The sequence below is a fragment of the Rhamphochromis sp. 'chilingali' genome, assembly GCF_963969265.1.
Source record: "Rhamphochromis sp. 'chilingali' genome assembly, chromosome: 2".
Lineage (NCBI taxonomy): Eukaryota > Metazoa > Chordata > Actinopteri > Cichliformes > Cichlidae > Rhamphochromis > Rhamphochromis sp. 'chilingali'.
Genome location: NC_137930.1, coordinates 39,855,060 through 39,971,673, shown reverse-complemented (window position 1 = coordinate 39,971,673; position 116,614 = coordinate 39,855,060). Strand labels below are relative to the sequence as shown.

Below are 116,614 nucleotides of genomic sequence, written 5' to 3'. Positions count from 1 at the left end.
TTAAGAGTTATCTGTGGTTTAAACCTAATGAAGATATTTGTTAAATTCAGGATCAGAGAATTTACTATAAAATTCTGCAAAGAACTAAATGGGAAAAAACACGACTATGAAAGTAATTTACTTTGGGAAATAGCTCAGTGTTGTAGTAAAGAAAAACGGAACATGCAGGAGAAAAATAAACTGATGGAGGTACAGACTAAATTAGATGATCTTTGCCTTGAGGAGGCCAAGGTTGCTTTTTAGATTGAGAGTCAAATGGACTGAGGCAGGTGAAAAAAAATCATCATATTTTAGTAAGCTGGAGAAAAGTAGACATCAGAGAAATGTAATTACAAGCCTACTGATAAATGGGACTGAATGCAAAGATTTCAGAGAGATTGAAGTCTTTACTTTCTATTCCAAGTTGTCCCAGAATATTCAGCTGATGCTGACAGGTTCTGTAATAAGATTTAGTCTCGTGCCGTGTATTGACATATTGACAAACCATTTAAATATTTGTGTGACTCTGAGCTTACAACTGAGGAATTGGATTCAGTGGTCATTAAAATGGCCTTAAACAAGTCTCCAGGGACAGATGGGCTCACTGCTAATTTTTATCAGTTCTTCTGGAAGGACTTAAGAACCTTGCCATTTGGTGCGTTAAAAGGAGCTATAGAAAAGAAAGAACTGATGCCAAGTATGAAACAAGAGTTAATTACACAGATTCTGGTAAAAACAGAAGACTTTTAGACAATTTAAGACAATCACCTTACTAAACACTGATTATAAGATCCTGTTAGGGGCTGTAGCTGAGAGGCTGAAGAAAGGCATCTCAAACATAATTAGTGAAAGACAGTCAGGTTTTTTCAAAGGAAGACTAATTGATAATATTAGGCTGCTTTTCTCCTTGATTACAGTGACATAATCCAAGAGAGGGGATACATCCTGTTTTGAGGTTTTTAAAAAAGCATTTGAGTCAATTGAACATAAGTTCATATTAAAAACCCTGCAGTCTTTTGGTTGTGGAGAAGAATTTATCAGTGTGAAAGGGATGCTATAATTCTATCAACAGCTCTGTTTTGCTGGAACATGGCACCTGTCAGAGGTTTGAGGTTACTAGAGGAATAAGGCAGGGCCGCAGCAGCTCACCACTTCTGTTTATCATGCTGAGCTCTTATCTATTCAGATTAAAAACAGTCACACTGACGGGTTAAATAGTATGGGTCAACTAATAATAATAAGTCAGCTGGCAGATGATACCAGATTGGACCAGATTCCTTTAGCCTTACAGGTGATCAACCACTTCTCCAAAGCTTCAGGTCAACAGCTGAATATAAAAACATGTGAGATACTAGCTCTGCATGAGTGTCCCTACGAGTTATAATACACTAGCTACAGCCATCCCAGTCCCTTTGAGATCAATGATTAAAGAAGATATTGTGCACTCTAAAATTTCTCCTGGACTGACGCCGCTCTGCATAGCCGGTGCTGACTTTGTTGACAGCAGGTTTACAAACAAGGCGATCAGAAATATGTTAATAAATTAAATCTATCCTAACCCGGTTAAAAGAAATTATATTCTAAAGAATTTGAGGCCATGAAGGTTAAGGCAACACAGAGATAGCATATTTCACTTCCCCTTCCCCCTAAAACAAAAGAGGTTAATTTTAAAGTCAAAAATTAGATTTATCCAACCAATGAATTCCTAAGACTGAAATTTAACCTGGATGTGAACACATGTACATTCTGTGAAAATAACACTGAAAGTTTGGATCACTTGTTTTTCTATTATGAATCGCTGCGCTCCTTTTGGATTGACACGTGGAGCTGGCCACAGTCCAGAGTCTTCTGTTACTACGTTTGACGGTAACTTTAGTTAAATTTGGGATGCAGGCAGACAACCCAAAATTTGATTTGGTAATTAGGATTGTCTTGTTACCTGGAAAAAGGTTTTAATTTTTTTGTTTTTGCAAGCGGTCTTTACATGGTTTTTACAAAGCCATCAGTGGAAGGAAACCCCGACCTGGGATAAGTGGAATGACTGATATGTAAGTACAACTCCCCCAGTTTATTTTGCAAAAACAAATAAGTTTTAAAGTAGTTACGCAAATCGGAGCGTGGACGCACCTGTGGGCTCAAAAGGGTTAACAATAAAAACATCAGAACATTTATCCTCTACAGTCTTGCATTCAACAGGATAATACAAATACATCAGCTGTATTATTATCATAACATATAATAAAAACAGCAGCTTACAGATGCTTTTACTCTGGACATGAACTTTATTTATATAAAGTTGTTTTTCTTTTAAATCTCACAAGTTGTTAAATTGCCATGAGGTGGAGGAGGATGAGCGGGTTGACAAACCCTGGATTTTAACCACAGACTGTGAAGGAGAACTGAACACAGGCACCTTGACATCACCCATGGGAAGAAACAGTATAAAAATGCACTGAAAGCAGTTTGTTATATAAAGGTTTTTAGTTTTAAATGACGGACTTCCACTGAGTCCACTGAGTTCCCCTTTTCTACACTACCTTTGGTGGAGGTGATCTTTGAATAAGAAATTATTTTCAGTTTGAAGGAATGAAATTTTTTCATTTTTGGTCCTTTGACCAAGATTCAGGAAAACTGATTACTAAAGAAAACAAATCTGTATTATAATAGCACAGGTTTAGTGTTTAGAATTCAGGTTATTGTTTATTAAGACGTCACATGGTAGACATTCCTTGTGTCCTAATGGCAGGAGTAGCATGAAAAGAACAGAGGTTGTTCATGATTGGTTAAGTTTACACTAAAAGTAATTTACATGAAAATATCCTGAAGGTGGAAATTTGCATGTGAGTAATTCTTGGAGTTGATCTGAATCTAGAAATAATCTGAAATCATTAACAATTATTATTGTCATGGAAACAATTTTTTTCTATTTTGTAAGTAACGTTGTTCAGCAAGAGCAATATGAGGCATTGGCAGCGCGTAGGCCTATTTTTTTCAGCGGTGACCCATCACCATGGCAACCAATAAAGTAGAGGTTTAAAAGAAACATCAGCGGCTGTATTTTAAGCCAAACTATGAGCTCTGTCTACACTTAACCAAGCAGTTTTTAATGAGAAATAACAGGAAGTATGAAAATCTGTGATGTGTGTGGTGGACTGTGGTCTCTGGTGGGAGAGATGAGACCAAACACATAGATCAAAGTTTATATCCAAGAAGATGAAACAATAGATAAGAAGTTGAGACTGTATCGTGAAATGCCCTGAGAGTGCACTGAAACCACAAACTCATGTGTGGACTCAGTTCGTGCTTGTAGTGGAGGCAAAAGCAGGAATGCAGTGTCAGGTGGATCTGGTTTGCCAGTTTCTCTGGAGGGAGGAACACATACCAGTGCATGAAATCCCCTTTCTGCTTTTTCTTTTCTTTTTCTTTTTGTAGTAATTTCACAGATAGAGTTTCGTTTCTCGGATCAGGAACTCGGAACAGTCTCGTTTTTTAGGCTTCAGTCAAACCCACAGGGGCTGATTCTGCAGGTATCTATGCTTTTGTAATCATCATTAACTTACTGTTTTCTAATTATCACTGAGTCTTGTAACATGCTAGCTTGCATTAGTTAATGTGTTACTGGAGTGACAGCTGCTGAAAATGGGCCTCTGCATACTTGTATATCTATTCCAGAAGCCTTGTTGAGAGGATGCGGTGTTGGACTGCTGCTGTTTTCAGTTTGTGGTTTTGTGTTGGTTTGCTTTATGGTACGTCTTATTTAATAAAATCATGTTCATTACTAAGGAGTTACACACGGTCAGCGTATCAGTGCACTGGGAGGAGCACTCGGGGCATTTACAGCTAAATCAGACCTCATGAAAAAGTTGATCGACTTTTAGTAAGAGCCTCCTGACAGACCTCTTTTGTCTGTCAGTCTGTGTGAATCATCAGTTATTTCAGTGTTTGTGGTGCAGAAACAGAAAGTTTCGTGCGGCCTTCAGCGCATCTCCCTGCAGCTGAATGAAACCTGCACCTGTACGCGAGCTCGTCCGGTCAGCATCCTCTGCCCAGCAAATCCTCCCAGTGACTCTGAGGAGTTTCACTGCACTCATGTTTCACTTCAGCTGCTTGTTGTTTTCAAAAGGATGAAGACAAATTATGAGGGAGGAAAAGGATGTGGTGACAAGTCATTTCTAAACAAGCCTAACCCTACCCTGTTTGCACAACGTGCAACACCTTTCTACAGAAATTCACTGTTAGCTGTGCACTCACACTCACGCTGACACGCACCGAAGTGATGAGGACGAAGAAAAAAAAGCAGTCGGGCTGAAAAAAGCACAAACAAGACACGAGGAGCAGCAGGAAGCAGCGTTTGTACCAAGGCTGTACGGAGGAGACATTCATGTGGCTGCTGTAGCCCCGGCTTCAAAGACTCACTCATTTTGGTGTGGCTTCACTCAAATTCAGCACCATGAGATTTTACACTGTGGTTTCATGTATGGGTGTAGGTGTAAAGACATAAATAGCTGTACGTTCTGTAGGTATATGTGGAGGCAGGTATGTGTATGTAAGGGAAAGACATCCTGAACGTGCAGTGTTTAGTGTCTCAGACCTGCAGTCAGTGACCTCCTCAGGGGCGCCTATACATGCAGGTGCCATCATTTCCACAGAAGCGCAGAGAAAACAGGCCTCAGAGGTTCGTGTCATCATTTCATTCATCAGAGCGACAGATTCACTGGTAGTTCAGTAAATGTTTGCGGGTAAAATGAAACTTTTCTACACTTCAAACTGTTTGTTTCCACTCTGGGCCTTTTTCAGTTTTTCATGAAACTTTATGAATCAGTCAGTTATTAGAGATGATTGGCGACCAACGTTTTTCACTTCAGAATAGGTAATACCGCCACGCTGGAGGGTTTTTTTTTTTATTACTTGAAACAGAAAAAAGAAAGCACCCAGCTTTAACTTTAACTTGTTTGTTCTTTACAGCTTTCACCCTCTCAGCAGTTCATGTTTCTGCATTTATCTGAAAGCTGTGGTTACTTCAGTAAAAACAATCTCAGAAAGCTTTAATGATCATGGAGGTTATATAAAATCTGATCAGTTTTATGACAGTGATCGGCCACGTGAGAACCTGGAACCAGATAAGATCATTTCTCCTCACTATTAATTTGATGTCTTTGTAAACTGCTGCTGATAACACTAGATGTTACAGTTAGGCCCTAATGGGACCCACTGCCAATGCTATGGGCCTGTGCTGGCCCACAGCATTGGCAGTGGGTGAACTGTGGAGCTGTTTGGGCAGGACAAAACAACATAGCCCATGTGTGCTCCAAGTGGGTGTCACCACACAGAACAGCTGTTTTGCCCTTTGGGACCCCATTTGGTGTGCTCACAGAAAACCCTTGTAGGACCCGTAGCAGTTTTGCCCTTTTGGAACACTTTTAAGCAAGTCTATTGCTGTCCCACTATAGACTGCCCAAAGAAAACCCTGAATCCCATGATAGTTTTCTATGGACCGTGCATAGTGGCAAAACTGCTGACAGCTCATGCCCACTTTAGGGCCCAAATGTAATAAGTGTGGATTGTGCCCTTCTAGGCTGCACTGTATTTTCTAAAAAGACTAAAAAAAACCCTTTTTTTCATCCCTCCTTTGAGAGCATGCTCCACAGTACAGTGGTTTATGTATTTGAATGTCAAACAAAGAATCCCTGGTCTGAGTTTGGAAGGGCAAATAAATTCAGTTTAAAGTACATCTGGTGAAAAAATCTGCCAAACCAACAATGTAGTAACCCCCTGTGAATAAGGGAGTGGCTAAAAGTAGCTTTTCCCCCCTTTTTGAGTAACATTATGGTCCACGCACCATACAAGCAAATGTTGGTCATGTACCTGAGCTGTGGGAACCAGATGGGCTCAGCTTCTGTGCAGCAGCATGAAATGTGGAGCACATCTGGGCTCTGCACCTGTGACAAAACAGAAAGATATTAGTATTATTTTCTTAAATTACGATTGCACACAAAGTCTAATCAGCAAAAAAAAATTACAAACATATCTAGGGGAACCAAATGTGCCCTACATTTCTCTACGTTTCTTGGCAATATGGGCCACAGTCAACTGCCCACGGTCCCCTCACATGGGCCCCTGAGTGTCGTCTTTGCTGTGACGGTATTTTGCTGTGGTAAGTTCATATATGAAAATAATCTGTGCAAGTTCATCACCTCAATTTTTACACTTTAAAGATGAAAAAAATCCATCTTTTAACATATTAAATAAAACAGTGAGGAACATATCTCACATCACTGACAGCTCAGGTTTTCATTTGTCTGTTAATGTTTACAACTGTACAGTTTAGACATGATAACAAACTGCACTCCAAGGTTAGATCAAAATGACAAAACACAAAGATTTTATTATAATTTTATTGAAGTTTCAGACACACTTTAATCAGCAGCAGTAATCATGTGTGCAAGCTGACATTTCCCGAAACATACGATCAGTTTTTATATCATTAGAATAAGATAAAGTCAAACTATAATAAACTGATAAGCTCATGTGTTTGTACTTCTGGGCTGTTAGATAAGCATGAAGAAAACAGGGTTATATGTCAGAACAAAGTACAGTTTATATTTAAGACGATTTTCAAAATAAATGTAATAAAGAAGGAAATAAAGTTGTTTAAATCAGAATCTGAACTGCTGTTTATAACACGATGTTGTACTGAGTTAAGTATGTTTTTAAATTTCTATAAAGGCAGTTTACTTCCTCATTTTATCTGTTAGGTGGACATACGTGTCTGTGACTTTCCATTTCTGTCATTTTACAAACAAAAACAGCTTTAAACTATTTAACGTTCGCAGTTGCATCATTTAGCTTTTAATCAACTCTGTTGTCCAGATGCTGATTTATTAAAAGTGATATTTTTCTATTACAGGTGAAATTTTGAATATGTGAGTGACATATATTAATACAGGTACAGCTAATCAGCACAGTGCGAATTCTCTAATTACTTTGCAGTTTTTTCTTTTAACTAAAATTACGACTTTATATTATAGATTTATATTTAGTGTGTTGAAACAGTCATAAAAACAAAACCATAATCTCATGTTAACTTAGGTTGAATCAGGGGCAGTTCAGTTTTACATTCAGTCACAGAGTAATTAGACTTGTCAATGTGTACACATTTTAAATGGAGGCTGTTATCCTATATACTCATGTTTATATACATGCATACATACATATATATATAAAGTTACAGGTCAGAGGTCACGTGCCACCTGTAAAGGTAATCCCTGTGAGGATTAAAGACACAGGACACAGGGCGGCATAAAGGAGCAGTACGAATTAAACCAGGACTGTGGATCATGCAAAGCTGTTCTGTTGGAGGAAAGCAGAACAGCTTAACCTGAAGTTAAGCTTTCAGACCTGAAGCCATCTTTCACGTGTCATTGCTGTTGATGTTGTGTGGCAGAGCAGCAGCCTGACTGTGTACATCCTTATCTTCTTCGTATACACTCTCTATGTTGTGTTCGTGCGGGTGATGCAGAGTTCCCTCCTTCGCTGCTCCCAGTATCTTGAACCCCCCAGGATTCAGAACCACAACACTCAGCGTAAACAGGTGGCTCATCAGATTCCCATCAGCAACTCAGAGGGAGGCGACTGAACACATGAAACCACAGCTGAAGATGTTTTGCGATGCTGAGCGGAGATAGGAACCTCAGGCGTGTGGTTTGGTGGGGGTGGGGGAGAGCTTCTTCTCCCAGATAAGGTGCAGCAGAGAGAGCGCAGCACCGTCCTAAGACTGAAGACTTGTGCTCTTTCAGCACGGCAGCTTCCTTAAATCTTCACCTCCATGAACGTTGTGGAGGTGCAGGCAGCTGCTACTGCCCCGCCTTGTGTCGCTGCAGTCGAAGGATCGCACCATCTCCTTCTTCCTTCCATGATTTTCTCCAGGTTGCCTCCTAAAAGCCGAAAACTGCACGTTAACCACAGCTGCCACCCACAGATGCATTCGAAAGCTCGACGCCCCACCAACACCTCACCTTCGTACCCACCGGGTGTTATCTCCACCCACCACTGCCTCATGATACACAAATACAAATAGCATATAAACACAGTCAGTGCAACAAACTAGGAGCCAAATATCTGCTGAGAACCCAACACCAGTGGCCACAGCTAGCCTCATCTGAAGCTAGCCCATTTTTAGCCTAGCTGTTTATTATACAACATGAATACAGCACCTGTACACGTTACCTTAATGACAAAAAAGATGAAATTACATTAGCGTAACAGCTAACTATCTTTGCTAAATGAGCAGGTTCTCCCTCCCGTGGAGATTTTTAGAAGGCAGATGAATCCAGAAATCTTTAAAGGAAGTTAAAGTCTGATTTCTTCTACATGTTCAGTTTTTAACATGTTCAGTGTTTGCTCTAATCATTGGTTGCGTCCGTTGAGCAGCACATTTCTCTGAGTCATACTCTCGTGTGCTCTGTCACCTCCTACCATACTTTCCCCCCTTAATAAATTCAAGTCAAACAGGGTAAAACCCCTGTTGGAGCCACCTTCCACCCAGCCTCACCCAGTCAGTAGTTCCCTGGTCTTGATTTAAGTTGTGTTTCCTTTTCATTGTGATAGTTTCTATCATCTTCTGCATAAAGTTGCATAGCTTGTGGCTTTGAGGTAATTTTTGCTTGTTGACAGGAGAGTAGGCACCCAAACAAAGGTGTCATGTTAACTGCAGGTCACCCCGTTGACAGCCATCCTCTCCTTCTCCATCACTGGCAGATGTGAGCGGATGTCAGAAACGTGGCTCACAGTTTTAACAAGCCCTGATAAAATAAAGTTTGTTGTTGTGGGATGGAAAAACGATCAAAGATTTTGATCAAATCAAACTACCAACAAACTGTATTTTTTCCTGTTGGGGCCACGGTCGCACCGCTGCCCTGGGAGGTTGTTTGAAGCTATGACAGTTTTCATGGCTCAGCGATGGAACAGCTGTGATTTTCCGTCTAGCGCACTTTTATTTTGTTGTTAAATACACAAAACTGTGAAATACACTGAGTCTGAAGTGTTAGTTCAGTCAGAGTTGAGATCCATCATACACACATACATACATTTTCCCCGTTTGTATTTTGCTGCAATCAACATGATTTTCAAACTAAACTTATTTCAGTTTGAATGTTGTTTCATGCCGGCACCAGGATACTCGAGTCGTGAAAAAAGAGGAAACTGTTCTATCACAACACAAACCGTGACCTTGTTTCTGTTGTTGAGTGACTCGTTTAGGTGCCAAAACTTAACCAGGCAACGAACACAAGTGCAAGATTACATTTAGTGTTTCTCCGGCTCAGAGTTGAAGAGGTTTGTGAAGCGTCTTCTTTTTGCAGTTTGTGTCTTCGTTGCACAGTTGTCATCTCCCACCATGCCTGCAACTTTGTAACTTCAAACTGCAGATTTGCTGGTTGTTGTGGAGGTTAAACCCCGCTGGTGTTCCTTGAGCCTCTCTGAATAGTCATTAGTGTTGGATTTTTCCAGTTTTGTGCATTTTGAACCTCATGAGTTGTGCTGCTGAAGCCTTTGGAGGCTTAAAATAAACCAGTGCTGCTTCAAACTTTAACCCCTTTTCTCCTCCGACTGCGGTGTTTGTGCAGTTCCTGCTGCCTTCATACAGTCGACTCTACAGATTAGAGGTTGAGGCAGCAGGTATTGCACCACAGTTTTCCCAGCATGCCCTGTGTTGCGACCTGAAACATGCAGTGCGTCTGGCCCTGTAGCTGAGAAGGAAACAGAGCAAACCACGCTGAGGCTGCGGGCTGCAGAGAAACTAAATACTCATTTAGGGAAACAGAGAAGTTGTTGGTGTGAGGGGAATGAAGCAAAACTGCAAACTGACAGAAATCTGAACTCCTGACGTCAAAGCTGATGTCTTTATTTTTTCTGTGAATAATGGCGCGTTAACATATGACCAAGTTCGGGGTGATCGGCGACCTTGCCTCTGAATTTGAAGCTCGTAGTAAACTAAAACAGATGCTGGCCTCATTTGAAAACAAACCAGAGTAGACAGGAAGTGGTTTGTAGGTTACTGGTTAGACTTTCAGCTCCATGGTTGCTGTTTGGCAAAGGTTCGCTCAGAGCTGCACAAACTTCACCCTCTCACAAGCCTGGAAAACAACAGGTCTGCGCACAAAGATGGCTAGAAAAGATAAAAAGTGTACAGTCTGGTCACAGCAGAGAGAACATTTCCCACAGACTGATAACTGCTATTTTTACCTTCTGGCTCTTTACATCCGGCGCGTTGAGTTTATTTATACAGCAGATACGTTTATAGTCTGTGCAGCTTTTGTCAGCTCTAACTCTGGACGAATAACAAACCCCCAAAACAAACCTTAGACACAAAGCTCCACATCGCCTCACCACTATCGAAAGAATTCCTGTTTTCACTCTTTTCCGCCTCCCAGGACACTCAAGTTTGACACTCTGAACATTTGATTTGAAGTCAATATACAACATAACACAAACACTTGTGCCATACCGTGGGTCCATCCCCCTGCCCGTGGCACACCTGTATAGAGTTGCTGATGTTTTGGTTTAAAGGTGAACACGAACTCTAAAAGCAGCAAAAATGCATCCATCTCTGCTGTTATTCTCTTGCCAACACAACAAAAACAGTGACCTGGAATCATCACCGAGCTGCTGCAGCATCTGTCTGACCCCAGATCAGCTCCATCGCTCATTAAATCATGAGTGAGTCTGAATGTTCAAGACTTAACTTCAGCGTTGCTCATTTCTTCATGTTTTTGGGGCAAGTCTCAGCCCTCTGCGGAGGAACGTTTTATGTCTGTCAGTCAGTGAGATCACACATGAACAGGTGGGATGGATTTCATGAACCTGGCCACAGTTCTGGTTGTATGACTTTATGGGGACTTTCTGAGGGCAGGCTTGTAGGTGGGGAGTGATTTGGGAGGGGGGGTCTGCTCAGGGGGTCTTTAGATGACTAAAGTTGGCATGTGTGAATGTAACCAGAGGGAAACATGGTTTAAATATATGCTAAGAATGTATTAATAACTTTCACCTTAATGAGCTTGTGAAGAAGAAGCTGTTTTCCTCCATCAGCGACTTTGAGCACTTTCTTCACACCTTCATCTCAGGTCGCTGCTCGGGTGTCAGTCTGTGGTTACTTTCAGGACTGCAGCTGGTCCAAACACTGCTTCTTCACCTCCAGTCACTTTTAGAGTTCTCTGCTTGTTTTCCAGTCATTACTCTGCACCCGCTCATTGCTCTGCTCTCTGAACTTGCACGCTCCCACAGATGTCAGAGGTCTGATGGGGCGACGGTTCTGATCGAGGTCCAGGTTAAAACATCAGCTTGTCACTGTTTCTGCTCTGTGGAGGGACCGAGTCTCTACACATCAGCATACTTTTACACCAGACTGAGCACTGATTGTTTATTGTATTTTTTTTCCTTGTGTTGTTTTTATAATGTTTTTTTTAAGCTTTTTATTATGCTATTAGTTGTTTGATGTTGTCTGGTTTGTTTGTTGTTTTTTGTGATGTTTGTTGATTGATCTAAGATGATTTTCTCCTGTCCGAGACAATAAAGTAAAGGAATATTAATTGTTCTTTGATCTGCCGCTTTTTATTTTACATTTGCTCAAAAATAAATGAACTCAAACATGTTTGCTCTAAATGTGTCTATGTGGGCTTAATTTCATTTGGTGTCAAAAAATGTTGTTGTGTCCATGTGACTGAGCCCTGAACGTTCCTAATAATCTGTCATCTGAGAGTTAACTGTCCGTCAGCCTTCTAACCACACAGACCCCGCAGTCTCCAAATCAAGGATGTTTTCTGATTTACAGAGCGTCCTGTAAGACCTCAACTACCCAGCATCGCCCCCGCCTCCTCCTCCTTCCTCTGCAGACTAGCCACTCCTCCTTCCTCTCTCCCAGCCTGCTGACGAGAAAAGCTCTCAGCTGGTGTGACGGCGGGTTATGAAAGAGCAGAGCGGCAGGTGAGCGTGTGTGCAGCTGGACGGAGACTCGGTGATGAGATGCAGTTCGGCTGGAGGATCGCCGTGATGCTGCTGCTGCTGCCAGCTGTGTGTGAGGCTCAGAGCGGAGATGGAGACCCCGACATGGGTAAGAAGATTTTAAAACATGCGGTTAGCACAGGAATGTTGGGGGTGATTTTTTTACATTAGTATCTTTCACGGAAATACAAATACAGAAAAAATATTAGAAAATGTAAAGTTTGGATCTTTGATGGGGGCTATATTTGCAGCACATATTATCTGAGATGAATTATTGCACCTGTGGAGCACTTACCTGAGCATAATGGCTCAAAATTAAAAAGCTTCATGAAGAGACTCTTTAAAATCCTTAAATGACTTTGCGCTCAAGTGTGGTTACCGTTAATTTCGAAGAAGCGTGAACAATTTGTATCTCTTAAGACAAAAACAAATGAATAATCATCATTTCAGGAGTTTTATGAGACACTCACTTCAGCTTTGGGGCACAAATTCGGAAGAAAAATGAGACACCTGTTAAGTCCCATCATCAGCTTTCGATATCCGGGATTGATTTAATAATCAGCCTTCTCGTGCACATCGGCTCGTAGGCACAAACAAAATCAGAAGCAGTGATGTTATCAGCGTGACAGTTGGGAGTAAACACAGCTTCGTCTCTGTGCTCGTGGGGCTGCGCTGATGCTCTGCTTTTTGTTCCATCAGAGCTTCACTCGGTTCAGTTTCTGCACCGCGGTGGACTGGATCAGGTGCTTAAAATTCCTCCTGTGGTTAAATCTTCACACATAGCTGACAGTTTAGAGGTTCTGCTTAGTGCATGCAGTTTTAGTGTACTGGCAACACCCTACGTAAGCCATCCATTTAGCAGTAAAAACACATAAAAGCAGTTTATAATAAGCAATGGTATGAATAAAGTTAAATGCACGTATTTAAGGTGAGCAAGGACACTGTTCGGCGTTCAGGCAGTTAATGCGAAGTAAAGCAGTGACTATAAATAACTGCAAAGTCAGGAAGAAAAGTTGTGGTTATTTTAACAACTTGTATAACACGATTTAATCATGCTGGCAGCTTCAAAGTGTTGTGGTGTTGAACATGGTTGTAAGGTCAACATGTCAAGTCACTGGTAAGATTTTGTCATGCAGCATATTGTGTTTGGTAAACAGAGACATCTACAGCCTCAGCGTTTTCTCCTTTCTCGCGACCCAGTTTAACGTCCTGGGGTTGCCAGAGTGAGGGCGGGGGGTCTGGAGCCTAACCTAGCTGTCATAGTGTGAGAGGCTGCTACAGGTAGTCAGTGCTAACCTCTGCACCCCCCCCTCTGCTTAAATGCTTCCAATTAGTCTTATAATTAAAAACTGAAGAAAATTCGGTATTCATTTTTATGCAGATGATGCACAGTCAGTTTTCCTTCAACGAGTTACTACAGAATAATTATTTTTGTGTTGCATCCCTAAAATCAAAGAGAATTAGTTATTTATACTGTGACAAATTGGAATAAAAATGTTCTCAAAGCACTTCATACTGTAGTGACAGGCAGCTGCAGAGGCAGGGTTTCAAAATTATGCTGATGATGCAGTTATCTGCGTATCAGGAGGGACTCCAGTGTGCTGTTGAGTTATGTGATGGTTTCTCAGTAACCTCTGATTAGAAAGAAATCAATTCAGCAATTTGGATATAGTCTATCACAGCTTTCATGCTATGTCACTGTTTGGGTTAAACAAGTCAGCAATAAATAGTGTTCATGATGCAAGATATTGGACCAGAAGATAATAAACTGGCATCACCATGAAATTCAAAGTTTTACATTTTAATAAATTAAATCACCCACAATCTACTTAATCAACATACTTAACCACAGGAACAGTCAGTGGGGCTTTGAACAAGCAAAAAACATTTATTTAGTCTTTTTTCACTCTTAAAGATCTGAAACACTCAGAGATAAAAGCATAAACTGGTGTTAATGATAAAGACAAATATTTGATCAGTGACATGGAAGTTTTTTGATGTAGTTTGCATTTATTTCACTGCTGTTTCCCTTCCTGATTGTTTTCATGTCTGTGTTGGCATGTTGTATGTAAAGCTTAATCTTAAATCAGCTTAAGGCACATGGGCTGCAAATCAGCCGTGGTTAGACATCTTTGGTAGTATATGATATATATACTGCTAACTGACAGAAAAAAAAAGTTAAAAGACAAGAGTGTAATACTCAAAAAGTGGAGAAATGTCTGAAAGTGTTTTTCATCTCAGAGCCCAGAATCAGCTGCACGTCTCACATCATGATGAAAAGATGCAATTTGACCTGCAAGCTGCTTGAAGGCAGAAATGATGACGAGGATGATGAAGAGGGTGGAGGTGATGGAGGCGACAGCATTGAGAGGATGACCCTGTGGTAAACCTTTGATATAACGTTCAGTACTGTGCTGCATGTCAGAGGAAATTCAGATACTGATGCAGGTCACTGCTCTTCTGTTCAGCTACCTTCATTATGACAGCAACGTAATGGTGAAGTGCATGGAGACATACAGTGATACATTCAGCTCCCCAGACCTGAAGCCCTTGTCGGAACTCAGGCTGACCGTCCACTTAAAGAGTGGCGGCAGGATTTCACAAAAACTCTACCTGAAGAACATAGGTAAACATGTCATCTGGTTACATTTTCAGACTTTACAAATGCTTCTAAACATCAGTAGCTGCCTGGTGAAGAGTCACCACTGCACTGCCTGTCAGACTTCATGTTCATTTCCTTTTTTCCAGTATAGAAATGTAAAAGTCTTGAATTCTGTGTGCCCAAAGCTGCTATCATTGCTGTCCTCTCTCTGTGTGCTGTCCCTGCAGTTAAACCAATGAGTCCTCAGGTGTTTAACATCACCTTCCAAGAAGAGTCTAACGAGGCTAAGATTTGGATTCAGATCCCGTACCAAAAGGACTACCTGAAAGTGAAGAACCAGGAATTCCAGTTTCAGATCGAGACAGCTGGGGAAATCATGGTACAGTGATCTAAAAAGTATAGCTCAGAAGTGCAATCTCACATTCTACTTCAAGACTTTCAGGTTTTCGCTATAACATCAGACATAGTTTCTCCTAGAGAGACTGTTGTATTGTGGGTTGTTTTTAATGTTAAACAATCTAATGAGTAAATCTTTCAGTGTTTGGTTTGCCCAGTAGTAGTCTCTGAAGTTCCTGTGATATTAACTGTAATGCAGACAAATCTGAGAGCATCGTCTTACCTTTTCTCTGGTAGAAAGCACCTGGTTCCAATCGAGGTCAAATTGATTTCCACAGTTTCTCACACAATGATAAATTTTAAGCACTCTCCTGATAATTTAATGGTTCCAATCACCAGTTTTAAACCTTATTGTGTAAAATATGTTGTTTCTTTTGAAAACTGTAGTTCCAGTAGAGTCAAAAGGGACCAGCGCTACATTACAGGTCATCTGGAATTTAATACTTGTCCTATCTTGTATGAGGACGTGCTTCAACATAAAAAGACTGTTTTACATCAACAATATCATACAATGTTTTGCAATGACTGAAATGTTTTCTTTTCTCTCTGACCACAGATTCAGAACACCTCATCCCAGGACTTCATAAATATCAACATGGGATACCTTAAAAAAGGCTCAAAGTATTATGTCAAAGTGCGGGCGCGAACACTCCCAAAGATTTTTCAGGGCACGTGGAGTGAGTGGAGTGAAACGTTCACTTTCCTTACCCCTGGTAAGAACAATAGTCTAGTCCTGCTGCACAACCTTTTTTAAACACTGATATCAGTAATGATCTGTGTTGTTCTCCTTCCTGAAGAAAACCTCCAGAAGCAGACCAGTGGAGTACAGGTGGAACCGTACCAAGTCGGAGTGTGTCTGGTCTCTCTGCTGATGGTGACCTTTAGTATCATCATCATCCTCTGGAAAAACAAGTATGACGTCTACTTTCTGTCAGAACAATCTGAGTAGTGAGTTCCCTTCACTAAGTTTCTTTCCTTTTTATTCCACAGGATATTTACCTACATGTGGCCAAGCATCCCGCATCCTAAACAGACTCTGGTGCAGATCTGCAAGCCAAACAATGTGAGTTATTCTACTGTCAGATAAAAAATAAAAACACTGCAAAGCAACATCAGGTCACGTGTGAGCGACAGGACCAGTTGTAGAAATCACAACACAAAATCTTACTTAGATGAGATTTCAGGTGGTGGTACCCCTACCAAAGAGCAATTGTAGTCAAAACTGTGGCATCAACATAGTAACATAAACATTCATATTGATGATACTTTTTTATTGACCAACTTGCTGAGCTATGCTGAGCACATCAGCTTATAAACACAGTTTGTAAAACCTCAAGCATTGCTTTGTTTGATGTGACACCAGGATTTTACAGCACAGTGAGCGGTGCATCGGTTGTACTGATTAATGCTGACATTGCACTCTTGACCTCTCTGGTACAAAAGATATCAAACAGGCACTACAGGTTCATGAAACTCATTTTGACATGAATCTTTGGAACTTTCAGTTTGACTAATAAGAAGCACAAAAATTAGCTGTCTGCAGCAGACATTTAACTAACTGTGTGAAATTCTGGCGTGCCTCTGCACAGCCCGTTGGTTTTTGCTGTTTAACATTGTGATTAGTTTTTTTTAGAGGTACTAGATCAAGCTGCTTTTAACTGTTGCACCGTAGGGTAGTTAAAACCAGTGAATTTACTTGTAATTGTTAAGACAAAGAACATGACAAAGGAGCTTTTGATTGGCTGTAGACAAATATGATGTCATTCTGGTTTTGCAGCCTCTGTTGCTGACCTTCAGACCTGAGGTGCTCAGTGATCTCAAAGTCTACCCCGTGGAGACGACAGCACGTGAGGAAACAGAGCCTGCGATCAGTCCTGCATCTGCTGCTGCTTACAGCACTCAGTCGAGCGAACCCTGCTCCACCCAGAGCTTAGATTGCAGGAGTACTGCCAGCGCCAGCACCGAGGAGCTGGAGCTCTCTGCCTTGTTGAGCAGGAGCTCGTCTGAAGCCGAGGACAGCCTGTCGAGCTGCAGTCCTTCCCCCATCGACATCCTCCAGCTTGGGGAAAGACCCGAGCAGCCTGAGCAACAATTTGAAATCAATGACTTTGAGGTGTTTGGAGCAAATCGACAGGAGGAGGCTTACGTCACCATGTCCAGTTTCTATAAGATCAAGTAGGTGATGCAGTGGTGAGCAAACAGGATCAGAGACTGTACTTATCAAACTTCAGGATGCTCTAAAGCAAAGGGCTTCCAACTTCACGAGGTCTTCAGAGCAAAGTGAAAGAACAGAAAGACAAACATGCTGCCTTTTTGTCCGGATGTGCCTATCTACCACTTACATTTCACCTGGATTTCAATGATGCTGGACCTCTGTCCAGAGAACGAGACATCTGGCATTCATTACCAAAAGAAAAATCACTGAATGGAGTGCTGAAGTTTGGTTCACTTTACAGAAATCAAGCTTTTACTGGTGAAGTATCTCATCTGGATTCCCATTTGCGCATAAACCTAAGAGGATAAATTCTTTTAGGTTTTGTCATCTTTTGACATTTATTTTAACTCCATCTTGGAGTTCTGTAGCAAATATACACAAGAATTACTCAGTTTCTGCTATGACGTTTGGTTCAGATGTTCCCATCAGGATGAACAGTGATAACATTTAGTAATTTCACACCATCCTCAGTTCATTATGTTACACATCCATCACTTTGTCTCTGCTACACTCTGAGTTTAGCAGAGTTTTTTTAAGTGTAGCAGCCTCAACAAGCTGCTAACATGAGTGGAGACTCTTATTCCCCATTGCCACTAACATGGAATGGGTTCTTTTTCTGATTCATGAACATATTTTTGCATCTTTTGCACCAGCATTTTAACCCAAAATAAATCGTCTCATCTTTGTATAGAAGCTGGCTCCCAGCTGGGACTTAAGAAAAAGGTTTTGAAGTGCTAGCCGTGATAGGATTAGTGGGAGTGTCACATTTTACAGGCTGTAAAGCGAGAATAGACAGCATGACAACATTTGGTATTTGGTGACAGGGTGAAGAAAAATTCCCTTTTCATAAGACAGTTGTTCTTAACCTTGTTGGAGGTACCGAACCCCACCAGCTTCATATGCGCATTCACTGAACCCCTCTTTAGTGAAAAATAAAATGTGATTTTTTTACTGGTGCACAAAATGAGCCATGCATGTCATTGCGAAGGCTCTGCCGAACCCCTGAGACCGACTCACCGAACCCCTAGGGTTCGAGCGAACCCAGGTTAAGAACCACTGTATAACAGAAAGCCTCAGCAGAATCAGGCTCATGTGCCGCCATCTGCTGTGACTGGTTGGGGGTGAGGGGAGTCTCCATCATTGACTCGTTTAAAAAAAAAAAAAAAATCACCAACGTGTAAATTTGTCCTCACTTTGGTGTTTCTCTCGCTTCCTGTGTCATTTTCTTGGACAGTCAGCCATCAACAGGCTTGCTAAGAAAAAAAAAAAACAGAAAAAGGAAAAAACGTTTTTATGCAGTGGAGCTGCTCACAGCTCATATTCAAAGACAGCAAAACACAGCCTGTGGTTAATTTTTGTGACTCATAAACCAAAAACATTTGAGACAACTAAAGTAACGATGTGTTACACGTTATTCTAACAATATGAACTTAGTTCTGCTCCTTTATAATTGGGTTTATTTTAATATGTTTAGTCACTGCTGTTATTTTTTAAAGTGATAAATTGGCTGTTATTCTTGTGCTTGTACCAACAGATTTTTTTTTTTAGCTTTAATCTTTCACTTGAACCCAAAATGTAGCTTTGAGTAGAGCAGGCTGTTGACCTGCAGCTCTGAAATACAGGATTTATTTTGTTGCTTTGAGGCCAAGTGTGTTTTCATGTTTTTACTGACACACCTCCACATGTAGTCATTTGTCGTTGGAGGAATCATATATACCTGTGTTTTTGCCTGTTTTACTACATAGCATAGAATAGTGGTTTTCAGATAAAACTACCTTCCAGGCATCCCAGCGTCTAAGTGATCACTTTATCTTTTAACTCAGCATTATGGATTGTGTTGGCTGCCTGGGAGGTGGTGAACAGCTTCAGTTGACAGATGAGAGAGAAATGAAAGTTTCTTTGATATTTAAGAGTGTGGCTCATCTAAAGAAACCCTTTAAACCCCCAAAGTACATCTATATTGACCCAGTGTACTACCTAAATGACCAAAACACCCAACTGAATGAGCCTTCAAAGCACCTAACTGGTTGCTAGATCAAAGCTCCTACTTTATCCATCTAAAGGGCCACAAGAAATAACAAAAATATTACTAGAAGCTCATACTGGAGGCCATTAAAACCACATAAAACATCCCTGATACCTCCTGTGTAACCACGATCCCTGTAAATGAACCTGAGTACGTTCTCAGTGTCCAAAAGGAGCCACTACAATTAAACAAGGAACCACAAAGAGACCTATACAGAAGAACCACCTAAACAATCTGTGGAACATTGTTATTGGTTAAAAGGGCCTGTAAGATCTCTACAACCTAAACCTTGAGTCCTTGAGTCACATGACCACAACCTGAAGAACTCTTGGGACCTGCTTTTTATTCTCCAGGTCTTGTAGAAATGAATTTAATTAAACTTCGGCTTATGGATTTACTCATAAATTCTCAGTGCTCCATCTCACAAAAACTAGTCTGGTATAAGACCTGTTTATCAGATTTTTCAATTTTTCACCATCTGTATTTTATTTTTTTCTCATTCCTCAACCAAAAAAATCGAACAACACCAGTGAGGTCATTTAAAGCTGCTTGTATCTAAACTCATCTGCACTTAAACTCTTTGGGAACTGAAACTCATGCTGCAGCGTTCACCATGCATATCAAACAGGATCACATGTAAAGCCTCCTAAAGCTCATCTGAATCATAGTACAGCACTCAAAGCTTTGGGGTTACTTAGAAATTACCATGTTTTTGAAGGAAAAGCTAATTTGCTTTAATTTACAGTTAAGTGAACATAAATATTAACTAACTGAATCCTTAAACAGATTTTTTTTATTGGAATATCTACATCAGAGGCAAGCAGTGCAGGTTTATCACATTAAAAGGCTGACTCATTGTTGGAAAAACCGTCCAATCATGTGGGTAAAGGTGCTGTACTACTTAAGTAGTTACACACTGGCAATCTCCTCACATCCTCAGGCCACTAGGGAAAAATGTGCATATTCACTTGTTTGGCAAGTGGTTGCTAGCTGTTGCTGGGTGAAATCAATTGCATGGTTGCTTTGGTCACTAGCAGGCTGCTATGGTCGCCTGCAGTTTGCATGGAAGACACAGACTTGTCTGCAAACACTCTCCAACTGCTTTCTGAGTGGAAATGAAAATGAAGTCTGACACAAACTGCAAACGGAGAATGTTTGAATTCAGAGTAAAAGTTGTGCCTCAATCAACACGATTCAAAAGGCAAAACTTTTATTTTGAAGGGAAACTTGCGCTGTTTCCAGTTTGTGTCTGACTTTTTTACAGTTTTACTTCTACTCGGCAAGTAGTTAGTAAATGTTTGCAGAGAAGTCGGCACCCTCCGTGGAAACTGAGGCGGCCGCGATAATCTGCAAGTGACCAAAGCCACAGTCACAATCAGCAACCTTCAGCAGCTGCTCACCAACCGGGCAGGAAATACACATTTTTCCCGAGCAGCCGCTGGTTGACAGTGAGTAACTCACTGGTCTCTAGGCCTGTATGACTGTGGCTTTAGTTTCACAGCAACTGCCAGCAACCAACAGCAACCACTTGCCAGCCGGCTGGGGAATACACCTTTTTCTCCTAGCAACCTGTGGTTGCTGGGGGCCTGCCACCAACCGGTCTTAGCAGTGCTCTCTTGAGAGTAATACACACCAGTGTTATTTGGTTTGTTTTCTTCTTGTGGCTGCAAGGCATCACCTTCATTTCTTAGAACACGCACACAGCCTGAACACATTCTTCTTTTGGCCATTTTAAAGCTTCACATCTACACAGAAATGCTCCAGAGATGCAACTAGCCAGATTTAGTACATCTATAATCAGTAAAGCAGTTTTTAGGTGTGCCATCGTGGTGGGAAAAGGTTTTTCTAATAATCAATAAGCCTCTTAATATTATAAAACTCCTTTAGAGAACATCATGTGCCATTAGAACACAGATGATTGCTTAAAATGGGCCTCTTTACACATACATAGATATTCCATAAAAAGAATGATTAGTTAGATAGAAATTACACAATTAATTAGTATTTCTACTTTAACATCCATTTATGACTCTCTCAATCAGCTTTTCTTCCTGAAAACATGACGTTTCAAAGTGATCTCCAACTTCTGAGCAGTCGTGTACGTCATGTCCACGCAAGCTCAGCTGTCTGTAGGCGGGTTGTGGATGCGTTGCTGTAGCAACTGTTTCTGTTTGTAGTCATGGAGATGCTAAACCCAATGCTGCTGCTTCAATATCTGACACAACCGACCTCACAATGGCTGAAACAAAAACAGGAATGTACGCTTTATACTCAGAAACAAGAAGTCTGTAATCTGTACTAAATACAACGTACATACTTTATGGAAATGTCTAAATGTACTCGTGTTGATGTAACGTGGAATTGTTTTTATTTAATCACAATGCATATCAGTGTATATAGTAATAAAGTGGAAAATGAAATCCTGCTGTTTCACTGCGATGTAATTAGTAATGAAAAATGTGCACACGATACAAAAATGATAAAAGTCGGACCAATCTGTGTAACTGCATTTATTTAGAATATGACTTCTAACTGAAAATATGACAGAATTCAGGCTGCAGAATTGATCAGACACATCATTATGATCATTTAAAACAAATTCTGTTTGTCGGAAATCCATGAGGTGCTTAGATTCTGGAGTTTTAATGTGATTCAGAGCTTCCAAGCGTTTTTCATCATTAGTATAAAGTAGACGTCGCTGTCGATGGAGGCGCTGACGCCACTGTAATAGTTCATAAACTCATCATGGGTCACCTGTCAAGTACAAGAAACCTGCTTTAATGACAGCTTAAATACAGAGATCAAACACGACAGTACTTCAAAGTGTTACTATGAAGACAAACAGCAGAGATGAAGAGGAAGGGGCCAACTTCATCGGTTAGATCAGAATGAAACAGCGGCCCGTTTCTTCTTGTGTGGCTTTAAAGTTTAAAAGGAAAATTTTAAAAAATGAGGTGCCTCACCTGATTGACATCCATCCATCCACTCTTTCATCCAATCATCCATACAGGATAATCAATTTTTTTTTCTTGTTTAAAATTGGAAAAACAAAGTAACAATATAGGCCCATTTTGATTTGCACAAAAAATTATTGAAAAAACAAAAAACTCAAATCAAAATAAGGCAATAATCTCGAGGTGTTCTGTGTACAAAAAAATTAAATGAAGCAAAGTATGGGGGTAACATTTCAAATAGTTATGAAATTCCCTAAAAACTGTAAACACCTTAAATTGCAGTCAGATGGCTCTTTAGACAGAGGTGATCTGAATCTAACTGTAAATCTTTAAAGACAGGTTTATGGATAGATATGAAGTTATTTATGAAATAAAGAGAGTAATGTGATGAAATCAGATATGTTTGGGATGGATGGGCTTTGCGCTATGAATTCTATAGTGAAAGTGTCGTTTTGTCTCTCTGTCTCTCTGTCTCTCATATAATAGGCCAGGGCCTATTATATGCCACAGCCTAAAGGCAGCAGAATTGCAGAGGCTGGAGTGACCACTGGCTATATGCTTGCAGGGTGGTGGGTCTCAGAGGACAACTTCTAACCCTGTTAAAGGCAACACGTGGAGTGCAACTGGCATTGTGGCATAGCCGGCTCTGGCCTTGGGACTGTGTGTTTTTATTTGATTCATAAATGGGACACTGGACTGTTTTATCCTTTATCTCTTGATTTTTTGTCAATAAATTGTCTTTTAGAATTTTATTGACTGTCATCTTTTTGCCCACGACTGAGACGGTTGGTCAGACCTAGAATCTTTCTTTGGGTGTGTTACAGTCATGTTACTTGGGGTATACTTACTTAACTTTTAAGAGATGTTTAATTTTTCATCACCTTATTTTCCACATTTTCCAACCTGTGCATGATATTATGGTGTCAGATGCTCATGCTAAAGTTTAAAATATAAAGGTAATGATATGTAAAAATACTCCCTATGAGCCAAAAGATCTTTGTAAATATTACAGCTCATGAGCACTGGGTGCTGAACCAAGGCAGACTTCACAAATCATCCAATCAGAAGAAAGCTGATTTAAAAGTAGGAGGAGATAAAGCAGCTTGTTTCAAACAGAGGTTGAACTGCAGGCTGCATTAAGGCGCAGTATAAGATAAAGAAGGATGATTTTGAAGTGTGAATCATGCACAGCTGCTCTGGGAGAGTGCAAGAATAAAAATGTGGAGCAGGAAATGATGAGAACTGATCACCTCTGCGCGAGTTTCGTATCTGCATGGAAACAGCGCGGCTGTGTTTGTTTACACAGCAGTTTGTTTACATCCAGAAAGTGAAAGAGAAAAAGCTGATTGGTTAGGTTGAACCACAGTAAGAAGCCAGAGTGAAGCAGCCTGCAGTGCGTGGACTAACACGCTAAATGAACGATTTCACTGCTGAGTTTGTATGTTGTCTGGTTCTTTGAGTCCATCTCATTGGAACACATTTACAAGTAAAACCATACAACATACCCTGCAGAACATTACCAGATTCCCCAGGGAGGAAATTTAATCACAGCTTTTCTACAATGGAAAACACCTCAAAATGGAAATACTCGCCGCCCTCCTACCACCACCCAAAAACCACGGAGCTCGATTACCAGAACGCCGCTAATTCAGAGTTTCCAGGCATTTCTCATCATCACAATAAAGTAGACGTCTGTATCGATGGAGGCGCTCACACCAGCGTAATAATTCATAAACTCCTCCTGGGTCACCTTCAGAGAGGAGCATACAGTTTCATCAACGCTGAGGAAAGTGCACACCTAAAGTCTGTTTCAGTGCAGGAGCTACTGGTCTGTGGGCCACAGTCACTGACCTCCACCCACACAGACACCGCCTGTCTGGCATTCCTGTCAGAAGCTCGTTACCTTTCCATCTTTGTCATACGGAGAGTCAAAGCTATCCAGGAATGTCCTGAAGACCTGGTCCTCCGTCCACTCTCCGTTCTGGTACTTGGGGTGGTACTTGGCGTTGTAAACACCCCGCAGGTCTTCGATGGTGATCACCCCGTCACCCGTTTTATCCAGCTTCCGAAACGCCTGCATGACCACCTCCTTCCGGGCCTTGGACATTGGCGGCTGCAGTTAACAGAAGGGGAAGTTAAAGGAGTGAAGATTCAGTTCAGTCCAGCTTATGACACATCATTCAGTAGTTTGAAACAGACGATCGCTGACTGCAGATTAAAACATCCATGCCATTTAGGGGCCTTCACAACTATTTTTTATTCAGAGCAGCTGTTCACCTTGAAACACGAGCACTGAAACCACAGTTGTTAAAAACGTATGGAAGGAGGGCTTTGGGGGTATTTTTTAGTTCTGGCTGACTGATAGGAGGCGATCTCATCTCATGCTCTCATCGTTGGTCTGATTTACCCTGAGAGTGGCGAGGAACTCGTCGAAGTCGATGGTCCCGCTGCCGTCACGGTCAAATTGCTGAAACAGAGCTGTGGCCTCGTCCTTCTCCATCAAGACCCCGTAGTCGTTTAACCCCTTCATGAACTCCTTGAAGTCCAGCGAGCGGTTGTTGTTGTCGTCCATCACTCTGAAGGTCCTGACAAACAAAATCAGCGAATCAGACAGCAGCATTTCAGTTTTATACCATTGAAAAGTAAAACTTTATTTTAAAAAAAACTATAACTGTCTATATGTCAGTTAAAGTAAATAAGTAGTAAACTGTATTTTTAGTCCTGAGTCCCCTGATATTTGAGCTGCTTCAGAACAGACAGTTTCACTTCTGTCTTTACCGCTTTCATGTAGCTTTAGAAAAAAGAAACATTGTTTCCTTTAGTCAGCGCTGGATGAAGGATTCAGATCTGATGTGTGAAGTATGAATAATCTCATTACTGTGACTGCAGCTCACCAACTGATCTTATGAACTCATGTTTTTAAATCATCATCCAGCTGTAGAGCAGCAGAGTATGCAGCAGCTCAAACTGAAAGTACTCCAGTACTGCAGTGCTGGGAGTAAATGTGCGTATTACAGGACCTGAGGTTACTGCACAGTGTACAGCTGAACATCAGCGGAGTGAAAACCACAAGAAGAGCAACAACACGACGAAGACAAACACAACAACATCCTGCAGCCGTGCCGACTCAGCGATGATCTGACAGGAAAACCTCAGCGTAAACATCGATGTGAGTGCTTCATTACTCTCATCTGACCCCGAAACCCACCGCCGCTGCATTAAAGGGACAAATCACAGCCAGCAGAGGACCTACACTCCACGACATTTACTCCACTGCATTAAAGAATAACTGAGAATGTCTGCCTGAGTCATGAACCGATCTGAGAGAAGGGCCCAGAACAGACGACTGCAGATGGAAGTGACAAGCTTTGGTTGACTATAGAGGTCCCTATAGTTTCTGATCATGGAGAAAAGAGACCTGCGAAGGACTCTGAAGCAGTCTGAAATTAAAAACACAGATTTTTTTTACTTCTAAAGAGAATAAAAAAAATCTTTTTTTAAGGATCCAGGGGTTTTATATTAGGGGGGCTAACACAACAGAAGAATTAGCAGCTTCGCAGCAGGTTCTCGTCTTTGTAGAAGCTGACGTTTGTTGTTCAGTTTGATAAAATGGAAAAAGGAACGAGTGACTGGAGTCTATTTTTCAGTGTGATGATGAAGCTCGGGCATCTTTACGTGTTTGCGAACTTTTAATAATTTTGATTCTGTTTCTTAACTCAGATTTTTTATGTTGGTACTACCAACCTCTGTATATTTTATATATTTATTTTATTTTTACTCTATTTAATTTGTAAAATATGTGCACACACACACACATATATACACACACGTAGACATACATATTTAGTATACACATTCAGTAATATGTATACACTCTTATATTGTACATATATTTATTCATATAATTCTCAGATTTAGCCATTCTTATATTTGCTTGTTCTTATGTTATTGTACTTTGCACACCTCTGTTGCTTGTGAAGCTCGCACACAAGAATTTCGCTCACATGTACTGTACCAGTGTACCTGCACATGTGATGTGACAATAAAAGTGATTTGATTTGACATCTTTATAAACACAGAATTTCCTTCTTTTTTTCTTCTGGATTGGAATGTTGAATGTGTGAACAGGTGTGTGAAGCTCACCTGCCCAAACCTTTGATCCCAGACGAGCCTCGAGTCAGACACTGCAGCCGGAGTCTCTCTATGGGGTCTGAACACTCGGACAGCTGGCGCTTGGCATTCATCGCCATCTCTCTGTCGTGTCTCGATGTGCCCGCCATCCTTGACATAACACAGACCAATCAGGTTTCACTCTGACAGCTGATCTATACCTTAACTCAGCCTACAGTGTGCTGTGTGTGTCTGTCTGACCTCAGCCAGATAAAATATGAAATGTTATGTTAAAAAATTTTTTTTAAATGTCACTTCCTGGAGGTGTGACAGATACCTCTTAAATCATATTTAGACAAAGCGTCATCCGTTGAACCGCCATGATCAGCCAACCAGGACGCTCCAGAAAACCACATCCATGGATGTTTTTCTATCCCTGTGATTATCTTCACTGTTGTGTGCAGGACCAGACTTTAGGTTGAGGCCACAACCACACCTGACCCCCTATTAGCGCTGTCTACAGGCTCAGGTGTGTTTGGACATGAGGGCTGTGGTCAGATAGTCTGTTTTGATAACTGTTTCTTCATTTCTTTCTTATTTCTTTGAAGATCATGTCACGGAACATTGAACATTGGGATCGATATTGTGGGACTCTTTCTTATTAATTCTTATTGATTATTATCCATCCTGTGTTTTGGTTTTAGTTGGTCGTTTAGAGTTTTTAGTTTATTACGTTTAAGTTTTTCTGTATTTTACTTTTTTCCTGTGTTTCTCTCTGAGCTGTTGGATCAGTCTGAACTGAGAACCTGCGAGCAGCACAACGGGTTAAGAACTCTTCAGTCTGGATTTTTGTTGAGTCTGCATTATAAGCATTATTTCTTTTGTTTTATTTACTGTGATTTATCTTTACTGTAGAAGAGTGACATGGTTACATTAATTATGATATTTAAAAAATAAATATCAATATTATCAATAATGCACAAATATTAAATATTTAAATAATGCAAACAATTTTGTAATCTTCCTTTTTACACGTTCACCGACTCTGTGAACTTATTTATTTTGCTATTTTACCAAAACATCAAAGAAATTAAAACAAACTGTGGAAGCCCTCTGTATTATTTTATTGTTTTGGCTTTTAAATGAAGTTTCATTCAGCCCTACTTTCATTTATTAACTGATTAGATTTCATGTAAATACATTTAAATCTATTTCATTTTTCTGTTCTAATTTATCTGCTTTATTCAGCATTTGTTTTGTTTTATTCATTTTTGTTGCCTTTGATCCTTTTGTTCTTATATGTTAATGTTAGATTCAAGTTACTTGTACTGTTTTATTATTTCTTTTGTTTTTTCATATTACATTGTCTTGCTGTCAGTCATCTGAAGACTAAATTTTCTCACCTGTATGAGAGATGTTAAAAAAAGAGAGGCTCACTGAGTTTGTGTCTAAACTGATCCAGATATTTATAACAGCTTGAAGTCTTAAAAAAAAAACCCTGATCCACAGCCCGCACATCTTCTTACTCTAATGTTGCTGTCAGTTTCTTGATATTTATTTATAATTTGTCAACCCTGAATGTTTCACTTGGTGACTTGTATAAATTGCGCTTTTCCTCATATCTTAACATATTGTATTGATAAATAGTCTAGTTTGTTTTTGTCAATGCTACTGTACTGGAGCAACTGTAACCCACATAATTTCCCTAGGTATTAATAAAATATTCTGATTCTAAAAGACAAACAGCTCCACCTGCTGGAGGCTGGAAGCACCTGCAGGCTGAACATTAAAAATTAAAGAAGGAAAAGTTTTCATTTCATTCCAAGAAAGAAGTTAAAAAGGAGAGAGCAGGCCCAATATCAGCAGCAGTTTGTAATGAAGCAAAATATTTATTTACGAAATTATGGTTAAAATAAAAACTGAAGTACAAGTATTTCAGATTTGAAGTACATTATATCACAGTACCACATGGAATATTTCTATTTTATTCTACAAATAAAGTTTGTACAGTGAAATATTTCAGATTTCCTTCATCTTTCTGACAACTGCAGCTACCTTCAGCAAAATGACCACATGCGTTAAACAAACGCAGACAGCAGGATCGTTTTCCTGCTGGTCACACTAAATCATTTGAATGTTAAATGAAGCTTCAGCCTCCGTCACCTTACTGCTTTGCCTCCACTAGATGACCTCATTATATTATATATATCTATCTCTCTGTGTGTGGAGTGACATAACATAAATGTGTGTATTTATTGTGTCGTCTATGTGTAAACTGTGTGGGCCTGTGAAAACAGTAGCTTCTCTTCATACACAGACATACAAATCAACAACAGCCGATGCTCCAGCTGTTAGTTTGAGGCTCTTACTGTTGTGTCTGCTCCCTGCTTTTATTTTTAAATCTCCACACTTCCTGTTGATTCTTGTTCATCCTCAAAGGTTCTGATTTCCAAAAGCGAGAAAATGGAAGCGTAATGGAGGATCTGAAGGTGTGTTACCTGTCCTGCTGTGTGTCCGCTGTCTGTAGCTTAGTGAGGCTGAAGAGGTAAACACGAAGCCCAAGAGGAGGAGGATCAGTGTAAGCACAGAGAGGAGTCCGACTGAGGAGTTTTAACACTTTAACCTTTAGATTCTTGCTTTCTCCCAGTCTGCCCCTCCCCAAACGATACTCCGTTACCATGGAGACTTGGTGATCCATTCTGCGTTGTGATTGGCTCTCCCATGCTCAGTGGGAGGAGTTCCGGTGTTTCTCTGTGAGTAACCGGAGGTATATGTTTAGTTCAACAGAGACTAAATTTATGGCATTAATATCCGGTAAACTGAAGAGCCCGTGATAGTATTTTTTTTAATTAGGTCTTTTCCTTCTTCCACAAACATATTAATAAAAAAGATGTAGAAATATATATTAGAATATATATTTTAAAATATACAGTACTGTGCAAAGGTTTTAGGCAGGTGTGAAAAAAATGCTGTAAACAAAGAATGCTTTCAGAAATATAAATGATTGTCTATTGGCCCCAAATTAATTCTGCAGCAGAGCAATGACCCCAAACATACAACCAAATGCATTAAGAACTATCTTCATCACAAAGAAGAACAAGAAATGCTGCCCCCCACAGAGTCCTGATCTCAACATCATCAAGTGTGTCTGGGATTACATGCAGACACAGAAGGATGGGAGGAAGCCTACATCCGCAGAAGATCTGTGGTTAGTTATATGTTTGTGTGATCCACACAAATATGTGGTCACAATTTTGAGTTAAGTGGCGTGATTTATGGAGATTATTATACATGTTTTATGTTGCTGGTTTATTGGTGTAATTTAAATCTGCAACGTCATGTAAGTTCTCTGTTGCCAGGAGAGTGTATAACACTTTGGACAGTAGGGGGCAGCAGCGTGCTTTGTGAACTGAGTCGGGTGCATAGCTGCCGTAAACTTGCATTCTGGCAAGACTGACCAGGCAAACGGCAGCGTGTCTCCTGTGTTCACATTCTCTCCTGTGTTACAGGTAAGTATTGTGGTTAAAAACATAAACAAATACACAGCTGGACACTGTTTAGTGATTGTAAATTTGATTTTTTTTTTACTGAATAGAGTTTTAATGAGTCACTCACCAAAGTGAATCAGGTTTTTTGAGCCATTTGAGCCACTGAGTCAGTTGACCAGAGAGTGCAAAAAATGTATATTTTCACTCAAACTTAAATTGTTTCTCTTTTCATATATATCCTACTGCTAAGATGAGTGGTTCTAAAAGAAAACAACTATTTTATAGAGCAAAAAAGAGCAAAAAAAATTTCTAAAGGGAACATTTATTTTGTTTATTTTATTTTATTAGTATTTTCCTTAAACGTGTCAAATATATATTTTCTCATCTAAATGTCCATTGAATTATTTTCCTTATCTGTTTCATGGGAAAAGAGGTGTATTTGTCATTTGTTTCATTCATTTCAACCTTTTGTTGTTTTATCCCAGTAGTGTTGATTAATATTGAAGTGTTTTGAGTTACAAAAAGAGTGGAGCAGATATGCTTGTGTTGTATGAATAAATTCTGGCAAGACTGACTGGGCGAATGGCAGTCTCCTGTGTTCACTTTCTCTCCTGTTTTACAGGATTGTAATCTGGCTGCGTACCCACCATAGCGGGGCCTGTAACATTTGGAACAGTTATTTAAGTGGAATTATTTAAGTGACAGGAAACAATTTGTGAAGCTAGGTGTCCAGTCCTCATCATGCTTGGACATTGCTTGTGGTGTTCCACAAAGCTCTGTACTGGGTCCAAAAATATTTATTATTTATATAAATGATATTTGCAAGGGATCTGATATATTAAAATTAGTATTATTTGCAGACAACACAAATATTTTTTGTTCTGGTGGGAATCTAAAGGAGTTGCTCGATACAATTACTTCAGGAATGTTCAAAATTTAAAAATGGTTTAAGAGGAACAAACAATTGCTAAATATAAGGGGTCGGGTGCATTGTGTGCCGGGCGGCGGCCAGGAGCGGAGGCCCTGGCGGACTGATCCCCAGCTGCCAAGACTGGCAATTGGGACATGGAATGTCACCTCTCTGGTGGGGAAGGAGCCTGAGTTAGTGCGTATGGTTGAGAGGTACCGGCTAGATATAGTCGGGCTCACCTCTACGCATGGCTTGGGGTCTGGAACCAGTCTCCTGGAGAGGGGCTGGACTTGGTCTCAGTCTGGAGTTGCCCCTGGTGAGAGGCGGTGGGCTGGGGTGGATATTCTAATATCCCCTTGGCTTGCTGCCGGTATGTTGGGGTTTTTCCCGGTGGATGAGAGGGTTTGTTCCCTGCGCCTTAGGGTCCGGGAATGGGTTCTGACTGTCATCTGCGCTTATGCGCCGAGTGGCAGTTCAGAGTACCCAGCCTTCTTAGAGTCCCTGGGTGGGGTGCTGGAAGGTGCTCCACCTGGAGACTCGGTTGTCCTGCTGGGAGGCTTCAGTGCTCAAGTGGGTAATGACAGCGAGACCTGGAGGGGCATGATTGGGAGGAACGGCCTCCCTGATCTGAACCCGAGTGGTGTTTTGTTATTGGACTTCTGTGCAAATCACAGTTTGGCCATAACGAACACCTTGTTCGAACATAAGAGTGTCCATAAGTGCACGTGGCACCAGGACGCTATAGGCCGCAGGTCGATGATCGATTTTGTAATCATATCACCAGACCTGCGACCATATGTTCTGGACACTCGGGTAAAGAGAGGGGCTGAGCTGTCAACTGATAACCACCTGGTGGTGAGTTGGATCAGGTGGCGGGGGAGGACGCTGGACAGACCTGGTGCACCTAAACGCATAGTGAGGGTGTGCTGGGAATGTCTAGCAGAGGCCCCAGTCCGCGAAATCTTCAACGCACACCTCTGGCAGAGCTTCAACAGCATTCCGAGGGAGACTGGGGACATTGAGTCCGAATGGACCATGTTCAGCGTCTCCATTGCCGAAGCTGCTGCATTGAGCTGTGGCCGCAAGGTGGTTGGTGCCTGCCGTCGTGGTAATCCTCGAACCAAATGGTGGACACCAGAGGTGAGGGGAGCCATCAGGCTGAAGAAGGAGTCCTATCGGGCTTGGTTAGCCTGTGGGACTCTGGAGGCAGCCAACAGGTATCGACAGGCCAAGCGGAATGCGGCTCGGGCAGTGGCTGAAGCAAAAACTCGTCTGGGAGGAGTTCGGAGAGGCCATGGAAAAAGACTTTCGGACTGCCTCGAAGAGATTCTGGCAAACCATCAGGCGTCGCAGGAGGGGGAAGCAGTGCTCTACCTGCACTGTGTATAGTGCTGGCGGAGCGCTGCTGACTTCGACTGAGAAAATTGTCAGGCGGTGGAAGGAATACTTTGAGGACCTCCTTAATCCCACTGACACGTCTTCCGAGGAGGAAGCAGAGTCTGGGGATGAGGGGAATGACCCGCAAATTTCCGGAGGCGAGGACACTGAGGCAGTTAAACAACTCCTTGGTGGCAGAGCCCCTGAAGGCTCTGGATGTTGTAGGGCTGTCCTGGTTGACACGCCTCTACATTGTTGCGTGGAGATCAGGGGCAGTATCCCTGGACTGGCAGACCGGGCTGGTGGTCCCCATCTTTAAGAAGGGGGACCGGAGGATGTGTCCCAACTACAGGGGGATCACACTCCTCAGCCTCCCTGGGAAAGTCTATGCCAGGGTGCTGGAAAGGAGAGTTCGTCCGCTAGTCAAACCTCAGATACAGGAGGAACAATGCGGTTTTCGTCCTGGTCGCGGAACACTGGACCAGCTCTTTATCCTCTCAAGGATACTTGAGCATGCATGGGAGTTTGCCCAACCAGTCTACATGTGTTTTGTGGACTTGGAGAAGGCATTCGGCCGTGTCCCTTGGGGTGTCCTGTGGGAGGTGCTGCGGGAGTATGGGGTGTCTGGCCCATTGCTATGGGCCATTCAATCCCTATACAACCGTTGCAAGAGCTTGGGTCGCATTGCCGGCAATAAGTCGGACTGGTTCCCGGTGGGTAATGGGCTCTGCTAGGGCTGCCCTTTGTCACTGATTCTGTTCATAAGTTTTATCGACAGGATTTCTAGGCGCAGCCAAGTGGCGGAGGTCTTTCACTTTGGTGGCCTCAGAATCTTATCTCTGCTTTTCGCGGATGATGTGGTTCTGTTGGCTTCATTGGGTGAGGGCCTCCAGCTTGCACTGGAACGGTTCGCAGCCGAGTGTGAAGCAGTGGGAATGAGGATTAGCACCTCCAAATGTGAAGCCATGGTTCTCAGCCGGAAATGGGTGGAGTGCCCACTCCGGGTCGGGGATGAGTTCCTGCCCCAAGTGGAGGAGTTCAAGTATCTCGGGGTCTTGTTCGCGAGTGATGGGAGAAGGGAGCCGGAGATCGACAGACAGATTGGTGCAGTGGCTGCAGTGGTGCGGACGCTGCACCGGTCCGTCGTGGTGAAGAGGGAGCTGAGTGTAAAAGTGAAGCTCTCAATTTACCAGTCGATCTACGTCCCTACCCTCACCTATGGCCACGAGCTGTGGGTAGTGACCGAAAGAACGAGATCGCGGATACAAAGGGCAGAAATGAGCTTCCTCCGGAGGGTGGCTGGCCTCTCCCTTAGAGATAGTTCGGCCATCCGGGAGGGGCTCAGAGTAGAGCCGCTGCTCCTCCACATCGAAAGGAGTCAGCTGAGGTGGATCGGGCATCTGACAAGGATGCCTCCTGGGCGCCTCCTGGGGGTGTCCCACCGGGAGGAAGCCCCGGGGCAGACCCAGGACACGCTGGGGAGATTATATCTCTCAGCTGGCCTGGGAACGCCTTGGTGTTCCCCCGGATAAGCTGGAGGAGGTGGCTGGGGAGAGGGAGGTCTGGGCTTCTCTGCTTAGGCTGCTGCCCCCACGACCCGGCCCTGGATAAAGCGGATGAAGATGGATGGATGGATAAAATAGTCTTATTTGGAAATTTCCTTCGAAATGCACAAGTGCAGATTCATTTAGATTGTGTGGAAATTGAAAGAGTGCATAAGTTTCTTGGTGTGATTATAGATGATAAATTAAGCTGGAAGTCACATATAAATCATATACATAACAAAATTTCAAGAAAGAGCCATAAGGATAATCCATAAAAGTGGTTACAGAGATCATACAAATCCACTATTCTTAAAATCAAAAATTCTAAAATTCACAGATCTGGTTCATTTTCTAACTGCACAAATTATATATAAAGCAATAAACAACCTACTTCCTGACAATATTCTCAAATTGTTTTCTAAAAGGGAACGGGGATACAATTTGAGGGGGGAATTAAATTTAAAACATCCTTGTATCCGTACAACATTAAAAAGTTTTTGCATCTCTGTGTGTTGAGTAACGCTGTGGAACAGACTATGTAAAGATATGAAACAATGTCCGATCATGGTGCAATTTAAACAGTGGTTTAAGGATATGGTTTTTGCAGGGTGCAGGGAAGAGGTTGAGAGTTGATAGGGTGTTCTTGTCCAATATTTTCATATGTGTGCGGGTGCACGGGTATGTTGGTATGGGTATATATATATCTGTAGGTTTTGTATCCCTTGAGGTGTTACTGGGGTTATTGAAAATGTGTATATGTGTGTATGTGTATACAGTGGGGCAAAAAAGTATTTAGTCAGCCACCGATTGTGCAAGTTCCCCCACTTAAAATGATGACAGAGGTCAGTAATTTGCACCAGAGGTACACTTCAACTGTGAGAGACAGAATGTGAAAAAAAAATCCATGAATTCACATGGTAGGATTTGTAAAGAATTTATTCGTAAATTAGGGTGGTGGACACACAATTAGGTGTGTTATTAGGTTAGGTACACACACACTTGTACCCCTCTCCTTGTTCGGCCTGTGAGTTTAGGTGGACGGCCTCGTCTTGGTAGGTTTACAGTTGTGCCATACTCCTTTCATTTCTGAATGATCGCTTGAACAGTGCTCCGTGGGATGTTCAAGCCTTGGGAAATCTTTTTGTAGCCTAAGCCTGCTTTAAATTTCTCAATAACTTTATCCCTGACTTAGACAACCTCTGAGGTCATCATGGAGCAGCTGTATTTATACTGACATTAGATCACACACAGGTGCACTCTATTTAGTCATTAGCACTCATCAGGCAATGTCTATGGAGAACTGACTGCACTCAGACCAAAGGGGGCTGAATAATTACACACACCCCACTTTTCAGTTATTTATTTGTTTGGAATGTTTGGAAAAATGTTTGGAATCATGTATGATTTTCGTTCCACTTCTCACGTGTACACCACTTTGTGTTGGTCTTTCACGTGGAATTCCAATAAAATTGATTCATGGTTGTGGCTGTAATGTGACAAAATGTGGGAAAGTTCAAATACTTTTTCAAGCCACTGTAAATGCATAAACATGCAAGATCTCCTGCCTGAAGTGCGGGAGTGAGCAAATTTATTAGACCACCCGTCGTAAATGCATGAAAATACAAATATTTTAGAAACATGCCAAAAGCTTTTTAACACAATAATTGTTGTTTTTTTATTAGGCAATTGACAAACTGAATTAATGTTTCTTTACCCAAAATTAAGCCGGCACACTGAGAAATCAGAAATCAATCAAGTAAGCAAGTAAATAACTCTAAATTGGCATCTTAATAAAGATAATAATAATAACTGAGTTCAGTTTTATTTTATTATATTTATATATCACCAAATCACAACAGCAATTGCCTCAAGGCACAATAATATGCTTGACTATTTTTCCGACTATTTTGTAAAAATGTAAATAAAAAAAATTGTGGATAAAACATCAATAATATTTTTGCAGTAAAAATATTATTTTATTTAAATAGCCTGCATATACTGCTCAGTTAACCATTACAGAAAACCCAAAAAGGATTCCTTTAATTATCAACACTGTCAATATTTGGGATAAAACTTTCATTGAGGAGCGGACAAATACATTTGCTAAGAACTGTTTACCAATCGAAACAAGACACCCTTCAGCCCAATTAGCTTAAAATCTAAAGTGATACATGTTGTTTTTTACTATGTCAAAAAACAATTAAGCTAGTTTTCGTGATTTCATGATTTTAGAACACTTAACCCCTTTGAAGCAAATATGTGATTTCTTTGTCATATTGGCCATGAGAGATGTCCAAGCGCTATTGTCCATAAACGGGGGGAATGGTGTGTATGATTGTGGAAATCAGTGTATTCGGAAAATGGGGACAGAGCGTCGTCTTTGATAGCTTCCTACCCAACCAGTGAAAGCTTCAATGCAGAATGATTCCTGCTCCTAGCCGTTCATTGGCTCGCCATCCTTTTCCATACCCCAAAAGGTTCACCTGGCCTGCATTAAATAAACAAGGCCAATAAGAAATCACAAGAATAATACAAAAATGTCAGCCAGTTAAGCTAAAATACATTAAGTTATTCCTGTTTACACAACTTATAAATAGATAAACAAACAGTATATTTAACCAATAAGGATTTAACTAAAACATTTCAACTGCTATCCGGTTGTTCAGTGATGACGCGACGAATCCTACTTCCGGGTCTAAAGTAGTCTGCGTTTAATATGGCATTTGTGTTGTTAACATGTTTAATGTTATGTATTTTCTTCTATTTGATCTCAAAAAGCTCCTAAAACAGTCAGTGATCACTGTTAACCTCCCTCGGCTTTTATTACCGCTAATCATTTATTTAAGCTCAGTTTTTAAAACCTTAGGATGTAACTACAGCCCAGCCCATGCAGCAGTATATGAATGACTAACTTCGTATTGTGGATGGATTATCTCAGTTGTTCTCCTGGCTGAAGTTTGGTCCTTTTACAGCATCCTGCCATGCGATTACATTTGTTCCTGACCACCGAGAACACTCACGGTAACTTTTATCGAGTGGGGAAAAAAGTTAGCTTGTTTATATTATGCTAACATAGCTGTGTCGCTAGCGGTCACGTAGCACATCATTATATACCAGCTAGCCAAACTTCAGTAACCCTACAAACGTCACTGCTGTTTAGTTTTCTGTCTTCATTTATGCTGGAAGTGATAGCAGAGCTGTACGTTTTAATTTGTTTCCAAAACCCCGCAGTCAGGACATGCTATATTGTATACCCAAGGAGCTCATCGTGGACTACAGGAGGAATGCTGACCCACATCCACCCATCCACATTAAGGGGACGGCTGTGGAGCGTGTGAGCAGCTTCAAGTTCCTGGGAGTCCACATCTCCGAGGATCTCACCTGGACGACCAACTGCTCCAAGCTGGTCAAGAAGGCTCACCAGCGCCTCTTCTTCTTGAGGACTCTGAGGAAGAACCACCTGTCCTCAGACATCCTGGTGAACTTCTATCGCTGCACCATCGAGAGCATCCTGACCAACTGTATAACAGTCTGGTACAAGAACTGCTCTGCCTCGGACCGGAAGGCGTTGCAGAGGGTCGTGAAAACTGCCCAGCGCATCGCCGGAGCACCACTTCCTGCCATAAAAGACATCTACAGGAAGCGGTGTCTGAAAAGGGCTGGGAAAATCATCAAAGACCCCAGTCACCCATCACATGGACTCTTCACCCTCCTGCCCTCTGGGAGGCGCCACAGGAGCCTCCGGACTAAGACCACCAGGTACCGGAACAGCTTCTTCCCCACAGCTGTCAGACTCCTGAACTCTGCCTCCTGACATCTGACCCACGTTAAACTCATGGACTGAACATACACACCCACAATGGACAACTGTACCCTCAAACACAATAATAACATGGACTGAACCACCACTCACAACCACTAGCACTTTATATAGCCTCTGTAGAAACTATCTACACCCTCACTTATCTTAACTGCACTACTGTATAGCTCTGTGTAAATAATCATTCTGTACATTCGATAATTTTTAATCCTACAACTGTTTACAACTTGCATAGTTCCCATTTCTGTATAGCTGTATATCCCAGATTCTGTAAAGTTATTTATTTCATATTCTGTATAGTTTTTCATATTTATATCCTGTTCATATCCTGTACATAGCTTGTACTCACTACAGCCTGTACATACTTATAGTTATAGAATATTCACAACATACTTCATACCGTGTACATTATAACATACCATAATAGACCCATTTCTGTAATATACTTACATATCTATACCATTGCTAATATATATTGTAATATATCTATATCACTAAAGCACTTCTGGATGGATGCAAACTGCATTTCGTTGCCCTGTACCTGTGCATGTGCAATGACAATAAAGTTGAATTCTATTCTATTCTATTCTAATTCTATTTAGATAGAAGCTAGCGAGCTAACTCCCTGCTAACTTCTAACTCCGTTAAATGTCATAAATTCCGTTTTCATGGATGCCTGAATGTTAAACTCAATTGTTACACCTGGTAGAGCAGATCGCTGATCATTTTATTAAAGATGAAAGACTTTAGACAGTTTTTCAACTCTCAGTAATGCCATAGTGATCATTTGATATATGGACCTGCAGCGGAGTTTAGACCCAGACACGGCTAGTGACGTCAGACTGAACAACCGGATACACATAATATATAGCTTCACAACATTTGTTATTCAACAACTATCGGTCAAATCAAAAATCAAAATCAAATTGTTTGGACCGGCAGCAGCCAATTAACCTATTGGCTGAGCAAAGTTATGTGGTTGGAGTCATGCATTTGTGATGCGTTCATTAGCAGGAAATAAGTGCAGGAAATTACTAAATTCTAGTAAAACAGATTTTACTCTGGGTTGCACTTGTACTTGTGACATGTGCAGTGACAATAAAGTTGAATTCTATTCTATTCTATTCTATATTCTTCAAGAACAGCTTGTTGCCCTATTGGGGCCCCTTGTTAACTCTCTCTCTGATTCTATAAATAACCTGGGCATCTATTTGGATAGCTCCTTTAAGCCCAAAAAAGTGTCATCTGTAGTTAAATCTAGCTTCTTTCAACTATGCCAGATTTCTAAAGCTAAGCGTTATATACAATACAGGAGACTTTGAAAAACTGATCCATGCTTTTGTGACCTCCAGGTGTGACTATTGCAATTCTCTTTACTGTAGTCTCCAATCCGTCTCTCTTCAAAGGCTACAACTGTCAGAATCCTGCGGCTCACCTTCTTGCCAGAGCTGGAAAAATTGATTCTATCACTCCAGCTCTTGTTGATTAAATTGGTTACCTATCAAATATTGCGGTCAGTTTAAAATTTGGCTACTCCCTTTCAAAATTCAGAATAATATTGCACCCAGTCAGTTATCTCACTGATCTTCTCAATCTGTACACTCCTCGCTGAGCGTTAAGATCATCAGGTCAATCACTCCTGGCCCAACCTAAGTTTAAGTATGTGACGTTATTGAGGCTTCTTATCAGATGTGTTTTATGCTGAAACCAGCAAAAATTAAATGATTCATCATTCTGATAAAATGTTTCGTGCATGTTCATCGAGCCAAACATATATTTACTATATTACTTCATCATTGGATCTGGACATGAACCTGCAACATGAAGTGGATACTGATACCAAACTTTGCAGAAACCTTGGTTTTTAGTTTAAATGACCAAATAACATCCAATCAAAAATAACAACCTTCTTTCAAGGCTAGAAGTAACATCCCCCAAACTCTCCCCAGACATGCCACCCGCCACACCTCATCTGGTGCAGATAATTAGCAATTATGCCTCAACAACACCCAGACGCTCAGACTCAGTACAAGGCAAGTAGGGGTTACAGAGGGTGTAACACCTCATCACTGTATTATATCATTTACATTGTTGACCCTGTTTTTACCTCTGAGCATGACATTAAGCTCTCATTAGCACAATCCCATTTTAGATCAGCGTTTAGCATATACACTTTAGGATTACAGAATTTAAGATGAGATTTTCCTAAAAATGATATAGGTAGACAGCTCATTCTAATTGTTATATGTTCCATACAGTGTGTATGATTTTCTGACTTGCCCCCAAAATTACAACTATTCTCTAAGTATTAACTTTATTTCCAGCCTTAATCATGCATCATCATTCATGTTTTTAAACATTCTTTTTTCATTCTAATAGAAAAACTGTTCCACTTGTTCTCTCACATAATTTCAAACCTTTAATAACCAGGAATTTAAAAAGTATTTATAAAGAACTTGTTAAAAAAAAACCTCAAAATGAACACGAAGAGGTTGGAGACCAGATGATTAAAGTGGGGTCTGCAAACACAAAGAATCCAAGAAAACCATCAAATTACAGGAACCATGACATAAACTATAACAATAATGTAAATAACTTAATAAAAGTATGTTACTTTAATAAAATGTGAATTCTGTTGGTTATTTTTTGTCTTTTTGTCTCTTTGAAAGATGACAGAGTTATACAAGAAACAAAATCAGAGTGAGACATTGAAATAAAGTTCACCAATTGTTGAATCAACCATGGACATCAAAACTATGCTGTATTCACCTGACTGGACACTGAACCATCACAAGCATCAGCTGCTGTAAAAGCACATTAACAAAGATCACAGCAGCTGACATTAAGGGTTTGTTGTGGGCTGCATCAGGCTGAGTCCTTGCACAGCGAGGCACAGAACCTCCAGCAGAACCTCTGGGGGCAGCTCGGGCCGGTCCCAGCCGTCACTCAACTCTTTCAGCTTCTGATCGTTCAAACAGATGAACTCGGCCGCCCAGCGGAGCTCCCCTCCCTCCTGCAGGGGGACGGGCAGGGACTCTGGCAGTTTGGCCCGACCGTCCTTCAGACCATCCACCTGGAGAAGCAGAGAGGGAGCTGTTCTCAGATCAGATTCAAACATGAGGAAGACTCTGCCCACAGGCTGCTGATAGTGGGCGGAGCTGCTGTTGATGTGCTTTTACACGTGTGGGATTTTCTGTTTAGTTTTAGTTTTATTCTTCATCATAAAAACATGATAGACGATGTTTTAAGGCAACGGTCCACAACCCCCGGGCCTCGGACCGGTACCGGTCTGTGAGTCATTTGGTACCGGGCCGCGAGAGTTGAGGCTCAGGTGTGAAATGTATAGTTTCAGGGTTTTTATCGGTTTTCAGCGTTATTTTGTTATCGTTTTTATCGTTTACTCGGTTTTCCTGGGTCTTTTCACGTGTGTTATGAATAAAAAAAATTTTCGGTACCGGTACTAGTTTTATTTTATCGTATTTATCCGCGACACCTTAAAGGGCGGTCCATGAAAATATTGTCGGGCATAAACCGGTCCGTGGCGCAAAAAAGGTTGGGGACCGCTGCTTTAAGGTGTCAGATTACACATGTTCAGTGTGCTGAGTCTGTAGGATAAGGTGTGATGAGACTGGCAGCTGTTGAGAGGAGCATGTAGATGAATGCAGATGAATGAGTGAATGGACCCACCAGCTGATTGAGCACTCTCAGAGTGTCTGGACTGCAGCAGGTCAGAAGTGGGGGCACTTCATCTGGCAGAGCTGCACAAACATGAAGAAGAAAGACAAAGTTTGATGACGATGTGACGAACTGAAACACTGAAACACTTTGCTTCAGATGTGTCAATAAAACTGTGAGCTGAGCTCTCACACACTCCCAAATAACACCTGAGCAGCTTTATCTCAGCTCCACCACCTCCTGCTCACATACCACACCTCATGTGGAGGATCTACATGTTACTGGATGGGATAAATGTCTCAGAGCGGGTCATCTGACTGGGTTCAGTGACCAGGTACCTAAAGCTGCTCACCCTCTCCACTTCAAGTCTCCTAACTTGAAGTTTATCCGGGGCTTCAAGCTAGGGGACTTGAAGTGGAGAGGGTGAGCAGCTTTAGGTACCTGGGCGTCTACATCAGTGAGGACCTCACCTGGACACTGAACACCACACAGCTGGTCAATGGCTGTATTTCCTAAGGAGGCTGAGGAAATTTGGTATGTCAGCCAAGATCCTCAGCAGGTTCTACAGCTGCGTTATGGAGAGCACACTGACCAGCTGCATCTCTGCATGGTACGGCAGCACTACTGCTATGGACTGCAAACACCTGCTGACAGTGATAACAACTGCCGAGAATATCATTAGGACTCCACTGCCCTCTCTGCAGAGTATCTACCATCGCAGAGTCTAAAGGAGAGCTGCCTCCATCCTCAAAGACCCCACGCACACCCAACACGGTCTGTTCACACTTTTGCCCTCGAGACGAAGGTTTAGAAGTGTGAAATCCAGAACATCCCAATTCAACAACTCCTTCTTCCCCACTGCTATCAGATTCTTGAGCAGCTGACCTATTTCAACAGTAATACTATTTTTTGCACATCAGGTCATCTTGCATATTAAGCTCATAGCTCTTTTGCACACACATTTATTTCACTCTTAAATTTTGTCTTCATTTATTTATTTATACTATTTGTATTTTATCTGTTCTATTTCTATTTGTATATACTAACTGGGCATCTGTGTGTGGACAGCAAAGAAAGAATTTCATTGCACAGAGAAATGCTTTTCTTTGTATAGATGACAATAAACACTTTGAATCTTTGAATCTGACTTACTGTGCAGAGCGCTGACCAACATATGAACAGCATTCTGCTCACTTGTGGAGATGTTTGAGACATTGAGAAGGTCCATGAAGGAAGAGACAGCCTCAGACTCACACTCAAACACTCCATTACTGCAATGATCCAGCTGAGAGGAGCAGAGGATTGTGATTATTATTAATATTATTGTTAATAGTCTTGTTCTGGAGCATACATTTGTAGAAAGCAAGAGCTGGGGGTGGGCTACAGAGCAGCTTCCAGATGGGAGGAAAGTGACACACAGCTTGGCAGCGTGGTGTACCTGAACTAAAGCTGTGCTTGATTTAAGATCACAAATACAATCAGCAGGTCTGTTCTTTGTTCAGATAAACAAATAAAAAATAAGACAGGCCTGCTGTCCATCTGCCTGTAAGAGAGAGAAGTTTCCACCATTGCATTAACTGATAAAGACGTCAGTGAGAGATGAAACCTGATGAGGAGCTTTTTGTAAATATTCTCCTTACTGTTTTATCCAGCAGAGAGAGATTGTCTCCATCCTCTACGAGCTTGCTGAGTGTTTGCAGCAGATCACAACGGGTCGACTCAGGAAGATCTGCCAGCGGCTGCAGTAGAGCTTCCTTCATCTCTAGTTCTGCAGCAAACAAAGAAACAGCAGCAATGAGCTGACCACACTGTCAGTACATGAAAACAGAGTTTGTGCTGGAACCAGCAGTTTGTTAAACAGCAGGTCTTAAATCTCTAAAGATAACAAGCGGATTATTTCAGAACTGTGAAGAGCTCAGCAGATTTAAACACACACTTACCTTCTTTTACTTTTTTCACAGTTGGATTGCTTACGTCATCACAAAGGAGCCAATCTGGAAACAGATCTCAAAGTGATTATCACCAGAAACTCTGAAAGTCTTTACTCTTACAAAACTGAACCACAGACAAACACACATTTTACAATAAAAGTCTGGACAGACCGACTCTTTGTTTATTCTTAGTTTTTTTTTTCCTACTGATATTCAACTGATAACTACACTTTATTGCCAAAAGTCACTCGTCTGACATGACACGCATGTGACATCCCATTGTTAATCCACTGGGTTTATTATGATGTCGACTCACCCTTTACAGATAAAAAAGCTCTCAACTCTTCTCAGCCAGGTTTAAAAGTGTTTATGGGAATTTTTGCCCATTCTTCCAGAAGCACATTTGTGAAGTCAGACAGGGGTTTTCAATAAGAACGTCTGACACACAGACTCTGCTCTAATTCTTCCAAAATGTTTTCTATCGTGTTGACATCAGAACTCTGTGCAGGCCAGTCAAGTTCTTCCATACCGGACTAACTGATCCATGTCTTTATGGACCTACTGTGCGCATTTATGTTGGAACGGGAGGGGGCTGTCCCCAAATTGTTTCTACAAAGTTGGTAGTAGGAAGTTTTCCAAGATGTCTTGTTATGTTGACGCACTAACACTTCCTTTCCCTGGAACTAAGGTGCCAGGCCCTGCTGCTGAAAAACAGCCGAATACCATAATACTCGCTCCATCAAACTTTATACTAAGCACAATGCATCCAGAGAAGTTCTTGACAGTATTTTTAATTTCTTCTTCTTCAATAACACCATTCAAGCAATTTTTCCACACTTGCTACCTCCTGCTGGAACGCCAAAAAAGACCTCTAGGTACCGTTCAAAAAGACACTGAAAGACAGTCAGTTGGTTTTCAACATTAAAATGTTTGCTGGTTATTTCCTGCAAATTGTATCTGCAGAAAGTAAAACTCTGAAGGTAGAGACTCCGTGTAGAGAGCACTCTCTCCTGGGATAATGAAATGTGAGCACCTTTGTGTCTGTCTGTGAAGTTTTTTGGCTATTCATAATTATTTTTGGTGTGGAACCTAAAAAAAAAAACAACCCAAAAAAAACAAAGCTCATAGTCCAATGAGGATGACACTAAGCATAGGTCTAATCGTGGTTGGTTGAAATGTTGAAATGTTCACCTGAACAGGAAAAGGAGGGATTTATGACAAAGAGAGAAACAGCATAAGGACTTTTTTACTGATGTAAGCATTTCAATCTGGAAAGTGTCTGATTTTAACTCTGATGCTGAATAAATAAACTCTGAATAAACTCAGCAGTCTAAAGTGAAAGCTCGATGCTCCGTCGTCTTTGGTTTACAGTTTGATACAGATGTTTTTCTCTTAGTAACATTGACTAACTGTGAGTGCAACTGTGAATACAAATATGACATCAAAAAAATGTTTTCAAATTTGCAAAAGAAGAGAAGTTCAGACACCCAGTGACCTACCGAGTAAACTACGAGTCCATGGCTCACATGAGATCTCTAAATGAGAGAAAAAGAGAAAGACTACTCAGTAACACCGACACACACACACACACACACACACACACACACACACACACACACACACACACACACACACACACACACACACACACATTAAACACAGTGTTGTGCTCTTACTCAGTTTCTCATTCTCTATCTTTATCTCCACCAGGCTATAAGCAAAGATGGATTTTGCTGGCACAGTGAAGCTTGTCTCCGCCTTACTGCTCCCCTGAAGAAATACAATATTATTATTATTATTTAGACCAATAATACATCTTTACAATCACAACGAGAGGGAGACAAGGTCAGAGAATCTTTACTATGACTTTGAGAGTTCTGGAGCTGCTGACAGCAACAGATCCACAGAGGGCAACCCCACACGAACCACAGATATACTCAGAGAACTGGAGTTATAGTAAGTAACAACTATTTTGACTATTTGCAAATGATTTCTCCTTCTGCTCAGTGTTTATTGGCGGTTGACAAACAACGTATTGGCGCATTACCCCACCAAGTTTATCGAGTGTGCACCAAAATGTCACTTAAAGATTAGATCCGATCATACAAATGCGTTTATCAAAGACAACTAAACATTGCCTGATAACTGTTACTTCTAGAAATACTTCTCAATAAATCAATTAACTCTAGTTTCAGTTTAATTCTGTTTAGGTTTTGAATCAGTGGTCTCATTTCAAAATCGTTGCTATATGTTCAGTGTTCCCACATGGTCACTTTAACAGTAGAAAGTTGTATTTATCGCTCTTTGTCACTCATGTCTATGTCACTCTTTTACTGCACTGTTTACTACCTGCACTGTTCTCACATGCCACCAAACCTGCAGGTTAAAGCTTGTTTAATGTCCAGTCACAGTGAGCTGTGTCTTCTTACAATCAGCTCCACCAGATATTATCTGGACAAGTTCAGACCTGCAGTGCCACCCAGGATAAATAACACCTCCAGCCACGGTTTAAGTTCAGTACCAGGCTTTAAGCCTTGTTTAGTCTGCATTTCTTCACTGAGCCTGAAGGAACATTGGGGTGACAGGATAAGTGTCCAACCCTCTTTACACATGAGACATGGATAAAGGCTTCAAACACTATGTCTGTAAATAAACCAAAAACATTGGCATATTATGTACTGATTATAACAGTCCGAGAAGTCTGCTGTTCATGGTTGTTGAATTTCAAATAAACTACCTTAGTGCCCCACCTAGCAGGTTTGTCTCCTAACAGTGGCCCTGGAATGACTCCTACAAGGTCTTGGTTTGCCCTAAAACAGTCTATGGGTTCCTGTATGTGAAGATCAGAAACAGATACTCTTGTCCCTGCAGACCGCTGAATTCACTCACTCACCTTTGCAAAGACACTCAGCATCTTTACATAAGAAGTGAAAATGGAGCCATCAGTCGTAGACTTTCTAATAATTTTGACAGGACTGGAGTTGTAAACTATTTGAGAGACAAACATCAGTTTATCCTTCTCTTTCAGTCCCAGCAGGTTCAAGGTATCCTTGTGTATTTTCCTGGATTTAAAAGGATCCAACACAGAGGAAAAATTGGCTTTTATTTTGAAAATACACAAATAAATAAATAATCAAAAAGACAGACGTACCTGCCCTTGAATCTGCTCACCACAGTTTTAACATTGGCCTTCTTTGTCATCATGCTGACGGGCTGAACCAGTCCATCCACAGAACTAGTGCTGGCATTAATATAAGCTTCACCCACATTACTGCATTCTCCACCTATACCTCCACTCCCACTCTTCTCTGTAGTGATCCTAAAGTCTTCTACCAAGACTTCCTCGGTGTAATCTGGCAGGAGAATGGAGCATCATTTTTCATACTCGGTTTCATTTTTTTCTGTTTCATATGAGGTCAGCATGCTGTCATGCAGGTCAGCTCAGTGAGGGTGAACTGTTTAGGAGACACAGGTTCATGAGTGGCAGGGTTAGTGGGCTTAGAAACCTTTTATTCAAGGCTTTACAGCGCTGGGTCTTTTTTTACTGTGCATAATCAAGATCTGGAAATGTGTGTTTTCACTTTACATTCTGAGGCGCTGTGGCTTCGGCTTCTTTTGGCCAATTTGCACGATTGACATCTCTTTTGAATTGTTTCAGCCAAATGAATCACAGCAATGTGGCATTGTTCATGTCAGTTCCACTAATTAGAAATTACAAGGTGAAAAATACACATCACCCTAAATTACAACACTTGCCCTGTAACAATCAAATGTCTGTAACTGGGCAGAAAATGGTGATTTTTAACGGAAACGTCTCTGAGGCATTGTGGAAGATGAAGTAAGGAAGGAAACATTCTGTAGAGCCAAATGGATGTTTACACATTGGAAATAACGAGCACGGTAAGCCCGATTTTCATGTTATTGATTGTCGATTATCAAAAATATTATGATCTTCTTTTGTGGCTGGTTTGGTGAATTTTTGTCACATTGTGATGAAACTTGCAAACCATCCTATCTTTGTAAATATGAACTACAAGTATACTTTGATAGGTAAAGTTAAGTGGTAAACAATCCTACTTAAATTTATGCTGGAATTATTGTGTGAATTAATGTGCATAAATTATGTATGATGGGATGGTATGCCGGAACACCGGGACTTTTATTACCAAGTCCATGTTACAGACGATTAAACGGGAACTTTGCCCTCTTGCTCCCAGTACCAGGGGCAATGGAGGGTAAATTTTAAACTGTCTCCTAAACAGCTCACCAGGTGAACCTGTTGACCTTCCTTCATAGAACCATGGTTACTCAGTAACGCCTTGTTTCTTGATAACATACCTGGAGAGAAGTTTTCTTCCTCGGTGAGCTCGGGCAGGCTATAGTGTATCACTTTGTACTTCTGTACCGGCCAAAAAATTCCCTCAGTGACTTTGACCAGAGTCAGCAGATCCATTTTACAGTTTAAGTTATCATTAGAGATGAGGTCTGTTCCTCCCAGCGTCTGGACAAATGCTTTGGCTTCAGCAGCAAACATCTTCTGTGGAAACAAGAATAACATTTCTGTACGTCAGCACAGAAGATTTCCATTTTTTTTTTCTACATTTATGGCACAGGAAGATCTTGAGGAAAGTAGTTTCTAGTTATTTGGCAGGTTTAGATGCATCAGTCAAAGCAGATGACTCAGTTAAAATATAATCAACAAATAAGAATTAACAGGGAAACTGAGATTAAAACACTCAGGGGGTGTCTGTATGGTTGGTGCAGATTTTCATACCAGGTGCCCTCCCTGATGCATTGCTACGAATTATATGTCATAACAAATGCACAAGCAAAAAGATAATCCAAGCAAATAATTTCATTTCGCTGGCGCAATTACATTTCTCTACAGTTTCACGCTCTCTGCATTTGGAGAGAAATCCTGCTCGCACGACTACATTTACTTTTGACAGTTGGAGGCAGAACCTAAGGCAGGACGGGGTCACTTTGATGGACACCAGATTACTCAGCTCCCTGTGGGTTCAGGCTCCACTGTAATATTTCATCCAGATAATGTTTGGGTCCTCTGAACAGACAGACTGTGGAGTGGACTGGAGAGCAGGATGTGACAGGCTGTCATTTGGTAAGTAGCTCATTGGTCTGAACTAGTGTCTGATAAACAGCTGTTGCATCATGCTTTGGAAATCTAAAGGCTCCTATTACTACATTACACACAGTGATTGTAGCTGCTGTGTGACAGGTGTGCTAAGTTGTAATGCTTTGTGGTTATATCTGTAGTTACCTAAATCCTTTACTTATATAAAAGTAATAATACTATATTTATGTACATTCTGTAAAAGTACATTTTACTTAAGTAAGTACAAATATTATTCATGAAAATAATACAATTATATATCATTGTTGAGTAGTTAAAGTGTACAACACAGCTGGAGCTAATTCACTGAAGCTAAACCACACAACAATTTATTAGCTGATTTATATTTTATATTAATCTCATTCTGATTAGACTTCATAATGGAATATGTGCATGAATAAATACAATAAAATAAATAAATGAAAGCATCTGTGCTACACACCAGTCTTGAGGATTTTGTGACTTTTTGAAAGTAAGTTTGCCAGGTTAATACCTCCTCAAAAGTCCTCCTCAAAGTCAAGTGAGAGTTTGTTGCAGAGCTGCCTGAACACAACCGACACTCAAAAGTCTCTGAATCTTTCTGAGGTTATAACAAAAAGATGATGTCATAACAATCCGTAGTTTTGTCATTCAGAGCGAATTTGCTCACACAGAGCTGATCGCCTGCACGTCTTTACTTCTGAACCACTCAGCTTCTTCAAGATGCTCCTTTTACCCCGATCATCTCACAAGTTAAAGTCATCAGTATGCAGATTTTCCACCGCCTTGTTTTAGCCCACAGTGGTATTACTGTCAGAGGCAATGAGTCTGGGAATAAATGTATTTGTGTTTGTTTTTTTAATATGGCTTTACATGTATTGACTCCTGCAGTAAAAAATCAGTAATGATCTCACTGATGGCATTGCTGGAAGCTAAATGACATCTGCTTGCTTTTCCTTAGTGTTTCTACATGTGCATGTTAATACAGGGGTGCACTTACAAACTGCTCTAAACAGGATCTTCATCACTTCTCATCTGAGCAGAAATAAGATATTTTTCACATTTGATGCTCTCTTTGTGGGATTATCCAGTAACATGTTATAAAGGTTATGGCATTTACTTTGTTAGTAATACAAATGAATATGATGACAAGAATTGAGATACTGAGATTTTATAAATAATAAAATCTGCTCCAACTTCATCACCTGCAGAATCAATGTTATGCAGAGCTGATGCATGTAAAACCAAATATGATGTTCAATACACTCAAATATGCTTTACCTACTGTTTGATTACTATTTAAATGCGTGCATACATGCAGATGGATCTGATATAATTTTGAACTGTTCATCAGGCTGTAAGCATGTAAAACTTTTTCATGCCTGTGTCCTGACAGCAAAGTTAACGTGAAACATGAATCTTAAAGAGTTTCTTACCTCCGGCAGATTTTCACACCCAACGGCTAAACCAGTTCAGACAATGAATCACTGCACAGTCACACGTGTCAGGGTCAGGTCAATGCAGAGTGCAACAGCTGGAGGTCCCACAAAGCAGCAGGAAGCTTCTTCTAAAAAGAAAATTTAGTTTAAAGTCTGCGTTTAACAGATTTAAAACCAGAGAGGAAAACAACACAAAGCCTGTGTTTGAGTCTCTCAGCTGAAAATATGCTGCAGTGTCTGTGAAGAGCAGCAGGGCGTGTGCTGAAGACGGTAAACACGCTGCAACAGAAAAACCTGTTGGCTCATTTTACAGCGAGAAAAACTTCACAGAAACCTGTAGGAACCTGTGAGACTGCTTTTTTTAAACTCTCTCTTTATAAACAATAGATTCTTCAGTAAAACTGTCACTGACTGCTGATTACTCTGGTAATCTCTGTCCAAACATTTAAGGACATGACTGTGCATGCAGCAGCTTGTAAGTTCTGCTGAACTGTGACACAGCAACACAATGTTTTTGTTTTGTTTCTTCAGAAAAGTGAAAAAAGAATGCATTTAAGTTGGGCAAATCTACATGCTGTGCTCTCACTTGCTTATATACTGAAGTTTTACTTCAAAATCACTTGAGGAAAATCCTGAGGTGTACGGTGAAAATGAGACTCCCACTCATCAATTTTAACAGCAGCGTTTTAACTTTCGTTAACATCTGAACCTGTTGTGTCGACCTTACAGCAGCGCTGAGTCTCCTGTTACATGTTACATGTCTTCATGGTCAACCCTGATTATAAGAAATATTAGCATAGTATATTTTTTTCAGATGTGTAGATTAAATCCTGTTTCAAATTGATTTCAACTTTCTTCAGAATTGCAGATGCAGCATTTTTCCTCATGATGGCGCCGGTAAGTCTCCTCTCACATCTCTGGAAACTCCAACAAGCCACAAGAAGTAAATGTTTTAAAATGTGAGTAATAATGAGAAACCCTAAAGCAGAACTGAAACTCCGTTTGATAAATTAAATCTTTCATTAAAGGTTGCTTGGACTGAAATGTTTTTTTGATGGTTGAAAAATAAATAACTGTAACGTTTTCCAGATGGAGATCTGCAGGATGAAACCATAAACACAGAAAGTCCTCTTAAAAAGGGCATAAGGTTCTGTTAGAGATTCTTTTATCAAGCACTCAGATGTAATGAAATAACACTCAGACACTTCAGCAGTTTAACGTGCACGGGTGAGAGACTCAGGGGGAGACTCACACACCGTGGAGCAGCTCGCTGCCTTTATTTATACACAACAGGAAGCATACAAAAAAGGAAATATCATGCTTATCTTGTCAAGCAAGCAGGTGTGATTTCTCAAGAACTTTGTATTCTCTACAAGGTTGTTTCTTACTCTTGGGTGGCGGTTTCCTGCTGCTGACAATTAATGTGAAGGCAAACAGTTTCCGTTATAGAGTAGAGAGCCAGCAATTAAAATATGCAGCTGGTTGAGTACAAGACAGAAATATAAACACTCTTAGCTGATTATTATATGAATAATAAAACCTTTAAAAACAAAAATACTCTTGACAGGTTCAGTCCAGACTCTGACCCTACAGTTTCTATCGCCTGTTTGTGAGGACTGTCTCTGGAGCAGAGGGCACAATGTTTAGCCTCCTTCTCTGCATGCTGTCACTTCTTTTTCTTGTCTCTCAAGTACCAAATCTGATATATGATATTTCAAGAGATTAGTTCTATATCAATATTGTAAAAATAACTAACAGTAAACAAGCATGGAAACAGGGTCAGGGGCACAGAGGAGGGAACAGGACAGAACATAAAGGAGTGCAGCAAAAACTAATAAAATATTAAAACCATGAGCCGAACATAAAAGTATGAAGTTTTATTTATTTAAAAATATATATATATTTTATTAGATTATTCTTTTTGTTTTTGATCTTTGACAGATGAAAGTTCAGGAAACAATGGCAGAAACGTTCAAAGATGCAGAACGCTGCTGTGAAAACAGGTTAACAACGATCACAGCAGCTGACATTAAGGGTTTGTTGTGGGCTGCATCAGGAGGCTGAGTCCCTGCACAGCGAGGCACAGAACCTCCAGCAGAACCTCTGGGGGCAGCTCGGGCCGGTCCCAGCCGTCACTCAACTCTTTCAGCTTCTGATCGTTCAAACAGATGAACTCGGCCGCCCAGCGGAGCTCCCCTCCCTCCTGCAGGGGGACGGGCAGGGACTCTGGCAGTGTGGCCCGACCATCCTTCAGACCATCCACCTGGAGAAGCAGAGAGGGAGCTGTTGTCTGATCAGATTCAAACATGAGGAAGACTCCGCCCACAGGCTGCTGATAGTGGGCGGAGCTGCTGCTGATGTGCTTTTACACGTGTGGGATTTTCTGTTTAGTTTTAGTTTATTCTTCATCATTACAAAAACATGACAGACGATGCTTTAAGGTGTCAGATTACACATGTTTAGTGTGCTCAGTCTGTAGGATAAGGTGTGATGAGGCTGGCAGCTGTTGAGAGGAGCATGTAGATGAATGCAGATGAATGAGTGAATGAACCCACCAACTGGTTGAGCACTCTCAGAGTGTCTGGACTGCAGCAGGTCAGAAGTGGCGGCACTTCATCTGGCAGAGCTGCACAAACATGAAGAAGAAAGACAAAGTTTGATGACGATGTGACGAACTGAAACGCTTTGCTTCAGATGTGTCAGTAAAACTGTGAGCTGAGCTCTCACACACTCCCAAATCACACCTGAGCAGCTTTATCTCAGCCCCACCACCTCCAGCTCACATACCACACCTGATGTGGAGCATCTACATGTTACTGGATGGGATAAATGTCTCAGAGCAGGTCAGCTGACTTACTGTCCAACGCGCTGACCAACAGGTGAACAGCATCCTTCACAGCAGTGGAGATGTTTGAAATATCGAGAAGGTCCATGAAGGAGGAGGCAGCCTGAGACAAAGTGCCTTCAAATGCTCCATTACTGCAGTGATCCAACTGAGAGAAGCAGAGGATTATTAGTAGTAGTATCAGAGCAGGGTGGTGTTTAGTCATGGAGAACATAAAACTACAGTTATGTCCATAAATGTTTGGACAGAGACAACTTTCTTCTAATTTTGGTTCTGTACATTACCACAATGAATTTTAAATGAAAGAACTTAGATGCAGTTGAAGTTCAGACTTTCAGCTTTAAGTCAGTGGGTTGAACAAAAAGATGCATAAAAATGTGAAGAACTAAACCATTTTTAACTCAATCCCTCCATTTCAGAGACTAAGTATTTAGACAAATTAAATAACTGAAAATAAAATGTTCATTTCTAATACTCTAATGCTGACAAACCTTTGCTGGCAATGACAGCCTGAGGTCTTGAACTCATGGACATGCTGTGTTTCCTGCTTTTTGATGCTCTGCCAGGCCTCTACTGCAGCGGCATCCAATTTCTGTTTGTCTGTGGGCCTTTCTGTCTGAAGTTTAGTCTTCAACAAGTGAAATGCTCAGCTGGATTAAGATATGGTGGCTGACCAGGCCATTCAAGAATATTCCACTTGTTTGCTTGAATAAACTCCTGGGTTGCTTTGGGTGTAGGTTTTGGTTCATTGTCAATCTGTATTATTAAAAACCGCCCATTTAATTTGACTGTATTTAGCTGGATTTGAGCAGACAGTATGTCTCTGACCACAGAATTAATTCAGCTTCTTCTGTCCTGTGTCACATCATCATTAAACACTAGTGTCCCAGTGCCCACGGCAGCTATGCATACCCAAACCATCACACTGCCTCCATCGTGTTTTACAGATGTTGTGGTATGCTTTGGATCATGAGCTGTTCCACGCCTTCTGCATGCGTTTTTCTTGTTCAAAGAATACTTTTCCAGGACTGTGTTTGTTTGGTTTTTTTGAGCCTTTCTATTCCTGAGTCTTATGAGTGGCTTGGACCTTGCAGTGAACCATTTGCATTTACTTTCATTCAGTCTTCTCTTTATGGTAGACGGTGTAGTTCAGTTGGTTGGATGTTGTGAGGTTATGACCTCACAGCCCACTGCCCAGTTTCAGTCATTGTGCAAATTTACTGTTTATAAGATTGGGGAAACCTGCAGCCAGCTGAGAGTGAAGAAGTCACTTGGATGAGTGACAAAATGTTTCTTCCACTGAAAACACTTTGTCCAGGTGAACAGAATCCCCTTTTTGGGATTTCCTTACCTGGATGATTGAGCATGCATCAAGACATGAAATGAAGGGGTTTCTCTTCCCCATGGAAATGATTCTGTGATCATCCACCACTGTTGTCTTCTGTGGACCTCCAGGTCCAGGTGCTGAGTTCACGAGTGCTTTCTATCTTTCTCAGGATGTACCAAACTGTAGTTTTTGCCACTCCTGATATTGTAGCAATTGTTTTTTTCTTCTGTTTTTTCAGCTTAAGGATTGCTTGTTGCACCTGCATACAGAGCCGCACCTTGTTTGTTCGCAGCAAAATCGTCAAAATGCAAGCACCACACCTCAAATGATCTCGAGGCTTTTTATCTGCTTAACTGACAATGACATAACAAAGGAATTGCCCACATCTGCACATCAAGTAGCCTTTGAGTCAACTGTCCAATTACTTTTGTAATGTGTATACCCTCAAATGAAAGCTGAGAGTCTACATTTATGTCTGTTATATAACTATAATTGTAACATGTTTCAGTTAATGGGTAAAAGAAAAACTTGTGCCAGTGTCCAAATATATGGCCCTAACTGTACCTGCTGTCTGTAAAGCCCCAAGCCTGTTGCCAGTATTGGTTGTTGGGCCTGTGCATACATGATTGATAACCAGCAGCATCCATGGTTCCGATAGCTGAGAAATATCAGTAAAGAGCTTTTAGAAATATAATTAAGCAGCAATAACTTTAAGCGATCCTTTTAATCAGTTTCTCACGTTGAAGTGTATGGAACGCCAGGACTGCCATAATGAATTAATTAAATACACCATTAAATAATTAATTAAATGTGGCAATAATTAATTAAAATTGGAATTAATTAAATAAATAGTTATGACACATGTAATTAATTAATTATTGACACATTTAATTAATTATTTATGTATTTCACATTTTAATTAATTATTGACACATTTAATTAATTATTTAATGATATATTTATTTATTTCATTTTGGCAGTCCTGGCGCCTGGCTCTCATCTTGAAATAATTTTATCTGTCAGCCTCACCCATCAAACTCAGGGGGCGGGGTTAACGCTGATCGAGTCAAAACCATTGCTTTGGCCTGCTGGCCATTGTTTCTAGCACACAACAACCGGCATGTGGAAGCTAACAGAACTGAGCTTTGAAAAACCCTGTTTGTGTGTCACCAAATACCGTTTTAATATTTTTTTAGCCGAGAATGTAGTGGTTTAATCTTCATGTGTCTGGTCGGTTTGTCAAGATACAGCCTCTTTGCAAAAGTGCTTCGATGATTTCGGAGATGTCTGCCCAGTCTCACGGCAAAGCGTGGGATAGACCCGCTCGCCTCGCAAGCAATCCCACCGACAAAGCGCAGGCCCCGGTACACAGCTGTAGTAACCCCGCTGACTTCTTCGGTGTTTTATTTCCTGATGTTCTTATGTGTCCTACGTGTTTCAGTCGCCAATTCTGAATTCTAACTAACATTAAAAACATGTTTAAGGAGGAGAGAGAGCAAATAAATCTGTTTAACATCTGATCTTTGGGTTTTTGTTCAGTAATCAGCGTGACCTGTGTATAAACGCATAAAACAGATAACGTTGGTGTTTCCGTCATGTAGTAACTGCTGGCTTTAACTGTACAAAGGTTGTTCGACACTATGAAACACATACAGACTTCATGATGTTTGGCTAATATTTTTATTGTGAATATTAATCATGCTGACCTCGCTCTGTACACCACGCAGCGAGGTCAGCATATCCACGATATCCTCAGCTCCATGAGTTAACACAGAGTTTCCCAGCTGACTATCTAACTGCCAACTATTCCAGAGACATGAAAATATACAGCATAAAGAAAAGTGTAAGAGACTCAGCAGCAGATTAGAATAACAGTTATACATTTAATAAATCACCAAATGAATCCAAGAAACGAGCAAACCTGTTCCGACAATTTGAGTTTGTATTCCCTCAGCTGCAGACTCGCTGCTGTTTAAATGTTTGAAAAGGAAGATTAGATAAGAACAAACGTCAAACATAGACTCAGTCTGCCTTCACATTTGATATGAGGCCAGCACGTATAGTGGCTGTGTCCTGTTTTAAGATCATACATGTAAAATTGTTGTCTGACCTCCGTCGATCCAGCCGCTCAGAGTCCGTGGTTACCATGGTTACTGCATAAGCAGCTATAATATTAACAGCTGGCACTGAGGAAACCTCCCGGCAGCATGGGTGTTTATGTTTTTCATTGCAAAAGAACTGTCTGAATGGTTAACTGAAGTTAACTTGGATAAATTATAGTTAAGGAGTATCACAGATAACGCCTACGTGAGCTGTGCGACTGTTCACCACTACACTGAAATCAGCAGGCTATTACTGAAATACACGTGCTATATCATAAACTATGATATAAATAGGGAGGTCCTATTAACATGTTTAGTTTTAAAGGACACCTTCCTGCCTTTAGTCTCCTTCATGAGCAGTATTAGTTTTCTTCTAACATCCAGAAGTCTGCACGATGTGTTTCATAGTTTGTAACAAGCCTTTGACAGGTAAACATAACATGACCGAAAAAGCAAAAAAATGGTTCATTTATGTTTGATGTGTGTTTATTCCTCCCTAAATATCGTCGGTGAAGTTCGCCATGCACGTCAGATTTTCCTGCGCATTTTTATACCTCTGCCAACAGAGAGAAAAAAAAAATCACATTCTAACAGACAGCTGGTGCTTAGAATACAGTTGAATAACTATTAAAAAACAGATGATATAATATTTCTGTCCAGGTTGCAGACTTCATGATGAACATGCTGTTGCAAACTCTGCTCCTCTCGGTGGAAATGCGCCTTCTCTTTCCTCTTTGTATAAAAACATTTTAAAAGTCAGTTTAATCTCAAAATTCACTGTTAAATCCAAAACACACCAGATAAAGAAAAGCGAATAGTTCAGTCTCACACATGTGCCAGTGAACCATTAAACGTCTGTGAAACTATGCAGTTATGAAACGTAACTTTAACCTCAGCCAAACCGATTTGCTCAGTTGTGAATAAAACAGCGAAGTAAACGTGACCCGACAGACAGAACCTGAGTGAATGAAGTCCAGCGTTTAACCACTGAGAGCTAAAACTCAGCTGAGGTTTCAAAGCTGTGTGCAGGTGATTGGACATCAGCCGCTGATGAAGCTGTTCGCCTATAAAGTGCTCTGTAAGGAAACAAGCTCCAGCAGCTCTGCGCTCGGGGAAAACACTATATTTACTTATCTTGTGCAGAAAAATGCGCTGACATTGCTTTATATCGAGCACCGGCTGCCCAGTTAAACTGTGACTATCACCAGGTAACGTAGGCGTGTTTCTTGAATTAGCAGCAGGTGTTAAACAGCTGACAGATGAGGAGGAGGATGCATGCAGGTAAACTGAGAGTCTGTTGAGCTGATCGCTGGTTTCATGAGAAAAATGTCAGCTCGTTCTTTATGTTACAGAAGCACAGAGACACAAGGTGAAAATGAGAATCTGTGAATGCAACATGTGGAACACGGAGAGTGGAATATGTAAACAAACCGGTTAATGTACCCCCTCGGTGCACTCTGCATGCTAACTGTTAGCAGAGCTAGTGAAATCTCTGAAAACATCTGAGCACTTTTGCAAACATGTTCTATGTTGACAACCTGACCAGACATACGTCGCGACATTCGCAGCTAAAACACTGTTAAAAGTGTAGCTGGTGACAGAAAAACGGGGTATTTTAAAACTACACCACCACCATTGCTGCCTGTGGTTTGATCTGCATTCTGGGATACCTGGCTGCCCCAAGTCTACACAAGCAATCGATTATCTAGGATCGACCTGTTTTGACTTACTTTGCACGGCAACCAATCAAATGTTAGAGAAGCTGCATGGGCAGCGTTAACCCCGCCCCCTGAGTTTGATGGGTGAGGCTGACAGATAAAATTATTTCATGATGAGAGCCAGGCGTCAGGACTGCCAAAATGAAATAAATAAATATATCATTAAATAATTAATTTAATGTGTCAATAATTAATTAAATGTGTCAATAATTAATTAATTACATGTATCATAACTATTTATTTAATTAATTAATTCCAATTTTAATTAATTATTGACACATTTAATTAATTATTTAATGGTGTATTTAATTAATTCATTATGGCAGTCCTGGCATTCCATAGAAGTGGAGCAATTTTGCTTCACTCTTCTTAGTGCACTGAGGTTTGTGAGGATTTATTTATGCACAGGATTCTTAAGATCCTGCCACTCTTACAGTTTTCAGAGATGTGCTGATGTGCTCTGATCATTGACCTAGTTTTGATCTAAGCTTTGGCTGTGGGACAGATGGCCTCACATTTGAATCTTGAATACTCTGGTTATGGAGCAGTTTACAGTTTACTCTGTTCAGCTGCTTAGACATCTCAGCTGTGTTCTTGGAGTCTTGGAGTTTGTTCAGAAACAACTTTGCAAACCTAAGCTGAGCTTTTCCGTTCTTTTTAGAAAGAAGAGGCTTTCTTCAGGCAACCCTTCTGAACAAACCCCACATGTTCATTCTTTTTCTAATTTTGCTGTCATGAACTTAATCATTTAACCTAAGGCCTGTGGAGTCTGAGATGTAGCTCTTGGGTTTGTTGCAGTTTATCTGAGGTTACATGGTCTGACCTGGGATGTCCACTGGTGGGGTAACTGTGGCACTGTGTTAACACACCTGAATGCACCAGATCAGCAAACTGCCAAAACATTTGCTTTTATACAGGCACTCTCCTTTGCTGATAATCCGCTAGACTGATGCTTGTTTATTCTTGTGGAACCTCCATTCTCACGTGACTGCCTGTTTAACCATCTCTTCACTTTTTGTTCCTTGCAGTAACTGATGAAGCATCAGTTGAAGAATTAAGATCAGTGGGAGATGAAACCTCATGATTCTTACTGTTTGCTCCAGCAGAGAGAGAGTATCCCCATCCTCAGCAAGCTCGCTGAGCTTCTTCAGTAGATCATGACGGGTCGACTCGGGAAGATCTGCCAGCGGCTGCAGAAAAGCATCCTTCATCTTTAGTTCTGCGGCAAACACAGAAATAGCAGAACTGATACGATCACACTCAATAAATTAAAGCAGAGTTTGTGCTGTAGGTCCCAAACTCCAAAAGCTTCACTCTGATTAATTCAGAACAGGGAAAAGCTCAAACTGTCAGACACACCTTCTTTAATCTGTTGTAGCATCGCACTCTCTATGTCATCGCCAAAGAGTCCATCTGAAAACAGACCTCAAGATTATTAAAAGTGAGAAAGACTTCATGTTGATGTGAACATTAAGACAAACATGGCATCAACTTCAACCACACACAGCAACATACCGAGGGCACCTCGAGTCCAGGGTTCACACGAGATCTCTAAATGAGAGCAAAGGACAGAAATTATACTCAGTAACACACACACACACAAACACACACACATGCAATCAACACAGTGTTGTGCTCTTACTCAGCTTCTCATCCTCTATCTTTATCTCCACCAGGCCGTAAGCAAAGGTGGATTTTTCTGGAACAGTGAAGCTTGTCTTCTCTTTTCTGTGGCCCTAAAAACATTTATTTTTTGTTAAATTACACATAACTGCACAATCAATACACAAGCATAGAAGAAACACTATCATTGTTCTCCATTTGCCACACAATTTAGATGATCTTCAGTCCATTTCCAAGAGTTTTGGAGACCTTTGGTCTGAAGTTGCTGAGGTGAAGGGATCAGGTTTACAACAGACTGCTTGAATTCTTCCAAACATTTTAAAGAGCTGCTGCAGCGTGAACACCCAAATTCTAAAGCTGCTGCCCTCTTGTTGTTGGAACTGACAGCAGCCTTTGACGTGGTCGACCATGATATCCTGCAATCACAGCTGGAATCATATGATGGCCTAATAGCGTTTGCTCTTCAGTAGTTTTGGTCCTTATCTGGAAGGACTTTTTATGTCAACATGGGCCATCACAGCTCCAAAATAGCCCCCCTTAATTATGGTGCACCTCAAAGCTCTAGTTTGGGTCCTGCCTTGTTTGCACTGCATATGTTGCCACTGGGATCTGTTTTCTCACAGTACAACCTTTCTTCACTTTCTTCTTTTTTCACTATTTTGGAGATGACTTTGAGATCTATCTGCCTTTAAAAGCAGGGACAGGCCCACTTCAGTTATTATTATGTTGCCTTGATAGTGTTAAACAGTGGATGTCTTTAATTTTTTATTTATTTTTTTATTAAATGAAAACAAAACAGAAGCTGTCATTTTTGGTAGCTTCATTAAGCCCATTGACAGCAGTCCAGGCCCCTTATCCTCCTATTGTAAGACAGTGGTTAAAAACCTCGGTGTGTACCTTGATGGTTGCTTTAAACTGTGTAGGCAGGTGAGTTCAGTAGTCCAATCCAGCTTTTTTCATTTAAGACAGCTAGCCAAGGTTAAGCTGTACCTTCCAGCTAATGTCTTTGAACGTGTTATTCATCTCTTCATTACTTACAGACTGGACTACTGCAATTCTTTGTACTTTGGTTTGGACCAGGCCTCTCTTTATCGTCTCCAGTTGGTCTGAAATGCAGCTGCTCGTCTGCTAACTGGCACTAAACAGAAGAAGCATATTATCCTGGGTGTGGCCTCTCTACATTGGCTCCCTGTTCCTTACAGGATCCAATTTAAATTTTTACTTTTTGTTTTTAAATCATTTAACGGCCAAGCGCCTTCTTACCTATTTGACCACCTTTATATTTATGCTCCAGAAAGAACCATGAGGTCCAAACTAACCTTAACTATTCAACAGACTAAACTTAACTATCGTGGACACAGAGGCTTCTGTGCGGCAGGTCCCAAACTCTGGAATTGCCTTCCTCTTAATATTAGATCTGCACAAACATTCAAACATTTTAAATCGTTACTAAAGACACACACTTAAGTCTGGCTATTAACACACTCTGACCTAAACATTTTTGGTTTTAACAGCCTTAGTTGTTGCTGTTGTTTTAGTTTTTTTAATTGCTTTTCTATAGTTTACTGCATCACTGCATTTTATTTATTTTAGTGGCATTTTACATTGTTAAGCACTTTGTGCAGCATGGACTGTTTGGAAATGTGCTATATAAATAAACTTGACCTTGACCTTAAATGTTACACACAGCTCCATCAGATGATGTCTACAATGGTTCTTGCTGCAGAGCATCTGTTTATGTGCCACTCTCCGGTAAATAATCACGTCACTCTAATAAAATGACCTGGCTACACCACGGGTCAGGCCTGGTGCCAGGGTTTACAGTGCTGGGTATTCTGCCTGCTTGTTAGCATTGCAGTGTAGGAACCAGGAAAACGTGGAAACCGTGCTCTGTGGCAAATGCTGTTTTCTAAATAGTAATTTGGGAATTATGCTCTTCATAGTTGTTGAATTTTTACACAATACTTATTTTTATGACTTTAACCAGTCTGCTACTCAGGAGTTTATTTTTGGGGGGTTATACAGGAACTTGTTTCTTCCTCAAATGTGGCCTTGAAATAGGCCTGCCAGGGACGTTTATGACCACAAATAGCCTTTGAGTTCCTGAAGTGGAACAAAGTTAGTGGAGTCCTGCGGAAGTGGATTGGATTCCCAGAGTCCTGATGTCCGCAGAATCAGTTTTGATTAAACAATGAGGCAGAAGTTACCAACAGTCTAAATCTGCCGGAGAACTGTGGCAAATTTTCAAAATGCTGAAGAACCGACCATTCACGTAACTTACAAACAGAGGAACTGAATACGTAAAGAATTCCTGATTCAAATTCATTAACTCGATCACTTTAATCACTACAGACAAATCATGCTGCACCTGCACTCTGGACAGTTTGTTCTTCACAAACAAGTAATCAATTCATTACCAATACAGCTCAAACATGAGTTACTGAAAACAAAGCTGAGCCCAGAATGTCTTCATCCTTTGGAGATTCACTCACCTTTGCAAACAGACTCAGTATCTTTATGCAGGAGGCTAACAAGGACCCATCCCTCGTGCACTTTCTAATAAGTGTGACAGGAGAAGAGTTGTAAATTGTCTGGTGAACAAAAGCCAGTTTATCCTTCGTTTTCAGTGCCAGCAGGTTCACTTTGTCTGTTTTTATGGTCCTGGAAACAGGAAGCAGCAGCAGAGAGTAAAAAGGTTAGTGCATGTTTGGAAAACAACGATCGCTGAGCAGAGACAGAGCCCTACCCGTCACTGAGCGCGCTCCTCAGGGCTTTAAGGTCGACTTTCTTCGACATCATGTTGACGGGCTGAACTAGTCCATCCATACTGTCAGCGCCTGCATTCACTTCAGCTTCATACACACCAATGTCTTTTCCACCTAACCCTCCTCTCCCGCTCGTCTTTGTTGAAGTCATGAAATTACTCACAAAGGGCTCATCTGTGCACTCTGGAGGGAGAAAGGAGCATCACTTACACATGATACAGTCGTTCTATATATTATGAGGTCAATGTACCACAACACACAGGTCAGCTTAATGAGGGGGAGTTATTTAGGAGACAGAGGCACACCCACTGCCACCTCTGGTATAACTGGAGCATAAAGACACACACTCCCAGCTGATTCTCCCTTCTGTGGATTAAGGAATGTATTAGTTCACTGTGACACTGGTGAGCCTGTTTGCCTTGCAGGTCACAACCCATCATCCTCTGTCTTACTTTATCACCCTTCCTTTCTTTCTGGCAAAAGTATGGACGATGAGGGGCAGAGATGAATAAGATAGATTCTGTGAATTAAGGTCAGCATGTGAACTACAGTATTATATCATCATCACCAGGCCAATGGGACTCAGTCATAAAAAAAAGGTGTATTTATATTGTGTGACACAAAATATGTGTGTGTTTATGCATCTGAATACACACCTGGGCTGAAGTCTTCCACCTCCATGAGCTCGGGCAGACTGAGTTGCATTATCTTGTGCTTTTGCATTGGCCAGAATTTTCCTCTGCTGACTTTGACCAGAGTCAGCAGATCTACTTTCTTGATTAGGCTCTCATTATAGATGAGCTCTTTATCTCCCACCTTGTCAATCAGTTTTTTGGCCTCAGCTGCAAACATCTTCTGTGGAGACAATAAAACAAACACAGCTGTTTTCAATTCACTGCATGGATTTCTTAATGGTTAATTTGCAGATTTATCCAAATGCTTAGACGCTGTCTAAGATGCAAATCTAAAAGAATGCAGCCATTGGCAAATCCTTATAACCCAATATTTAATATAAAAGAGTAAAAATAAAGCTATGTTTCTCTGATCGTTACCAAAACATTGCAGTATGGAGCCACTCAAAATGCTAAAAGTTCAACATATTAAACACTGAAACTGAGAAATGTTGTGTCTGTGAAAGGTATCTGATTACAGCACGTCACTCAAAACCATCTGAAAAACAGACACGATTTATAACCATTTAAATATTTCTATTTGTGTCTCTCAAACTTTTAGTGTTCCCGTTCTCTATGACAGTTGTTCTAAAATGTTCCAATTCTTTCGACCATTTCATACAAATAGGAGTTAACCTCCAGTGAACTGTTTTCATCAGCATCAGTATTTTCCTAATCGCCTATTTTATTTATCCACAGTTCACTAAAAACATCAGAATGTTGTGATAGGAAGTTGAAATTATAATCAAATCTAAGTAAATTTATTAACAGGTTCAGTAAGCAAACTCATTAGTCCTGTTTTATACTCTTTACATTGACTCCCAGAAGAGATACCAAGCACTCCACGGCCAGGCTTCAGCCTTATTGAACACTCTGCTGCTCACAGACTCATCGTACCAGATGGAAGCTGGAGGAGAACGCAGCCTTTCAGTCTGTGGCTCCAAGACTGAAACATTTTTGTTTAGTCAGGTTTTTCTGATGTTCACTCTATTCTGCGGCTCAACTTGTTTTTCTATAATATATTATTTTACTCTATTTTGTTGTACAGTGCTTTTTCTGTGTGTTCTAAACAGGGGCGGAGCGTGGGGGTGGCTTACTGGGCTTAAGCCCAGGTCTTTTTGTCAGAAGCCCGGGGTCTTTTGGAGTGTAATTTTTCATAGTTAGATGCCTGGCTGACAACTGTATAAAACAAAAAGTGCAAGCAATATTCGAAGCACATAGTGCACACTGTGGGAATTTACGACTGTGCGTGAATCCCCCCTGATATTGGTATGATCCGAGCTCAGGCACTAAGCGACTGAGCGAGAGGGCGGGGCAGCTGCTGCCTGTGAGTGCGCTGTTGGAGAAACGGAGCCAGCCATACTAAGGAGAGCTTAAGTTTGACCAGGGCCCTATTTCAGGAAGCCGGTTTAGTGCAAACTCTGAGTAAGTATACCCTGAGTTAACGAAAACTCTGGGTTTTCGGTTTCACAAAGCGAGTTTAGATTAATACTGAGTGAGTTACTATGACGACACACTCCGTGAAGCTAACCTGCCCCCTAGCAGGTTTACTTCAACTAACCCTAACTTTCTCCGCCTCTTTGTCGGAAACCTGACTGTAGGAAGTGTCGGACATGGCGTGCCACTTCCTTGAAGAGCCAGTAGATGTTGAAGCCCAAATTCTCCGCAGAGCTCTCCGCCGGGAGAGAGTGATCAGAGCGCGTTTGGACATTTTATCATTTCCTGATGATTTCCTGTGTGAACGTTACCGTTTTTCAGCACAATCTATAATTTATTTGAATAACATCCTCAGGCCTAATATTGCTCATGTGACACATCGCCGACATTCTCTCAGTTCTGTACATATTATTTGTATTGCACTTCGGTTTTTTTGCAAACGGGAGCTTTCTGTATAATATTGGTGACGCTGAGCACGTTTCCAAGGCTACCGTCTGTCGGGCAGTCAGGAATGTTACAGTTGCACTGAAACGTCTCCTGTACTCGTTTGTGGTGTTCCCCGGTCATAGACCCACAAGATTTATCAAAGAGGGATGCCACAAAATTGCAGGTATCAGGATGAACAAAACTTAATTCATGATGTGGTGATACTTGAACTACTACTTAAATTTTACATTTATTCCCACGGTTCCCAGGCGTGATTGGCTGTATAGATGGCACTCACATTCCAATCATTGCTCCTTCAGTAAATGAAGGAGACTATGTGAACAGGAAGTCTTTCCACAGCATTAATGTACAGGTACATAGTTCCCTGTAGCATTTCAAACTAACAAATTATTTCATTATAGTGATGGATGCTAATTTGTGTTCTCTGCACTGTGAAGATCATATGTGATGCTGCCAACATTATCACAAATGTGGAAGCCAAGTGGCCAGGCTCTGTGAGTGGTGGTGGTGGAGGACCCCCACCTGTTTTTCAGGCCTCCGCTTTTTTTCTGTTGGCTATAACGGGTCACATTTGAGCATACAGAGTAAGCAAATATGTACTTGTAATGTGCTCAGATAATTTCAATAAGTGCTTACAGAGGGGAAATGAATGTAGCCTCTAACTGCAATTGATTTACATGGGACAAACAGACCAAGCACTATGGCTCATAATACAATTACACCTTACCTGTTTGGACTATATTTTTATATTTCATTTTTACTTGCTGCCAGGAACGTTTGGGGCCTGTTGGGTTGCACCTGCGCTCACATCACTTCACAAAATAAAATGTATAAAATATAAAATAAAATAAAATATAATAAAATAACGTGTTAAATGGGTGGAAATCCCTAGATCAATGTTTAAATTAACACTCACGCATTGACTCTGTCGGCTATGTTTTGCCATGCATGCTCCCTTTCTTTTGCAGCTGAGGCTGTGTTACTTTTTTCCCGTGGAATTTGCATGTTATCGGCATATGCTGCCATCAGAATTTCGGCCTCAAGCGCTGTAAAATACATTGACCGCACCTTCTTTCCCTCCGTCTCCATGGTGACTCGCTTAATCTGTGCTCCACTAATCAGGGCTTTATGTATCCTCGTGCGCGCGCGTAACTTGGGGTTAAAGCAACTCCGCGTTGATTGAACTAATTGTTATCAGCCTTTCTGAAACCGAATATTCCAAGTTGGACAGTTCGGGGTTACTCAACCCTGAGTATCGTTTTTAACTCTGAGTTTTCTAAACCGGCTTCCTGAAATAGGGCCCAGGTCTATGATGATTTTTAGTGCTACTATCATCTAGTTCTGATTCTGGTTCTGTCTTGGTTAAATCCTAAGTAGTGATGAGTTTGAACTGTTGTAGTCCTGTTTTAATTCCGGATCAGTTCTGGGTCTGGTTGAATTGGGGTTTAGTCCTCGTGTCTTGATACAGCCCCGACTTTGTTCTGCCTTGCTGCTTAATTAAAAAACTAGTTTAAGGTGTCCTGCATGTGTGATATATATTTTTCCCTATATGAAGTCATTCTTTTTTTTAACAAAACTCAAAACAGAGCCTATTAATCTTTCAGTCATTTCTGACCCCCCCCCCCCCCCCCAAAAAAAATAAATAAATAAAAATAAAAATCCCACATGCATACTACCCTTTAGGGCTAAGCCCCGGGTGTTTCTAATGTCTGGCTCCGCCCCTGGTTCTAAAAAGACTACTTTCTTAAAAATAGAAATAAGATAAGATAAGATAACCTTTATTAGTCTGTATGGTGTATGGTGCTGCATCGATTCCTACAAACACTGAACCCTCTCATTCTCTTCAGCGATGACCTCATGGTGGTGTGATCTGAAGGTTTTCTGTAGTTATTACTAAATTATTTCAATTCTAAATAATTTCTCATCTTATTCAGATATGTACAGTCTGCTCTGAGCAGAGACTTTGTCACTTAATCTGCACATACAAGTGTTTCCTGTGCAGATGTCACACAAATATCTTCATTATCTCATGTTTAATCTTTGGTGAGATATCCGCATTTTTACAGACACAGAGTTTATAATCAGCTGAACTAGTTTTTAACAAAATACAAGTGTCTCAAATGATGTGTTCACTGATCACACAGCAATCAGGAAACCCATTAGCACTACAGACATAAACAAGCTTAAGCTCAACAGGGATGCACACACTGATCCTTCAGTAATAAAGCGCTGTTTCACCTGCACTGCAGGATTACGACTGTAGCTTACAGTGGTGGGCGCAGACACCACTAAAACACCTTGTTGTTTTGGTGTCACTCTGCTGCCTAAAATAACACGAGGTAAGCTGAAACACAGAGCTAGGAAACACTAGTCTTACCGTGCTCGTCCTCAATGCCAATTAAACTGTTGTTTCGCTTTCTCTGCAGCTTCAGGAGTATCAGGGTCCTCGACCTACAGGAAATGAGTAGTGTGGTGTTTTTAACCTCAATGCCTGCAGAGTTCAACAGCTGAAAGTTACACTTTTCAAAAACAGCTACCCTCAAAGGCTATAAATTTATTATAAATGACACCTTATTGCACTGATCATATAAAAAGCCATGCTAAGAAATCATATAAAAGCCTTGCTATAATCTGCCTGCAGTGGTTCTTTTATCTGTGGCTCTTATCAGGATAAGAGAAAACAGAAGTTGTCAACTGAATTCGCCTGCCTGTTGTTTATTAACTGCTGATAATCAGCTGCATATCAAAGAAGTGCACGAGTCTTTTAGGAGGAGGATGCATGGCCTTCACTCAGTGGGTTCTTAAAAAAAGGCTGGGTGTGGAAAATTAGTCACAAAGTTCACAGTTTGGGTGTTCGCGTGAAAAAGGGAACCTGAGTGCTTATATGAAAAAAAAAGTTTCTAAATAAACTTTAAAAACAGGAAGTAAAAAAAACCACCAACATAATAGGAAATGCTTGAACACCATTAAACAGTCAGTAACATCCTCTGACTGCACGCTTAACTGCTTATTTCAGAAACGTGGTTTGGGATGTGGCGTCTGATTTCATCATGGATTCTTTGATTAATGAGCTTCCGACTCTTGTTAATGGAGCCGCTCACTAGTATGATGAAGAAAATACTACATTTCAAAGGCCAATTATTAGTATTGTCACTGAATTATTGCATGGTAAATATTTCTGATGATGGACTCATATTGTTTGTCAGCAAACAAATAAGCAACTTAAAACTTTCCTTTGAGGCAAAAAAATAAAGCAAACAAGAAGCTGAGAGCGCAAAGCTCCAGCGGGCAGCATTCACCCTTTAAGGAAACAGTATTCATCTGTTCTCTCTTGTCTTTTTAAACAGACTCTATCAGCGCCTGAATGTAACAAACACAGTTACTGTCTGACTATCGACACCAGGTTACATCAGGATGAACCACATAACATTAACAACATTACACACAAATATCGTGTGGGTGTAGGTGATGGATGATAGGTACTGATTAATAATATTACACTACAGTATATTTCTACCTAAGCAGGAAGCTCATTCTGTTTCTGCTTTCTTTAAACATATATCACATTTAACACATTTTCGAGAAACTTGAAAGAAAGGCGCATGTTTAATGTAAAAGTGAGGTCAGAGGTCAAATGACGTGACATGATGTTTTAAATGTCTATATAATGACAACACACAGCACACTTGTAAGAATCATAGCCTCTAAGTTCAACAGCTTTTTGTCCACTTTTGTGGGGGAAAAAAGCAAATTTTAATCAGAATTCATTAAAATCTCATCGTGTTACAGACAGAATGACAGCACACCCACAAACACTACCAAAAAAAACGTTTAGTCTCTATCAAACATTCATCAAATTAAATGATATGATTTTAATTGGTGTCAGAATTGTGTAGAGTCACTGTGTTATTTTCATTTTTTTAACACCTGCACACATCTAAGTATGAAAAGTAGACTACAGGTAACAGAAGATGTCAGCAGGTCTGAATACAATGCTGCGCCAGGCTGACTGAAAGGAAACATGATGGTGAAAATGAATCAATAAAAGGAAAACATACCAGAAGGCAGGCGATGTCCGAGCTTCAGCTAAACTCGAAGCAAACACAGAAAGAATCGGGCAGAAGCAGACACGTCAGGAGCTGCCATCACACTGGACAGTGTTATCATCCATCTGAGACAGAAAGAAGCACTTATGCAAATCAAGAGGAGGGAGGGAACTCTGAGCCACAGACGTTTGAGTGTTAGTAACATAGTGTTAAAGTTTGACCCGCTTACCTCAGCTCAGCTCTCCTCTCCCATCTTTACATCCCATCACAAGCTGACATCCGCTGTGGATGAAGGTGCAGCGTCATTAGCAGATCAGGGATTTTAACCCAGAGTGAGACTTTATTGTGTTGGGAGACTTTAACAGAGTCAGAATGAAGAAACTTTTTCCAAAATACTATCAGCTATCAGCAGATTTTCCTTTTTCCTACAGGAGGCGGTCAGACAGGACGTTACAAAGTCCTCCCTGTAAGCTGCCAGCTCATGGACTGAGCCGTAAACAGGAAAAAGTGGCTCATGTTATTATCAACGATCACATCCGTCCAGCCCTGCGGCTGCTCTGCTTGTTACCAGAGCTGGACTGGGACAAAAAATTGGCCCGGGCATTTTGACTAGAGACCGGCCCCCCAGGTGTTATAGGAAAAGCCATAAAGCCTTTGAATGAAAACAGACACTGTTGTGACAGTGATGTACAGTCTTGTTGGTATATGTATGATTTCTATACATTTTACGTCAGATAAAAACTTTGGTTGTAATCTTCAGATAATTATTTAATAACAGACATTTTAAATGAGAATAAGAACATATTTCTTTGTGCCCCCCTTTTCCCTGTTAATGCCTTACCTGGCCCCCTGGCAACACTGTGCTAGACCCGCCCCTGCACAGTTACCAGCTGTCAGCTACTTAGAAAAGGATCCTGATGTTATTTGTCTCTCAGAAACAGTTCATAACTTCCCTTTAACTCATTCTTGTCACCTAAAAGGTAAACCTGTTTCTCCATCACAGCTCTGATGATTCAGTAAGGACATCTCCTGGTTTCATCTTCATGTTTCCCTCTCACCACATATTCAAACCGACATCATGACCAGCAGCTTTTACAGCTGTGGCTCCAGCAAACATCAGCTGATACTAGAAAGTAATATTAAATAAATTCTAACAACAGCTGATCAAGCTTAAAAGTGCTGCTGTTGTTTAATGCGCAAATGAGCTGCTGTGGCGATCCCTGAAAGGAGCAGAAAGAAGAAGATTAACTAAATATCAGTGAGCAGTGATTTCTGCTTCTTACTCCCCTTTGTTTCCTCCTCCCTGCCCTGCTGTGCAATTACCTGCTCCACCCTGACACGCTTTACCTGTGTCTGTCTGTGTGCTCTGTGACCTGACCTTACAGAGATGATGTTCTGCTGTCTGTGAAGGTTAGCAGCATTACCGAGCTTCAACCATGGTGACAGCAAACAAAAAGACACCTGACACAGGGACCCTGCTACAGGGACAGTGTCACGGGAACGTCTGCCAGAACAAAGATTTCTGTGCCCACCGCAGCAGGAGGTGGACAGTAACTGTTTTATGATGAAGTTTTCCTAAATAAAGGCTTAACGCTGACTTTGATAGAGATGATGTGGTGTATTTAACCTGTTATTTAGCCGACACATGCACTTTGAGGAGCTGACAGCTCTTTTAAGTGCGTGTTTCTGCTTTTTAGAGTTTTGTGTTGGGGTAATAAAAACCAGTAAAAACTTTTTCATATATGTGGGCATGTAAGATTAACATCGCCCTCCATCTTGGGTTAGGGACACAGTTTGGCTTACACAGAATTGTTGCCTGTTTGTGAAGCCGAAGGGAAAATCTCTGAACAGAAAAACTGTGTTAAAGGCCAAAGTGAGTGAAGGAAGCTTCATCTGAAAAATAACACCTTCTCGTTTCTTAACCACGCGTCAGTTTTCCTTTGATGTGTGGTTAAAATGAAGCAACACTGAAGAAAATGGAGGCTTATAAACGTCGACATAGTTGTTCTTTTTTCACATCTGCAACCTCTTAAAGACCTCTTAGCTCTGTGTTTGTTCTTGACAAGAAAGAAAACTGGACTGTGGTTTATTGTAAAAACGTCTTTCAGGCTGAAGTCAGTTCCTGTAAAGTAAAAGTTTCTTTAAGCTCTGCTCATCTGGCTCAGGTTTTGATTATTGTTTATATGTTTGTGTTTTTGTCTTGCTGTTATTTACTGTTTTACTTCATGAAGTAATGAATTAGTTTCATAGTCGTGCTGCTGCCTTGTTGTTAGATCTTTATCATTTGTGGTTTATAGTTTTCTACTCTCTGTCTGTAATGGGTTTTACGATGAAGAGCCAAGCTAAATAATAAATAGAATGAAACAATAAAATTCTCTTTATACTCTGCGTGTTACTGAGCTTTGACTTCTTCAGACTTTTGTCTTCTTCAATTCAGGTTCTGTCAGAAACCTCAGCTCTGCTTCTGAAGGTCAAGTCTGAGCGTCTGTGAAGGTTCTCAGTCATCCAGGTCATCGCAGTCTAAGGAGCTTGGAAAGAAAAGCGTCTGGACTTCTTTAAGTTGCTTCAAGACGTTTCACCTCTCATCCGAGAAGCTTCTTCAGTTCTAAGGTCAAATGGTGGAGAGTCCCAGATATAAACCTAGTGGGAGTTTCCCCCCAAAGAGGGACCTGATGATCCTCTACCTAATCACATGAGCCGAGGTGTGAAACGGGTGTGGGTCCCAATCAGCCAGGGTTTCGGGTGAGCTCATTGTGAAACCTGGCCCCACCCTTTCATGTGATTTCCTGAGGTCAGATGGCCCAGGATGTGAGTGGACGTTAAGGCGTCTGGGAAGGGATCTCAAAACTGGATTATAGATGGCAGACAGTTGGTGTCGTAAACCACCACCTCTGTCAAGTCTGAGCATATTTAGTCTACAACAACATGCATCATACATGATTACATATTTACAGCCAGTTAATGATCCAACAGGCACGTAGAGGTCTGTCAGTGTCCTCATCTATCTGTGCACTCTGAAATTAACCTGTGATCAGGCTGTGGTTTTGCTACTTTTCTCCTGGTGTTCATTTCCACAGAGTTTAGCTGCTGCATTGACATGTCAGCGCCCTCTGCTGGACAGAAACAAGCATAGAGGATAGATGTAGACTTAATGCCACACAGGCGAAACTCACTCGTGTTACAGAAGCACAGAGGTCAGCAAGAAAAGGTGAGTTAGAGTTATATCACGCAACAAAAGGAAAAAGTGTGTGTGTGGGGGGAACTATTTACTATATACAAGTGAAATTTCTAATCTACATAAATGGTTATCAATACCTCTGCCTCCTTTTTACTTCAGACAATCTGATTTGACTTTTCAGAGTAGATTCAAATCTGCAGGGAGGCGCTGTGAAGATTAGACACACAAAAATAAATAAATAAATATTATAAGGCAGTGAGTGTTAATTTCTCCAGTTAGCAGTAGGCAGGGCTTTTCTTGTGAATAGTGGGGGAGAGTAAACATATTTTGCACATGACTTATTTACTGGTAAATGGCCCTCCACGTCTTAGAAGTTGCCTGAAGCGAGGTAGCTGAAGAGTCTCAGCATCTTAACACTGAAGGTGGATTAATGTGGTGCTCAGGTGAAAGGTGGAGCTTCCTTTGGAGGTTTTTCCAGGCACGCCAAACTGGGATGAGTGCCTGGATGCTGTATCTGGTCCGAGGACTCCTCGGGATCTCAGGAGCTCTAATACAGAGAATCATGATGAGTCTTAGGCTACACTGCAGGTCTTAATGCTCAATTCCGATTTTTTGATCAAATCCGATTTTTTTTGTCTGCTTGTTCACACTACAAATAAAATGTGACAGCAAACGTGCTCTAGTGTGACAGGGCTCTAGAGTCCAACCAAATGTTCGAGTAAAAAAAAAGAAAAACAAAAGACTCTGAAAGTCTCCGTGTGGTCAACAGCAGACACACATTGTGCCCCTATCGTGGTCTAAACCAATCAAAGATAGTCAGGGGTGGGACCTCTCTGATTGGCCGTGGTCCAGTTGAAAGTGCAGGCAGATAGAGAGGTGAGTAACTTAAATAAAGCCATATCGATTCATTAAAACCTGAATTGACTTTTAAATATAATGTATTTGGCCAGAAACACCAGAATCTCAGGTTAAAGCTCACAAAACAATTTCAACAAACAGTAAATGAGAGCAGGTAAATGGATTCTGCACAAGGACGTAAACACAGAGTGCGGACCCGATGCATCAGAATTACCTTTCTCTTTCTCGGCTTTCTCACCCGATGGCCGTACACGGACACGCCGTCGGGGCTGAAAGCCGACAGCTCACTGATTGTGGTGCGTCGGGGCCGCGCTATACTCTTTTTGGGCTAGCTTCTGAGCAGCAGGTTTTGTCTCTCTCCAACCAAAATTCACTGAACCAGCAGCAAACTACGCTTCACATTTGATAAACATCCTCATGAATTCCTTCTTACTTTTGCATTTTTGTCTGTGAAGGTTCTCAGTCATCCAGGTCATCGTAGTCTAAGGATCTTGGAAAGAAAAGCGTCCAGACGCATTTTTGCTTCCACCACATTATACGCTGCGATAAATGCACTCCCCAAGTGTCCCCTCTCCCCATTGCCTTTTTAGCGGCAGGCAGCAGCAAACAGGTCGTCAGAGGAGGCCGACGTGATGAATAAGTTTAACATTACCCACAATATTATCAAAGAGTGCCAATGCACAAGCACAAGATTGTTAATTAATCATTTATAAATCAATATTGTCTTTATGGACAGCAATTTTCCCCGCAAAAAAGTGCACATGTAAAACTGCGGTGTTAAGCGATGTGGTTAAAAAATTTGGGTGCGCCAGTGCACCAGTAGCAAAAGGTTAGTCGAGCCCTGTGTGAACCCTCAAAGCGGCCACATGCGCAAAAAGAAGACGTCACACACAAGGCGCTGTTTAGGCCCAGAGACAAAACAATATTGTTTGACTGATGGCCCTTAATATAAAGACTTGTTCCAGACTTTACGTTTCCCAATTTTACTTTAAGTTGTAAAGTTATTTTGTTATTTACATTTGGCCTAATAATTATCCTTATTGCTGTTTTAGAGACAGCACCTCCATCAGGACAGGGACAGGCTCTATGTTCGCATCTACACCTGCAGGTGGCAGCATTGCAGCTCTGTACTGTTTGCAGACCGCTCATGAAGCTGAAGAGGAAGTTGCGGAAAGCAAACGCGTTCCTGTCTCCTGCTGCTCACCGACAGCTGGAAACCTTCCTCACATGCTTGACCTCTGCACGTTTCTTCATGACTGCGCAGGTGAGTCTTTTCTCACCTGTGCGAGTTTTCTGACGTTACACCACGCTGACTGTATCACATTTACCTGTCAGAGAAACAGAAGTTCAGACTAGCTGCAGGAAACAAACATTCAAACAAAACTCAGACATGTGATCGGAAACCGAAGCCGAACCGAAGCCGAACTCCGGCTCATGTCACGATGACGTCATCAGCGGTGTTTAGACTGAAACGCGTATGTTTGGGGTGAAAAATGTTCAGATTTGATGTTTTTCAAACGGACTTTTGGAGGCGAACTAAGGGCGCCATGGCTGATCAGCAGGAAAAGGTTAATCAAACAACGAAAGGTCAAACTTGATCCTCCAAAAGGCTCCTCCCCCTTTCAGCCAGCACACCTGCGGTGGTGTCTGTCCTCCGTGTGTCTGCAGGTCTGCGCTGATGGTGAAATCTGGAGATGAAGGGAGAGGATTAAAAGGATAAAGACACAAAATTAGTTTGAGTATTTTATCAGGTTATGTTGAGGGGAAAAACATATCCGGTAAAAAGTTGTAACATTTGTATTTTTTACGAGTTTTTAGATGGTTTTAAGGAAAACTGTCATTAATATTTAAACCATTTCTAATATTTAAAAACATCTAAGGCATTAAAGTGATTTATTCTCCCATTGTCGGTAGAATAAGAACCATAAGTGTTGGGTATCTGCTGAGCTGAATGAAGAATCTGACCTAAATACCGGTTTGCTAACTTCCAGGAACATGCGTCTCCTGAATACCTCCATGCTCTGTCCTCCCTCCTGCTGCTGAACATATGAGAGTGTAGGAGTCAATATCTGAGGCATGCTCAGATCCGAGCCGCACTGAATGAATAAACACGTCTGTAACAGTTTCGGTAAACAACAAAGGCCTAATGTGATTTTTAACTTTAATTTTCAGGTTCATTTGTGATTAAATGTAATTTTAAAAGACATTCTGCAGGATCAGCACCAGAGCCCCTTTAAAGGGTGGGTTGGATAAGGGGACTTTACTATTATTATTATTGTATTATTTTAAAAAGGGGTCAGCAATCACAGTTTAAAGATTACAGTCCTTTATGATTACTAAACCTGAACTCTGATTCAAATTTACAGGCTTATTTAAGGATAAACAAGCTACTTTAAACCAGTATGTAAGCAAAAATGTATACACAGTACACCTCAGAGAAATGTAGCCACAGGTGTCTGTGAAGGTTCTCAGTCATCCAGGTCATCGTAGTCAAAGGAGCTTGCAAAGAAAAGCGTCTGGACTTCTTGAAGTTGCTTGAAGACGTTTCACCTCTCATCCGAGAAGCTTCTTCAGTTCTAAGGTCAAATGGTGGAGAGTCCCAGATATAAACCTAGTGGGAGTAACCCCCCACAGAGGGACAAAAGGACCCCCTGATGATCCTGTAATCGCCTGAGCCAAGGTGTGAAACTGGGTGTGGGTCCCAATCAGCCAGAGTTTCGGGCGAGCTCAAGATGGCCCAGGATGTGAGTGGGCGTTCAGGCGTCTGGGGAGGTAACTCAAAACTGGATTATAGATGGCAGAGAGTTGGTGTCGTAAACCCCCGCCTCTGTTCAAAGATGGTCGCTCACAGTGGACATAGATGGCTTCTTTCACTCCTCTTTCAAACCATCTGTCCTCTCTGTCCAAAATGTGAACATTGGCATCCTCGAAAGAGTGTCCTTTATCCTTAAGATGCAGATGGACTGCTGAGTCTTGTCCTGTGGAGGTGGCTCTTCTGTGTTGTGCCATGCGCTTGTGAAGTGGCTGTTTGGTCTCTCCAATGTAGAGGTCTGGGCATTCCTCGCTGCACTGTACAGCATACACCACATTGTTAAGTCTGTGTTTTGGCATTTTGTCTTTCGGGTGAACCAGTTTTTGCCTGAGCGTGTTGCTGGGTCTGAAATACACCGGGATGTCGTGCTTGGAGAAAACTCTCCTGAGTTTCTCTGATACACCGGTTACATAGGGGATGACAATGTTGTTGCGTCTGTCCTTCTTATCCTCCCTCGCTGGTGTCTGGTCTTCTTTTCTGTGCCTCTTTGCTGACTTTAAGAACGCCCATTTAGGATAGCCGCACGTTTTGAGTGCTTCTTTACATGTGTGTGTTCCTTCTTTTTTCCTTCAGGCTTAGAGGGAACATGTTCTGCCCGGTGGTGTAGGGTCCTAATTACTCCAAGTTTGTGTTCCAGAGGGTGATGGGAGTCAAAGAGGAGGTACTGGTCCGTGTGTGTGGGCTTCCGGTAAACTTCGATGTCGAGGTTGCCATTCTCTTCAATGTGCACAGCGCAGTCCAGGAAAGGCAAACAGTTGTCCTTCATGTCTTCCCTGGTGAACTTGATGTTTTTATCCACATAGTTAATGTGCGCAGTGAAGGATTCCACTTCTTGTGTCTTGATTTTGACCCAGGTTTCGTCTACATATCTGTACCAGTGGCTGGGTACTCTTCCTTTGAAAGAGCCAAGAGCCTTCCTTTCCACTTCCTCCATGTAAAGGTTGGCTACAATAGGTGACACGGGGGAGCCCATGGCACAGCCATGTTTTTGTCTGTAGAAGCCTTCGTTGTACTTGAAATATGTAGTGGTGAGGCAGAGGTCTAACAGTGTGCAGATCTGATCGGGTGTGAAGTTGGTCCTGTCCTCCAAGGAGCTGTCTTCTTGTAGTCGTTTTCTGACAGTCTCCACGGCCTCCGTGGTGGGTATGCAAGTGAAGAGAGAGACTACATCAAAGGACACCATGGTTTCATCTGGATCCAGGGTAAGTTTCTGGACCTTGTCGGTGAAGTCGGTGGAGTTCTTGATGTGGTGTGGGGTGTTCCCCACGAGAGGAGCAAGGATGGTAGCAAGGTGTTTTGCAATGTTATAAGTGGCTGAGTTTATGCTACTGACTATGGGTCTGAGTGGGATCGCTTCCTTGTGGATCTTAGGAAGTCCATAGATGCAGGGTATGGCATCCCCTGGGTAAAGGCGGTGATATGTAAGGCGGTCAATAATTTTGTCCCTTTCAAAGTCTTGAAGGCAAGCTATAACTTTCTTTTTGTAACTGCTTGTGGGGTCTCGCTTTAGGGCTTCGTAGGTATTGTTGTCACTGAGGAGAGTAGTGATCTTTGTATGGTAATCTGTAGTGTTTAGGACCACGGTGCATCTTCCCTTATCAGCTGGTAAAACAGTGATGTTGTGGTCTTTGCTCAGGGAAGCGACGGCCTTCTTTTCCTGTATTGTGAGGTTGGATGGAGGGACTTTGGCACTGGAGAGCGTGGCTGAGACTTTCATCCTGATTTGCTCTGCTTCTGTCTGTGATAATTTATTAATCCGTATGGCAGATTCTGTGGCTGTGATGAGGTCCACTATGGGCAACTGTTGTGGAGAAATGGCAAAATTGAGTCCTTTGGCTAATACTCTCTTTTCAGGTTCAGTGAGAATCCTGTCTGAAAAGTTCTTAACCCATTTCTCCTGACTGGCATCAGGTGTGTTTTCTTCTCTGGGTTGTGTAGGTTCAGGATGAGGAGTGTGTGTTTTTGAAAGCAAGGTGTGAAATTTCCTGCGTTGTCTTTCTTTTCCTTTAGAGTGTTGGGCCCGCTGAGCCTTGTCCACAAACTTGTAAACCTCTTCTAAGATTGGAGAGGGTAGAAGGGTTTCCAGTTCCTGCAGAGTCTGGCTGATCTTGATCTGGAGGGCATCTATGGTGAAATGGACCTGTCTTATCCTTTCACTTAAAAAGTGATTTTGTGCTCTCTGTAGAATCAAGTCTGCTCTGTATCCCCTGACAGTGGATCCAAGGCGCAGGCTCTTAGAAACAACTCTGCTTTGTCTGCATCTTAGGTTGAAATGGAGATGGTTCCTATGATCCGCTAGTTTCCTTGATTCCCTTTCATACTCCCGCACCAGTTGAAGGGTGTTCCTCCAAAAATGTACGGCAATATGTCTGTGAAGGTTCTCAGTCATCCAGGTCATCGTAGTCAAAGGAGCTTGCAAAGAAAAGCGTCTGGACTTCTTTAAGTTGTAGCCACAGGTGTAAAGCTGACGTTTAGGGTAGAAAATTCCCAACACGTGTCCATTTGTTTTGCAGTGTTTGAGTTTGTCATGCTTTAAGATGAGCTGCACAGGCTGGAGAACGACCTCTTCAGTTTCAGAGAGACACGACGGGTATTTCCCAGAGTCTGGGCTGCACAGGCCCAGCCACTCTGGCCTCCTCACTCATGCTGGTTACTACAAATTCAACTGAGCTTACACTGCATTAACTCTGTGGGCGTTTAAGTTTTTTCATGACCAAACTGTATGAATTCATGTGATTTACAGTTGAAGGGTATCATTAGAAATCAGCTGAAGGCCACAGTGACTTTTTTGGATGGGCCTTGACCCCCGTTTATGTTTTTATGATGCTTCTTTAGCGAAAGTCTCAGAATTTGTAATAAATCTGGAGAATTGATGAGTTAAGAGGGTATTTAAGGGAACCAAATCACAAAAGTCTCAAAAAATATTTATTTAGTATTTGGGGGATAAAGTATGTAATAAATTCAGAATGACAGTTTTTGGTTAAAAAACAAAAAATAAATAAATATTTACTAAAATGTTAAAAAAACACAAAAAAACTGCCAAAAGTCAGAATTGTGTGGTTCAAAGCTGACTTTGATATCAATATCTTCCATCATCATTATTCATTATCAGCTGTCACGATGAAGAGTAGGAGGAGGAAGTCTTCATCATGTCTCCAAACACAAACAGGAAGCAGTTTGAGTTTTCCCGTGTTAGCAGAAATGTACACGCTGATGATCGGAAAAATATTAGAAATGCTTTGATCCTGAAGCTTTTTGATGTTTAGTCTCCAATAAATAGATTAATGAACAGATTTCCCAAACGTTTAAGTGTTCCTGTTCATGGTTTCCTGGGACGTGTAGCCTCAGTGTTACATCACAGTATCTTTAAGAAAGTCTTCATTTTGAGCTGGCAAATTCCATTTACAGCTTCATGTGATGGAAAAACATCTTTTAATGAAGCTCCTGTTTTATTTATGAAGCACATTTTTGACACAAAAGCTTCAGATAAATAAATATAACACGAACTCCACACAGGAAACAGGAAGTTTGAAACCCTGAGAATGACTCAGAACTCACTGTTTAACGGTAAATAATCTGATGGATTCATAGTTTTTCTCCTTCAGGTGTGCGTGTTGTACTTCGCGAAAAGCGTTGAGCTGGTAGGTGTGAAGGAAGAGAAGACTGTTGCTGTGCCAACACCAATCAGCAGCCACGACCTTTGGAAGCTGTTGCTACAGCGGCACCCAAGGTAAAAAAAGAAAAAAAAAGCGCACATGAACATACGTGTGAAGACGAGTCAAGGTCTAACAAGTGTTTGTGTGTCCAGACTGTGCGAGCTGCAGGACGGCGTCGTGTTGGCAGTGCGTCAGGAGTACGTTCCCATCGGCGACCAGGTGCTGACTCTGGGAGACGGAGACGAAGTCGCCGTAGTGCCGCCGCTCAGCGGGGGCTAAGAGACTTGAGACTGTAAGTAATTACTGATCAGAGATCAAGAAAAAGGTCCATGTCAGGTATTTGCTCTTGCTTCACTGCACAATTTAAAAATCAAAGCATATTTTCCTGTTGTGACTTTAAATCCAATAAATTAATGATAAAGAGTCAACAAGTTTGATCTAAACCACCATTTCTTTTCAAAGATGTCGAAGGAGCTGAGCGATGTCTTCAAGCTGAGCCGTGATTGGCTGTCTGTGCAGGAAGTGGTCGACTCTGTCAGCAGCCCTTCGTGTGGAGCCATTTCAGTATTTATAGGTTTGTTCCCATTTACTTTATTTACTTACCTGGATGACTGAGCATGCATCAAGAAGCAATATGGCACGTTTCTTTTATTTTTAAATATTTTAGAGGAAAATAAGTCAGAAGCATTTGATAAAGGGGAAAGTGATATATTTAATATAGGATGGGGATGTAAAGTGTCAAATGCTGGAGAGGAAAAGAAAATCTAGCATATTGATAAAATATTTAAAATTTTACTTCTTATAACTACTCAAATTTGTGTAAAGGCATTTTAGAAAAACAAAAGCTGAATTTTTATTTAATGTTCCAATACAGCATTTCAACATTTCATGTAAAATTGTGTGAAATGCCAGTATTTAAGAAAGAAGGTAAAGTAGAAACATTTGAGGACAAAGCTGCAGTTCCATTATTTTAGGAAGCTCTTCTAGTTACTTTGTTTTCAAAACAAAGTATGTTTTCTTTTATTTTCTTTTAAACTACAACACTTCAGGGTAATGCTTTACAATAATTGGAGTAACTGTTGCAAAAGCCAGATAAAAATACTTTACTTAATAATAACATCTTGTTGCTATGTCATTTTAAATCTGTTGTTTGATTTGGACACGCTGGTGAGTACGTCGACCCCGGAGGGTTAAAATACTCAGCTTTTATTTCTGAAGCATGACAGTCAGATTTCCTGCTCAGTCTTAATATTTTCTACAAGTATTTCTCAAAGATATTATTAGTGTTTTGTATTTAAAGTTTAAAAAAAATAATATAGAGGTTTGTTAAAGCAGATCAATAACCAGTAACAGTCACAGCAATGAGTCGTCCTTTTGAGATCAAGCTCCTCCTCACTGTGTGTCAGACTACAAAGAGCTGTTTAGTGGTTCAGGACCAGGTGTGGATGAGGGGAAGACATGAGTCCTCACATTGCTGGCTATACAAATTTGTGCATGCGCCTGTGCGTGCTATGTGTGTACACAGGTACCACCCGCGAGGACGAGGCAGACGGCAGGAAGGTGGTTGGACTGGAGTACGAGGCATATGAGCCCATGGCCCAATCAGAGTTCAACAAGCTGTGTGCTGACATCAGAGCGCGCTGGCAAAGCGTGACACACATCTGCGTCCACCACAGGCTCGGGTGAGGACGCTAAATGTGGCAGGTTGGCGGGGCCACGCTGGTGTTACATTTGTAGTTTTTAACTTAAATAAAAAATATGACACATAGCTTCCACCATCAGGTGGGTGAAGGTGGGCGAAACCAGTGTTGTCATGGCGATCTCATCTCCTCACCGCCATGACGGCCAGCAGGCGATCCAGCACTGCATCAGCCAGCTGAAGGCTAATGTCCCCATTTGGAAGAAGGTGATACCTCGGAGCCAGTCTGATCAGCGCGATCGACACATCATGTCAATGATTATTGATTATTGATTGTGTGCTTGTGATCAACAGGAAGTTTATGACACGCAGGAGGTGAACTGGAAGGAGAACGCTGAGTGTTCGTGGTCCAATCAGAAGAAACCGCCAGAAAACACATTGTCTGAGGGAAAACCTAAATAAAAAAATGTGATAAAACACAGATACTTGTGGTGGGCGGAGCCATAATTATATGTTTAGACCATTTGAGTTTAACTCTAATTCTCTTCATTTAAAACACAATATTTCAAAAAACTAATGATCATGTAAAGCTTAAAATGTTTTAAATTTGTATTTTTGTATTGACTGAGTCTGACGGTCACATAGATTTTTTCCCCCTAAGATACTAAATGTATGAATGCTGTAAAATCTTCCAAAATGAACTAAAAACCATCATCAGAACATGAAGAAAAAACTGCTGTAAAACTTAGTGTCCAAAATATCTGTGTTATCTTGAAGGTAAAAGCATGTCTGTGCTGTCATTTGGTGTGATACCAATTTATACCACAAGGTGGAGCAGTGATTAAGGTTAAATCTGTGTAACCTTGAGTGAACCACGTGAGTTATTAGATTATATTCGTATCTACAGTGGAAGGCTGGGAAAAGTAAATCTTGGGGAGACGGAGGATCTGAAGATGTAATAAAGGTTTAAAAAAAAAAAAAAACAGTACGCACACCTGCTGATAAAATGCTGCCCTCTGGTGGTAAAATTTTCAATCTGAACTTTGCAGTTAAGATTAAACTGAAAAGCATCATCTTCCTCTGGATGAAGGCAAGCACACAGGTTGAAAGATTTCTCTGTAGTCCACAGGAGGAGGGTCAGTCTGGTGTATTGGTGTTCCAGCAGGAAGCAGGGCGTCTGGTTCACGCACAAAATATGAACCAAGAATTCCTGCGAGTGGTGAACGTGAACTAGAGAGAGGACAAAAGGCGGAAAATCTGATAAGATGTGAACTGCTGTGCCTTGAGGTGAAGATTTGTTCCTGTCAGTTTGCTGATTAATCTGAAGATGTTTCCTGTCCTCGTTATCGGGCGTCAAACAGACGCGACGCAGGCTTCGTAAAAACATTTTACAAATACTCACGTGTGACGTGAATGATTGAATTTATCGTAGATTAATTGGTTTCTCAAACAAAAAGCATAAAAAATGACCTGATATCAGTCGTCACCTCTGAAACCAAGAGACCATAAAGACAGTAGAAGGTCTGAATGTTTGACTCAGCAAGGGAAATATTAATTGTGGCAAGTTTAAAAGAACCATTCTTGTGCCTGCAGGCACTCCTGCAGTGAGATAAGATCATGATGACTAACAGGCGGAGTGTATCTGCATGTGAATCATGTTTGCGATCGTGTCAAACAATAAAATCTCCTGTAAAACCAACGACGTCATCCAAGAAGCTTAAGAAATCTAGAGCACGTGGTCACCAGAGATAAAAACAAAAGGACATGAAGTAAAGCGTGTAACAGTGAAGCAGATAATAAATCTGCACAACAGCTGGTGCTCACACTAGCATACAGCACACCAGCTGCATTTTACCACAGTGGAGCAGTTTTTATGATATTTATAAATACAGGAAAAACAAATTGAAACCTCTGTCAGAATCATGGTAAGAGGTCGAGTTCCAGGGAAGAAAAAAGCTCTTAAGATGTTATTTTTGGACAGAATATTACATTTGTGTATTCAGTTATGTCCAATTCAGTTTCTTTTAATACCGCCATGATAAGTGCCCAGAGGTGTTTCAAGAGGGTTAATCTGTCTTCTACTGGGGGTAAGTATGTCACTGTGTTACGTTCCAGATCATGTTAAACTGATGCTTGTGTTTCCTTTACGTGAGTAGAGACGTTTGCTCCACAACAAAATGCAGGGAATATAAATTAGGGATTACAATTTCAGCAGAAAGCAGGAGATAACATTTCTGTGTCTTTAAATTTTTATGTTTCCTCAAACGAAACCTGATCTCTACCCTTCAGTGATTCACTCTTTCCTTCACTGGCTGTGTGTGAAAACTAGTAGACATTCGAGTTACCTGCTCAGGTGATCAAACTCAACAGGCTCTGAACCTGTTGAGTCACCTGATGAAGGTGAAACTAGACTACTTCTTCTTTTTTTTTCTTTTTTTTAAGAAAAGGTTTCCATAGGTCATCGCCTCTCATTTCACCCATTGCTAAATGGGTGAGGAAAATGAAGCAAGCATTGGGTTGCTGTAACTAACCTGATCAATTAATACATGCCTGCTTCTCACAGGAGCCTTTACGTTGGCCGTTAAATGATCGTGCACCTTTTATCTAACCTCTTTTTTTCTTAACATGTTCAGAGGATAACATGCCCCATATGAATGATGTATAAAACGATTCAGCAATAAATTAAATGTTTCTGAAGCAAACAGTGGACAATGTTTGGATTTAGTTATTTCTGTTAAGTTATAGAGATAGAAATTAAACAGAACAACAATATGAAACCATTATAATAAATAATTATGATTGCTAAAACACCATAAACAAATAAACTTTAGTTACCCCTAAAATGGGAAATTCCCGAATTCCGCAACTCAAAACAGGAAACACAACCAGGAACAAAAAAAATAAACTAGATTAACTTTTCAGTAGATGTTACTACAAATAAAAGCGCTCAAGGAAGTAGAAAAGCTAGGTTAAATGTAACAGCTCAGCAACTACAAGTCTAAATAAAAATACCAACAACAACGAGTAAAAACGAATGCGTTTGATGTTTTTAAATGAACAGCTTTACTTTGAAATTGTCCCGGAAGTCTGGTAACAGTTTTTATCCCCCAACCCTCCGCTATTCCGGTCAGCTGACCAAGAGTCGGTCTGCTGACTGTCAAACCCTCCAAGTCTGCACTGATACTGGGAGACTACCGTCACCGGGCCGAACCCTGCTCTGGCCATGTTATCGGAGCTCCTTTCTCGGGCAGCCACCTGACACCCTCCGCTGTGATCCGGAAGTGCAACGGTTAGCCTAAACACGCCAAAGTCGCGGAAACAGCCGGATTCTCCCTGTCTTCCGTGACCGCTCATTTGGTCGTCTCCATCCCGAGCCCGTGTGACTCCAGCCGGCCCACCTCCCAGGCAGCTTCCGCTGACAGCCATGGCCCTGCTGGACCTCGCCATGCAGGGCCTCGCCGTGTTCGGCTTCATCCTGTTCTTCGTGCTGTGGCTCATGCACTTCATGTCCATCATCTATGTGTGAGTGCATCGCGGAGCGAGGCTAAACATTGCTAACAGCTAGCCTCGGCACAGCTCCTTCCTTTATTTCTGTCTGTCCCCGTGTGATTATGTGTGAACGGGGTTAAACTCGGAAATAAGCCGACCCCCTGCTCCTGGGGACGGGTTTGTGGATGTATGACAGGAGGTGAACCTGCAGCCTGGACGGTTAGCTCTTGGGCGTTTTCCTGGTTACCGCTAGCCGGGTAATGTTAGCTCGGACGGGATATTCCGGTTACTGCGGTCCTTTCAGGTGGTAGTTAACTAAATCACGTCATTAATTATAGTTTTATAAACCGTGAATCGATAACAAGGAACCTGAAGTAACCGTATTTCATCGTACAGAACATTTTAAATGGCGGTAGATGTTTAGGTGACGTTTCTGTAGCTTATTACGCACCTAATTTCCTGCTTCCTCTTAACGCAGAATCTCACTTAATTAAAATAGGATTTTAGAATTTTCATTCAGCAGCCGCTTTTCTTACATTATGGAGTGTATGTTTAGTGTTGTATTTAAGTGTTGTGAGCCGTTGTTTAATTCGGCTGTAACCCATTTTATCTTTTACTTTTTAATTCCATGAATTTCTATGTTTTTGGTCATGTTTATACTTCTGTACACAGAGCATGACTAAATCAGTTAACTTTTAGTAGGACAGAAGATAAGCATCGTACATAGAAGCCATACCTTTGTGCAGCACCATAAGGGAAGCTGAAAATGAGCATGGGCTTTGGTGCTGTGGAATTTGTGGAACTTATCTTTGCAGCTTAAAATTTTTTTTAATGATTTGGACTCAACAGAGTGAATTCATGCTGCAGGTCTTATAGCAGCACCTGACCTGGCCAAAACAAAACAACATATCCTGTAAATGGACTTTAAAGTTTAGGCTCCTATTCATTGGTCTGAACATGGTTCGTTCATCTCCACCGCTATAGTAAAAGTTCCAGGCAGTCTAGGATTTAAACCCTTTAATTTGCCGGGTTTTCGTAAAGATTAGAAAACTTAAAGAAGTTTCTTTTAAACCCCTCCAGATCTTTGAAAGAGCAAAAAGCAGCTCAGCTGACTTACTGAAGGTTTTGTGAGATTTGCTTCCCCTGAAATTCTTAAGAAGTCATGTGACAGCTTCCTTTTTTTCAGTAGGGAAAGAAAATTGGAGCATACTTCAAACAAACATGGGAAATGTGTTTTAGTTGGCTGTTAAAGGTGAAAGATAACGCGAGTTGATCTGCACAAGGATGTGGAACTGTTGGAGGTAAACATGCTTCCAAAGTTTCTTGGAAATCCGGGAATCTGTCACAGTATGTTCATACATACAGTGTGTTCAACACGTTCACACTTCCCTGGAAGATGTAGGGAGGACTGCAGCATTCATGCCTGCTTTCAATGGGATTAATATTTGGAATGAAAATGACACATCACACATGCGCTCTTCTAAAGATGTGTATTGCCAGAAAATAAAGTTATATGTTCACTTTGACAACATGTGAATCTATACAGATAACATGAGGATGAAATAATTGGGAAGGCTAATTAAAAGCTGAGCTAGTTTGTTTATTATCTTAACATAAAATTATCTGTAAGGACAGCAAAGCCATGTGCTTTCACCTTGATCGCCTTTCCCTCACTCTTATCCTTGGATCAAACAGACAGTCACTGCCTTTGGTCTTATTCATGACCATTAACAGGACGTATGCTCAATGTCAGCATGACGAGTGAAGCAGCCTATGTGAAACGGACTCTCATGAAGAGCCTTTTGTCTCACAGGCAGTGTTTTCACAGGAAAACACCAGCTAAACTCCTTCATCACATAGTTTAAACCTAAAGTGATGCCTTGAGCTGACAGAAAGCATCACTGACAGAAGCTGAGAGAAAATGAATCATATTTTAATCTAAATGAACTGTATCACTTAGGAGTAAAAAGGAGCTTTTAAGCATGACAGAAAGAGTGGTTCGATAAAATGTTGATATTGACTGTCAGATAAACATATCAACAGCAAGAAAGTGCTTCTATGCACAGCTATGTGCGAGTGACGCCTGTACCACAGACCTCTGGGTGTGAGGCGTTTGTAAGGGTGGTGCCCTGTAACTCCGTCCTGATGGTAGAGGATATATTCACCATGAGGAGGGTGTGAGACATTGTTGAGGATGTCACACCTTTTTCCAGCACTTGGAACTCCCAGAGTTGCATCATACCATGTTGTTCCTAACCTGCAGTGTTTACAGACATATTAAGGTCTGCACAAAACACACTCTGTACTTCTGTCCACCTCCAACCATCTCCACATCAAGTACAAACCTTGTAATCCTTCTCTAAATGACTCAAAGCCATCCCGCTCGCTCTAAAAGCAAAAATTATCTCTTCTGTTTTCAAATGGAGAAAACACAGAGTAACAAAGTCTGTTTCATCTTCTCTCATCAAACCACCAATCATTGCACCTTCAGTAAATTAAAGACTTCAGATGAGTTAATGTACTGCATTCACAGAGTAATGAATGGAGATGTACTGCAGTATACCCCGGAGGGCCGTCGTGGCAACAGATGATACTGCAGCTTTCACTCTAACGTGCAGTGATCAGTCAGCTAAAAAGGATTGAGCACATCTGATGATTGTGCTGTGCAGCCTTTGATATGTGCTCTTACTAAATGCAGATGAAACATGGCACACACAGGTTTGGTCGAGATGACTGTGTATTTTGTGCGGTACATGTAAAAGAGCATTTCCTGTATGGCCTGTGCTTTTGATATTTTTGGTACAGGAACTGTTAATGAGGACTTTCAGGCTCTGGGAACTCGATGGGTCTTATGAATGTTCTTATGAACCTCAAATATGAGGTCTTATGAATCAGATTTGGAACAGGCGACTGAAGAAGACCCTCTTTCACTCCTGCTGCTTTTCGAATATTAATAATTTTAAAAGTCTGAGAAACTTCCTCTGCTTTTACATTTACTTCCTGGCCAGGATTGTTCCACAATATCAACTATGGTCTGTGTTGAAATCTGTTTGTTTATTGTCTAATTTCCTCTTTCTGAGGAGAAAGAAGCGAGTCGCCTTTGTTCCCCTGCAGACAGCTTGTTTGTGCTTCCTCGTTTCTGCTTTTACTTCTCCAGCTACCCATAGTTTATCTTTTAAAAATCTCTATGTTGTGTCAAAACTTTCCCTTATCAAAAGAGAACTGTAGAGCCTATGAAGATGCCGTAGCTTTCTGTGAGACAGTGCACTGTCATTATTCTTATCTCACTGATTGAAGCTCAGGTTTGCTGGTTTTAAGCGGCTGTGTGTAGAGAAGTGTTCTGAACCCTGTAGTGCCTTGTTTATATTTGCTAAAATATAAATCCAGGTCCCTCTCCTCTCTGGTAGGATGCTCTGAAGTTCCTCAGTAGAGTTTACAGGGTATTAGAAACAACATTTGGTAACCTACTTACCTAACCGTATCTTATCTCTGCTGCAGCCCAAGTATTTGCTCTCTGATTAATATAAATAAGCTATAAAAAACTTTACAATCTCCATAGATGGGTCTAAAGGACAAGGACAGAACATCACTATGATAGTGTGTAGCTGTTGCACCATCTGTCATTAATATAAATACAGACACCTCCACCTGCTTTTTTTCACCACTCCATTCTTACAGGATCGCTGAACGCTGTGATGTGAAGGGAGGAACTCTTTGTGTCCTTTACAAAGTTCATTTCAATTTGTTTTTCTAATTTTGTAAATGTGTTTTTGGTTCAGTTAGTTCCCAGTTTTTATTTCTTTGGAAGTCTGGTTCTTGTTTTTATTTTAGTAACTAAAATCTCTTAACAGGCTTAGTTTGAGCTCACTAGGAAAACCTCAGTCTGGATATCGTGTTTGTGCTTCCAGTTAAAAGGCCATCATTGTCCTCCCTGGATCAGAACACTTTGCATTAATTTTAATAGTTAAAGTAAGCTGCTGGAGCAGGTCTGACACAGGAAAATATACTAGCTCCCTTCCAGTTAGCGCTGTTCGATATAACGATATATATCAGATGACGATATAAAAACGTCTATCGTTGCATTTTACGCTATCATTTGTTTCGTGGTGTCGCAAAATAAACTGTTTACGGCAATATTTCTTCATCGTTTTGGTGGTCACTGTAGCGGCTATATTAATTTCTTAAAGTTCTCTCTTTCTCTTATATTTAATATAACCACACTAGAGACGGACAAGCGCCTGTTTTTATGCGTTGTGGTTAGCAACAACGATGGTAACACCATCGCGTGTCCGCTTCTTTATGTTCCACATAAACCTTTCACATAAAGCTCAAGATCCTGTTGAGACTTTTCAAAATAAACTGAATCACGTGAAAGAGCAGATTATTTACAGATGAGAAGTAAAAAAGAGCCGGCAGGTGCTAAAAACTAAACCGTAGACTCAAACGTTAAAACAGGCTTTTCTCCACAGCACGCCGTGTAATAAATACTCACAAAGAAAACGGCGGCCGTTACAACTTATGTCTAAAAATGTATAGTTTCATGCGTCGGTTAAAACACTCGACTCCAGCTACATGACTTGCAGCAGGAAACACTTCATGCAAGTCGAGCTGCCCGAGATTCACAGAATTTACAGAAAATGTTACATTTTTGTGATTTATATCGTTATCAGGATGATAGAATTCTTATATCGGGATATGAGATTTTGGTCATATCGCACAGCCCTACTTCCAGTACAACAATAAAGTTAAATAGAACCTGGAGCTATAAATCTTTACCTTTCCTTTGGCCAAACTGATTTCCTAATAATAAAATAAAACACTGAAATAAATCAAAGGTCACCCGTTAGATAAAACGCAATCTGTATGAATGAATGATTTTATTTTTTTAGCCCAGTGATACATCACAGTCAGATTATGCTAACAGGAACTTTTTCACCCAGGCGCTGCAGATTTTCCATTCTTGATAAACCCAGAGACTCAAAATAGATTTTAAAATATGTTGGTTATGATGTTCTCTTTAAATAATGTTTTTATTTGTTTGTTTTTTCAAATGTTTCTTTGATTTTTACCTGCTGACCTTTGACCTCTTTCTTTCAGACGTCTTCACCTCCACAAGAAAAGACCAGAGGTCAAACAGCCGTTCATGCAGCTAGCTGGAGTTTCTCTGCTGAAGCCACTAAAAGGAGTTGACCCGAACCTGATCTCCAACCTGGAGACATTCTTTACACTAGATTACCCAAAGGTGAAGCCAAATACTCCCAACCCAGATAATTACCCCTTAGTACTCCCCCCAGCTAACCTATCATGACTGCCTGACTACCAAGACTCCTACTGTCCCACCCTACAGTCCCAGTTACCATCCCACTGTCCTGGGCTACCATCCCTGTCCTTCCACAGACTGACCTTCCATTGCCTCAGTCTACCCTGTAACATTTACTAACCTTTGAGCTCCAATAATAAACATCTGTCTGCTGTTGTACCGCTTCTCAGACTAATTGAAACATCTGGTTTTACAGTTTGAAATCCTGCTGTGCATTCAGGATCAAGACGATCCAGCTGTTGACGTCTGCAAAAAGTTGTTGGGAAAATACCCGAATGTAGACGCTCGATTATTCATTGGTGAGAAAAAATTACTTTAAATTATGCTTTTTTTTTTCTTTTTCTTTTTTTTTCTTACATGTTTTTCATCTGTTAGCAGCTAACATTAGCATGTGATGTCTCTGGTTCTCAGGAGGGAAGAAAGTTGGAATTAACCCCAAGATCAATAACTTGATGCCGGGCTACGAAGGAGCTAAATATGGCCTGGTGTGGATCTGCGACAGTGGCATCAGAGGTCAGTTCTTCACCACTGATGTGATGGCTATCATTGTTTTCATTGTTGATTCTAAAGCTAACTCCCTTTGTGTTTGTGTGTTGCAGTGAAACCGGACACCCTGACAGATATGACTAATCAGATGACAGAGAAGGTGGGACTGGTACATGGGTTACCGTACGTTGCCGACCGCCAAGGCTTCGCTGCCACACTGGAACAGGTAAAGTCACACTAATGTAATGGGAATTATTTTCTTTACTTGTCTTGATGCTAACAAATGCTAACACTAACCTGTTTCCAGGTGTACTTTGGGACATCCCACCCCCGCTCATACATCTCGGCTAATGTGACTGGGATAAAGTGCGTGACGGGTATGTCATGTCTGATGAGGAAGGATGTTCTGGATCAGGCCGGCGGATTGGTCGCCTTCGCCCAGTACATTGCTGAGGATTACTTCATGGCTAAAGCTATTGCTGACAGGTTGGCACGTTAACATTAGCACCCTGTCGATGTTGCTGTCAGAGCTTCACTTCACACTTATCCTATCTCTCTGCAGAGGCTGGAAATTCTCCATGGCGACACAGGTGGCGCTGCAGAATTCTGGATCTTACTCCATTGGCCAGTTCCAGTCCCGCATGATCAGGTGACCTCAGTACTCATTACTGATTGATTAGTGATGGTTTTTAAATGTTTTTCCCTCCATTTTGCCTGTTTTTGTTTTTTTTTTGGTTTTTTTTTTTTTGGTCCATGACCTGCAGCAAGACATAATTTTATTTACATTTATTGTGTTCTTTAATTTCTTACCTGTTTTGTTTTTCAAAATAAGCCATTAGCATTTAGTTTTTATTATTAGTTATAAGCAGCGTTATTAGGGGCGTGGGCTTTTGACTAAAGAGTGGTTGTAGCTGTTGGACCATAGCTCATAATTCTGAATCTCCTCTTTGACCTGAATCCTCAAAGCAGCTGATATTAATCAAGTTTTATGTCTGCAGGTGGACGAAGTTGAGGATCAACATGCTTCCCGGCACCGTGCTTGAGCCTGTTTCCGAATGCTTCCTCGCCAGTCTCATCATCGGCTGGGCCGCTCATTATGTGTTCAGGTACACAGTTGACCACACAGGGATGAGGTCATTGGTTGACTGGGCGTTTATTGTTCTTTAGCCTCAATCACCAAAAAATAGGTTAAACATTTATCACCTGGACATCATCCAGAGAAACTACAGTGGGGCAAAAAAGTATTTAGTCAGCCACCGATTGTGCAAGTTCCCCCACCTAAAATGATGACAGAGGTCAGTAATTTGCACCAGAGGTACACTTCAACTGTGAGAGACAGAATGTGAAAAAAAAAATCCATGAATCCACATGGTAGGATTTGTAAAGAATTTATTGGTAAATCAGGGTGGAAAATAAGTATTTGGTCAATAACAAAAATACAACTCAATACTTTGTAACATAACCTTTGTTGGCAATAACAGAGGTCAAACGTTTACTATAGGTCTTTACCAGGTTTGCACACACAGTAGCTGGTATTTTGGCCCATTCCTCCATGCAGATCTTCTCGAGAGCAGTGATGTTTTGGGGCTGTCGCCGAGCAACACGGACTTTCAACTCCCGCCACAGATTTTCTATGGGGTTGAGGTCTGGAGACTGGCTAGGCCACTCCAGGACTTTCAAATGCTTCTTACGGAGCCACTCCTTTGTTGCCCGGGCGGTGTGTTTTGGATCATTGTCATGTTGGAAGACCCAGCCTCGTTTCATCTTCAAAGTTCTCACTGATGGAAGGAGGTTTTGGCTCAAAATCTCACGATACATGGCCCCATTCATTCTGTCCTTAACACGGATCAGTCATCCTGTCCCCTTGGCAGAAAAACAGCCCCATAGCATGATGTTTCCACCCCCATGCTTCACAGTAGGTATGGTGTTCTTGGGATGCAACTCAGTATTCTTCTTCCTCCAAACACGACGAGTTGAGTTTATACCAAAAAGTTCTACTTTGGTTTCATCTGACCACATGACATTCTCCCAATCCTCTGCTGTATCATCCATGTGCTCTCTGGCAAACTTCAGACGGGCCTGGACATGCACTGGCTTCAGCAGCGGAACACGTCTGGCACTGCGGGATTTGATTCCCTGCCGTTGTAGTGTGTTACTGATGGTGACCTTTGTTACTTTGGTCCCAGCTCTCTGCAGGTCATTCACCAGGTCCCCCCGTGTGGTTCTGGGATCTTTGCTCACCGTTCTCATGATCATTTTGACCCCACGGGATGAGATCTTGCGTGGAGCCCCAGATCGAGGGAGATTATCAGTGGTCTTGTATGTCTTCCATTTTCTGATGATTGCTCCCACAGTTGATTTTTTCACACCAAGCTGCTTGCCTATTGTAGATTCACTCTTCCCAGTCTGGTGCAGGTCTACAATACTTTTCCTGGTGTCCTTCGAAAGCTCTTTGGTCTTGGCCATGGCGGAGTTTGGAGTCTGACTGTTTGAGGCTGTGGACAGGTGTCTTTTATACAGATGATGAGTTCAAACAGGTGCCATTCATACAGGTAACGAGTGGGGGACAGAAAAGCTTCTTACAGAAGACGTTACAGGTCTGTGAGAGCCAGAGATTTTCCTTGTTTGAGGTGACCAAATACTTATTTTCCACCCTGATTTACGAATAAATTCTTTACAAATCCTACCATGTGGATTCATGGATTTTTTTTTTCACATTCTGTCTCTCACAGTTGAAGTGTACCTCTGGTGCAAATTACTGACCTCTGTCATCATTTTAAGTGGGGGAACTTGCACAATCGGTGGCTGACTAAATACTTTTTTGCCCCACTGTATATTGATCTGTGTGTGTGTGTGTGTGTGTGTGTGTGTGTGTGTGTGTGCTTTAGATGGGACATGATGGTGTTCTTCATGTGTCACTGTCTCGCCTGGTTTATATCTGACTACATTCAGCTGACCGGGGTCCAGGTAATATCACATACTTCTAATTTAAAAGGAATATTTTTTTTCAACAACAATTACTTTTTCATTTTTAAGAATTCAGAAACACAAATATGAAGCTGCCAATTACTGATGTTTTCCGATTGATTTAATAATAATATGAAAAATATGAATGTTGTCTTAATTTTCTTCCTTTAAATAGAAAAGATGACAGTTTAGTAAGTAAGGTTAATTAAATTTAAAAAAAAAACTTAAGCCAATTAAAAAATAAAAACATTAAAAACTGGAACAAAAAGATTAAAATATTTGAAGGTTCAGTTCAATAAATAATCGTAAAAATGTTTAGATTTAAAAGTTGTTGTTTTTTTTAATGAAAAACAATACAAACAAATGTAAGAAAGTTAATAAATTTAAATGAAATTGAAAAATAAGGAGATTTTTTTTTTTAAAAGTGTGACTGATTACTGGTTGATGACATCACCACAGGGCGGCCCTCTGTGCTTCTCGAAGCTCGACTTTGCAGTCGCCTGGTTCATCAGGGAGTCGATGGCGGTGCAGATCTTCCTGTCGGCTCTGTGGGACCCAACCATCAGCTGGAGGACTGGACGCTACCGGCTACGTTGCGGAGGCACCGCTGAGGAGATCCTCGATGTCTAGTTACCTCATCTGCCCCTCCACCCTCACCTCCTCATTACAGCGAGGAGAGGAAGAGACTGATGTTTGTTTTTGTTTTTCTCTTTTTTTATGAGGAAAAACTGAAGAGTGTGCATGTGTGCGTGTGCACATGAGCGTGCGTGTGTGTGTCTGTGTGTGTGCGTGTTTTAACTATTTATCTTTCTTTTGGTGCTAAAAGCTGAAAGACGCCAGAACAAGCCAATGAGAGAGCAGGAAGCAAGGAAATATGTGAGCGACACATGCACTGAATCATCTGGTCTCTGATCAGAGCAAGAAAACAGGACGACCGTGAGCCAATCAGGACAGAGGACTACACAATACTCCCACCTGATTGGCTGATATTATTTTGCATGGAAGGTATTGACGGGCATAAAATAGGCATGAACGAGAGCAGAAGTTTTACTCTGAAAGTCCTCTGTGCTGTCAGATATTTAAAAAACTACTTAATTTGAGACTGCAGCACAAACTTGAATGTGACATTCGTCACATTCACATATCAGAAGAACAAGAGTCAGCTTTCACTGTTTTTCTATTGCAAAGCCTTCTCTTCTTCGGTGGTTTTTGAAAAGCTGGAGCTGGAGGACTGTGCTGTTTTCAGAGTAAAATATCTGAAACCTTCTGATTATCACGACTTTTATCCGTTTCCATTGTTTTACAAAAGTAAACAAACAAAAAAAACCTTTTGGATAAAAGAGGAAAATCTGTCCTGGGTGGTTCTGACTGGATGAGCTGAAGTCGTCCAGTTCTGGTTCTGGAGTCATAAAGAGACTTCAGCTGAAACTAATCTTCAGCTCCGGAATCATCTTTACGTGAAAGGTGAATTATATTCAGCTTCTGAGCCTTGTGAGTCACTACAGGAAAGCAGCTGCTTGGTTTTTGCTTCTGTCCATAAAATCTGTGCAGCTTTAGGATAAACATAAAAAAAAATGCAAACATGAGCAGCTGAAGGACTTGAGGCCGCTGACTGTCGTTTAGGAAAAAAAATGAAGTGAACAATGAACAAGTGAAGTTTTCTCTTAATTCATCATTAAGTTATTTGAAGAAAAAAAATCCTTGTAATGAAATGAAATCGTCAGAATGTCATTATTTTGTCATTGTGAAGGTGCAAAGGTACGGAAACGTGACAAATTATTGTCACAAAATCAACAAGTTCAATCATCAGTTCAGCTGCAAAACCCATAAACGGTAAAATACTCTTTAGTCCGATGTGAGATGCACATCATTATTAAAAATAAAAATAAATTAAATATTTCTTTGCCATTTCATTTTAAATTGTTAAAACAACACAAGTATAAAATTGATCTAAATTTTAAACTGAAAAGATTAGAAAACTTCTAAAGGGATTGTTGTCTTCTTGAGTAAAATCCAGAAACAAAAAAAATTACAGTGGGAAAAGAGTTGTCTTAATTAAAAAACTAAATTACCAAATGAGACAATAACTTTTCTGGGAGCTCAAATGTCTTTTTCTCCCCTGATTTAATCTCTGACCCTGGAAAACACTTGGGAATCTAGCACTGAATGAATTCCAGTATTTTTTGTAAGGAACGGTCGTAGCATTTCAAGAATTTCTCTTAATGTAAAAAAAAAAAAAAAAAAAAAAAAAAGACCAAAAATCCACATTTCTGAAGTTTTCAGTCTGAACACTGTGTATGTGTGTGAGGATATGAGAGAAAGTGTTTCTTTAAGCTCAATGTTAGCGTTTAGCTGTTACCGTAGCCACTTGCGGTTTGGTTGATGACATCACTCTGTCGGATGAACCCTCGTGGCCAGTCAGATGAATCATGTTTGTTTATTGTTGTTGTTGTTTATTTTTTCTAAAGACTTATCTAATGTGGAACAGACCAATCACAGTTCACAACTGTGTCACGATAGGAACAATAAAGTTTTATCTCAACCTAAAATCTGTAAGTGTTTTGTGACAGGCTCAGTTGATTGAGTGGGGGGAGTCTTTGGCAGTCAGATGATTTTATTTAATTATTCAGTGATTCATGCTACAACTTCCTGTCAAAGTTTCAGAATAAATAAAAATTAACAAACTTTGTTTTGGAGCAGAGCGGCTTAGCTTAGCGCTGCCCCCTCCCATCATGCACTGGTCCATGTTAAAAATATTTCATATAATAACAATAAAGTCCCACCAGCTCCCACAATGCACCACAACTACTTTACATCAGCTGATACATTCAGGTATAAAAACAGTTTGTTTTAACAAAAAGTTTAAATAAAAATCAAAATAAAATCCCAACATTTTAAACAACCATTTCTAACCTTATTCTGAAAGGGAAAATATATTTTGAAGATTTCATGTTTTCACATACACGCTTTTTAATCCCAACTGTTTATTAATTAATTAACCAAGGCTAGAATAAATATGTAGACAACTGTAAACAAAAATGCTTTCAAAACATTAGCAGGGAATGTTATTTTGAAAGGCAATAGTAGGTGGGTTTATCGCAAAATTCTTTTTTTTAAAAACGGTGTGGTTTACATTTAAATTTAAATGAAGAAAAACAGTTTTCTAGGCCATTCAAACAGGAAGTGATTTCATAATGGGGGCAAATGGATTTGTCCAATTAAAAGGCACAGGAACTTTGGCTTGTTTTGACCCCACCCACCCACAACGCTTGTAACAATTTCACATAAAGTGCTTAAAATCTTTAAATAAGTGGAAAAAAAACTCCAATATTAAAAGAAGTAAATTAAAAATGTAAAATGGGGAAAGTTGAACAGAAAATGAACTAAATGGCAGCGGTAGGCAGGTCTGAGGTCAGAAGGCAAACTGGGAATCGGCAGCTTCCTGTATTTTGTGGCTTTTTTCCCATTTAAAAAAAAAAAAAAAAAATCGAATCCAAACAGAAAATGAAAAAAAATATTAAAATAAGGGAGTGAAATTAATAAAATTAATTCAGTAAAAGATGGGACATTTGAAGCTCAACCACTCACAACTCAGCTTAATATACACACATACACACATAAATACCCACGCACAAACACACAGAAAGCCTTACATGTTGTACAGTATAAATACATTCATGATTAAAAAACCCACCCAAAATGTTGACCACCAACAAAAATATTTTAAATGAAGTAGAAAAATTCTACTTAAAAAAAAAAAAAAAAATCTAAAGACACACAAAACAATCCATCACCAAAACCTCCAAACACCACGTAAAAAACCAGAACCCAGCATAATAATTCAGAAAATAAGGCACAGAAGAAGATTTGAGATCGCAGCTTAACCCTAAAATAATAATTAAAAATAATAATCATTAACATAATTCCAGCCAATCAGACGGCAGTGTGCAGAGAGGCTGAAAATTCAAAAATAACAAGGCGGAAGTTTGTGAAGAACGAGAAAAATAAAAACCTGAAGTAAAAAGAAAAACGTTGGAATCTGAATTTTAAACATAAAAAAGGGTCAAATCATTTCATTTCATTTAAAAATAATATCTATAATAATTTACTTAATGCTCATTTGGTAATTTTAAATAAAGATAAATTTAAAGTAAACCTTTGATAAAAGGCAGGTTTTTTTCCTTCTTTTTTTTTTTTTTTTTTTTACTTCCTGATTTCGTTTCCTGCATCACATTAACAAACACAAACTGACGTCACCTCCATGATGGACTTCATTACCCACAATGCACTGCTACTCAGTCTGCTCCGGAATGTGCTCTGTAACCTCTGTAGCCATGGCCATGACCCTCGGTTGTGACATCATTTGCCACCATGATACGAGGCTTGCTGTAGGCACAGAAAGATATCCCCGTGGTCTGTCTGTCTGCGCCGCGGGCCAATCAGAAGCCCTGCGCTCTGAGCGGCCGCTCAGAGGTCAAAGGTCAGATGGTGGACTTGGAAAAGGACACCCGGAGGTGCTGGTTGTGGTCCAGCTGGTGGTCGTGAAGGGCGATCAGAGCCTCAATGGCTTCCTCCACCGAAGCCAGCTGCATCAGCGCCATCTTCCTATCCTTCCTGTGACATCAGAGGAAGTGACATCATCACCCACAACCCATCAGAAAGGAGGGAGAGGAAAGGAGTACATAAACACTTACAAAAAAAAAGTTTAAAGAATTTTTAATATTTTTTTTTAACATTAGAAACTGAAGAGAAAACTGAACTTTTTAAACAGTTTATTTCATTATTTTTTTTCTTTTTTCATTATTTCGTAAAGTAAACATTTCATACAGTAAACAATTATAGATTTAAATAATATTTTATAAAAATTTAAATTTAAAATTATTCAGTAACATCTGTATTTAAAAAATATGTTTTTTGTTTTCATTTAAATAGTATTTTTCTTTTTAAATAAATCATAATAATCTGCCTTTTTCTGATTGGTTAACAAGCACAAATCAGTGAACGGAGTTGCTTTGTTACTTACTGGAAAAACTTGAAAGCTTTTACTGCAAATCCATTCAAAGAAAATAAATCCTTCAACGCCTCCTCGCTCACTGAAGAGCTAGGAAACAAGGAAACAATGAAGGACAACGATATTTAAATGCATATCAGTCTCCAAGAGTCAAACACATCAAACAGGAAGCGAGGCGGTCTTACGGGATGTTGGAGAGGTGCAACGTTGCTGACGGAGGGAAGATGTTGTTGAAGTTTTTGGAGCCCGGCTTTTTGAAGCGGTGGAGGGCAGAGCCTGAGAAGTCCCGAGTCAGTGCTTGTTCTTCTTGCCCAGCCCCTCCGCGAGGCAGCTGCACCACCGGGTGTTTGGACAACGTCACCCGGATCACGTTACCATGGAGACGCTGCCCGTTCAGGTGACTCATCGCTGTCATTGAAGAACAAAGAGATAAACAAGAATTTGTCTTCTGCTCATCCATTACAGTATTAAAATCATTAAAAATACAATTCCGAACTTTTCATTCATTATAATTCAATTGACCACTGTACTCCCGTGCATTTAGTCATTATTCATGACAATATTTATTATTATCAGGGCTCTAGAGTGCGACCAATTTGGTCGCAAATGCGACCAAATTTCTCCATGGTGCGACTAATAAAAAATACTTGGTTGCACCGGTGCGACCAAGTAAAAAAAATACTTGGTCACACCGGTGCAACCAAGTATTTTCTCGGAAAAAAAACGTTTCAGCAACCCTGAAAGTCTCCGTGTGTTCAACAACAGACACACATTATGCCCATGTCGTGTTCTAAACCAATCAGAGATACTCAGAGGCGGGGACCTCTGTGATTGGCCGTGGTCCAGATATTCCTGCAGACCTACTTGTGTTTACGTTTGAAAGTGCGGGCAGATAGAGAAGGGTGAGTAGCCCAGGTCAGAAGTGTATGAAGTTGGTATTGAGAAAATATGAAAAGAACAATTGATAACTTTTTCGTTAAGTTAAGGCCTGATCAGTCCAAAATTCTGAGCCAGCGCTCTGACACGGAGCCATCAACCTCTCCGTTTTTGTCAAACACTGGTCCGGAGACGGCATCAGAAAATGAGCCACATACGATCGACTCCCAGCCGGAGTCCACTGAAAGTAAAAGTGAGAAAATGTATAGATTTCGAATCGAGTGGCTTGACCAGTTTCCCTGGCTAAGATACAGCCAAGCTGACAATATGATGCACTGCATTTATTGTCGCGAGTGTGGAAAGACCATGGCCGGCAACACAGCATTTGTCACTGGTGCTAATACGTTTCGAATTGAAACGCTGAAAAAGCATACAGCATCGAGAAGACACATTATATGCCGCGATAAATGCTCTGCCAAAATGTCCCCGCTCCCCACTGCCTTTCAGCGGCAGGCAGGTGTAAACAGGTCATCGGAGGAGGCCGAGATGATCATTAAGTTTAACATCGCCTACAATATTGCAAAAGAAGAAGTTCCGTTTACTAAGTTCAAGTCAGAAATAACTCTTCACAGGAAAAATGGCTTGGACATAAACCCCACATACAGCAATGATGTTGCGTGCGCCCAGTTTATAGGCGTAATCGCTGACACACTGAAAAAAAAGACGTCAGTGGAAATTGCGAACAGTACATACATGGCCTTCCTGATCGATGGAGACACAGACATCGCCACAAAAGAATGTGTCATTGTGTACGCTCGTATCTTGCAAAAAGGAAGACCAGCGAATATACTGATTGGACACATTGAGGTCCAGCATGCCCATGCCCAAGGTAAGCCATGTCATGTCACGTAGCCTATGTATATGATTAATAATATTACGTCGTGTTACTGAATTAACCATATCTAGCATGTTCTTATCATTGAAAATTAAACATAGCAATAATACATGAATATAGAAACTCAAACTGAAAAAGACTGCATTGTAAACTCTTGATCTGATAAGTAAATGGTATTTTTTTTTTAATTTGTTTAGGAATTTATGCTGCCTCAAAGAAAGCATTTGCTGCTCTTGGGGACCAGTGCAGTAACTGGTTGGATAAAATCATTGCTATGGGGGCTGATGGAGCTGCTGTTAATTTGGGCAGCAAAGGGGGTGTCAAGTTAATCATTTTGAAAGGTTGTTAGTTAATCATTTACAAATAAAAAAAAAACGTGAACATGTAAAACTGCGGTGTTAAGTAATGCAGTTAAAAAATTTGGGTACGCCTAAATTTTGTGCTGGTGCACCTAAATTTTATTTTTAGGCGCACCAGTGCAACCATGGCAAAAAGTTAGTCTAGAGCCCTGATTATGCTGAATTAATCATCATCACAGATTAATTCACTGAACTGGAATTAAAAACTAAAGTAGCTCTGACCTTCTGTATCATCGCTCACAGCGTCATTAAAAATGAAGAAAAAAAATGTTAAAATGAATTAATTTTGTTTTTTTTTAAATGAACTGAATTGTTTCAGACCGAGTTGAGCCTGCGTGGCGTCGCTCATCTGAACAAGAGCGTTTTCCTTCTTGTTGAAGAGGATTTTCACTCTCTGAACGTCTCCGTAAACACCTGAAAAAACATGAAACAAAACTGTCAATGAATCAGCACAGAAACACCTTTCAAACACGTTAAAGAAATAAAATCTGAGTTTTCCTACCGAACAGGATGAAGAGGCAGTGAGGCGTGACGTTCTGCAGAAGGTGAATAAAATTAGTTCAGTGGAAAATATATGTTTAAAGATTATAACTTGAAGTTTTTGACTAAGTATCGTTCCTTTCCAATTCCACCGAAAGCAAAAGAAAATCAATTTAAAAATTTAAATGCCATATATCTGTCCAATGACTTCTTCACAAGAAATTCAATATACAGGGTGGGCCATTTATATGGATACACCGTAATAACATGGGAATGGTTGGTGATATTAAAGTCCTGTTTGTGGCACATTAGTATATGTGAGGGGGCAAACTCCTCAAGATGGGTGGTGACCATGGTGGCCATTTAGAAGTCGGCCATCTTGGATACAACTTTTGTTTTTTCAATAGGAAGAGGGCCATGTGACACATCAAACTTATTGGTAATGTCACAAGAAAAACAATGGTGTGCTTGGTTTCAACGTAACTTTATTCTTTCATGAGTTATTTACAAGTTTCTCTTCGTTCACAGCCATTGACATGTCGAAGAGGTTAACACGTGAGGAGCGGATCGAAATTGTTGATATCTGGTGAACGCAGTAACCGGGTCATTGCAGCAGATTTGAATGCAATACACCCTACGAGACCACCCATCTCCCATGCTACAGTTAGCAAACTGCTTGCTAAGTTTCGTGAAACTGGTTCAGTGTTGGATTTGCCAAAATGTGGACGCAAGAAAACTGTCACTAAGAAACATCAGTGGCTGTCCTAGCTTCATTCAGCAAGAGCCCACAGTGTAGCACTTGCCGCATGTCACTGGAGAGTGGCATTAGTCGAACATCCCTTCGGCGGATATTAGCTACTCACAAATGGCACCCTTACAAACTCCAGCTACTGCAGCATCTCAACGAGGATGACCCAGATCGGCACACAGAATTTGCAGAATGGGCAAAACAAAAATTGGAACAGGACCCTCAGTTCACGCAGAAGATTTTGTTCAGTGATGAGGCAAACTTTTATGTGAATGGTGAAGTTAACAAACAAAACCACCGCTATTGGTCTGACACTAACCCACATTGGATGGGTCCCTCCAAGACTGTTGGAACAACAAAAGTGATGGTTTGGTGTGGTATATGGGGTACAACGATAGTGGGTCCATTCTTCATCAATGGAAACCTCAAGGCCACTGGATATTTGAAATTGCTACATGATGATGTGTTTCCCTCTTTATGCACTGAAGCTGGCACGTTCCCTGAGTTCTTCCAGCAAGATGGTGCACCACCACATTATGGGTGCCAGGTCCGAGCATTCCTAGATGAACAGTTTTCTGGAAAGTGTATTGGTCGTCGTGGGCCATTTGAATGGTCCCCAAGGTCTCCCGATCTGACCCCCTTAGACTTTTATCTTTGAGGTCATCTGAAGGCAATTGTCTATGGTGTGAAGATACGAGATGTGCAGCACCTGAAACTACGGATACTGGATGCCTGTGCTGGCATTTCTCCTGCGGTGTTGCTATCAGTGTGTGAAGAGTGGGAGAAGAGGGTTGCATTGACAATCCAACACAATGGGCAGCACATTGAACACATTTTATAAGTGGTCAGAAACTTGTAAATAACACATGAAAGAATAAAGTTACGTTGAAACCAAGCACACCATTGTTTTTCTTGTGACATTACCAATAGGTTTGATGAGTCACATGGCCCTCTTCCTATCCGATTGTTCAGTCTGACGTCACTAGCCGTGTCTGGGTCTAAACTCCGCTGCAGGTCCATATATCAAACGATCACTATGGCATTACTGAGAGTTGAAAAACTGTCTAAAGTCTTTCATCTTTAATAAAATGATCAGCGTTCTGCTCTACCAGGTGTAACAATTGAGTTTAACATCCAGGCATCCATGAAAACGGAATTTATGACATTTAACGGCGTTAGAAGTTAGCAGGGAGTTAGCTCGCTAGCTTCTATCTAAATACAATATAGCATGTCCTGACTGCGGGGTTTTGGAAACAAATTAAAACGTACAGCTCTGCTATCACTTCTAGCATAAATGAAGACAGAAAACTAAACAGCAGTGACGTTTGTAGGGTTACTGAAGTTTGGCTAGCTGGTATATAATGATGTGCTACGAGACCGCTAGCGACACAGCTATGTTAGCATAATATAAACAAGCTAACTTTTTTTCCCGCTCGATAAAAGTTAACGTGAGTGTTCTCGGTGGTCAGGAACAAATGTAATCACATGGCAGGATGCTGTAAAAGGACCAAACTTCAGCCAGGAGAACAACTGAGATAATCCATCCATAATATGAGGTTAGTCATTCATATACTGCTGCATGGGCTGGGCTGTAGTTACATGCTAAGGTTTTAAAAACTGAGCTTAAATAAATGATTAGCGGTAATAAAAGCCGAGGGAGGTCAACAGTGATCACTGACTGTTTTAGGAGCTTTTTGAGATCAAATAGAAGAAAATACATAACATTAAACATGTTAACAACACAAAAGCCATATTAAACGCAGACTACTTTAGACCCGGAAGTAGGATTCGTCGCGTCATCACTGAACAACCGGATAGAAAAAACAAAAGTTGTATCCAAGATGGCCGACTTCTAAATGGCCACCATGGTCACCACCCATCTTGAGGAGTTTGCCCCCTCACATATACTAATGTGCCACAAACAGGACTTTAATATCACCAACCATGTTATTACAGTGTATCCACATAAATGGCCCACCCTGTAGATACGAATGCATGCACTTTCTGCTAGGGCTGCTCAATTAATCGAATTTTAATCACGATTACGATCTGGGCTTTCAACGATCATTAAAAATGACTGAGCCGATTATTAGCCCCTCCCTCATTTATCCGCGACACCTTAAAGGCCGGTCCGTGAAAATATTGTCGGGCATAAACCGGTCCGTGGCGCAAAAAAGGTTGGAGACCGCTGATTAAGAGGACCCGAGGGAAGCTCGGAAAGCTAAGCAGAAGTTATTTGGAGAGTGACTGCCGTTGGTTGAAAAGAGAGTTAAAAAAAAAAAAAAACTTCAGTGGTGTTGCACACTATTTTATATTATTTTTTTAAAGTCATTGTTAACCCTTTAAAGCCGGTCAGAGCAGTAAGCTCCGTTTTGCGTAACTATTGTTAAATCCCTGTAGAACCTGAACCATGTAAGCTAGCGCAATAATTTGTTTTGCATATGAAACCGGAGGAGTTGTACTTACATCTTATGCCATCAGCTTGTCCTCGGTCACGGTTTCGTTTCACATATAGCTTTGCAAAAATTGCATAAAAAGCGCTTGCAGGAACAAAAACATAATATTCCAGAAACACGCTTTGCCGTTCCTATCAGCTGTTCGTAACACTTCCCACAGTGAAATGATGCACATGCTGTTTTCTTTGCAAATTTGCATCATAGGATTGTTTTTTGTTTTTCCTGCAGTATATAAAAATTGCTGTATCTCCAAAATAAAACTATGAAGACACTCAAAATAAATTTCCTGTGGTGGGAAACTATTTTTTGCAACTTTATTGTATTTAAAGTTTTGAGGGATAAACCTCTTAAATTTCTCCAAGTAGAAATATATGTAAACAAAACAAAAGCGATTTTCAATTTTTTTTGTAGTTTATTGCACTTTTTTGCAATTTATGTAATTACTATGGACTTAATGCATACATATTATTAAAATATGGGCTATAACAGTTGTATTGATGTATAGCAACTTGAAATGCTCCCACAAATGGCACTACAGCATGTAAAAAAATAATATAAGCTCTGGTGGACTTGGTTCTATAGTAGGTCTTAAAGGGTTAAATAAATATCGTCAAATAATCGTGATCTCAATTTCAGTGAAAATAATCGTGATTATCATTTTTGCCATAATCGAGCAGCCCTACTTTCTGCAATACTGATATTAAGACTACAGAGCATCTTTTTTATTCATGTGAAAGTTCCAGATCTTTTGGGGATGATTTTCAGTACTGGCTAACCTCCATAAATATTGACTGCCCTTCTCTAACCTTTCAAGTATTAGATTCTAGTTGCAAAATTTTTCATTCACAAAGGTCGCTTATTGAAAATTACTCCGATTTTTGCTGGATTTAAAAATGAAGTGCTGCTGTGGAAGGCTTCATTAGACAAGTGTAACTTAAATAAAGCTCACACCTTACTTGATTGTATGTGCGTACTTTTGTTTTTTACTTTTATATGATAGATCACCTTACTGTACTTGTATGCTGCTTTATGGTATTTCTGACCTATACTGTTCTTTTGTTCTTTATTCGATGGCTGCTTTGTTCTTAACCACTTGTACTTGTATGTAACTTTTTGTTGTCATGTAAAATGAGTGCTGTAATTGTTATTTTGTTCAAAAACAAAAAACAAGTTAGCTCAGTGAGCTGTGCTCTGATTGGATAGTGGTCGTGTCCAAATTCATGGGCTGCATCCTCCTGAGGCCGCATTTGTAGACCGATTACGTCACAGCGACGCGCCGAAGGCTGTCCAAATTCGTAGACTCATCCGAATGTAGCCGACAAATGCGTCCTCCTTTTCCCCGAATTTTAAGGATGGGTCGGGTGTGTCCTTCGTGGCCCACCATATCCCAGAATTCATAGCGCGGCCCAGCCAAACTCCAGTTTCCAACAATGGCGGCCGCTACTAAGTTTTAAAATTACTCATACTAATCTTTCTGGGTCACAAAATAAACTTTTAACATATTTTCAGGCGAGGAAGTAGTTGTGTAAACTTCAAATATCTGCTCGGTTTATCAAGATATCGCATATTTGCAAAAGTGCTTCGAGGTTTTCGGAGGTGTCTGCTACCCACCAGCTCGATAGCTAGCCGGGAGCTCGAGGGTCACTGAAGCCGCCGAGAAGGGCACAACTCCCGGCACATCATTTTCAGATCACCGCGGACTTTCGCTGCTCGGGTTAAACGTAATATATAAGTCACTTAGACAACCTAAAAATGTTATTGTTGGGCTTTTTTCAGTGTTTTGTTTGTTCGTGAGTAAATCGGTTTGGCTGAGATTAAAGTTATTAGATAAGATTAGATAAAATAAAACTTTATTAATCCCCCGGGTGGGTTCCTCCTTGGTTTTTACACAGCTGACTAAACGTCAAACAGAAACCTGATTAAACATAAGTATGAGACAGTCGAGAATTTACACCAGTGTCCCGTTATATTTTAGATAGCAAGGAGCAGACGGCTGAGTTTATTAAACTCCACCGAGACAGCGGTGACGCTAATCAGAAGGCTAGACCGTCCAATTTCACGGCCGTTTACTTCCGGCCTACCCGACCTTCTGAGGACCCGGCCCACGTAGACCGCGAAGGCCGGGTCCTCAGGAGGATGCAGCCCATGAATTTGGACACGACCAGTGACTGTGTGAGCTAGCATGTGTGACCTCTGACCTCTGGGTTCAGGTTCGACACCAGCAGCACCGAATGGACAGCAGGAGGCGCCATCTGCAGCGAGACGCGAGGATGAGACACTAGCGAGCCGGGGACGGGCGCCATGGACAGACCTGAGGACGGAAAACACCAAAACTTTATTTCAGTGGTTTCCATATTCACGCTCAGCGCATCCAGCAGCCGGATTATTAAACATGGACTCATCTTAAAACATGTAAATGTCAATGGTCAAAGGTGATGTTCATGTGCAACTCACCTGTGTGTTGGTGGAAAGTGGGTGGGAATGCCGCTGCTCCATACGGAGGCAAAGCTACACCTGAAACACACATACAGGTTAGCTCACTAGCCCCGCCCCCATACAATGACTCTGAGGTCTGCATAGAGTTATAGAAATGACAGCTGCTGGTCAGTCGAGGTGTGTGCGCTTATTGAGTTGTAATGAATTTGTACAACTGAAACACCAGCGTACTTGATGATGTCACAGGTCCAGAGTTCTTTCGGCCGTCCCCTCTTAATTTAACTGTGACTAATATGTTATGAAGCTTAACTTTAATCTCAGCCAACTCGATTTACTCAGGAACAAATAAAACACTGAAAAAAGCCAAACATTAACATTTCAAAGTTATCTAAGAGACCTATATATCATGTTTAACCTGAGTAGTAAAAGACCGCGGGGGGGGTTGAAAATGATGTGCCGGGAATCCGCTGTTCTCGCCGGCTCTAGTGATCCTCGACCTCCCAGTCTGCTATGGAGCTGGTGGGTAACAGACGTCTCCGAAGACGTCGGAGGCATCAGGGAATATTTACGGCTTGACTTATCACGAGTACACGAGAACACAAGTACGCAAAAGTATGCATATTGAGACAGGCCCTTACTCTTACCGAAGGTGGCGGCGGGCTCTAGCTCTCCGCTTGGCAGGTCGGCTCTGGTGAAATCCCGACTCTTGTCGTTGTTGTACTTCACGTTGAGCACGCTCAGTTTGGAGAAGTCGATCCTCAGCGTGCAGCAGCCGTTATAGATGTTCTGACCGTCTAGAGTCTGACAGACAGAAGGACACATACTGTGATCTGACTGGACCCGCACCAGTTCAGACCTAGAACTGGAGCTGGATTTCTAAATGTGTGTGTGTGTGTGTGTGTGTGTGTGTGTGTGTGTGTGTGTGTGTGTGTGTGTGTGTGTGTGAGAGAGAGAGAGAGAGTGAGAATGTGTGTGTAGGTGTATGACTCACAGCCTTGGCGTGCTGAGCATGCACGGTGTCGCTGAACTGCAGGAGAGCCTGAAACTGGTTGTTTCTGGTGAACGTGATGATCTTCAGCACGGAGCCAAACTTACTAAAGATCTGTGGAAAAATTTTATTAATACCACCAAGAACTGTTAGAAAGGACATGATAATAAAAACTTCAATAATAATAACAATAATAACACTGATGATATCTGCAGTCCTGACCTGCTGGAGGACCTCCAGAGTCACAGGGTAAAATAAATTCTCCACAATGATTCTCAGGACGGGACTCTGACCTGGAGCTATGCCCCGGCCCTCCCCACCTGAAGCCATGTTCCCAGAGTGCACTGCTCCTGCATTCATGGCCTGCAGCGTTGCCTGAGCCCTCTGTCAGCAAACAAACATATTATTGATTGTTTAAAGGACCATCTCGCTGCTTTTTGTAAACAGATGACAGATCAAACTTCAAACAAATAAACAGACACCATGGGTGGGGCCTGAGCTGCTGCTCCTCACCTGATTGGTCATATTGTCAGTCTTGAGCTCGCGATGGGTGGAGTACTGAATGTAGACTGGCTGACTCCTGATGGAGGGAGTGGCTGAGGTGTAGTAGTTCACCATGGTAACAGCGGCTTCTTCTGACGCCATTTCTAAAAACGCCTGAAAAGAAAAAAAATGATTACTTAAAAATTTCATGTGTTCCTCTCTGTGTGAGTCTGTCACGGTGGGACATCTTTTCTAAGCTAACATTAGCTAGAGCTGCTCTCTGTAGAAAATTTGTCCATTCACACAGAAGGGAAAAAAAGATTTGCTTGGATCATGTGACAGGTGTAAACAAAATAAAGCAGTGAGGGAGCAGTACAAAAGCCTTTCATTACTTTAATCCACGCTGAGATCAGACCACAAAGGAGACTGAAGAGAACACAAAGCCTCAGCCATCATGTGTTTGACTTTCACTACCTCACAAATTACACAACACAGTGAACCACACTGCTGTGCAGAAGTCTTGAACCGCCCCTTATTTCTGACCAGTTTTGGAAGACTGTTTTTTGTTTGTAAACCCGCTCTCTGTGAGCCATTCAAGAATGAAAATGCTCCAAACACAAAGAGTAACAAGTGTCTATGCACAACAGAAAACTTAGTGAGGAACCAGCTTTAAATAATTTTAGACTCTTTGTTACTCGCCTGTTACAGCCTGTCATAAAAACACACCACTCAGTGGAAGAGTGGCTTAGACCCTGCCTAACATTCACATACACTTGTTGCACTCTGATGGATGTATCGTGGGTAATTTAGGGTTCAGTATCTGTCCCCCCGATACTTCCACATGCCTCAGAGCAGCTGCAGGTGGAACCATTTATCTCTGCACACGTTTCACTGAACCAATTTCCCATCGTTCCATCAAAATACAAAGAAATGAGGGCTGACTTGAAACTTTTGCACAACACCATATTACAACACAAGCTGAAATAAGAGTTCAGCTCTGGTGCCATGACTCACACCTGAAACATGTCATTACTTGTTTCCATGAACATGTCACTGTTAGTGACAGACCCATGAGACGATTATTAAAATAACTTGTAGTGTCCAATGCATCAATGAAGGATTATTTCTCTCTGGATGAGAGGTCAGCTGTAAGAACCTGAGAGGGCACTAAAGCAATGAGAAGCCATTAAAAAAAGACAATCTGAGTCACATGCGGCGTGATGACATAGACAAGATAAAATACAAATAAACAGTGTGCTGGTTGGCTCAGCTGGAGCTCTGCATATACAGGGTACAATCATATTAACTGTTTTTACTAAGAAACAAAACTGACATGCCCATTTTCCCACTAAATTTGAATTCAACAAAGAGGTGTTGTGGGCGGGAATTCATTTTGCTCCGTCTCTCCGCTCTTTCACTCTGATGTCCAGAGGCCTGCGCTACAAAGCAGGATTTGGTCTTATCCATGTGACTTCAGGTTTAACTCTTTTTTCTGTTTTTCAAAGGTGGTTCACTTTTTACTGGGATATATCGCTATGGTTACTTATGCTGCAAACAGGCTATGTTCCAGATTACACATCAACAGGTGTGAAACTCCCACCTACTGACTAATCAATTCTCTGGAAAACAGCATCGCCACTCCTGGCAGAGCCCTCAGACTGCTGCGCAGAGTCTCTCTCGCGGAGAGGGTTGGACCAAGTGACCCTGAATCCTCCCTTAGTTATGATGCAGTAGGTGTAGGCTGCTGGGGGATTCCCATTATGCACTGAGTGTTTCTTCTTCACTCACTATGTGTTAATAAACCTCTCTGAAATTAATCATTAGTTATTATTAATCTCTGGCTCCCCTCCACAGCATGTCTTTGTCCTGTCAAACCGGTCGCTGCACATGGCCACCCCTGCCTGAACCTGTTTCTACTGGAGGTTTCTACCTGTTAAAAGGGAGCTTTTCCTTCCCACTGTCGCTTAGGTGCTTGTTCATAGGGGTTGCTTAATTGTTGGGGTTTTCTCCGCAGTATTGTAGAGTTTTTATTTTACAATATGCGAGGTGTGAGGTGACTGTTTGGTGCTGTACAAATAAAACTGAACTAAACTGAATGTCTCTGTGCTTCCCCAATGAGCATCAGTATAAACATAGATTGTTAGATGCAGCTTTACTTCTTTTCTTTTTTTTTTACCTGTTTAATGCAAACAAGTTACAACAACGTTATTATAGTATTAAATGGACTAAATCTGAAGTTGATTCAGTTGAATGAAATAGTCTAAAATCTGTGATGATTTTATCAGTGAGAGCTGCTCCACAGTTTGCAAAGCGTCTTATTTTCCTAGACATCAAAAGTGCCTGGCACGTGTTCATCTGTCTGCTCTTCTATTCCTCCTAAGCAGTTACATTTTGTCGAATTTATGAGAAACAGTGCCATTTCCAAAAGCCTTCCATCTTCTAAACAGATACCTTCCAAACTCGTCCCGCCTTTGTACACAACTTATTTGTTCTGATTGGATGTCATCTTGTTTTTATTATTTGACAAAAGTCTCGATACATTTTATCATCATTTTCATGTTTCTGCACAAGCTTTTATTTAGATATTGCCTTGTTTTCGTCAGAAAAAAACATTGCAGTCGCACATTCACACAGTCACATTTTAACTGGCGTTCTTTCCAGGCTTTAAATAGGCTAAGCTGTTGTCCAGTCTAACTGACCGAAGCATTTAAAGCACTCACGCCTTCATAAAGCCCTGGTCCTCCACCACTACTTTCGTTAAGCAGGCATCTGTATACTGTGTTCAATCTTGTTAGATTTTTCTCATATTACAGCTTTATCTCCCTTTGCAGCTTTGTGTGACTGCTTATCCTGATTGCAGATGTTAGGGTAAGTGAATCCAGACGAAGGAAAGATAGGTGGGTACAACTCGCGTTGGGGGTGAGGGAAGGGAGACAGGATAGTGAGGGTCTATTGTAGGGTCTTTACCTTACGACATGTTGTGATTTGGTGCTGTATAAATAAAACTGAACTGAAGTGAATAACAAAGTGCCTTCTTGTGGCTAACTAAAGAGCTATATAATGACACACAGTGATTACTCACTCAGTACAACCTCACAAACCCCCACACAGCTACCAAATGTGTTAGTAATAAATTTGGATGCAAGATGACGTCGCAAGCAGTCGCAGCCGAACGCCGCTCTCAACAATTTAGTGGATTTCTTTTTATTTTGTGTATTTTTATTTCACTTTTCCTCCAATTAACAAGAGCACATGTGCTGTACAGTAAAAGTGAATTGCTCAGGGTTCTAAACCACATAAACCTGCACACTTTCACCAGCAATGACTTAATAATAATAAAGAACAGGTTAAGAGGAATTCAGACAGTTGTGTACTGCGCACCTTGCTGGCATCGTTAGCGCTCACCTGATTCTTTGTCTTCAGTGTGATCAGCTGACTAACTCGACCAAAGGGAAGCGCCAGAGAAAGCACTTCCTGTTCAGAGACGTCAGGGGGAAGCTGACGCAGGTGAAGGACCCGAGATGGGACGCACTGAGCACGCTCTGAAACACACAGTCTATCAGTGCCATCCACTGCAGATAGACAGAAACAGACAGGTAAATTATGATGGAAAGGGTTCAGGTGGGAGGAGCTTCCCTTTCATAGACTTTCATAGACTCACCTGTGGACAGGTGAGAGGAGCTCATGTTCTCAGAGCTGCTGACAGACGAGCTGAACTCTGACTCCTGGAAACAAACACAATAATCAGTTATTGAAATGTCAAAGTTATATCACATTTCATCAATTTATTAATGAATTTATCAAATCAGCAGCACATGAACCTCCATATTTAAAATCCTGTCTTCTTTTGCAATTTTTTTTTGAGACGTGATTGATCTTTAAAGCCTGTTTCCTGAGACAGACTGCAGGAGATGATTGATGACTTCTTCATTTTCAGCTCTGAGCTTCTGTTTAACTTTACCGCTAACATTTTAACCATTAACCTTCTCCCGGGATCAGTTAAAGAAGCTTCGGGCTCTGCTGGTGACATTTTAGAACCCCAAAGTCGAACTAATTAACAGAAAATGAAAGTAATTCCTCTCTGTTTGTACACAGACAGAGAGGCTCTTTGCGTGAACACGCACATATCGCGAGATTTCAGGTAATAAAACACCGCGGCTGTCGCTACTGTTGCCCCGTGACACTTTCACGCCGAGCCGAACAGAACAGAGCAGAGTTGCACAGCACAGCGCACGAGCAACTAAACAGCGCGCGAGGAGCAGGAAAACGGGGCTCTGGGAGAGCATTTCAGTAAACACCAACAACAAACAGGCAGGGAGGGGCGCATCTGAGGCTCGCGCAGGTGCGGTTCAGTCACCAAGGAAACGAAGGGAGGAAGGAAGGTAAAAGTGCGGTGGGAACGGTTCCGAGAAGGTTCGGGACGGTTTCCCGTTCTCACCCGTCCATGGTCCGTGCTGAGGAAGAGGAGGAAGCGCAGCAGAGAAGGAGTTGTTTTGGTCCGCGAGCCTTCGCAGCCAGGCAGCCACCAAGGAGAACAACGAGCTCACTTCCCGTTTGGTGACGTCACGACAGAACATGGCGTCTGGAGGACACACCTCAGATAAAAAGAAATACAATAATTATAAAAAATAATTATAGTAACAATTAAAAGACTTAAGAATAAGTCAAATATATTCATTGTATTTAAAACAATATCAAATACATGTACAATTAAAAATACTATTACAAACAGATAAATGTAAAAAGATTTTACAAAATGACATTTAAAAGAAAATGCATGTTTTGTATGTAAAATTAACATAAATTAAAATGAAAAATAATTCCTGAAATATGGAATAAAATAAAAAGTACTTAGTTTATTTTTTTTTCAAAGCAAGATAAATAAAATCAATTTAAAATTGCTTATCAATTATAACTCCATTAAACACATTAAATAAATTTAATTTCTGCCTTAAATTCAAAATATGGTATAAATTTAAATAAATACTAATAAAAATTGCTTCAAGTAAAATAAAAATGTAATTTATAATAAAATACATGTTGAAATGTATTAGGCCTTCATTCATGTAAAATAATATGTGTTTGAAAAAATCTGAAATTCTACATTTGAAAACAATCGCAAAAATTATTGCAATGCAATTCTACCAGTTTTGGCAGCTTTTATGAAAATAGAACAAAAAAAGCTCTACTCCTTTTATTTAAAAAAAAAAACAAAAAAAAAAAAAAGAAGCAGTTTTTTCACACTTTTTGGGTGCCTAATATTTAAAGGGGAGAGCAGTGTTGTACTATTTTAGACTGTCATATTTGGTTTCCCTGCCATGGCTGTTCCACATTGGACTACCACCTCTAGTATTAGTATATTTTGGAGAAATTAATCGGACTGTTGTCTGAAGTGTAATCCTTTTTCTTTTTTCTTAACTTTATCTGACTGAAGACAGACCAGCTGTAGCCACTATGACATCACCCATACTGTACAGACACAGATACCTGCTAAATGCTGAATTGTAGAATTTCACTCATCAGAACTCCACCTCAGACTTTTAATGTCTGTTAGTACATTTGACTCCACAGCAGATTTTATAACACTATTTAATAAAAAGCTCCAACCGCTCAAACACGGTCCACAGGTCCAGTAAAAGGGACTTAAATTAGCTGAGGTGAAGCCTAGCAGGTAGCTAGAAACTACAGCACCTGTCTGAGGACCACCCCTAATAATGCAAACTCTAAGCCTCAATACAGTTTAATCAGGTGAGTTATAAAGGTGAAGATGCAAGGAGCAGAATCTGATGGTGAAGGTAGTGTTTAATTACCCAGGGTCAGCCGTCCAAAGCAACAGACAGTGCACAAGGAAGGTGGAGCGGACAGAGATGAGTGGGTGATGTGTGAAAGGGAGAGTTGATAAGCTCGTAGTGAGACCTGCTGTGATGGATGGTTCAGGGACGGTGGCACTGATTAAAAAGGCAGGAGGGTGAGCTGAAGATGTTAAAATCTCTTCTTTTGGTGCTGAGCAGGATGGGCGGGGTTAGAAAAGGGCACATGAGCTCAGGCTCAGCGGTTTGGAGACAAAGTCTGAGGTGTTTTTGACATTAGACCTCAGACATTTGATGGATGTACTGAAGGAAAACATGCAGAGAATTGGTGTTTGAGGCCCCTAAAGGAGCGGCTAAAGAGGAAACAGGTGAGTTATACATGTAGTTCTGAAGAGGACCCTGGACAGACACCAAACCTCCTTGTATCAGTTTGTAAACATCAGTGACAACAGTGCAAACTGTTCCCTGTGTCCTTTTTGGTCTAATTGTTTTTGTTTTGTGTGCCCAGCCTTGTCAGTCTGTTGGAAGCACATATCTGGGAGGGGATGAACAAATTTCCTTTATTTGTCTCTTGATGAAAAAAAATTAGTTCATGGTGCCACAGGTGGACAGTTTGTTCCTGATTTTCATTACATTTCCTGCTCAGACTAGAAGTTTTTGTTATCAAATATCATAACCCAAGATGCTTAACTCTGTCCAAGCATGATTACAAAAGTATCCTCACTGTCCAATATGTTTCTCCTGCAACATTTTAGCTTCATGGTCACAGTCTGCTCAGCACTGCCACCTTCACCTTCACTGCAACCTTCAAAATATAAGACCTTATATAAGGTCTTATATTTTATATAAGGTCTTATATTCTGAAACACAGGAACTCTGCCAGTTTTTAGCACAATTCTGTTTTTGATTTCTTGTTTGTTGATTCAACATCTGCTAACTCTTCAGTTATTGGTGCAAACCAAGATTTCAACTCACTTTTATACACACACACACACACACACACACACACACACACACAAGATATAAATGTGTGTGTGTGTGTGTGTGTGTGTGTGCATATATATATATATATATATATATATATATATATATATATATATATATATATATATATATATATATATATATATATATATATATATTAATAAATGACAAATTAAAAAGGCATGAACATTTTTTTGGATCGAAAAAATACATTTTTATTAATAGAGATTTCACTACTGAGGTTAAACATGATATATAAGTCACTTAGATCACTTCTAAATGTTAATGTTTGGTTTATTTCAGTGTTTTATTTGTTCCTGAGTAAACCGGTTTGGCTGTGATTAAAGTTAAGCTTCATAACATATTACTCCCAGTTAAATTAAGAGGGGACAGCAGTAAAAACTCCGGACCTGTGACATCATCAAGTACGCTGGTGTTCCAATTGTACAAATCTTGAGTCTGTACTCCCGTGCGTTCTCGGCGAGTAGTACTTGAGAATTGAGAAAGGGCCTCTGTCTTGCTAGCTTGCGCTGCGCTCAGGGGATCTGCACTCGACAGTGCAGCCTAGGCGGAGTAGTCGAATGCAGATCCACTGAGCGCTCAACACAGACAGCATCGTCAGAAGGAAAGTTGATAAAATAAATTAAAAATTTTGTATTGTTCGATACATATGCATACCGAACCGAAAGCACTGTATCGAACGGTTCAATATCGATACGAGTATTGTTGCACCCCTAATATATATGTATAATAAATTGGTTACAAGATAGCTTTTAACTTCTTACACAGTGTGTCTTTGTCCTGTCTTCCTGCTCTAATGGCTACCTATCCCTGTTGTAGGTTTCTTCCTGTTGAAGGGAAGTTTTTCCTTCCCTTTGTCGCTAAAGTGCTTGCTCACAGGGAGCCATGTGATTGTTGGTGTTTTTAGTTTTCTTTGCATTACACAGGTCTGAAAAAAATAAAATAAAAATTCAGCTGCATTGGCGGTCCTAGCCTGTTTGGCGCCCTGGGCGAACACTCCCTCGGGTTGTGTGAGACTTTAAATCATCAAACTGTAAATTATTATAAATTTTAAATTGTTATTGATCCCTTTACCCCTGGTCCTAAAGTGTATATTTATTTTCTCACTCTTCTTATATTTATTGTTTGTTTACTTGCACTACTGTAACTGGAGCCTCGTCATCTTGTCTCTCTACTGGACTGTATGTAGCGGAGATGACAATAAAGTTTACTTTGACTTCAGCAGCAAGCAGGCGCACCGAGGGCTCTCGTATAGAATTTGGAAAAAACATCGGTGCAAATTATAAGTCTGTATCATGATCTCTGGTGTTTTCGTGTTCGTTGGTTTGTTTTTTATTTTGTTTTATTTTCCGAGTTGGTTATTAGACGCTGCTCCAGCCAGCCAGAGAATCCCCCGCCGCCCCGCCCTCTCCTCCCTGTGCCGCAAGCAGTAGGCGCACCTCGCAAACGGAGGGTGCCCTTACTCCCAGCAAATGGGCGATAGAAAACCGATCGGTGCCTGCGCCATTCCCACTATGCGCTGGCTGATGTCGGGGCAGCATGAGTAGCCTACGAGCAAGTTTTTTGTTTTTGTTTTTTGCCGATGCCCGTGATGCCGCCCCCACCACGATGCCGCCCGGGGCAACCGCCCGTGTCGCCCGTATCAGAAACCGCTACTGTTCAGCTGCATGGAATACTTTTGGTAAATTTCATGTTTTTTAGGGTGTTGACTCAAAAAATGATCTTCAGTTGCCTCCATGACGTACAGTTTTCTTTTGTTTTCTTTTTGTTTTTTTGCAAAACATGAGGAGTTGACATTATAAAAAGCACAACAGCAATGACAAAAATCAATATTTGATTTTCAATACTATGCATAATTTTTCTGAGATTCCTTACCTTTCCCTATGAACAAAACAAACCTGTTGGGGATCATCTGAGCTCCTCACATCGCCAAACCTACGATACCCTCCCACTCCTACTGACCCCCCTCAATTTATTTCATTTTCTAGAAATATTACATTAATGTAAGAAATAATTATTGGTTATGGTTTTTTGACTCAAGTATACGATACCAAATTTCAGTTTTAAAAGGGACATTGCACGCTTAATTAAACTAAAAACGTGAGTTC

The 116,614-nt window shown here is 41.0% G+C and overlaps 6 protein-coding genes and 1 pseudogene across 12 annotated transcripts; 3 read left to right on the top strand and 4 right to left on the bottom strand.

Moving 5' to 3' along the window:
• Positions 1–11,991: 11,991 nt before the first annotated feature.
• Positions 11,992–20,204, top strand: il7r (interleukin 7 receptor). Its single transcript, XM_080875659.1, has 8 exons — positions 11,992–12,085; positions 14,218–14,359; positions 14,445–14,602; positions 14,806–14,957; positions 15,531–15,687; positions 15,772–15,886; positions 15,965–16,037; positions 16,752–20,204. The coding sequence occupies exons 1-8, from the start codon at positions 11,998–12,000 to the stop codon at positions 17,151–17,153; spliced, it is 1,287 nt and encodes a 428-aa protein (XP_080731785.1). The 5' UTR covers positions 11,992–11,997; the 3' UTR covers positions 17,154–20,204.
• Positions 20,205–21,710: 1,506 nt separating this feature from the next.
• Positions 21,711–28,962, bottom strand: capslb (calcyphosine-like b). 2 transcript variants are annotated; one of them, XM_080875239.1, is made up of 6 exons: positions 28,778–28,962; positions 26,313–26,450; positions 24,577–24,754; positions 24,073–24,282; positions 23,803–23,919; positions 21,711–21,969 (listed from the first exon to the last, which is right to left on the bottom strand). In XM_080875239.1, the coding sequence occupies exons 1-5, from the start codon at positions 28,957–28,959 to the stop codon at positions 23,818–23,820; spliced, it is 810 nt and encodes a 269-aa protein (XP_080731365.1). In that variant the 5' UTR covers positions 28,960–28,962; the 3' UTR covers positions 21,711–21,969; positions 23,803–23,817. The 2 variants fall into 2 exon arrangements, with proteins under 2 accessions (XP_080731365.1, XP_080731364.1); XM_080875238.1 differs by lacking the exon at positions 23,803–23,919.
• A 9,211-nt stretch (positions 28,963–38,173) lies between these two features.
• LOC308390043 (uncharacterized protein) lies at positions 38,174–49,865 on the bottom strand. Of its 2 annotated transcripts, XR_013970385.1 has the most exons (12): positions 49,571–49,865; positions 47,363–47,561; positions 46,176–46,377; positions 45,918–46,086; positions 44,701–44,794; positions 44,524–44,559; positions 43,034–43,087; positions 42,734–42,861; positions 42,246–42,378; positions 41,106–41,176; positions 40,188–40,491; positions 38,174–39,937 (listed from the first exon to the last, which is right to left on the bottom strand). XR_013970385.1 is itself a non-coding variant. In XM_080871720.1 (11 exons), exons 2-11 carry the CDS (start codon positions 47,556–47,558, stop codon positions 40,261–40,263), a joined length of 1,314 nt encoding a protein of 437 aa, XP_080727846.1. In that variant the 5' UTR covers positions 47,559–47,561; positions 49,571–49,864; the 3' UTR covers positions 38,185–40,260. The 2 variants fall into 2 exon arrangements, 1 of the variants encoding a protein (XP_080727846.1); XM_080871720.1 differs by having other exon boundaries at positions 38,185–40,491; positions 49,571–49,864.
• A 923-nt stretch (positions 49,866–50,788) lies between these two features.
• On the bottom strand, positions 50,789–69,017 carry LOC308392090 (uncharacterized protein). 4 transcript variants are annotated; one of them, XM_080874952.1, is made up of 13 exons: positions 68,784–69,017; positions 68,567–68,697; positions 66,886–66,959; positions 62,610–62,808; positions 61,935–62,136; positions 61,681–61,849; positions 59,208–59,301; positions 59,081–59,116; positions 58,925–58,978; positions 58,657–58,784; positions 52,431–52,566; positions 52,129–52,199; positions 50,789–51,836 (listed from the first exon to the last, which is right to left on the bottom strand). In XM_080874952.1, exons 4-13 carry the CDS (start codon positions 62,803–62,805, stop codon positions 51,603–51,605), a joined length of 1,320 nt encoding a protein of 439 aa, XP_080731078.1. In that variant the 5' UTR covers positions 62,806–62,808; positions 66,886–66,959; positions 68,567–68,697; positions 68,784–69,017; the 3' UTR covers positions 50,789–51,602. The 4 variants fall into 4 exon arrangements, with proteins under 4 accessions (XP_080731078.1, XP_080731077.1, XP_080731080.1 ...); XM_080874951.1 differs by having other exon boundaries at positions 68,567–68,679; XM_080874954.1 differs by having other exon boundaries at positions 61,681–61,744; positions 68,567–68,679.
• Positions 69,018–79,210: 10,193 nt separating this feature from the next.
• Positions 79,211–81,457, top strand: LOC308391364 (molybdopterin synthase catalytic subunit). Its single transcript, XM_080873994.1, has 5 exons — positions 79,211–79,350; positions 79,521–79,632; positions 80,584–80,740; positions 80,841–80,964; positions 81,052–81,457. The coding sequence occupies exons 2-5, from the start codon at positions 79,521–79,523 to the stop codon at positions 81,157–81,159; spliced, it is 501 nt and encodes a 166-aa protein (XP_080730120.1). The 5' UTR covers positions 79,211–79,350; the 3' UTR covers positions 81,160–81,457.
• Positions 81,458–83,812: 2,355 nt separating this feature from the next.
• ugcg (UDP-glucose ceramide glucosyltransferase) lies at positions 83,813–95,220 on the top strand. The gene is made up of 10 exons (XM_080875772.1): positions 83,813–84,219; positions 89,284–89,428; positions 89,703–89,805; positions 89,918–90,019; positions 90,106–90,218; positions 90,300–90,478; positions 90,555–90,641; positions 90,991–91,098; positions 92,881–92,959; positions 93,419–95,220. The coding sequence occupies exons 1-10, from the start codon at positions 84,122–84,124 to the stop codon at positions 93,587–93,589; spliced, it is 1,185 nt and encodes a 394-aa protein (XP_080731898.1). The 5' UTR covers positions 83,813–84,121; the 3' UTR covers positions 93,590–95,220.
• LOC308392641 (polypyrimidine tract-binding protein 3-like) lies at positions 95,188–112,283 on the bottom strand (annotated as a pseudogene). Its single transcript, XR_013974770.1, has 14 exons — positions 112,130–112,283; positions 111,353–111,416; positions 111,097–111,263; positions 107,722–107,865; positions 107,431–107,592; positions 107,212–107,322; positions 106,865–107,021; positions 106,239–106,298; positions 105,983–106,095; positions 100,603–100,636; positions 100,422–100,514; positions 98,156–98,378; positions 97,983–98,060; positions 95,188–97,573 (listed from the first exon to the last, which is right to left on the bottom strand). The product of XR_013974770.1 is annotated as a polypyrimidine tract-binding protein 3-like (transcript).
• Between the last annotated feature and the right edge of the window lie 4,331 nt (positions 112,284–116,614).

Coding starts and splice junctions, on each gene's coding strand:
- LOC308391364 (XM_080873994.1), top strand. CDS start 79,521: ATGTCGAAGGAGCTGAGCGATGTCTTCAAGCTGAGCCGTGATTGGCTG. Junction 79,633..80,583: donor AGCCATTTCAGTATTTATAG/GTTTGTTCCCAT, acceptor GTGTGTACACAG/GTACCACCCGCGAGGACGAG. Junction 80,741..80,840: donor TGCGTCCACCACAGGCTCGG/GTGAGGACGCTA, acceptor TTCCACCATCAG/GTGGGTGAAGGTGGGCGAAA.
- il7r (XM_080875659.1), top strand. CDS start 11,998: ATGCAGTTCGGCTGGAGGATCGCCGTGATGCTGCTGCTGCTGCCAGCT. Junction 14,603..14,805: donor ACTCTACCTGAAGAACATAG/GTAAACATGTCA, acceptor CTGTCCCTGCAG/TTAAACCAATGAGTCCTCAG. Junction 16,038..16,751: donor AGATCTGCAAGCCAAACAAT/GTGAGTTATTCT, acceptor CTGGTTTTGCAG/CCTCTGTTGCTGACCTTCAG.
- LOC308392090 (XM_080874952.1), bottom strand. CDS start 62,805: ATGTTTGCAGCTGAGGCCAAAAAACTGATTGACAAGGTGGGAGATAAA. Junction 59,117..59,207: donor GATAGAGGATGAGAAGCTGA/GTAAGAGCACAA, acceptor GCTCTCATTTAG/AGATCTCGTGTGAACCCTGG. Junction 51,837..52,128: donor TGAGAGTGCTCAACCAGTTG/GTGGGTTCATTC, acceptor CTGCTTCTCCAG/GTGGATGGTCTGAAGGATGG.
- LOC308390043 (XM_080871720.1), bottom strand. CDS start 47,558: ATGTTTGCTGCTGAAGCCAAAGCATTTGTCCAGACGCTGGGAGGAACA. Junction 44,795..45,917: donor TGCTGAGTGTCTTTGCAAAG/GTGAGTGAGTGA, acceptor GTATTTCTTCAG/GGGAGCAGTAAGGCGGAGAC. Junction 44,560..44,700: donor GATAGAGAATGAGAAACTGA/GTAAGAGCACAA, acceptor TCTCTCATTTAG/AGATCTCATGTGAGCCATGG.
- capslb (XM_080875239.1), bottom strand. CDS start 28,959: ATGGTAACGGAGTATCGTTTGGGGAGGGGCAGACTGGGAGAAAGCAAG. Junction 26,451..28,777: donor GCGGACACACAGCAGGACAG/GTAACACACCTT, acceptor TGTTATGTCAAG/GATGGCGGGCACATCGAGAC. Junction 23,920..24,072: donor CGTATGACAAAGATGGAAAG/GTAACGAGCTTC, acceptor TCCTCTCTGAAG/GTGACCCAGGAGGAGTTTAT.
- ugcg (XM_080875772.1), top strand. CDS start 84,122: ATGGCCCTGCTGGACCTCGCCATGCAGGGCCTCGCCGTGTTCGGCTTC. Junction 90,020..90,105: donor CTGCGACAGTGGCATCAGAG/GTCAGTTCTTCA, acceptor TGTGTGTTGCAG/TGAAACCGGACACCCTGACA. Junction 92,960..93,418: donor TTCAGCTGACCGGGGTCCAG/GTAATATCACAT, acceptor ACATCACCACAG/GGCGGCCCTCTGTGCTTCTC.